At 41.3% G+C, this 101,152-nt stretch overlaps 1 protein-coding gene across 1 annotated transcript; it reads left to right on the top strand.

The window, feature by feature from the left end:
* Positions 1 to 1,706: 1,706 nt before the first annotated feature.
* Positions 1,707 to 98,833, top strand: EPG5 (ectopic P-granules 5 autophagy tethering factor). Its single transcript, XM_033087157.1, has 44 exons — positions 1,707 to 1,850; positions 12,937 to 13,881; positions 15,133 to 15,376; positions 16,262 to 16,398; positions 17,273 to 17,380; positions 18,240 to 18,313; positions 20,409 to 20,514; positions 23,373 to 23,487; positions 23,913 to 24,063; positions 27,471 to 27,626; positions 30,699 to 30,856; positions 32,038 to 32,192; positions 33,852 to 33,992; positions 37,793 to 37,957; positions 40,067 to 40,186; positions 40,829 to 41,088; positions 44,842 to 44,982; positions 48,408 to 48,552; positions 48,782 to 48,979; positions 49,419 to 49,529; positions 51,016 to 51,138; positions 52,036 to 52,202; positions 53,038 to 53,259; positions 55,075 to 55,198; positions 59,298 to 59,442; positions 63,213 to 63,384; positions 64,512 to 64,674; positions 68,977 to 69,119; positions 70,357 to 70,513; positions 72,881 to 73,075; positions 74,124 to 74,337; positions 76,279 to 76,427; positions 76,926 to 77,127; positions 77,778 to 77,850; positions 79,239 to 79,342; positions 82,438 to 82,613; positions 84,810 to 84,995; positions 85,491 to 85,700; positions 86,394 to 86,538; positions 90,740 to 90,982; positions 92,102 to 92,318; positions 92,793 to 93,008; positions 94,636 to 94,750; positions 98,094 to 98,833. Exons 1-44 carry the CDS (start codon positions 1,788 to 1,790, stop codon positions 98,274 to 98,276), a joined length of 7,737 nt encoding a protein of 2,578 aa, XP_032943048.1. The 5' UTR covers positions 1,707 to 1,787; the 3' UTR covers positions 98,277 to 98,833.
* Positions 98,834 to 101,152: the final 2,319 nt, after the last annotated feature.

Here is a 101,152-nt window from a genome sequence, read left to right as displayed (position 1 = left end):
CTATTTTACTAAGGTCTAACAAATTCAGTTTATAAAGTATGCCTCCTTTTCCTTATAGACTGTGATATATTTATTGCAATTTATCTATGCACTGTGTCTGCTTCCCAACTAAGCTGTAAAGCACGGGAGGAGAAGGTAGGGCCAGTTCTGTTTTGTAAGCAGTGACTAGCACTTAAAAAACTTTGAAGGCCAAAGGGATTTAAATTGGTAGAGGTCAGAGAGTTTTCCAGACCAGAGGAAATACTAGCAAAATACATGAAACTATTTTATATGTTTAATGAGCTCTTCTTCACCAAGACACTATGCAGGCTGCATCTCTGAAGTCCTTTTCATTTCTCATGGCACATTCCTCGATTTTTCATTCCAGGGTTTGCTACCAGAGGATGCATAATCTATTTTTTTCCTTCCATATACTCCATCAATATCTCACCCCATCATCAGACAAAACAACTCACATTCATTCATTCGATTCATCAACTATTTATTGAGCATCTACTATGTGTTGGCCAGTGTCCTAGAGGCCCTTGGGATGCCTTAAGGAACAAAACAAAGATCCTTGCCCTTGAGGATTTTATATTCTAACCAGATGGACAGACACAAATACAAAAACAAATCAGTACAGGCTGGCTCGGTGGCTCAGGCGGTTAGAACTCCATGCTCCTAACTCTGAAGGCTGCTGGTGCGATTCCCACATGGGCCAGTGGGCTCTCAACCACAAGGTTGCTGGTTCAATTCCTCGAGTCCCGGAGGAGATGGTGGGCTGCACCCCCTGCAACTAGCAATGGCAACAGGACCTGGAGCTGAGCTGCGCCCTCCACAACTAAGACTGAAAGGACAACAACTTGACTTGGAAAAAAGTTCTGGAAGTACACACTGTTCCCCAATAAAGTCCTGTTCCCCTTCCCCAATAAAATCTTTTAAAAAAACAAAAAACAAATCAGTACTATTTTAAGAGGAACTAAGGGCTCTGGAAGAAATTGTAGAGCTGAGGAAGGGAAATGATGCCAACTTTTTCACATCTGGAATTTTTCAATGAAGGTGTGTAAAATCTATACTAAGAGTATTTTCTATGGATTTTGTCTTACTGCTTTTTCCCTCTCTCTTCTTTGGGGCAGATGTCTCTTTCCTGCCTAGAAATTTGAACAGTAATGACAATACCTACCACTTACTGACATGCCTGCGGCTACCAGGCACCTTTCACGATTAGCCTATTTAATCTTCCATTACACCCGAAAAGGCAAGCATCATTATTCCTCTTTACAGAAAAGGAAACTGAAGTGTCATCTCGATGAACATCAAGGTTCTTTCCTTGAGCGCAGAGAATTAGGCTAACTGGATCTGGTTATCTAAAAGTTAAAACAAGACTGCGTGACAAACACCTCTCCTCGGACTCCTTTAAGCCAACGTGGGTGACAGCGCACCCGGGGTCCAAACTGCATGCGGCTCAGCAGATCCGGGGAGACTGACGCGACCTGTCAGCCGGGAGTACCGCTGCCCCGGCGCTTACAGCCCGGTGGACTTGGCATCCCGGGCGGAGCCGGGGGTGCCCAGCGCGCCGGGGCCAGGGGGCGGGGCCTGAACGGAAGGGGCGGGGCCACCACCTTCCAGTGAAAAGGCCTCCCCGAGTGGTTTGTCCTACGCTGCAGCCCGTAGAGGCTCCCAGCTGCCGCCTCTTCTCCGGGAGTGGTAGAGGTTCGGTCATGTGACAGTCCGGAGGGAGGAACTGGACAGGTGGGGAGCGCAAGGTTTTGACAAAAACAGACGGCGACGGTGACGCCGTAGGGTCTATGGCTGAGGCGGTGAGACCCGCTCGCCGGGCCAAGGCCAAGGCCAGCCGGACTAAAAGCAAGGTGAGGATACCGCCCCCCTCCGACACCCTTCTCCCCGAGACCCTGGAGGGTGCGCTCTGTCTCCCCTTTCCTCTCTTGGGCCTCTGCAGCCAACTCTGCCCGTCCCCCGAGCCCTCCGCGTCCTCTGTCCTTACCCCCCCATACTTGTTCCCACCACCCGTAGACTCCAGCCCTCTTCTCTATTTCTCCTCCACATCCCCCAGACTTTGTCAGGATCCCTTGTTTTTCTTGTTCCATCTTTGACCTCGCTGGGCTCTTCCCTCTTGACTTGCCTCATCTGGGTCTGGATTCCTGCCGTGAAGCAACTTTTCCCAGCCTCATCTTTGACTCTGTCTCTTTCCCCCTTTATAATCTGGGAACATTTTCGTGCATAAAGAGGGAAGGAACCTCTCCTTCACGCGGAGAATGTATCCTTTGGCAGAGCTTTATGGATAGCGACAGGCAAAAAGTAGACTGTAGGTGATGTATCTCTTCGCTTTTAAAATTCAAGGCTATAGTGGTGGTGGCTATTTATTTCTTATTCTGGTGGTTCAACATGAGGGCAGGAATGTCCAGAAGTTAAACCGGGGCGACTCACAATAGGGACAGACTTGAATTTTCTGGGTTTCCTGGATTAGACTGACATGTGATGTTGGTGTGTTTTTAGGTGGATTTTTGTTTTTTAGGTGCAGTCTGTGTTTCCATTTTGTATATTTTCTGAAATGACATTTATTTTACGGTGAGCAGATTAAATGCTACCCTTGGATGTCTGGACCTAGATAATTTTGGCTTACCTGAAACTGAATTTACATTAAGGAAATTGTGAGGATGGCATTAAAAGTACAGGAAATTTCCATTCCTACAAGTGGATAATGTTCCAGAGCAGGTGTAACTTAAAAATGACACCCAAATCTGATTTTCTCATGGGAACAAGTCTTTAAAGGGGACCAGTGTTCAAAGGTAGTATATTTATAAGCTGTAAATGACTTAGGTGAATCCTTTTCATTATGATGCCTTTTACAAAAGCTCTAATGGAGTTTTGTGCATCTGTGTCTTTGAGGTGTTACTCTGTGGGGAGAAAGTCCTTTTGCTACCTAATTTCAGAAACATTTTTAAGAGAAATACTTTTGCATTGTTTTGGCCTGGTAAAGAACTATCAAGACAGAGAAGGAAGAAAAAAGCCACTGGTCAGCCATGCCTAAGGCCCCTGAACCTGGAATTCAGTAATGCCCAACATGTAAGCCTCAGTCTGTAGAAAGCAGAATCTTAATTCTTAATCTCGAGTTTTTTCCAAATGCATGATGAAACTAAAGCCTAGATACGTTAAATGATTAGCCTAAAGTCATGCAGTTAGTGAGAGAACTCAAGTTAAAGCCCCAAATTTGAATTCTCAGTTTAGTTGCTTAATAATTGTTTCATATATATGTATCTATCTATAGATAGAATGTTATAAATACTTAAAATCAAGAGGATTCTCAGTCAAGTTATTTTGTTTAGAACAGAATTTCTAAAAGTTAAAACCTTAAACTTTGGAATCATCATGAAAAGCCAATTGCTCGTTTTATTGACACATTTCAGGCAACCTTCCTACATAAGCCTACGTTCATTTATTTTGTAGCTATTAAAATTTACGAAGAGACCTTTATTTTAGAAGTCTTTGGTCAAACCAGAAATCCTTAACATACACTTTTTCTCACCCTCCAAATCTAATCAGCCACTAACTCCTGCCAATTATATTTCCTAAATATTCTCTTGATTATTTCTCTCCATCCTAACTACCCATTTCTCTCCTTCCTAACTACCCCCACCATCCTTCAAGGAAGATTTCTTGCTAAATTGGTCTCTCCAATCTTTATCGTTGTTGCTGCCCATTCGATAAACTTAAATCTGAATTGATAGTTTGAAAAACAAAAAACTTACTGCTCTCCTTAAAACCTTACAAACCTTTGGCCAGAGGCTACAGTCTATAAAGTCAGTAGCATGGACTCAGGGTCCTCAGCGATCTGGCTTCTTTCTCCTCAACCTCAGGTCAACCCCTATCCCCCGCCCCCCACCAGTCAGTGGCACTCTGCACCTCTGCGTCACTCATCTCACCTGGAGTTACTTTGTCAGCTTCTCTCTTCTCCCTTAAACTGAACTCAGTGGAGGAACCTGTCTTGTTTCCAGTACTTTTCACAGTCCTTGGAGGCACTTGATAGTAATTGTTGAACGAAGGAGTAAAGATCAGTATTGAAGAATATTTCCAGGCTTTGTCCCTCAGAAGAATTTACTCTGGTAAATTTCCTCTGAGTCGTATGAGAAAACAAATGGGAGAAGTCCACAATACCTGCAAGGTCCTCGTACTTTTCAACTTAGAACGTTCATTCTTTTAGAGTAGATAAATTCATTTCTTAGTGCTGGCTATGGTTTGGCATTGATTGCAAAGCCCAACATTAATGAAACCTTTATCATCTGTGGTATAATTTGGCAACTATTTACAAAGCCACAAAGTAGTTCCAAGGCTCAGTTCAGGAAGTGAGTAGTGTCACATGCAGTGGCCTGTGGATGGTTTGAGCGGCCTGTGGATTTTACCCAGAAGCTGACCTACATTCTTCAGTGTTAATCATCTGGTGGATGACCTTACATTGTTAGGTTGTGGTTGTCACCTGACACCTGAGAGGTAATCCTAATAACAGGTTCATTTGTTTAATATCCTCTTTTGTTAAAATAGTTCCCAACTCAGAGGATCCTGACTTTATTGATCTTGGTAGATTATGGGTTAAGAACAGTCGATTTTCAGATTGGACTTACTCTGTCGAAGGTGTGTTTTATAGTCATGAAAAGTATTTTTATGGTTAATATTAAATTCTGCAGGCCAGCAACTCAATAGGGAGAGCATGTGGTAATTGCTAAAGGTAGACTGAGATATGGCCCAGAAAGCTGATAACAGAAGGATCCTTAAATCCCCATCCCCGGCTGCTCCGTTGCCTAGGTGATTTCTACCTCTTAGTCCCTCCCTACCCTGAGTGGCTATAGGAGTGAAATTGGGGGATGTGTATATTATTACTTAGCTCCTTTTGTGCCTCCTAAGATGCATTCATTTTTGACGAAACACTCCTTGATCACCTACTATGTCCCAGAAACTGTTTTAGGCACTTGGGAAATAGCAGAGGAATAAACAAAGAACCTGTCCTTCATGGAGCTTGCATTCTAGAGGGAGAAGACAAAAAACCAAAAAAACCCATACACATAAATATATCATGTTAGAAGATGGTAAGTGCTATGGAAAAAAGAAAACAGGGGAAGGAGTGGGGAGTACAGGTGAGATAATTAGGATGGTTGCAATTTTAAATAGGTGGTCCAGGTAGTCAGGGAAGGTGCCATTTATGTAAAAACACGAAAGATGTTGGACCTGTGGATATCGGGGAGACGTGTTCCAGGCTGAGGGAACACCTGGGGCAAATTCCTAAGGCAGTGGCATGCCCGTCCTAGGAACTGCTAGGAGGCAGGGTGGTTAGGGTGGAGCGAGGCAGGGGAGTGGTTGGGATAAAGTCAGGGAACACTGGCCCAGGTCAGTGGCCTTGTGGGGACCATTGTAAGGACTTTTACTCTGAGTGAAATGTGGAATCAACTCAGAGTTTTGAGCAGAAGAGTGATGTGACCTGAGTTATGCTTTAAAGCATCGCTGTGTGAGCTTTGCTGAGAATAGACTAAAGGGGCAAGAGTAGAAGCAGAGAGACCATCTAGGAGACTATTGCAGTGATCCAGGCAAGAGGTGATGGCAGTGTCGATGTAAGAAATGTCCAGACCTGTCGAGAATTTTTATAGGAGTTTACTTGAGCCAAACTGATGACATGCTCCGGAGAATAACAGTGTTGCAGCTTCTTTTATGCATTTGAATTTAAGTAGGGGATGGTAAGGAAGAGGACACGCACAGAGGGTGGTTAGGGATTATTTCAAAGGTGTGGTAATCTACATGCACTGGAACAGTGGACAGGGCTGGTTTAAGGCAAAGGGAAACCTTTCATTAAAAAGTTACACGCCTGGGGCATGACCGCCCACCTTAATCTGCCCAGTTAGGAAGTTAGCGATCAGACCATTCTTTGAGATTACTTTCCTTAGAACCCCCACGACCCTCTTTTTTTGGTCCACAGTGGCTTGGACCAGAGTTGTAGGAGCAAAGGTGGTAAGAAGTGTTAGAAGTCTGGGGAGTAAGGCAGAACCAGGAATTGCTGATGATTTGGATGTGGGCTGTGAGAGAAAACGGTCCAGGTGACTCTGAGGTAGAGAAACTGGGAGGTGGGACAGGCTTTGGGGGGCAGTTTCAGTTTTGGATACGCTAATTTTGAAAAAAATGTCTTAGATATTTAAGGGGAGCCGACTTTGCCACCCCAAAACATGCCTCTTTGAGATACTGATTATTTTTAGTTTTACGGTTAATTTTAAGAAACAGCAGGCTTGGGAGAAGCTCTGAAAACAAAGTAGAAGTTACCCTTTGTAGAAGGACATTTCTATTTGTAAGGGGCATCCACTTTGTAAGGGTGTTTCTCTCCCTGTACCTGGAAGAGGAGGATGTCTACATTTCTAGAAACCATTAATTAAAATAATCCCATGAAAGTATTCTACGGAACGTGTAAAACGACCTTCATCATTCATGAAGAAGCAGCTCACCATTATTTTTAAGTAAGGAAAAGAGTTGTAATTTTTTCACAATACAGTTTCAAGAGAAAGAACTGTGAGTGATGAATGGAAAGTTCCCATTTGTTTTCCAGAACTTAAAAAAAAAAAAATTCTTGTTTTTTTTCTGATTACAAAAGTGCTTGTTCCTTTAAAAAAGTCAGTCTGTATTGAGCGTATACACGCACAGAAATGTACAACCCAGAAATGAAATCCTCTGAACTCCGTCTTCTGGAGCTGTTGGTAGCAGTTTGTTGTGTATGCTTCAGGTTTTTTCCCCACGCACGTCCCAACACCTCAGGGTGTATTTACTGTAATGAATAGTTCAGTATGTTTTTCTATGTGTATTAACTCTTATTTCTATATAATTACTTTGTTATTTTTTTCTCCGATGGAATTATTTTAGAATTGGTTCTCTACCTGTTTGTAAGTTATGTGGGGATAAAAAATAGACATACACATTCTTCTTAATTTCTTGGCCATTTTTAGTTGTAAAAAGCATGTCTTTTGCCTAAAATAGTTTGTAAGTACTAATTTTTGCATGGGACTTGATATGCATGGAGTTCTGTTTCAATTTTATTTTGTGATCTGTAATGATTATTATGTATACAATATGTTCTATATCTTTATCTCTAACTCAAGTAGGTAAAGTAATTGGAAGCTGGCTTTTTTATTTTTAAATGCGATTTTGTATTTTAAGAATAGATTTAGATTTTGGCATAAAAGTTTAGTTTCCTCTGAATTCATTGGATATTCCTTCTGGTTTCTGAGAGGCATATACAAAGAAACTTCTAAATGTGCTGGAGCATATGGTAAGTATAAATATTTCTTGGATAATTCAATGATTTCTTTATTTTAGGATTCCAGTACCTAGGACAAACCTCAGCATGCAGTTGGTACTCAATTCTTGGTCATCACTATTGTCTCAAGAAGTACTTATTGAACACAGTGCCAGAAATCAGAGGCAGATTAGATCCAAATAGGGCCTCAAGATGCGGTCTATTTAGGGGGGACAGAACATAAAGATAAATAGCCATACGTGGTAGCATGTGACCAAAGCCGGATGACAAGTCCTTATTGCTGGAGTTTAGAGTAAAGCATATGCGAAAGAGTTGGTGTGGTGGTTGAAGATTTTGTCTTGGGGCTGGGTCATAACTGAGTTAACAAAGGCACAGAATGCCAGAGTTGAGAGTCAGGCTTTCATTAAGTGGAGAACCGAGACTGCTGAGACTGTTTTTATGGTGTTCAGAGCAGTCTTTTAGGGCGACCAATCTTATAATGAACGGGATGAACTGGTGGTGGGGCAGAGGCTGGAGGCTTGGAAACATTCAGGATCTGCTCCCCTATTCTGTGCTTTGGAAAAGTGAAGTGAGCCATTGGGAGGTCCCCACTCCTCGTGAGACCATGACCTTGCTGAAGTCACATAAAACCCCCTTTCCCTCCTTACAGGAATCCCAGAAGTCCAGAAGTCCTGTCCCTATCTAGGGATCTGTGAGTGGGCAGGATGAGGCCTTTGTCACCTGCTCAAACAGTTGTCCAGCTCCCCTCCCTCTGGCTTTCCCTGATCTGGCTAGTCCATTCTAGGAATCAGACCACCAGCTTCTCGTTCCTTTCCCCCCCGCCTTCTTCCCTGGGGCAACTACAGCTTAATTCCTCTCCCTAACTTCCCTAACTTCCCTAACTGCACTGGTAGAGAGTTTTCTTTGGTTCTACTTTTGAAACCAGGGGAAAGCATGGAGTACTTTCCCCAGGGGAAATAAAAGCCCAGAGGCTTACATATTCTTCCCTGGTGGGGCTGGAAGGTTTAAAAAATTCTTTAAGTGATTAACCACATTATCTTGCTATTATGGTTATTACTATTCCTAGGAAGGTAGACGTGCTGGAAGTGAGTCTGCAAGGTTGGGAGTAACAGCTGGAGACTTTATTTTGTTTAGCAGAGGTGGGAGAATTTGAAATTGCAAGGACAATCCTGCAGTGGGGGGAGAGGAAGTGGTGAGGTGTGGTAGGAGTGGGTGAGATGGGACAGAGAGTTTAAAAACTGCCTGAGGGACGGGCTAGAGAGGAAGCAGGGAGTGGCAGGGAGTGGCCCGTGGCGTGGAGGAGATGTGGTTGTTTGCTGTGCCCTTGATCATGTGGCCCATCACATGCCTGTTTCCAGCTGTCTTCTAGTGAGAATTGAGCGCCCCCAGGGGTCTCTTAGAGTTTCAGAAAAGGGAACTAAAAATTTTCTCCTATTCCACATTCTAGTCTCTATCTACTTCCTTATCGTTCTTTATTTCTCAGCTCACCAAATTTTTTAAATCTCTCATTTTTGTTTTTAACAGCTTTATTGAGATATAATCCACACACTATTACTATTCGTCTATTTAAAGGGTATAATTCAGTGTTTTTTAGTATTGATCAAGCTGTTTTCCGAAGTGGCTGCATCATGTTACATTTCCAGGAGCAGTGTATGAGGGTTCTAATTTCTCTACATCCTTGCCACCACTTCTCTAATGGCTAATAATGTTGAGCATCTTGTTATGTGTCATTTTTACCCCCTTCTTCCACCTTCCCCCACCCCACTCCGGTTCAAGCCGTTGTTTCTCAGTCTAGTTGTGTAGGACACAGCTCCTTGGCCCATGTTGGTATTATGTGCCTTGCGCTCCACCTGACTGAGGCAGTTGGTCGCTGCTCGTCGGTCAGCAGCTCAGCCGGCTGCCGGCAGCTCATGCTGGCTGCTCATGGTAGCCCATGTCGACCTCCGGCTGCTCACGGCGGCCCAGCTCCCGGGAGAGCCGTTGTTCGCGATCTTAGCTGTAGAGGGCACAGCTCACTGGCCCATGTGGGAATCGAACCTGCAACCTTGGTGTTAGGAGTACAGCATTCCAACCACCTGAGCCACCAGTATATCTTCTTTGAGAAATGTCTATTCAGTTCCTTTGCCTGTTTTTAGGTTGACTTATTTATCTCTATTATTGAGTTAGAAGAGTTCTGTTAAAAAACAAAGCTTAACTCAGTAAATTTGAAGATCTACTAGGCTTTATTAAGCAATTCATGAATCGAGCAGCATTTCATCTAGCAACTAGAAGGGTCTTCTGACCCTTCCATTGTACAAAATGGAAAGTTTTATAGGCAGATACAGGGTGGGACTATGAAATTAAGTGTGGATTATTTCAGGCAAGAACACCTTCCCTTAGGGGAAGGCTGGGGTCTTATCAGGCAGATTATCTCACTATTGTTGAGGAAATTCCAGACAGATTGGTTTAAAATTCTCCCGGGAGAGCCTGAAACTGCAACTAGATTAGTTAGGAAGTCTTGGTTATAAAGTTTATTTTATCTATCTGTCTATATATTTGTCACTTGTGCTTTTTGTGCTTTTTGTATCGTGTCTTAGGAAGGCTTTGCCTAACCCAAGATCATGAAGACTGTTGACTGAACAATAACACTGACTAGGTAGTCCATCACCAAAAGGATTTATTTGGGAAAAGGAAAAAGTACTGCAGCAGCATGAGAATGTGCAGACTTGACAAGCCAGTACACATTTTGACCACATGCCAAGATTGGTGATATATGTATAGGCAGGGAGACAGGAAATTAGAACCATAGTTTTTGTTTTTTAATTTATAGATATATATATAAATTTTTATTGGGGAATATTGGGAAACAGTGTGTTTTTCCAGGACCCATCAGCTCCAAGTCAAGTTGTTTTCAATGTAGTTGTGGAGTGTGCAGCTGACTGGCCCATGTGGGGATAGAACCAGCAACCTTGGTGTTGTGAGCTTTGTGCTCTAACCAACTGAGCCAACTGGCTGCATAGAGTTTTATAAAAAGTTAGGACCATAGAGCTCAAAGATCCCAGCTCCGCCCACAGACCTCCCAGCTTGATCAGTTTCCTTAAAGTCCCAGTTCATCTTTATCAAGACTTCTTTGTTTTAAGAGTTTTAACATTTTATCTATTACATTAGATGTATGATCTTTCTTAAATTCATTTTTGTACATGACATCAAATAGAGGTTCATTCTTTGGATATCCAGTTGTTCACCATTTTTTGAAGACCATTCTTTCTCTGAATTATCTTGGCACTCTTGTTAAAAATCAGTTCACCTTAAAAAGAACGGTTTATTTCTGGATTCTCAAATCTGTTCCATTGATACTAGAACCATACTGTGTTCATTACTGCTAGTAATACTGTTGTAGTACTGTTGTAGTACTAAAAAGTACTAAAAAAGTAGTACTGTTGTAAGTTTTGAAATTGAATTTGAAACTGAGTTCTCCAACTTTGTTCTTCTTTTTCAAGATTATTTTGTCTATTCTGGGTCCTTGTGTTTTTGTTATCAACACACCAATTTCTGCAAAAAAGTCAGCTAGGATTTTGAAAAGAATTGTGTTGAATTTGTAGATCAATGTAAGGAGTATTGCCATCCTAACAATATTGTGATCCGATCCATGAACATGGTATGTCTTTCCATTTATTAAGTCTTTAATTTCTTTTAGTAATTTTTTGTAATTTTCAGAGTTACAAGTTTTATACTTCTTTTGTTAAATTTATCCCTAAATATTCATATTTTTATTTTTGTGCTATTATAAATGAAATTGTTTTCTTAATTTCATTTTCTTATTTTTCAACTCACTAAAATTTGACCTCAGCCCTGACCAATATACCAGCATTTCTCTCACTGTGGTAACCATTGGCCTTTCAGAATTTCCTCTTTCTGACCTTCCAATCTGAGAAACCTATTTATTATAGCAAGTGTGCTAAACATCATTGTAGTGTAATTGGACCTACTTTTTCATTTTCTTGTAAACACTCATATAATGCTTTTCTGTTATTCATGATTTTAGGCAGTTTGAGAAACTGGTTTGTATGAATTATGTGGCTAATCTCTGAATTTGACATCCACAGGTCACAGTGTGGATTAAAGTAATTTTGGAGGGGCACATTGCCTTTTGAATCACTACCACTTGCAAATGTTTGGTAACCATGTTCATTACCAACAAGCTGACCACAGAGTCCGTTTCAAAATCATTAATCTTTTCTTCCTAATATTAGGTACATATAAATGCCCTACCTTTTTGACTATTTGTCAACTCTTTTTTTTTCCCCTGAATATTTGCTGGCAGCATCATCCAAAATCACTAATAACATGTGTAACTGTTATGTTTGCTTTCCTTAAAATTTCATAGTGAAAAGGAAGTATTTGAGTGATTTCAGCCATTTTCTTAGTTTTTTTGAATGTAACAATTGTAAGTAATTTTTCTTTGATTTTTTCTTTTTTATTCATCTTATTTTCCTATGTATCTAGTTTGTGTTAATACCTGATATATATATATATATATATGTATATATATATGTACATATGTACAACATATGTACATATATATTTTTTAAACCATTATTTTATTTTATTTTTTAATAGTTAACTTTTTTTTGTCTTTGTTTTTTTGGACATAAATTTGTACTCCTTAGTCTTTTTTTTCATGACCACAACACTTAAGTTATTGTAGATTGTCTCTTAATTTGGGCTTTGTCCTTGTGTTTTCTCATGATTAGATTGAGGTTATACATTATTGCAAAGAATACTGAAGAGGTAATAGGCCTTCTCAGAATGTCATATGGGGATGTATTACTGGTGATAGTAACCTTTGTCACTTGGCTAAGTAAGGTATTGTGTGCCAGGATTTCCCACTGAAACTTACCCTTTGTAATTATTGAATATTTAGAAGATATTTAGAGATATTTAGAAGATACTAAGGCAAATATTTAGAATATTTAGAGACTATGCAATATCCTGTTTTTGCTTAAATTTACATTTACTCTTGAGCATCGATCAGTAGATCTTGCATGTGGCAGTTATTACTATGGTGTTCTACTGGTGGTTTTTCTGTTTTCCTCATTCTGTCTACATTTATTAATTGGAATTCCTCTGAAGGAAGAGTTGCCACTTCTCACCCATTTTAAAAATTCATTTATTTGTTCATTTGTTGATTTAGTTATTTATGTCAGTATGGGCTTGTGGGTATTTATTTTATGCTGTGGATTATAATGTGGTACTACCATATAGTTATTTATTTTATTGCTCAAGTTCTTTTTCTGCCTAAGTTTTGAAGTGAATTTGTTTATCAAGATAATGAAGACAAACCTATTGAAGTTTAAGACACTTGGAGACTTCTTTTGCACTTAACCTCTAGCAGAATGGAGAATGACGTAATTAAGACTTGTCTTTTCCATTCTTGAATCATAATTTGCTGCTTATTATGATGTCTTTCTCTGTTGGGATTAGACTAGTGAATCTCCAAATTCAACATTCTTAAAATTGAATAATACGAAATATGAGAAGTTATTTATGAAGCGAATATAGATTCCCTTTGTTAAATGAGAAAAGTTAGATTTTTATATACAATTTTAAAATTCCTCATTGAATTTTGGTTATTGCTGTAAGTTATTTCACAGTATAAATCTTGTTTTTAGGAAAAGAAGAAATATGAAAATCTTCAGAGCGAAGAGTCTGATGAAGTCTCCCTTCCAAAAACCTCCAGAGAGCTGGAAATCCCTACTCCAGCTTGTGAATTCAGAGGAGACCGTCTGCAGGTGTTAACTGATTCCCAGCTCCAGAATGATGCCAGTGGACAAAACGAGAGTGAAATGTTTGATGTATCACTCACCTCCCTAACTATAAATAATGAAGGGTCCCTGACCTGTGACACAGAGACCCTAAAGGAAGGGGAGGAGGTCAGAGCCAGTGTTGGGGGCGATGCAGTCAAGCTGAAGTTTGACCCTGGAGACAATGTTGGAACCAAAGCAGAAACCCCCAAGAACTTGACAGAAGTGGAGGAAAGTAAATTGGTACAATGCGGACCTTCTGGAAACACACTGCAATCTAGTTTTTCTTATACTCAGCAGGAAGTGGAAAACTTACAGGTCAGAGAAGCTCAGCATAGCAAAGAAGACAAACAAGCCTTGGGTCTGTCTTCAGAGGTGCTACAAAATGTTGGCTTGCAGAGTTCTTGTGAGGCCACGGACATTTTTCAGCCACCTAAAGTGAAAAAACTGTATCCCCCATTGCCAGCGGAAATTGCTGGAGAAGTGCCAGCTTTGGTGGCAGTGAAACCCTTGCTGCGTAATGAGCGACTCTACCCGGAGCTCCCATCTCAGCCGGAGCTGGTACCATTTACTAAAGAACAGCTCAAGATCTTTGAGCCTGGTTCATGGCTGGAAAATGTCGAGTCATACTTAGAGGAATTTGACAGCCTGGCTCATCAGGACAGGCATGAATTCTATGAGTTGCTTTTGAACTACTCACGGTGTAGGAAGCAGCTGCTTCTGGCTGAAGCTGAGCTTCTTGCTCTGACGTCTGATTGCCAAAATGCTAACAGTCGACTGTGGCACTTTAAGGAGGAACAGTTGTCTGTACAGGTATTTTGACTACTGTTCTGTAAAGCTCCCAGGAGCCTGGGGAGCTGCTGTTCCCGTGATGCCCTCCAAGTCTGGGGTCTGCTCCTTATACCCACTCGGACCCTGTCTTAGCTCAGAGTAGTGCAGTGTAAGAATCAAAATCCGGTGCCTGCAGGGGCCACGCAGGTAACTGGAGAAGTGACGCAGGCCGACAGGGACGGTGGTCCCTGGGGAAGCTCATGCCTGGTCCAGTGGGGGCCACTGCTCTTGAGTCCTAGCTGATTATTGTTGTGAGGTTGTGTTGGTCCAGCATTGCCACATCTCAGGAGTTTCCAAGAGAAGCTAGAAATCTGGGTTTTCATGTGCAGGATCTTGAGCTATAAATGCTGGCAACTAATTCCACACATACACACAGCAGAGGCCAAGAAGTCATGTCTTCAGGTCAGATTCAGCCCGTGGACCTTTCTGTTTGTGACCTTGGGCATAATGGCAGGAACATCCAATGGGTAGAGAGTGTCAAGGAGAGGATGATCCATGGAGCAAGGTCAAGGGGAGATGAGGAAACAGGGAAGGCAATTAGGTGTGACGTCGTGGAGACCTCGGTGACCATCAGGAAAGCCATTTCATAGTGGCCTGGGCGGGATGGCAGGGAAGAGAAGGTCACCCTCGGCAACCTTGGTATTGAAGGAAAGCTGGAAAAGGTAGCAGGAAGAAATACGTGATTTTCCCCAGCTCTAATCCTCTTTTCACTGGGAGACGTGTATTTCCCTTTGTAGATAGAAAGGAGTCTGTGGAGAGGGAAACATTCGGAGATAACTGAAAAAGAGAGGCTAGAATCGAGAACACACCTGGCAGTGTTAGTATTGGAAGGGGGGTTCTTTCTTTTGAGCAGAATCACAGAATGATGAGGGTAGGTACAGAGATATTTTGAGGTCCCTTCAAGTTGAGGGGATATCACATTGATGTTTGTCAAGTAGAAGGTAAGATCATCCATCATGAGTCTTAGGGTCAAGCTCTATTATTTTCTTGTACCTTTCCCCACCTACTTCTTAGAGTGTTTCTTCTCTGAACTTGTAATGCATTGGTGATTGGCAGTATACTCCTTGGTACCTGATTATATATTTGCTTTATTGTTCTCTATGTGGTACTATTGTCCCCTCACCGTGATTTATATAAGCGTTTGCAGATGGTACAGAAGCTGGTGTGTCATATACCTGCTGCCGGATCATTTCAAATGCAAAGAGTAACTGGTTTCATATTTTCCACTGCTAGGGTATCTGTGCAGATCAAGTGAAAGTTTCAGGCTATCATCGCTACCAAAGAGTAGAGATGAGTGAAAATGTGCTGGGGGAGCTAAAGAAGCTGTTTGATGCCAAATCTGAGCACCTCCACCAAACGCTGGCTCTGCACTCTTACACTTCTGTGCTCTCAAGGTTGCAAGTGGAGTCTTACATCTATGCATTGCTCAATAGTTCGCCTGTTCTGAGATCTTTAGCGATTCAACAGCAAGGCCAAGGTGCGTAAGTAATGAAAGCCTCACTCTTTCTTGTAGCCTGAAACGCAAAAAGAATTGAGGGGTACCATCTAGTTGAATTGATTGTACACTGCCTGGTACTACAAGGTACCACGTGTGCTGGCTGTTGTACCTTATCCCCCTAGTATAGGATTGAGACCTGCCTTAACAACCTTTCTAGAGGTTTCTACTGCCAGATCTGCATTCCCCATGGCTGTCATTCTCTGCTTCTCTAGGAAGCCAAAAAAGCTCGCTCTTCGTCATTAATGTCCCTTACTGTCCTAAGTTATGTGCTTGTTACGAAGTCGAGTCCGGACGGTTTTTGATTGTAGAACTGATCATCAGAAAAGTTTTTCATCCTCTGTCTCTTGTACTTTATTTTTACTTGTCCAGTTAGGCTGTTTTTATTGTACTTAATTTTCACCAGAGGATCTATCATGTTCTGAATTTTTCATTTTATTTTGGGTTCTAAGAAGGTAAGGCTTACTGTATTATGTGTAAAATATGCTATTATAATTGAATCAAGTAATTTTTATTTCTGGGAGAGAGACTAGGGTTGTTTAAAGTAAAAATATCCTTCCCCCGCCCCCCACTGTTTTCATAACTCATCAAAGAGCTGGGGCTGGGCCAGAGATCTGCTGATTTTTAAATAAAAAATCTGATGAAGTTAATTTTCCCTTGCTTGGAAATACTTCATAAAGTTAAATTACTCTTTTGGTTTACATATCTAGTAGAAATTCAAATAATTTGATGCAACTTTTCTCCTTGGGTTTTTATCTAAAGTAAATATTTTGAAGTTTTTTTTTAAAGTGAAGATAATGAATATTCCCTCCCCACCCCCAAGCACCATTTATGTGGGATTCATTTAACTCTCTCTTTAATTTACAGCTTCTAAACAGGCAGAAAGCATTCCCTCTGATCTGTGTCAGCTAAAGGAGTGCATCAGTGTCTTGTTCCTGTTCACCAGGAGAGTTAATGAAGATACCCAGTTCCAGGACGATATTCTTCTCTGGCTGCAGAAATTGGTAAGGGAACAGAAATAGACATGACAGGCTTTCTTTTATTTCCCTGGTAACTTAAGTATTCTTCTTCTTGTTTTCTTCAACAGTTTCATTTAATGAGTTAGTGACATTGTCTTGGATCATGACATGGAAATAAATTACATTTACCCAGTGCATTATTAAGCACAAAGGACTTTTCCCTCTGATAAACTTTATGTTGAATGATCTCTGGCTTCAACATAGGAGGAAATGGAAATGTGGCAAGCATGCTAAATTTAAGACTAAATGCATATTCAGAATATAGGTATCTGATCTCAAATTTTCCCACATCATTTCTTTTTGTCATCTTAGGTTTAATGTTGCACTTAGTCATACTTAAAAAAGTTTTTTTATACTTAAAAAAGTTTTTTTAAGGCGAAAAAGAAAGATATCAGAAAAGTAGGAAAGAGATATGTTACAGGGATGGATTATTTGTTGGTTATGTTTCTCAGTGCGGCTGTCTTGTACGCCTTTTTTTAGATTCATACTAGAGGTCTTAAATATGAGGTGACATTCTAAGCATACTTATTTGGATTTGAGAAACAATTGCGAACTGAGAATAGATTACTTGAATTCTGTCTTACTCACGTACGGCCAGGAATGTTAGCAATTTGTAGTTTGCCAGATGTGAAAACTGGGTGTGCAGAGAAACTACTGAAGATATCTGTTATCATATTACTCATAGATTCATAGACCTCTGTGTACGTCTGTGGTAGAAACTCAAGTCAGTAGTATGTTTTATGTTTGGTTACTCTTTTGAAAGATCACATGTATTTAAACATTGGATAAGTGATTTCACTAAACCTCTAGATACATTCTTCTTTTTAAATAGTGAAATTGTATGTCCTTTGTTTTTCAGGTGTCAGTGTTACAAAGAGTTGGCTGTCCTGGAGATCACTTCTTCCTTCTAAACCATATTCTTCGATGCCCAGCTGGTGTTAGTAAATGGGCTGTTCCTTTCATCCAGGTATGATGAATAGCCTTCAGGTTTTGAGGGATAGATGAGTGGGAGATTTTGTTGAACAGTTTTCTTGAAGAAATTGCTTTGAAAAAAAAAGGCTACTTAAAAATATTGATATTTAAAATAAGACTCTTAAAAATATATCCAGTATGTATTTGTAGGAGTTTTTATGCTGAAACTTCGTGGGCTACCCATAATTGTTGAAATTAACATAGAATTGCAAAAGTTCAGTTGTATCTGGCTTGGTAGGTTCAGTGGTATTTAATTCTGTAAAATTGTTGTGTGGGAAGGCTCGCAGGACTTTTTTCTGTAATACCCAATACAACTTCTTTAAATTAATCCGCCTCACGCCACAGTTGGTACAGGTAAAATAGAAACAACCAGCACCTTAATGTTCTTTAATTCAGCAGAAATTCAGGTCTGTGTGATCAACTCTCACATAATCAATTGAGGTGTTGGTTATATAGTTTATAGATTCTGCTGTCTGCTGCTTGCCTCGGGTTGTTTTGTCATTCATTGCAACCACTCAGATGGGGAGAACCCAACTGTAGGCCAAGTCCAACTTCGCCACGTTACCTTTTTTCTTTTTTTTTTTTTTTTTACTATTTTTGGACTAAAATAGTGCTATTGCCCCATGTCTCATATTATTACAGGTAGTTGATGTAAACTGCTCAGCTACCTCTGCCCTTGAGTGCAGCTGAATCAGTGCTGCCAGGTAACCCAGGAGCTGTGTTCTCTTGTGGATTAGCTGCTGTTCCATCTTTGTTTTCGTAATAGCTCCCTTTGTCAGAATGCTGGTGAACTGAGATTATGGATACTGGGTTGTTGGTTTTCTACAGTATGCATTTTCCTTTTCTGATTTCAGATCAAAGTGTTGAATAACCCATCAGGGGTCTTTCATTTTATGCAGTCTCTTGCCCTGCTAATGTCACCTGTCAAGTAAGTGTGGAAGAGCTTTTTGAAGTAGAAATTGAAATGCTTCTCTCTATGGAACGATTATTGGTTTCCTAAGTTCCCCAGATCCAAAGTACTGCTAAGGGAAGTGTGAGCATTCCAGAACATTGCAGATTTTCTTTGGGTTTCATATCCTTTGTCTCAAAGTGACCCTATTAACTTCTTATGTATTAACCTTTTTGGGTCCCACTTTTAGTGGTTTTGCCTCTCGTGTCACATATGTCATTGTGAAAGGTGCTGTGGGGAGACAAAAAAAAAAAAATTACCTGTTCCTGAGTTCCTGAGAAGAACAGATTTAGTGGCATATGGAAAAACAAAACAAAAAGCCACTGAGATTTAAATGCTAAATTGTGAAACTACCGTGTTTCCCTGAAAATGAGACCTTGCCGGACCATCAGCTCTAATGTGTCTTTTGGAGCAAAAATTAATATAGGACCTGGTCTTATATTATGTTAGATAAGACCCGGTCTTATATTAAAGTAAAATAGGACCGGGTCTTACGTTAATTTTTGCTCCAAAAGATGCATTAGAGCTGATGGCCTGGCTAGGTCTTATTTTCGGGGAAACACGGTATGATGGATGCAGTGAGGAGAATAAAGAAAGTAGAGGGGAGTAGTCAGAGAGGTTTCCAAGTAGAAGGATGGAACAGATTGCAATAGGAAGGCGTAGAGGTACCGTAGGTGGGGAGAACAGTGAGCAGTGGCCCAAAGTATTGGTAAGGACCGCTGTCCAGGGGACAGGTAGGCGGTCAGCTTGGCTGGAGTGAAGGGTGTGTGGGAGATGGTAGTAAAGGTGAATAGTGGAGTTGGGTTATAGAAGGCCTTGACATTAAGACACAGGGATCTAGATTTTATATGCTGTGGCTTTTGAGCAACTGAGGGTTTTTGAACAAGGTTAAAAGTTGTTTTTAAGGAACTTTAGGCTTAACTGAGGCACAATGTGTGCTTCTGCTTAATTACAATTATAGACATCTGGCTCTCCTGACTCTGGAACCCAACCCATCATCAGGAGGGCACATCCTTAACAGGGAGAGGAGGCAGAGTCTCTGTCTGGGTGACCTGAACAGTTACCACCACTGGCTTTCAGTCCCAGGAAGCCTGTCTGCCTCCACGCCGAGTTGGGGTCATGGTAATGAGAAAGACAAAGAGGGAACCCTAAAGGTCATCTTCCTAGGAAAGGATTAAGCAGTTGACTAAATAAAGCAAATGTGGGAAAGGAGTGGTTCGGACATAACTTTATAGACTTCTGAGTCCGAGTAACCCAGAAGGTATTGGCAGCCCTAGGAGACAGAAAAGACAGAAGGGAGCTGTTTTGTAAGGAGGAAAATTTGCAGTCATCGAGGCATACAGTTGGACACATTTAGAGCTTAAGAATTGGAGCTCCTTCAGTTGAAAGGCAACACGAGAGCTGCAGAGCTGGAAGTCCTGGAGGAAAGTTCCTGGTTAAAGGAAGGAGTTGATGAATTTTCAGGGTCAGACTAAAGAGGAAGGAACAGAGGACTGAGAACTGAGTTGTGATCTAAGAGAAGAAGCTTCTCGTTACACCTACTCATCAGGTTCAGGCAACTTTTTGTGAAAGACTGGCTGGCAGGAATTCCCGATTCCTCTCTCTCACTGCCTGGATGCAGAGTAGATACGATATGACTTAAAATTTTTTTTTTTTTTGCGTTCATATGTACTGTTTTGCTCTAAACAAGCTTCTGTATTACCTGCGGACTATCCTTTTTTATGCAGTAAAGCACCTCCCTGGCAACATTCTGTAATCCTGGTTAGAGTTAACGTACTGCAGCAGTTCATAAGTACTGAGGTCCCACTGAGGTCCCACCGCAGGAGCGGTGCTAGCGTCACTACTTTTCTGCAATTACTCACCATTACTAATTCAGAATGGTCGTGGTCTCTGTACTAAAATTAGTGACATTTTGGTCTCCTTGAGTTTTAGTCAGTTCTTATTTCTTGTTTGCTAATTTAAACCGTTTGAAGATTGGGTCAATGTCTGACTCTTCAGGGTGAGTAGATGATCCAGAACGCACGTGTGTGGACTTTCTGTGTTTGTGATTGGAGTGATTTCGCTTGTCCTTTAGAAATCGAGCAGAGTTCCTGTGCCACATGAAGCCCAGTGAATGGAAGCCATCCTCCCCGGGGCCTGCGTCTGGGTCGTGGACACTAGTTGATGAGGGAGGAGAAGAGGTAACTCGTCATGCCTGTATTATTTTGATTAATCATTTTTGAGCTCTTTTTATTATGTGCCAAGTATTGTTCCAAGCACTTTCCACATATCATCTCATTTAATTCTCTCAACAATCCCATGAGGCAATGGGATACTGTTGTGATCCCATTTTACAGATGAGGAAGCTGAGGTATAGGGGTGAAGGAATTTGTTCCAAATCACATAGTCATTAAATGGTGGAGACTCTAGAACCTGTGCTCTAAGCCGTGTGCTGTGCTTTCACCCTTTTCTAGAATATCTCCCTGTTGAGGTAGAAGAATTTGGAACCTGGAAATATTTACATATTATGTAAACTTTAAATTAGGATTGTGTTTTATGTCATCATAATTTTCTGGGCTTGAGATTTTACCTACAGATTACCTGAGTCTGTATAATAAAGAGCTGGAGCTTACCAAGGTTCTGCCTTAACTCTTACAAACTTATCCAGATCTTCTCATTTGAAAGGTTGAACATGGTTCTCCGTTTTTAGTGAGAATTTAATGATCAAAATCCAATTTCTCAAGATAACATCCGTCCTTTGAACTGTGCCCATGTTAGTGTATTTGTAAGGAATTTTCCCTTCAGCTAGTTATCGGCCCTCATGCTTTTATGGTCCAAATCCTCATTTGATGTGCTTGTCCAGCATGGCCAGGGGCTGGATTTACTCAAACTTCTCTTTAAAAGAAATTGAAAGTCTGCAGAAAGGGTGGAAAGATAGCCACGGCAGCTGTGGTGGTCACATCTGTGTAATTACCCAAGTGCTCATGAGGACTGGGGAACGCCTTCACGATCATTTCCCTCTTCCTGGGGCTTCTAGGAGGTGGTGACATGTGGTCCACGATGTGGCCGTGCGGACAGCTTGCTTAGATTCTGAGCAGCCATCCTGAAGAGAGCTTCTTGGGAGCTGGTGGAAATCTGTCTTTTAAAGATTATGGTGGAGCAGGTGGTTGTTGTTGTTTTTTTTAAATTCTAAGCAGAGAGAGAGAGTCTTTTTTTCTAGCAGGCTTCCTGCATTTAATCCCGGAGACAGATAATGATGAAGGACCTGCAGTGGTGTCCGGCTTCTCGTTAGGACTCACTGAATGTTGAGTGAACTCAGGAACTTGGGGAGTAGATGAGAATATCAGGAGTGCTGTTAACCCAGAAAAGGCTATGGGGAGGAAGGTACTCTGGGTTACCCACATCAGTGGTTTCTTGACACTAGCTGTCTATTAGAACCACCCTTGGCCACTTAAAATCCTAGCCCACACCCACACCCAGACATCCAAGTGTGTAAAACCTGCCTGGTGATTGTAATGTGCAGTCAGATTTCAGAACTACTGCTCTACGAGTTTCTGAGGTTCTTGTTTGTTAGCCATTTAGGACACATAAGAGGGTAAAATGAATGACTTAGGAAATTATGAATGAATTATTTTAGTCCCTTGTTGAAATTGAGGTGATAGATTCTTCAGGATCTCTGGATCTTTTTACTGCATTTTCTTTTTTTTTTTTTTTTTTCATTCAACAAATATTTATTGAGCTCCTGCTATGTGCCAAGGATGTTCTAGGGAATGGGGATTCACCAGTGAACAACCACGTCCTGAGTCTTCTGGAGCCTCCTAACGATAGGAGCAGTGGCAACGATGGCGGTGATGCTGAGGGTGGCAATTAAGAAGCGTTGAGAATTCACTGTGTGCCAGGCTATGTTCAAAGCCCTTCTCACACACACGCACACACACACGCACACACACACGCACACGCACACACTCCTTACATCCTCGCAACAGCCCTACACGGTATTTCCCTCTCTATAAGCTATAAGATACGGAATCTGAGGCACAGAGACGTTCCCTTGTGTGGGAGACAGACGTTAACAAAGGAACAAGTAAGCGAGCGTCTCCAGGGTTCCACTGTCCAATACGGGAGCCACTCGCTCCCTGTGGCTACTTAAATTAAAATGAAATAAAATTAAAATTTCAATTCCTCGGTCACACGCATTTCAAGAACTGAACCGTCACACGTGGCCAGCAGCTAGCATTTTGGACACAGAGCATTTCTGTCATTTCAGAGCTTTTTTTGGGCAGTGCTGGTCCAGAGTGTCGTGGTTAATAATGGAAACTCCGGGGTTTGAAACTCCTGACACTCACCTGGGAGACCTCGGTCTTAACCCTCTGAGTATCAGGGTATTGATCTATACAATTTCATTAGTAATAATGACTGTATTTTCTTTTGAGTGTAGGATACCTTAGGCTATCACATCACCTTGTTTTTTGAGGAGACTTTAGTGCTCTGTAGCAAACAAAACCCCCCGAAGGTCCCCCTGTCTAATCCCCGTGTATGACGACTGTTGTTTTTATTCTGCTTTTAACAGCACTGATTGGTGACAGAACTTCAGTCATCCGAAGCAAGTGCTAGTTGCTTCTTGATAAATCTGTTGAGTTCAGCAGTAGACCTGGGTTTTAGAGCCAGAGACTTGTAGCTAAAATCACTTGGACTCTAGTAATGGTGCTTTCACTGATGTTGTCAAAGCATTGAGCTTTATCGTAAGATCCCCACTCTAGAGGAATTTTTTAAAACATCTTTGGGATGGACATTTAGTAAGACCGGTTTTAGCCATTGAAGAATGGACATGACCTAGATACACATAAAATTGTAATCGCAGTTTCAGGGGATTTGCAGCCCATTTCTGGAACTGATATTATAAATCTCTGTCCTGGATCTTAAATGTTCAAGTCCTGGAAGACTCATGAGAATACCACATATGTATGATTGAGACCTGTGATAATTTGGCTCCTGTAACTCTAGTCCAAAGTGTGATCTCATCAAATCAGCTGACGTGCTTTTGCATCTTTCTCTTTAGGATGAAGACCCTGAGACCAGTTGGATTCTCCTTAATGAAGATGACTTGGTTATCCTTTTATCACAGTTCCCATTTCATGAACTCTTTCAACATCTTCTTGGGTTTAAGGCAAAAGGTAGGCTTAATATCTTTTGTCATATGTAAAACGTGTTAGTGGCAAGCTCAAACAGGAACTCAGCATCAAGTCTTACACCTTGTGTGGGCTCCTGGTTCAGGTTCCCCTTTGCCCGGCCATACCCTCCAGAGCTAACTGCATCACACTTTGATGAGGCTTCCTTCCTTTCTCTTGTGCTTGTCATTTCCTACTTAGTGCTTCGGTGCAAAAAGGGTGACTAGCTAGCACGTGGCCCAGCTTGAATGAACTTTTAATTTTGTACTTTGTCTCAGGTTTCCCAATTCACATTGACATAGGAGCCAGAGGGGATTGTTAATTCTTCTCCATCTTGGCTTTGTTTCCTCATTGAGGGATCTCTACTGTATCCTTTGTTATTTTTCCTTAGTAATTATAATTTTTTCCTTTTCTCTGATTTTAACTTCCAGGTGATTATTTACCTGAAACAACAAGACCTCAAGAGATGATGAAAATTTTTGCCTTTGCTAACTCATTAGTGGAACTTCTGGCTGTGGGGTTAGAAACCTTTAATAGAGCACGCTATAGGCAGTTTGTGAAGCGAATTGGTTATATGATCAGGTAATACTGCTGTTGGTGCGTCGTTTCTATTTGCTTTCACCCTGGTCAGACACAGATGCTACATAATTGGGAGGATGGGCATTGAGGGGTATACTTCCGGTCTTATTTATCATAAAACTAAGAATTTTTTTTTCATCAGTTACCTGATGGGAATTCTGTAAATGCTTCCAGTCAGAATATTTAATTATCTCAAATTTAACTGCTAGATAATTGGTCCTGGAATCAAGATCCTCAGAGCAGCTGCTAGGTTGAACTTAGCCAGACAAACTGAACTTGGTCAAGGAAAATGCAGGCTCTCTCCACTTCCTTCCCTCTCTCTTTTCTTCTACCTCCTAGCTTGTTCCTGGGGATTGTCACTTAGCTATGGGAAATCAGCAATAGCTATTTTGTGTCATTGTTTCCCTGTTTTTTTCTCTCATTCTTTTTCCAGTTTCTGTTAGATGCCTTTTAAAGAAAGTTGCAAAGATTTCATCAATGACTACTGTCTTGAAATTGGGAAAGCATTGTCATTTATTTGAGTGAAAAATGGGTTTATGCTTTTATTATTAAATATAAATTTTGAGACTGCTTTTCGTTGAATTAATTTTATATCCTCTTTGCTGCATCAAGTTTTTTTTTTTTAATATTTTGCTAGGTTATTCTCTACAGCATATAAATACATTATTATTTCTTCCAATCTCTCTTTCCTCCAAAAAAATATAAAAGTTCTCCCCATTTTTGTTTCTAAAACAAAATTGATTTTAATTAATTTATTTTAGATTTGTATCCATCAGCTTTACAAAGCCAGGTAAATGATTATAGTATGCCCTGAAAGGCTGGGGGTCACTTTCAAGGTCTAGAGAAGGCCTTCAGTAGAGTGTAATGGAAATGAGATGGAGGGTTGGTGACTTGGAGAGTAATTTTTTAAGAGCTAAAAGCCTATCTATTTATTATCAGAAGTCCCGATGTTCATTTTCTGATTCTGCTTGGTAAGTAAGGTAAAATCGATCCTTGGGCTGACATGCATGGTGTTTGTGTGTATTTAGAGCTTATATGTGCCAGGACTATGCCTTCTCATTTTATTCTTACAATAACTGTAGGAAAGACATTGTTATTATTGTTTTAAGATCAATGTTCACTCTTTACCTTGTTATTTCTATGTAAATATTTGCAGCTAATTATTGTGGTATATTATGATTATTCTTTCTTTGTTTTCCACCTGCTTACTTTTCTTTATCACAGATTCTTCTCATAGCTTCCAGTTGTAGGACAGTTTTCCACAAGGTCCCTCTCCTCAGGTCAGCTGTTGCTTCCAGTGTTTTCCCTCCATTCTCGCTAGAACTCTCCACAATCAGGCTCTTCCCCCAACATTACCCAAACATCTCTGAAGAATGAAGGTTACTAATGAACTTTGTGCTGCTAATCCCTTGGCCAATTCTAAGTCTGCATCCTGTTTTGGGTTTCTCACATAGTTCACACAGCAGCCTTTCTCGTAATTGATTACTTTCTCCTTAAAACATTTTCTTTGCTTGGTTTCCAGGATACCACAGTCTCCTGGTTTCTCCTCCATTTGACTGGTGGTTCATTTTCTGCTTCCTTGGTCATTTCATGCTCACCTCCCAAACTTCTTAATGTTAGAAGGCTTCAGGGCTCAGTCCCTGGATCTCCTCTCTTTATCCAAAATTGCTTCTTGGGATGTCATCTATTCTCATGTCTTTAAATATCATATAAGCACTGTTTCAATTCTCAGATTTATATTTCCAGCCCATACCTGTCTCATAAGCTTGTATATCTAGCTGCCAACTTAGCACCTCCACTTGGATGACTCACAAACATCGAAATTTAATATTCCCAAAGCGAACTCACTCTTTTCACCTCCCAACCTGCTCCTTCCACAGTCTTCCCAATTTCACTAAGTGGCAACTTTTATTCTTCTGGTTGCTCAGTCCAAAACATCTGCTGTCATCCCTGACTTTTCTTTTTTACACCCCACATCCCATCTAATAGCTAATTCTATCATCTCTCTACCTTCTTTTTTTTTTTTTAATATTTAATTGGGGAAGGGGAACAGGACTTTATTGGGGAACAGTGTGTATTTCCAGGAGTTTATTGGGAAACAGTGTGTTTTTCCCAGGACCTCATCAGCTCCAAGTCGTTGTCCTTCAGTCTAGTTGTAGAGGGTGCAGGTCAGCTCCAAGTCCAGTAGCCGTTGTTCAGTCTTAGTTGCAGGGGGCACAGCCTACCATCCCTTGCAGGAGTCGAACAGACAACCTAGTGGTTGAGAACACGCACTCCAACCGAGCCATCCAGCCGCCCCGGAGCTTAGTGGCAGCTTGTTGTCTACATTCTAGTTGCAGGGGGCGCAGCTTTCTGGCCCATATGGGAATCGAACTGGCAGCCCCGTTGCCCAGATCTCATGCTCTAACCAACTGAGCCACCGCCCACCTCTCTTTACCTTCAAAATACATTTTTTATCAAAACTCAGCTACTACCAATCTGAAGATGTATGTTATGTGCCACTAAGAAAGAAAAAATGCTGCCAAATTACAGCATGCCATCAGTTTTAACATCCATTCCAGTTGCAGAGATTAAAGTGTGAAAGATGTGTGTCCTTTTGAATCAGTGAAACATGGTGTTTCCAAAACCCAGCTTCTCACCACCTTCACCGCGACCACCCTAGTTCGTTCTCAGTTATTTTTCTCTGAGTATCACAGTAGCCTCCTTATTTATCTTGCTGCTTTTGCCCTTGTTTGCCCTTCACTCCTCTCCCAGCTTATTCTCACAACAGCCAGTGTTCCCTGTGAATGGTGAGTCAGCTCATGTCACTCCGCCCCCAGTCGCATGCAGAGTAAAGGCGAGAGTCCATTAGTGGCCTCCAGGGCCCATAAATGGTCTGGTTTCCTGGTGCTTTTGTCATTTTCTCTCCAGCCAGGCTCCGTCTCACGCATTTGGCTTCAGCACACGAGCTGCCTTGCTGCTTTTCCAACATGCCGAACAAACCTTGGAACTTTCACACTGGTGTTTCTTCGCCCAGGATGAGCTTCACTTAGATACCCCTGTGACTTCTTCCCGTCTTTACGCACATGTACCTCTTCAGGGAGGACTTTCCCTGCTCCCAACCAATCCCCCTCCAGAAAAACATTATTCCCCTCTCCTACTTACTTTTCTCAATGTCACATATAGCCACATGACAGAGTATATATTGTACTTTATTTTCTTTGTTGTCTGTTTGCCCTCCACTAAATGTAAGTAAGCTCCATGTGAGTAGGTAGGGTTTCCTCCGCTCCAGTGAGTTTCCTTCAGAACCTAGAAGATAGTAGATGTTCAATAAATATGTGTTGAATAAATTCGTGCTTCAAATACAATACAGAGCTGCCGATACTGAGCTCGTTAATGAAGAGTGCTGTGTTGTGTTTCCTCATGCTCAGGATGACCCTTGGTTATGTGAGTGACCACTGGGCACAGTATGTGAGCCACAACCGAGGCTTGGGCTTGGCCCTGGAGCCCTATTCCGTGGAGAAACTACAGGTTGAGTTTGATGAACTGTTTTTGAGAGCTGTCCTACATGTGCTGAAAGCCAAAAGGTAAGAGGTATGATGATAATTGTTGAGAAATGACTCTGGCTAGTGAGAAAGATTGACGTGAAAGTATTGACTGAAGAAGAGCTCTTGTAGTAATGTCTTCGTGTATTTCATCTATTCCTTATCTTTGGCGAATTCATGGGCTTTTAGTTTCCTTATCTGTAGTATTGACTGAAATGATTCTTTCAGGTTTCTTTTAATCTTTAAACAACTGGATTCTGATATCTCAGTTTTGTCGCCCCTGAACTCTTGGGGGTAGCCTTGAGCAGGGGATGAATTCTGTTTCATACCCATGTCTGGTGCCTGCAGTGAGGCACAATGGGTGCTCAGTGCACGGTACAAATGATTTGCTGACTTGATTGTTCAAGTTGTGCTACTGCGAGGGTTTTCAGGTCCAGGACGGTCATGGGTCTTGGTCCCCCGTCTTGGCTGTGCAAATGCTGTATTCTGATCATGCGTTTTGCTGCTTCCTACGCCTAGGTTACATCTGCGGCAGAGGCGGGCCCAGCAGCGCACCCTGCACTCCGAGCTTCTGTCCAAGTGTCGGAGCGGGTTCTGCCGTAGCATGTGCCCTCTGCTGGGAGATGAGGGCCCCCCTCCTACCCAGCTCAGCTCCACTCATGAACTGACAGCTGTCCCTCACCTTTCCCTTCTGAGCTTTCTGTACGCCTTTGCCTCTTAGCCTTAGCCCCTTATCGATTGTATGTCGTGCAGTGGCTTTGAGTCTTGATGTGCCATGTACTGTTACCTTGGGCAAGTCACCTAATATTTGTGCCCCCACTTTCTTCATTTATAAAGTGGAAATGATGAGCGTGATACTAGCTATTCATCAACCTCTGAATGTGTTACAAGGATCAAATGTGGTAATATGTGGAAATACGTTTTAAACCACAAAGGACTTTTCACATGTAAATGGTGATTCTTTTGTGGTTTCAGACAGAACAGAATAACTGCTTCCTTAGTGAGCAATGAGGATTCCTTGACTAAGTCTTACACTTTTAAGTACTCCAAAGGCATGGAGCTAAGATAAACAGAACTTGGGCTTAGGAATTTATCTTTAGATTACATTTGTCACACATTCTATACTGTCCATAAATTTGGAAGTCTTATGAGGTGCACTAAACCCTGTTCAGGATCCTGCGCGGGGGTCAGTGCAGGAGCACTTGCCCACTGAAGCTGGCCTGCTCCTGGGGAAGAGTCTTCCAGCTCCGATCTCCTGTCACTGGTTTTTGTGCTTTTTAGCTGAGGCAAAGCTCTCACCTTGATTACTTACTAGCTTTTGTATTCTGAGCTGTGAACCATCCTGTAACATTATATTTGTAATTAACAAAGACAATAACTTTTAAACTTTAAAATATTGAGAACTATTGTTCTTGAATATAATTTATTTTAGGAAATTTATTTTAGGGAAGAAATTATATGAGAAGTTAATGTATTTCAGGCCATGAAATTTAACTTTATTTGGCACTCCAATAGAAATTTCTGACAGTAACTATCCCCCCAACCTAAAAGAAGACAAACCAAAGCCAAATGACAGATAGCAGCAACCTAAGCCAGACTTACTGCGTGTCTGCCATATAGGGAAGTTCGTAGCCTGACATACGCACTTGCTTGCGACATTACTTTTAAGACCTCTACAATTTTCCCTGATTGTTTTGGGATCCGTTATACAAGAGTGTCAGGCCCTATGTGAGATGTTACAATAATTATTTATTAAGATAGAAGCCTGGCTCACCTAAACTTAGAGAAATTTCTTCAACTTTTGCTTAGGAGTTTAGCTGGTGGTTCGGACCATAAGTGGCCTGATGGCTCATTGACATGTGTTAGGCAAGCACTACTTCTTTGTCTTTTTCTGTTAATAAGCTTTATTTATTTTTAATTGGCCTGTTTGTAGTTTTGCCTGAAATATAGCAACAATTTTTGCATGCCTCCCTGTTTTATTTAGGTTTTTTGGAGATAAAATTCACATAGCATAAAAATTTAACCCACATTTGAGTGTTGACTGTTTTCGAAATACTGGTTTAGGTACCGGATAATTAATATATGGGGCTCTGGGTTACATACTGCTCTTACAAAGGTGAACAGAACCTGGTTTCTGCTCTCAAATTGTTGTGGTTAGCATGTATACATAAATCACAGTACCCTGAGGTGCTTCTCACTGTGTGGTTTGAGGACCACTTGAGCCTGAGTTGCCTGGGGTGACTGTAAAAAGTGCACATCCTTGGGCCCCAGCTGTGACCCACAAAACCAGGATCTTGGTAGGCAGGCTTTCAGAGTGTAGGAACCTGCATTTCCTACGAAGTCTGTGGGTGATTTTTCTGCGGCCTATTGCTGTGTGAGAACCACTGGTACAGGGAATGATAATGCCCAAGTCGGACGTGGATGGGATTCTATAATAGTGCTGAGGAGGAAGTCAGAGGAGGGCTTCACAAATGGAGTGACGGGGCTTGGAGGTTGGCGGTTCTGTCCAGGCTTGTCCAGGAGTGGCCTCGTTCTGAATGCACAGAGAGCTCTGGTTGGACACACGGGTCTGAGCTAGATTGTGGAGGCCTTTGAACGCAGGGCCGAGGAGCTTGAACTGCACTTGGTGATGACTGAGGAGTCCCTGCAGGGCGTACAAGTCCCCTCCCACCTACTACGTGTGCACCTGTATGCGGGCGCAGGCCCTTATATCCACAGCCGTGCAGCCTCTCTGTCACCCACGTCTTAAAAGGCTCTTTGGTTCAAAACCCAGCTCTGCCTCTTATTACCACCCTCTCTGTGCCTTAACCTCATGTATGAACTGGGGATAATACCGATAATAGTACTTGCCTTGGTTTTCGTGAGGATGGGATGAGATGCTATAGCATGACGTGGTGATTAGAACAGTGCCCGGCACAGGCCCAGGGCTTTATGCGCATTCCTGTTGTCGTTATCCATCCTCAAGGTGTTTATGCCTGAAGCATGTTAGAAAAATTGCTGTAGTGGGATTTAAGAATTTTTTTTCTTTCCTGTTAGAGCTGAAGTTTTGTCTGCTTTCTTAATGTGGTGAAATTGACGGACATAAAATGATTCCTGCTTTTTTAAATCACGCAGACTTGGCATTTGGCTGTTTATGTCGGAAATGCCCTTCGGGACGCTGTCGGTCCAGATGCTCTGGAAGCTCTTCTACCTCATGCACCAGGTAGAGAGCGGGGATCTGGGGAAGCTCTGCACTGCCCTCCAGCCCGCTGAGTGCAAGAAGCATCTTCAAGGTACAGCCGTGCCGAACCAGGCAGCGTCCGTCTTTGCTTACCTGCGTGTCTCTTGTCTTCATTGTTTTCTTCTCTTTACTTTTAGAAGGACTAAGAGAGGATGTTTTTACTCTGGGTACTCATGGGGTCATTTTGAAATTCAATAAAACGGATTTGTGGTTTTTGACTATTAGAATGATAATTCCAATTTTCGTTATCCTTTGGATAGTCATTCCTATTATAAACGCAGTCTGGGGATGGGAAATGAAAGTTGGCTTGGTCAGTGCCCCATGGAGTTATTCTGACAATACAGGAAATTTCCTTCACTGTCTTTGATTTCTCAAGTTCGTACACACAGGAAAAGAATTGTTGGCTTGTTGCCTTCTTGCTGTGAAAAGTTCCATCAGAAAATATATTTTCTAAACACTTTTTTTTTTTTTTTCCTCCCTCCATACAACTTGCCTTTGCAGTATTTAGTTTTCTGGCACGTGTTGCAAAGCTGTTTGTCAGTACTGTCCCCTAGTAACAAAATGTCATATGGTATCCTCTGAGAAACTGGCAAAACATATATACTTTGTGTCCCGTTCATCAGTATTTCATTCATGGTTATAATTAATTTTTTGCCCTAAATTTTATAATCAAATCTCTCTTGTTCGGAATGCCGTGTTTGTGCTGATAGTTTGCCAGTCTTACCGGTTTTCGTCAGTAGGTTGTCACTCATGTGCCTGACAATTACCCAGTAGCTTCAAGTGCGCCTTGGAAGATGTCTCCCTAGTGACAGAAGTAGTGCTTTGCAGTTGACAAAGCACTTCACCAATGACATGTCATTTAATCTGAAATATCCTTTTGAGATAGATGAGGAAACTGAGGCTTGGAGATGTTAAATGTCGCCTCTGAGGCTACATTATATTTAGAGCTGGAGTTTTATCTGGCCCAGCTTTCTTCCTGATGCTTGTAGAAATCCAATCTGGAACACAGAAAGAGCCTTTTTTTTCCTTTTTTCTTTTAGCAGGAAAGAAGTTAAAGTTTAATAATGCGTATCTCCTGCATACACGGGAAAGACCCAGGAACACTGTGTAACTCCAGAAAGAGCTTTTGTATCTTTCAATATTTCTAAATGTCTTTTAATTTTATATCTTCTTTTTCTCTGGAAGAGTAAAGTGCTATATATTTATTCTTTCCCCATTTTAATTTTCTTACAGATCCAGAACATTTTGTGAACTTTGCGAAGTGCCTTTCTTCCATGAATAGCTCGGAAGAGATTTGCCTTCTGACGACATTTGCTCAGATGGCTCAGGCCAGAAGAACCGATGTGGATGAAGCCTTCGTAAAAATTATTGTTCTGGAGATATACGAGGTTAGAACATGCAGTTTCGGAAGTCAGCTGAAAACCATTTCCTTTTGGATTGTCCACCTATCCATTCTTCGGGGACTGCTTTTTTTAAAAAACGTGACTCCACGCATGGGAGGAGAGAGAGAGTGAAAGGGACATGATTTTGCTATAAGGAGTATTGAAAATACGAATCGTACCCATTCAATTTCCCCCTCCTATCTCTTCACATTTGATAGTGAGTTTTGGTAAGAAATAGACAGTCTGGCACAGCCTGGCACTCAGTTTTTATACTGTCTGTTCTTGTCTCCGCCTTCCCCCTCCGACCCTGCCAGTCACGTGAAATGTTTAAATGAAATGATGGAAAGAATACTGAATCTAGAGTTAGAAGGCCTGGGTTTGTTTTAAATCTGCTATTAATCGCCCATCTCACATCAGAAGAGATGCCTTAGCACTCTGGGCTTCAGTTTCCTCATCTCTGAAATGACAGGCTGGGATGAGATCCTTTTCCGCTGAGCTGTCCCTTAGCAGTGGAGGAGAGTACATTTTGGACCCGTGGGTATGTAGGGACATAACCCAAAATGGTTGCCAAAATATTCATTGGAGTTTTGTGTATATTACAAAAAAGAACAAACCAATTTTCAATTTAGGCTGTCATTTATCTATTTATCTTCATAAAAAATATTTGCTCCAAAATAGTTAAGTAAACTCAGGTAAAATTATGTTTGAAGAAGATTCTCAGAGCTTATCATCCTCCACCCAGTACTCCAGTTTAAGAACGACAGAACTGGATGAGTTCTTTTCCAGGATCAAATACTCTATGAAGCTGTTCTGATACTTCTACTTTGTAACCATGCATGAGGTTAAAGCCTGGATGGATCTGGAATTTCAGACCGTCTTCATGGTGTGAAAAAATTGAGGGGGAAAGAAGGTATATTTTCACATACATAAAATTGCATTTCTTTTTCAATGGATCTTGGCATTCTCCGGATCCATTGCTAAAGTAATATTTATGCTCTTGAATAATGTTTCAAGTATTCTGACCAGTATTTATAGTAAAAATTACATTCTATGTTACCTTCTGATACTGTGTGTGTACATGTGTAAGCACATGCGTGAATTGAAGCAATACTTAATCTTACAGGATGCACTCACATTTTTCTATTCTATTTTACTTTACTGTTATTTTATTAAAAAATGCTGGGCATTGGCATCAGTGGATTGTAGCCTGTAGCTTGGAAGACATTGTTCAAGAGGAGTTGGTAAACGCTGATATTTTAGACGCTCTTGTAGTTGGGGATCTTATTTTGTAGGAAGAAACAGGTATTTCCATGAAATGCATTCTGATTCTCATCATTTTAGTGATTTTCTCAAATTAGGAAAGTTTTGACACAGAAGGGATTATTTTATCGCTACCTTGGGATGTACTTTCCGAATCCAGCACTTGAAGTCATTGTTACACAGTAGTTGCCTTTCCCTTCGATTCCCTCTCCTCCCACCTTCCAGCCTCAGGGTAGACACTTTGTTCTCTGAAGTTCTGACATCTTTCTGAACCCGGTGTGAACTGAGACTCAATGTGAGATGCTTTTTGCTTTACATGAAAATGTCCTAAATAAATTATGGAAATGAATTTTGACTGGTAATTGGTATTAAAAGTACTCTCTCGCCACTCCCTCCCACTTTTAGGTATCTTATGTCACCCTGTCCACCAGAGAGACTTTTTCAAAGGTTGGTCGAGAGCTCTTAGGGGCCATCACTGCTGTTCACCCTGAGATAATTTCTATCCTTTTGGATAGAGTTCAAGACACCATTGACCAGGTTGGAATGGTAAGAGCACTGATTTTGTTTATTTGTTTGTTTGTTTTGCCTTTTTTTCCATTTGAATCCCGGAGAAATGGAGCAATAGGAAAAAAGCAAGGATGTTGGGAGTGAGTGAGTCATCGGCACAACAGGATGAAGAGAACATTTATCGTGTCCCAGGCTCTTTGCCATTCACTATGCCTACTTGGGATTAGCTGGTGCTTATAAAAAGCTGTGATTGCTTTTCTTTAATCTCCTCCAAGTGACCTTTCTGCCTCCTCCAATAACAGGTTTCTCCTTTAAATAATTCACTATAAAGCCTACCGTTTATTAACCGTTTTTATTTCATAATTTTGTTTGGCTTTCATAATTCTTATATTTTATACTTGGAAGAAACAACGTTGATTAAGAAACAAGGCACTTTTAAATCAGTCAAAAGCAAAATTAAAAGTAGTAATTTAAGTTGAGCAAGACGGATATAGATTACTTCTGTCATTTGTCACTCATTTTTGTAATCTTTATGTAGTTTTTAGTAATAGCTTTATTGAGATATAATTCATATATCATACAATTATCTATTTAGAGTGTACAAGTCAGTGATTTTTAGTACATTCACAGATATGTACAACCATCACCATCATCAATTTTAGAACATTTTTATCATCTCAGAAAGAAACCACATACCCGTTAGTCATCACACTCTGTCCTACCCTCCTAGTTAGCCCTAAGCAACTGCTAATCTACTTTCTGTCTTTATAGATTTGACTATTCTGCACATTTCATGTAAATGGAAGCATGCGATATGTGGTCCTTTGTGACTGGCTTCTTTCATTAGCATGTTTTTCAGGTTCATCCATATTGTATATAGCATGTGCTTCATTCTTTTTTATGACCAAATAGTATCCCATTGTTTGGGTGTACCATGTGAAAAAAAACATACATTTAATGAAGATTTTCCTCATCATATGTAATAAGGCTGTAATGTGTGAGTTTTTCTAATGGCAGATAGTCATGTGTCGTAACTTTAAGAGGAATGTTTAAAGTGATAGTATTTTTCTGTGGCTCTGTATTTACAAAGGGCCCTTGCATCTTATAGTCACTTGGAAAAACTACAGGGTACTTTTTTTTTTATATTCTGTTTTGTTGAGAGTTCTTATTAGGATTCTTTTTCCAAGTGTTAGACCTTTAATTTCTTTTTGTTGTCTTATTGCATTGACTGTGTTCTTTATTACAATATTGAATTGATGTAGTGAGCGTGGACATCCTTGCCTTGTTCCCTATCATAGTGGAAAAGGTTTGAAAGTTTGCCATTAAGTATAATGTTAGCTATAGGTTTTTCATTGATGCTCTATATATTAGGCTGAAAAAGTTTCCTTTTCCAGTTTGCTGAGCTTTTTCATGAACGGGTGTTCAGTTGCTTTTCCTGCATTCGGTTGAAATGATCTTATGATTTGTATCCTTTTTTGTTGTGGTAAATTGTTGTGGTCAAATGTTGAACCATCATTATTTCCTGTAATAAAGACCATGTAATCATGGTGTATAGTTTTTTTTTTTTTTATGTATTGCTAGATTCAGTGTGATAATAATGTTTGTTGAGGATTTTTACATATACATATTCATGAGGGATATTAATCTATACTTTTATTTTCTTGTGTCTTTGTTTTTGTTGATTTTAAGGTTATATTTACTATATAACGTGAGTTAGGAAATATTCTCCTATTTTTTATGAGTTTTTGTATGATTGTTATGCATTTTTCCTTTAATGTTTTATAGAGTTTACCAGTGAAATCATCTAGGTCTAGAGTTTTCTTTGTGGACAGTCTTGAAATTTTTAAACAGAAAACTGTTCAGATTTTTATTTTTCCTGAGTCAGTTTTGGTAATTTATATCTTTAAAGGAATTTTTTTTTTTTTTTTTTTAAAGATTTTATTGCGGAAGGGGAACAGTGTGTACTTGCAGGCCTTTTTTTCCAAGTCAGGTTGTTGTCCTTTCAATAGTTGTGGAGGGTGCCGTTCAACTTCAAGTTGTCATTTCAGTCTTAGTTGTGCAGGGCACAGCTCAGCTCCAGGTCCAGTTGCCATTTCTAGTTGCAGGGGGCGCAGCCCACCATCCCTTGTGGGAGTCGAACCGGCAACCTTGTGGTTGAGAGGACGCGCTCCAACCAACTGAGCCATCCGGGAGCTCAGCGGCAGCTCAGCTCAAGGTGCCATGTTCAATCTTAGTTGCAGGGGGCTGAGCCCACCATCCTTGCGGGACTCGAGGAATTGAACTGGCAACCTTGTGGTTGAGAGCCCACTGGCCCATGTGGGAATCGAACTGGCAGCCTTCGGAGTTAGGAGCATGGAGCTCTAATCGCCTGAGCCACCGGGCCGGCCCAAAGGAATTTTTGTTTTTTCATTTCATCTAACTAGTTGAATTTATTGGCACAGAGTTATGGGTAATATTCCCTTGTTAGCCTTTTAATGTACATGGGGTCTTTCCTGATAGCCTCCTTTCATTCTTGGTGGGCAGATACATGCTATACCATTATTTTATGTAGCTGGGATAGGTACTTTTCTCTCCAGATCTCGTTACTCTACTCATTGATTTAGTACCATCATTTTGCTCTTTCTGTCAGATACCAGATAAAGTAGGATTTTTTTATTTAAAAATAACTATTTTACTATTTTATTCAGAATATTCAAGACTTTTATTAATAAATCTTTATGAAAACTAAATATACATACAAATATACACACACAAAGAAAAGGAAAGATCTCTTTAAAATTCATTCTTTCTACTGTTCTTTCAAATTTTGTTTTGTGTCCCATGTAGGAACCTGAAAAATGCTGGTATGTATGTTCTAGACCTGTGTTGTCCGATACATGTGACTGTAGAGCCCCTGAAATGTAGTGAGCCCAAATTGAGAATCATTATAAATATAAAATACTCACTGGGTTTTGAAGACTTAGTGTGAACAAAAAATGTAACATACCAGTAATTTTTGTAATGGTTACATGTTGAAATAATATTTTGGACATATTGAATTAAAATATATTATTAAATTAATTTTACTTGTTTCTTTTGACTTTTAAAATATGTGACTATTACAAAAATTAAAATTACTTTTGTGACTTGCATTGTATTTCCATTCCATAGCACTTTTCTAGAGATTATAAATGAATAGCTCTTCTGATCAGTCTCCCTCAAAGCAAACTGTATTAAGTGAAACTAGATTTATCTTAATTTGCATACATGGATATGTTATTTAAAAAGTGGCTATAGAATTCTTGTAAACAGGATTTTAAATTTATTATAGAATCTCTCATATAGATAGAAAAGTAGAGAAGTATGGTGAATTGCTGTGTATCTGACATCCAGTTTCAACAATTACCAGCTCATGGTAGATCTTGTTTCATTTTGATCTCCATTCACTCCTTGCTCCTCCTCCCTAGAGTGTTTTGAAGTTGATAGAAATATCTTTTTAAATAACATAGAAGAAATAATTATTTAAAGTGCTCTTTTTGTAAAATGAATTACCTACCCCTGATTTGTCATGACTTTAAATTTGGATCTTAGTATGGTGGTTTTCCTAAACAGAAGTGTACCAATGTACATATTGAAAAAAGATTGACCTTTATAAAGTATTGCAAAATGTGCTTTTGGTGTTATCATTAGTTTCGGTATTCATTTGATTTGATTGTCCATTTCATTTGTCTAAAAATCAAACAAAACTCCACTTTTTTTGGAGAAAAAGTTTTGCAAGCAGTTTAATAATGCAGTATTGTAGTAATATAGGGTTGTCCCGAAGTTTTGATTTTAATTATTATCATTTCCTTTTTAATAAGGTCTCTTTATACTTGTTTAAAGAATTGCCTTTGTATCTTTGGCGACCTTCTGCCTCTGAGATAGCTGTGATTCGGGATTGGCTGTTGAATTATAACCTGACAATGGTGAAGAACAAATTGGCCTGTGTTATTCTAGAAGGACTGAATTGGGGATTTGGTGAACAGGTATGTGTTAAAACCATTCCCTAGAGACTGGTGGTTCTACATCCATCAGTTTCAAAGAAACGTTTTTTCAAAACATCAACATTTCTGAGTATCATTTGCAAAGTCTGCAAATTTTTTTAGCTGTGTCAGAGTTTAGGATCTTCTCTTTAATTCTGTTTTGCAGAGTGAGCGTCTTCTAAATGAAAATAAGTTATTCCACACTCAGAGTTCTTCACTTTTTCTTTACAGATGATTTCTTTATAGATCTGTTGCTTTATCTCTGGCTCTTTACTGCAGTTCCTCTTAATTGCCTCTCCTTCTTCTGGTCCTTCTTCTCCTGGGTTTTGTCTTGCATGCCATTGCCAGATTTGTCTCCTGAAGCACTGTGCATTGGTTAAGAGCCTGAGCTCTGAGCCAGCCTGCCTGGGTTCGGATCCCAGCTCTGTCACCTGCTGGCTGTGTGACTCTGAGCAAGCGTCCTGAACTCTCTGGGCCTCAGTTGCTCATCTGTAAGCATCAGTATTAATGAGCTGGCTTCAAAGGGTTGTTGTGAGGATTCAACAAGTTAAGATACATGTGAAGTTTTTGGCACACGTGAAGTACTCATTGGTGATAGTTTCATTAATAGTTTATTATTATTAAGGGCTTGCTACCTGTCATGTCTCTAAAGATGTCAGGTCAAGTGATTTTGACTGTTAAACCATTCCTGACTCTTTACCCTAGGCTTTAGTTGGCTCCTTGATCAAAATATTTAAAGATTTTAAAGGGAAAATGAGAGAGAACTCAGTCCTCTCCAACTGTGTGCCAGCTTTTGTTCTGAGCAAGTCATTGAGGCCAGGCAGCCATCGTGTGTGGTTTGCATGGCCATGACCCCTGTACAGAGGAGGAAACTGAAGCCAGGGAGCTTTTCCCCCAGGGTGTCCCTGACCATGTGGGACTTCTCTCTCTCACATGCTGGTGGGTGAGGCTGCAGGGGCTTTTCTCCACCTTCACAGTCTCTGCTTGTGAACAGAACCCCAGGTGCCTCTCTCCCAGAGAGCTGCATGAAGACTCCGCTGTGAGAGTCTCCTTGCTCCTTTGTTAGAGTTAGAAAAGTCAACTTCTATGAGAGGGATAAGGAATGCACTTCTTCAGAGGAAGACCGAGTAGGAAATTTGATGGAACTTCAGGTTCCTGAAGGAATATTTTTACCTGTGTTGTTGAGTATTTTTTTATATTTTCAATGATGGTAGAACAAGAAAAGGGACTATAGACTTAAATATTAAGTACCTTCCTGTTTTATAATAATCAAACATCTTCCTCTTTTGTGGCAGTGTCCTTAAACTTACAACCCAAAGTCTAGAGTGGGGAAGGAGGTTACCTTCAAGGATACATTTTATGGCTTGGGTCTGGGATGACTCAGGTCCATACCTATCTAGGTGTAGTGAAGTGGTTCTTTAAGATATCAAATTTTTTTCTTTTCTTTTTTTAAAGATTTTATTGGGGAAGGGGAACAGGACTTTATTGGGGAACAGTATGTACTTTCAGGCCTTTTTTTCCAAGTCAAGTTGTGGTCCTTTCAATCTTAGTTGTGGAGGGTGCCGTTCCGCTTCAAGTTGTTGGCCTTTCAGTCTTAGTTGTGGAGGGCGCAGCTCAGTTCCAGGTGCAGTTGCCGTTGCTAGTTGCAGGGGGCGCAGCCCACCATCCCTTGTGGGAGTCGAGGAATCGAACTGGCAACCTTGTGGTTGAGAGCCTGCGCTCCAACCAACTGAGCCATCCGGGAGCTCAGCGGCAGCTCAGCTCAAGGTGCCGTGTTCAATCTTAGTTGCAGGGGGGTGGAGCCTACTATATCCCTTGTGGGACTCGAGGAGTTGAACTGGCAACCTTGTGGTTGAGAGTCCACTGGCCCATGTGGGAATCGAACCGGCAGCCTTCGGAGTTAGGAGCATGGAGCTCCAACTGCCTGAGCCACCAGGCCGGCCAGTTTTTTTCCTTATTGTCATTTTAAAACTTCATTGTTAGGGGATGTGATTTTTAGAAAATTTAGCTTCTGTATCCAAGATCCCTTTTTTACTATTCTGCCTAGTCTTTTGGTTCAGATATACATATATCTCAAGATGCCATCTTTGTGGTTATTTTTCTCTTTAATAGGATACCCTTCATCTGGATCAAGCAGTCCATGCTGAAGTGGCTTTAATGATTCTCGAAGCATACCAGAAATACCTTTCACAGAAGCCATATGCTGGGCTTCTTTCTGAAAGTATGAAGCAGGTATTTCCTTCTTTTACATATTGAGGACGTATGTCTTTATTATGAATGGCTTGGGTGGATAAAGTTACAGTGTGTACCCTCAGGTTTCCTAATAACATTTCTAGGAATTTAATATATTGAAATTCAGTTCTATGGTTGGATAAAGATTTTTCTTTAAGAAGTAGTTTACATGTGACCATTTTAATATTGTGGAATTAGAGTTGAGCCACAGTGGTGTGCTGGAGCTGGCTTATACTGGCCCAGGAAGATGTCAGAAACTTTGCAGGCCGGGTTGTTAACCTGTTAGTAGGTTGAAATTGACCATGGTGAGAGTTTTTTGCACCACCAAAATTGGCAAACATTATAAATGAGCTCCCTGCACTCCAGCCAGTTATTAAATTTCTTTACCAGCACACCATTGTTGTGTAGCAACTTTTATATTATGACTCTTTTGGTTGAGTTGACTCAGCTTGACTAGCAAGTAAGCAGAAGTAGTCACTGTGAGGAATGACTTTTTAATTTAGTGTCACAAACACCCAATGCCACTGAGTAACATGTTCTCACTTTCGAGGGCATCATTGATCACAAAAAAAGATGGACGGGTGAGCCTGCTGACTTAATGTGTACGTGACTAATGTGGTTTAAAATAAATAATCGTTTTAGGTTTCATATTTGGCCAGTATTGTTCGATACGGAGAGACACCTGAGACCTCATTTAACCAGTGGGCCTGGAACTTGATCTTGAGGTTGAAACTGCACAGAAACGACTACGGAATGCAGCAGAATCGCCCAACTGTCTCCTTCTCCAGCACTGTGCCTGACATGACAGAGTCACCCACGTTTCATCCTCTCCTGAAGGCTGTTAAGGCAGGCATGCCCATTGGCTGTTACCTGGCCTTAGCTATGACGGCCCTGGGCCACAGGTACATTGTTGGAGCCGAACCTCTAGGGTCGCTGAATCCTGTAGTCAGTGGTTGTAGAATCTCATCTGTCACATGCCAAGGTCTGAGGCCTCCATCGAACCTGGCTAGGGGGAATCAGGGCCAAATCATAAGCCTGATGAATAGCTGATCAAGGGGAAATGCTGCCCAAACTCATATAAGACAGATTTGTACCAGAAGAATCACTGTTACATAAGGAGGAGAGTTATACGTGTCACCCAGAGTGGGATGTTTATGTCAGCGGTAGGTATGCTTTCTTCCTCAGATTAATGATCAATGTAAGTGGTCACATGTACTGAATTTTAAAATGATGGCAGCCTGACTCCAATTCCTCAGCTGAAGGACAATCTGCCCAGGGGAATGAAATGCCTGATGAGACCACGTGCCTCTCTGGCATGAGCCCATAGCTGCCTGTGTTTCTTCCACTGGAGTATTTATCACACTGTATTGGAGTTGTCTGTAGGGATCTTCTCTGAGGTTACGACCCAGAACTGTGTTTGTGTTACCACTTTAGCCTTAGACGTGAAGACTGTATCTGGTGCAGTAAGTAATGGAAGGAAGGAAGGAATTCTTAGGTGGTTAAAAGTCTTTTTCCTTAAGATTGTCTTCCTCTGATATACTATTTTTTTCTAGCCTATCCATTTTTTTTTTTTTATAAAAACCTCTTTGACCTATGCTTTCTGATTCTTGTGTTTTAGACCCACTCTACCACCTTTTCAGCATCCTGATTTCAGTATCTTGTTCTACATTAAGTATCTTTTCAGTGGGATGCCAGTTATCCTACCAGCTGTTGGTGTTCAGCTTTGTGCTACCAAGTAGGAGAGACGTGGAGGTGTTAGGTAGTTGCCTTCAGGTTGTTGAAAGCTCAGTGGAGATGGTAGACATAAAATAATTGGCAGTACCAAAGATCCACTCAAGGGCTGGTTGATGTGTACAGAGTAGTGGCTCTCAACCCTGCTGCTGTTTAAGTCACTTTTGGAGTGATTCTAAAAAATACCAGTTCAGGGAAGAGGTAATTGCTCTAATCCTGATCTCATTGGCCTGGGGCGAGTTCTCCAGGTGATCTAAGGTACAGCCTAGACTGAGAACCCCTCAGTATGAGCAGGAAGAATTTAAAGGACGGAGCGTCATTAGAGCGGGGTACCTCCATGGAGGAGCTAAGCTTTGCAGAGGAGTGTTAGAGAAGGCGTCCTAGGCTCAGGTGCAGAGTGGTGGCACTCACTTCTCCAGGTGATCAGTGCCCAGTGTTGGAGAGTCGGCCCAAGGGCCACCCCCCCCCGCGCGCCCCCGTAGTGTGTGTGTATTCTGAGCAGCACCCTCACTGTACTGTGGTGTCAGTTTGTCTGCCCCCTCTCCTTGTGGACTGCGTGCTCCTTCCAGGTAGGGGCACTGTCTCATTTATTTTTGTGTTGCCCTAACTTGTGCTTAGTAGGTATTTGACTGAAAGTGTGGGAAGGAGCACCAGGTGTCTGAGGGGGTAGGAGGAGAGGCGGAAGAAACAATCCCGTGATTCATGTTGGTGAATGGAGGTAATCAGCCAGGTCAGTAGGGCCAAGTTATGGGCACATTTGAAGGCCAAGAGAAAGGCTAGGGTTGATCTACTAGGAAGAGGAGAGATGTTATATAGGCCTTTCGGAAGGCACTCTACCTTTCTCCAGTACTTCTAGTGTCATTCACTGTTTCCTGTGTCGCAGGTCCCTCATCTCTAAGATGGAAACAATAATAGTATTGGCCTTTGGAAGCTCTAGGAGTTATAATACATAAACATGCTTAGAACAGTGTCTGTGGATTCTTTGAATGTAGTGCTCTGAACTTGTTTCATGATTTCTCTAATTTCTTGTATCCGTTTTGAGCCTGCAGCTCTATTCACTGACATGCTCCAGGTCCTCTCTAAAGATAAATACTTCTTTAGCACTAATTACTGTATCCTGAATGGGAGCGAGGGTGAGGAGAAAGGTTTCTCTTCAGGGCTGAACTCGAGAGTAAAAACTCCACTATGATCATCTGGGATACATATATATATATATATATATACTAGAACTGGCTTAAGGCAATTTTATGAATGCTCTTCAGGTTTGGGATAGAGTATGCAGTAACATAAGGTGTACATGAATATAACATCACAGATAATTCAGAGGACAGTAGTCAAAAAAATTACTCAGAATCTTTCCACCCTAATACAACATTTTTTTTTTTTTTGGTTATTTTTGTGTAATTTTTCCTTTGATCTTTTTTAAAGTTATATGTATAATTTTATATATCCTTTGCTTTTCACTTTTTTTCCTCCTTCTTCCACATTTCCCTCACAAACACAGACACACACACACACACACACACACACACACACACACTCCAGTTAAAGCCATTGTTTCTCAGTCTAGTTGTGTAGGACAGCTCCCTGGCCCATGCTGGTATTATGAGCCTTGCGTTCCTCCCAGCTGAGGCAGTCGGTCACCGGTTGTCGGTCAGGTCGGCTGCTCACAGCAGCTCATGGCAGCTCTCGCCGGTTGCTGGCCGCTCATGCTGGCTGCCAGCCACACACACTGGCCACCAGACGCTCATGGCAGCACACAGCAGCCCGCGGCAGCTCATGGCAACCTCCGGTTGCTCACAGCAGCCCAGCTCCAGGGAGAGCTGTTGTTCACAATTTTAGTTGTAGAGGGCGCAGCTCACTGGCCCATGTGGGAATCAAACCGGCGACCTTGGCGTTAGGAGGATAGCTCGCCAACCACCTGAGCTACTGGACCAGCCGTTTTTCACTTTTAATATTGTAAACATTTCCCTCATGTCATAATCTTTGCACTGTTACTTTTATTTTTTGAAATGATTTTTTTCCCCCTGGAATTACAGCAATATCACTAAAGTATAGAATTTGGAAAATGGAGAAAAAGCCACTCGCTAATACCTCTGCAACACAGTGAGCATTTTGGTGTGACATCATCCCTGTGTATTTTCCACCCACCATATAAGTCTTCTTTACTACTAGTTGTAGTCAGAAGTATAAAATTTTGTTTTTTTCCCCCAGTATTATTATAGCAGAAGTATTTTCCCATGTTGCCCTTGGCCATCATATGCATTATTTTAAAACCATGTAATAATATTCTCATTGAATGGATTTTCTCAAAATTTATGTAAGTCATTTCTGTCTCAGAGTTTGCAATTAATTATAAATAATTTCCAAAAAGTGTATGTTTACATATTTTTTTTCTGTAATGGAGAGTATTTCCTGAGGATAGATTCTCTGGAGTAAAAAAAATAAGTAAATGTTTATGCCACATTGGTTTCAGAAGACTTTTTGCCAATTTGTACTGTCAGATTGAGCTCCCTTTTGGATCTTCTCTTTGCTGTAATACCTTGTGGGACTAGCAGACAGTGAGAACCCTTCGACTCTTAGAAGAAGCACCATTAGAGGAACAAAATGAGGTGGTGGCAAGCGCTCTGGACTAGAATTTTGCAAACTGGGTTCTCATTTGGACTCCACACTAGGAAATTATATGAATTTGGGCATGATACTTCACCTTTATCATCTGTAAAATGAAAATAATGATGAACTGTTAAGTTCCTTTGTACTTCCAGAGTTGTGATCTAATGTTTCTGCATGAAGGTTGGGTATGCAAAAATGTTTTGGAGACCTAAGATAATCCTGGTAGCATGTAGGCTCACAGCTCATTGGAAGAACATCATTTTATGAACTGGCTCAGTTGTATGCTGACTGCCTTTTTCTTTTTTCCATAGCATTGAGAAGTTCTGTGCAGAAGGCATCCCACTGTTGGGAATTCTGGTCCAGTCGAGGCATTTGAGAACAGTGGTCCATGTCCTGGATAAGATTCTGCCTTTGTTCTACCCTTGCCAGTATTACCTTCTGAAGAACGAGCAGTAAGTAGAGAACAGCTCAGTGAGCACACGTGACCACGTCTTCTGGTTTCTCAAGGAAAATAGGGAATGATATTTCGGTAGTATATTTTTTATGAGGCAGAAAATTTCCTGCCCAGTTTAGAATGCAGGTGGAGGAAAATGATTCTAGTAATGATTTCTAGTTTTATTATTATGAAGATATTTCTCTTCCTCTTAAATTTAATTTTGGATTGCTTACAGCTCATTAGTATTTGAAAGAGCATTTGTTTCCGTGAAACTTGGAGAATAGTGCTTCTGACATCGAGCAGCAAATGATTTTGCCATGACTGTTAATGGCCTGCAGTATGCAGATCTGCAAATATCACACACAGATAAGATACATAGAAAGGTGTTCATCACATGAGACATTTTTCATCTTGGGAGAATAAGACTTTTGAAGTAATTACAAAATAATGAGGCAAAACATCGGCCACGCTATGCTATGGTATATAGATTGCACTTGCATTAATTATGTGGTAAAAGTATATGGAATTTATGATAAAAGAAATAGCTGCTTGGGGAGGAAGAGAATTAAGGATGATGGAGTATTAATCAAGGTGCTTAAATTGCACATGATGAAAACCTAGTGCATACTCGTTTCACCACGGGGAATATATTGGCTCCTGTGATTGGGGAAAAAAAGGCTCAAGATATCGTCAGGTCAGTCTAAAGCGGTGGTTCTCCACCAGGGGTGATTTTGACTGTCAGGAATATTTGGTGATGTCTGGAGATGATTTTGGTTGTCACGCCCTGGCAGGGTGAGAGGAAGGTGTTGGTTTAGGGGCTGGGGTTGGAGGAGGTTGCTGCTGACATCTAGTGCGCAGAAGTCAGGGATAGTGGTGAACATCCTACAGTGCACAGGGGAGCCCCCACAGTAAAGAATTAGCCAGGCCAAAGTGTCAGTATTGCCAAAGTTGACAGACCCTGGGTTAGTACTTCTCTTTCTCTCTGGTTATGCTCCCTCCAAGATCCCTTGGCCCTGTCTCTTTTTCAGGCTTTCCTGCAGGTGTACTTTTTCGAGGGAAACACAAGTCCTGGCTATCGAGAGAACTAGGCATCATCCTAGTTTCCCATGGGAAAGGCAAATGTTTTTCTTCATCATTGTTCCTTATAATGATTCCCGATTGGACTGACTTAGTCATCTGCTCTCCCTGAGCCTATGACTGTGTCCTCTGGGAATGTCCAGCCCTGAGAGGAGGGTGTATGAGGGTTCTGTATTGAGAGCCCTTCCTTCCCAGAACTCTGTGGTGTGGAGGAAGGACAGTTCCCTTCCTGAGAGGATGTACAGTTAGCAGAAGGTAGAGACAGGATGCTCCGCGGACAGAAGCAACAGACGGGCCAAGAACATGCCTTTATGGGACAGGTGGGTTTCTAATTGAGCTTTGAGGTGCATGTAGGCCGTGGGCCAGTGGAGAGGACAGGGCAAAGCAGGCTTTTCCAGTATCGGTAGGGAGTTGAGAGGAGGTGTCCAGGCTGGGGAAGAGCATAGTGAGGGCCTCGAGGTGAGAGGAGAACTACCTGTGCGGGGAGCAGGGAGGAGAGCGTCTGGCTGGGGCCTCGCCAGGAGTGATGAGGCGAGGTGAGCCCGACGTGGAGGGGCCCTGTGGTGGGGGCAGGCAGTGCGTTCAAGGGCACGAGGGGACATGACAGTTTTCCCAGTGTGTGTCACGTCAAGGAGTGTCTCTCCAGCTTGCCTGGTGATGAGAATCACCCGGGAGAGCTTATTACCTGTTTCCCCGAAAATAAGACCTAGCCGGACCATCAGTTCTAATGCGTCTTTTGGAGCAAAAACTAATATAAGACCCGGTCTTATTTTACTATAAGACTGGGTAATAATATATAATATAATATAACATAACCTAATACCAGCTCTTATGTAATATAAGACCGGGTCTTATATTAGTTTTTGCTACAAAAGACACATTAGACCTGATGGTCCGGCTCGGGCTTATTTTCGGGGAAACAGTAAATATGGCCTCCCAGGCTCTTCACTGGGCGAGTCTACTTAGTAGGAATGGGATCGAGCCTAGTGCCCCCTGTATTTTTTTTAAACCAGCACTCTGGGCAGCAGGCAAGTCTGGGAACACTTGTGTTTTGGTTAGCACATGGTTTTCAGGTAGGAGTTTACGTCCCCACTCCATCACTCTACTCATGTGTGGACACAAATGAATTCCTTAACTCTGCAGAACCTCCATTTCTTCATTTGTGTAATGGGATAATCTCATCTCCCATGCTGGATGTGAGGATTAAGTAATACACAGTACTGTGCCTGGCACAATTTTAATAAATTCTCTTTAGATTTTCATGACTTTTAAAAGATATTTTAAAATTAGATTGAATTGTCTATATTTTGTTCCTCTAATTACTAGATTTTGAGTAATGATGAGTCTTTCTAGGCGCTGTTTCACATCTTCCCCTCTGTACCTCCCCACCTCCCTCTAACGCCTGCACCAGCTCTGTCCTCTGAACTCTTACAGCACTTTATTGGTACCTTTTCTGTCATCTTTTCCTTTATATTAGCATAGGGTTTGGCCTGTAGTGTTTCTCCTGGGAAGTGGGAAGCGCCTTCAATCACCAGTAACCACCGCTTATTGATTCCCATTGTGTGCTGCCACCGTCTGTACAGTGGTGAGCAAAGCAGGCCTGGCGGGCGTCGCCCTCAGACACCTAAGAAGTGATCACGTCCTCAGGAGGCAGTTACCAGTGTGAGGGACCATGAAGGAAAGCAGTGGGGTGCTGTGAGAGAGGTTAATGGGTTAGATGTATTTTAGGTGGCGGGAGGGGGTCAGGAAGTGTTCTCCGAGGAAGAGACACTGTAGAAGACATCCGAGGGATGAGTAGGAGTGTGCCAGGTTAGGTGTGGGGGAGTGTTTCAGGCAGGAAACCCACAGACGCAAGGCCCTGAGACAGGAGGGAGCCCGGTGTGCCCAGGGAACTGATGGCACGGCCATGACTTCATTTTGTGATGTCCCCCTTGGTGCCTTATATGCCACCTTGTGAAGTTGGCACCCAGGAAAAGATTGCAGAATATTTTATAAACATCTCTGCTTTTGTATGCATAAGTCGGGAGTGTAGAGGGGATGTCGGGACCCTTTGGGGGACAGCCTTTTCTCTGATGTCAGGACAGCTTTTTCTCCAGTGCTCTTTAACTTTCATGTGTCTGTGTGCCTTGGGTCTGTTCACTGTACTTCCCCAGGTAGACAGAATTCCTCAGAACCCACATGAAATTGGAAAACTTCTTTCTCCTGAAATTCCTGAAGATTTACCCGAATCCCTAAATAAAACAGAGCTTTGGTCTAAAAATGGGACCACTTTAAAGTTTTCTGTTTTCTCCTAAGTAATTAGCCGATGGAAATTCTGTTGGCTTTGATTAGAAGATAAAGTGTGTCATCCTGTGTGCTTGGCAGGTTTTTGTCCTACCTCCTCCTGTTCCTGCACTTGGACAGTGGCGTCCCTCAGGGTGTCACGCAGCAGGTCACCCACAAGGTGGCACAGCACCTGACTGGAGCCAGCCATGGGGACAACGTGAAGCTTCTCAACAGCATGATCCAGGTCAGGGCCCTCATAAGCCCCTAAATACACTCTCGCCCACCTTTCCATTCAAACACCCCTAGTGCCAACACATTAGTGTGTGGGTCATTTCAGAGTGCCTGGCACCGTGCGTTTGGCTAAGAAAATCCCCAGATTTATCTTTTGTCGTGCGGGAGGTATAATTTTGTTAGTGTTTTCAAAATGGGAGGCTGTTGTTACCTTTCCCCTCACCGGAGCCCTTTCTCCACAGGCCCACGTGTCTGTAAGCATGCAGCCCAATGAAGTGGGCCCCGTTGCCGTACTGGAGTTCTGGGTTCAGGCTCTAATAAGCCAGCATCTCTGGTACCGAGAAGAGCCCATCCTCTTCCTCATGGATCACTTGTGTAAGACAGCTTTTCAACTGATGCAGGAAGACTGTGTGCAGAAATTGCTCTACCAGCAACATAAGGTAAGCCTGTTAGAGAAGTTATCTTGTAGTCAGTGGCTAGATAGTAGCCTTCTAAAAAGTTCCCCCAAAAGCACAGTTCTCAGTACTTCTCTGTGTTCACCGAGTATACTTTAAAAAAAAACACCAAACAAAACACTATGCCTTAACGGTGTCTTATTTTATTTCAGTAACCATAGTCTGCTAGTGCAGATCCCCATAAAGCCAGAGGAGATGATACCGCCCCCCCACATACACACCCACCCAGGAGGAGCTGTTCATTACATTTTGCTGTAATACACTGCCGGGGAATGTCACTGCTGGTGGACTAATTATTGAAATCATTGTCTTAACCAGAATCTTTTAGTGTGTAGTAAGATAATTGCTGATATTCTTGAAAAGGTCATTGATAAGCTTTTTTTAAAGCCTGCTCTCTCCGCTCCACACCCTCTCCCCGGTGTAGAACGCTTTGGGTTACCACTGTGACCGGAGTCTGCTCTCTTCCTTGGTGAGTTGGATCGTGGCAGGCAACATCACTCCTTCCTTCGTGGAGGGCTCAGCCACTTCCACTCAGGTAGGAAACCCTCTCAGGACCCTTTGTTACCTGCGTGAACTTGGATATTTCTGTCACCCTTTCTAGTACATTATTAATGGCCTAAAACAACTAGCATTTGTGTAGCACTCACTACGGAGCAGAGTGCTGTTTCATTTCACCCTCACAGCAGCCCTCTGCTGCGGTTGCGCTGTTGCGATTCCTGTTTCACGGAGAGGCTAACTGAGGTTTACTGGAGTGAGTGGCTGGCTCAGGGTCAGACAGCTCGTGGTCAGACCCAGGCTGTCGGACGGCACGGCCTGCCCAGCCCCATGGCAGAGTGGTTAGGAAGGGGACGCTGAAGCCAGAGTCCACTCAGTTCTGCCATTTGTTGGCGCTGTGCCTTGGGCAGCTTGCTTACCAATCGGTCCTCAGTTTCCTCTTCTGTCAGAGGGAATAACAATGGCACCGCTACATATAAAGCATCAGGACAGCGCTTAGCACAGAATCGGGGCTCCCTAGGCTGTTATTGTTTCCATCCTGATCATCAGCAGCGTTATTTTCATCACTGTTTCCACCTCTCAGACTTGGTGTTGAATTACGTCCCTGTTTCATCACTTAAACTAATAGAAGCATCCTCCAAACTTGTGTCACGGTCTTACCTCCTGCCTTTACCTCTTGTGATCCAGCTGAAGCCAACTCCTTGCTGTCACGACACACATCTTTGTGTTTGCCTAGCTGATTCTCCTACCAGTCATGCCTTCACCTCCAGTTTCTATGTGGAGCCTTCTCGGATACACCTGCCTTCTCTGGTCCTGCCCTCCGTCCTCTGGCTTCCCATAGCACTTTACCCCTGATTCAGTAGTCACCACTTCTAACTCCACATTTTGGTTACTTATGTACAGAGGCTGCAAAAATAAGTATACACATTTTAAGAAAGGAAAACTGTATTAAAATTGTAATACTCAATATATACTGATGACAAAAGATGAATATAAGTCACGTTTGACTTCTGCAGTTACAAGAGGTGCTCAAAGTGATTACTATCAGCATCCAGACACTTCTGATTACGGCCAACTACTACTTGAGCAATGTTGACCAAAGTGTCCACTTGTATACATGTTTTTTGGCACCCCCCCCCCCCCCCCCCCCCCCCGCGCCGTGTTAGTCTTGTCTCTTCTAATAGATGGAAAACTTCTTAAGGGCACAGGTCGTGTCTGGCCCTCGTTTCTGACCCTCATGCATGCAGAAACTACCCACTAAATATTGTTGCATGAACAAGCATCCTCTTTTACTAAAGTAGCCTTTCCAAAGGAATTTAACATTTTTCAGTGATCTATTTATCTTAATTTATAACTGTGATAAGAATATAGACAGGTAAGAAAACTATGTGTTAATTTTAGAAACTGTAAATATTTGTTGACTGAGAGCTGTGATAGGAGAGATGTTAGTTTGTGGAATATCAGGATGTATTTTGTCTGTGTGAGCAAACGCTCACTCCCCTCACCTTTACTTGGTGTCCTTTTAGGTCTGGTTTGCATGGACAGTCCTGAACATGGAATCTATCTTTGAAGAAGACTCTCAGCTCCGAAGAGTTATTGAAGGGGAATTGGTTATAAACTCTGCTTTCACCCCTGACCAAGCTCTGAAGGTGCAAATAGCAGTTCTGCATTTGAGTGGGAGAAAGTGGTTTATGCTTTGATGCTGAAAGGTTCACCTGTAGCTTTTGAGCTCCTGTGTTTTCTTTTGTTGTGAATGTTTGGAAAGCACAGTAACAAAACCAACGATGAAAATAGTGTCATTGAAGTGTATGCTCCCTTCCCAAGGTTCATTTAACACCTCATCACTGAAGGCTGTGTTCATTGCATGCTGTTGTTTTAAAGCAATTTCCGGTGTGTCCCACGTGCATCAGAACCCCCTGGAGAGCTGCTTAAAAATCAGGTTCTTGGACCCTGACTTCTGAGATTCTGAGTTTCTTCTGAGTGTGGAGTGGCACCAGGAATTTGTTTTTAAAAACTCCCTAACTGATCCTTAGGCTCAGTCAAGTGTGAGAAAGACTGGAATAATAAGGCTTTAGAATTAAAGAGCTTCTCTTTTAGTACCCCATAGTATAGGCTTTGCTTTGGGTTTCAGAGCCTGTCAAGGGATTTATAATTCTTAAAATTCCTTTTAAAATCTAAAATTTTCAAAAGAGTGATAAAATTTGACAGTAATCTGCTTTTGACTTTCATATCATTCTACTTTCTTGCATTGTAGTGTTTTACACACAAAGGCATGGAAATGAGATTAGACTAGGTGACACTTAAGGTCCATTCCAATTCTGGGGTCTGTGAAATGTTTTGACAGAAGCAAAGCTACCCCATATGTCTTGTTGCCAAGGAGGTTCAAGTGTTAGCTAGTGGGTTGAAGAAGTAAGTTTTACTGGACTTTTTTTCTTATTGAATTGAAAAACGCTCGGCATTTCATTTGGATCGTTTAGAAAGAGCAAACTGTTTGCAACTGTGTTCCTTTCCTGGTTGCTCAGAGCCCCCCCCCCCCCCTTTTGTAGAAAGCCCAGGCCCAGCTGAAGCTCCCCGTCGTCCCGTCTCTCCAGAGGCTGCTGATTTATCGTTGGGCCCACCAGGCTCTCGTCACGCCTTCTGATCACCCGCTTCTGCCGCTCATTTGGCAGAAGTTCTTCCTCCTGTATCTTCATCGGCCTGGACCGCAATATGGGTATGGTACCCAGTGTCGTAAGTTTCTGAATCCTCTCCCGCCTTCTCACTGCTCTGCTGCTCCATGTTTTCGCACTGTGGTGGGTGTCAGAATCCTTCTCTAGCTAGGAGTTTCCCTCCCTCCTTGTTTCACGTTTCTTAGACTAGAGCTCTTTTGAGTTCAGGGTATCTTGTGGCGATTCTCTGTTTTACCATTCACTATATGCAGCATCGTGAACAGAACACCCTGGAACCCAGCAAGGCTTAGCAGAGAGCCTCTGCAGATGCAAAGGGAGAGAAACTGCCCCAGACAGGCTGTTTGTGTGACCATCACGGGGCTCGTTCGAGGGGACTTGTGATGGATGGAGCAGGAGCGGGCAAAGGCCATGCTGTGTCTGGCAGCCCTTGGGCTGTGCCAGGTGGCGTCCAACATTTTCCTTGGGTCTGAAGGGCCTCTGGCCAGCTGGAACTGTCCATTGTTACTGACTATTGAGCTCTAGCTCCAGCTCAATTCCTAGCTCACCCTCACTCCCTGAAACATAGATGTCAATTTGTTAATTCTTTGTCACTTCTGTTTTCTACCAGATGCAAGTTGTTCAAGAGCAGAGACTCTATTCTGTACCTCTAAATGGTGATAATATCTTGAATTTTCATAGCATTCCGTTTTTTTAAAAACGACTTTCATGTATGCCATCTTGTTGGAGCCTCATGGTAACCACTGAGACAGAAATAATATGAATTCATTTCATGGGGTATATGTACAACTACAGTAAAGTGACTTCATTGCGGTTTTGTGTCAAATATAGGAAGACTGTCTTGTGTTGATCTTCTTGTTATCTGTGCTTGTATTTTTTAAGGTTACCTATAGATGGTTGTATTGGAAGAAGGTTTTTCCATAGCCCTGCTCATATCCATTTGTTGAAAGAAATGAAGAGACGCCTGACTGAGGTGGCTGACTTCCATCATGCTGCCAGCAAGGCCCTCCGTGTGCCAGCAGAGGGCAGCGAAGGGCTGCCAGTGAGCCCGGCTGGCACCACTGGTTACCTGACTTCTCCAGAGCTGCATGCGGAGCTTGTGAGGTGACACGTGGTTGTTTATTCATTTACATTGTTGTTTGCAGCACAGGTACTGTGCTGGAGCAGTTATTTGTGTTATAAACTGCTTAACTGTTATGTTTTTTTGTTAGATTGAGTATGGCAGTAGTTTTGACTATAGGTTTACATCTTGTAACGTTTCTCTTTTATGTTCCTCGTGAGAAATGAATCAGCAATATGGATATACCTCTGTTGAGTACCTGGAGTCTGAGTGAAAGATTTTAAACCAGAGGGCTGATGTCCTCTTTCATGTAAAAACAGAAACAAACGCAAACAATTGGTTAGAGCATGTAAACAACGAGTAAAGCCTTGTAGGATAGTTCTCTACAAGAAACAAATGACCAAGGCAGGGTTCTTAAAGTGGGGTTCATAGAGCCTGTAGGGGATTCTAGGATCCACCTGGGTTAGGGTAGGATCTAGGAGTCTCGCAAAACTGCTTCTAAAATCAGGCACAATACTGGGGTCCCCAAAAGATTGAGAACTCTAAAGTAAGTTTGGGTCCTTTTCACACTAGTCCTTCAACTTTGATTTATAAGCTTGCTATAAACCAGATATTAGCCTTATAAATAAGACTTAATAAAACTGGCTCTTCATAATTAGCCCTGAATGCAAAATGTCTTGGTGAGGACACCCAGTGTTTTGAGCCTGCACTGAGGCTTTGGGCCTGACCTCCAAGCCCTTAGGTTCTGTCTCAGCCTCCAGCATGATTTTTCCCCTTGTCTTGCTTGCTTGAAGGAAAACTTATTTTTAACCAGGCTTAACTAGGGGGAAGGCTTTGTCTTTGAACCTTTAGCTCAGCCAAGAAAATCTTTGCTGTTCCCTTCTGCCTCTCTTAAATCCCCCTCCCTCTGGGTGTGTTAGTAAAGTGGCCACCTAATTGAATCAGAAGCTCGAAGAGAGATCCATTACAGCCTCTTCCCTTTAAGAGCCACAGAACCCTCTCCCTGTCTCTCTTCTGCACCAACTACCCCGGAGGTGAAGGAGGTAATTTTCCACTTGATTGAGCAAAGCCAAGTCATGCCACCTCCACCCAAGTCATTTGTGTGGCTGTAGCCTACTCCAGCACCTGGTGCTGCAAACAGCTGCTTAAAATAAAAGTGATCTTGGCCAAATGGACTGTGTTTCTTGTAAAAACAAAACAAAATAAGAACAAAGGAAACATAAAAACTTTTTAAGTTTTTACTGGAAAATTGAGGTTTTTTTTTTTTTTTTTTTTTAAACCTGGTTTGGTTCTGTTCCTTCTTAATGAAAATAGGGTGCCCACATTCGTGACCCTTTGAGGGAGGAGATCGTCATTGAGCCTAAAGCTGGCAGGTTCTTCGAGGGCATAAGTTGAAAATGACTTTTAGTGTTTTCTCTGAAAGATATAAAATATGTTTATTTGAATGTTATTTAAACTTTTCAAAGCACTGAGGCTCACTGTGACTGGATTGCTCAGGAATGAATAGCTCCAAATTCATTCCCTGGGTCTGTGTTAAAATCACCTTCTTCAGTTTTTTTGTTGTTTTTTTTCCTGTTTATTGTACTTAAGCCTGCTTTAATAGTAAGTTCTCAGAGCCCTTTTTTTCACACCTTTTGTTTTAGCAATCATTGCATCATTGTTTAATTACTTGTGACCTGTCTTTCTCCCCTGCTGGCCCATGAGCTTCTCCGGAGGGTGGTGGTAGTTGGAAACTATTTCTGTATTATGTGCTTTCTTTACTTTCATGTAGTGGTGCCAGTGTTCCTAGAGATTAAGAAACTTCAGTTGCCTGCACATCTTTTTATATTTTATACAATTCTGTTTTTTTTTTCTTTTAGGCTCTTCAATGTATATATATTATGGCTAGAAGATGAGACTTTTCAAAAAGGAGATACCTATATCCCTTCTCTACCAAAGCATTATGACATTCACAGACTAGCCAAAGTGATGCAGAATCAGCAGGTGAAACTATGGCAATGTCTCTTTTAGTGTATCTGACTGTAATTTGAATTGGTCACTTTCATAATCTAATGGTAAAACCCCTTGTCAGTATGGAAATGGGCTCCCTTGAATGGTCATTGTTTCTGGATTTTGTCAATATATAAGTGATTAAACAGAGATATTCCCTTTTGAATCTCCAGTCCCACTATGGTTTCACCTGAAGGCTTGGAACTCAGCTCTAAGGCTTTGTACAACCTCGTAAACATAACCTTTCTCAGACTTTTTGTACTGTTTCTTATTTTAAATTGTTAGAAACTGAACACTTCTAAGTAGTCATCTCTACTCCCATAAAAAGTACGGTGTAAGAATTTATTAGCATCCCTACGTTCTACAGGAAGTTAATTGCCTGAAGTAGATAAGAAGCTCACCTTTGTTTGGCTTTGGAGATGACCTACGAAACTGTGATGTCGATCTCACAGTTTTGGTTACTCTTCTGGAGATCCTCAATTCTAATCTTCACACAGTTTAAGCTGGCAACCAGAGATGTCTGTAGTCTGATTTTAGGCCAGAACTTCCAAGTTTTCTGTAAGCCTGTGTGCGCGCACGCGTCTGCATCTCTCTCCTATTCCAATTCCATTTTTCTAGGGGCTGAACTCTACTGGGCATTGACCCCAACATGGGTAGGATTCAGGAACCTCTAACACTTGAGAGTTTAATTTTGATCTTTTTTTTTTTTTAAAGAGGGTACAGCTCAAAGTGGCCCATGCGGGGCATCAAACCGGCCACCTTGGTGTTAGTAGCAATGCGCTCTAACCAACTGAGTAAACCGGACACCCAATTTGGACCTTTAAACCTACCTGTTTCCACATTAGATTAGTATATCATCCCCAATAGGTATCTTTGATTTTCTTCTATTTTTTTTTTTTTAAAGATTTTATTGGGGAAGGGTAACAGGACTTTATTGGGGAACAGTGTGTACTTCCAGGACTTTTTTCCAAGTCAAGTTGTTGTCCTTTCAATCTTCGTTGTGGAGGGTGCTGTTCAGCTTCAAGTTGTTGTCCTTTCAGTCTTAGTTGTGGAGGGCGCAGCTCAGCTACAGGTCCAGTTGCCGTTGTTAGTTGCAGGGGGCAGAGTCCACCATTCCTTGCGGGACTCAAGGAGTTGAACCGGCAACCTGTGGTTGAGAGCCCACTGGCCCGTGTGGGAATCAAATCTGCAGCCTTCGGAGTTAGGAGCACGAAGCTCCAACTGTCTGAGCCACCGGGCCGGCCTGATTTTCTTCTATTTTCTTCCTGTCTTTCCTTTCTCTGTTCTTTCTTTCGTTTTCTTCCTTCCATGAGTATTTATTAAATGCCTTTAAGGTGACAGGTATTGTATGCCAAAGATACAAAAAGAAGCCTGACAAGGCCTCTGTCTTCAAGAAGCTTACTCTCAAATAGGGGCACTAAACAATGATGAATCTGGTGATAGACTGTGAGCTTAGAATGCACAGGGTGCTGTGGGAATGTAGAGGAACAACCCTTGATGCACACTGGGTCTGGAGTGGCAACCTTTGAGCTAAGCCCTGAAGGACAAAGGGGTGGGCGTTAGTCAGGTTGAAAGGAAAGGCGTGGTGATGGAGAGTAGCAGAGAGGATGTTACCAGCAGGAAGACCAGCGTGTACAAAGACATGGCAGGTGAGAGGGGATGGCATGTTCAGAAAGGTGCAAGTGGGGACATAGCTGCCGAAGAGGGCCAATGAAACCAGAGAGGGGACCAAGGGTCAGATCGCTAAGGGCCATATATACCTTTCTGAAACATTTGGATTTTGTTCTGAAGTCTTTGGAGAGCTGTTGAAATAGCAGGTGTGGTTAAATAAATGGATGAATTAAAAATATATTGAGGAAGAATCAAGATCAATAGGATTTTTAGATATGCAGTAGGATTAATACAGTAGGAGGACTGATTAGATACACAGGACTCCCAAATTTCCAGCTTGGGCAGCTAGAGATGCTGTTTACAAAAATAGGAAATACTGGAAGAGGAAGTGCCAAGGGGCTTCAAAGAGAACCCTCTGTCAAAGAGTTGGTGGGGAGGGATGTACAGGTCTAGAATGCAGGAATGAGGCAGTGTAGGAAATGGGGGTTTGGGTAACAGAATATTTAGATTACGAAGGTGCAAACCTGAGGAATGACAACATTCAAGGTATACAGAAATAGGTTGAGTGTGTAGGGACAGAGAAATAAGAAAAATAAAGAAGTGATCATGGTGTCCTGAGATCCTTTGACTGCTGTTCCATTCTTATCTCTGCTTTATGCTTCACACACCAAGGCCTTATCCAAGGTTTTTCATGGAGTAGGTACTTTTTTGAATTTTTTAAAAAATTAATCATAGCTCTTTCTTGGTTCTTTGCTATTTATCTTGGCTACCCAGCATCTACAGAATTAATTGCTTTTTCTTTTAAGTCTTTGCTTGCCATTTGATTTTATAGCTCCTATTTTAGATCTGTAATTCAGTCTCAGAGTTGTCCTTTTTAGGTTTCTGAGACATTTCTACTTACCCATCGTTAATCTCAGTATTCTTCTCTAATTGTTAGCCTCTGTCAACACACATAGGAGGGTCTGGTATAGCATCTTGAACAGTTTGGGGCATCTGGGATTCAGGATTGTGATCAGGATGAATTTGGAGTTCCTCCTGAGTCTGGAATGGCTTTATGCCATGGTTAGTTTAGAAATAATGATTTAGGACTTCATGGCAGTGTACTAATTGATTTTTAGATTTAGAAGAATTTTTTAGCACACTTAAAATCAGAAAAAATGGAAAACCATGGTCTACATTGGATCATCTATTACTGTTTGAAGTAATTTGTATTGTTCATTGATGGTTAACATTTTTTTTTTAGACATTTATCATTTATATCCCTGACACAGTGATAACCCCCCTCCCCCATCTACTACCCCTCTGACATCGCACACAGCCATTACATTTCTACTGTCTCTATTCCTAATGCTGTACTCCACTTCTTGTAAATATAAATATATAAAATTATAGTTGACATTCATTATTGTTTAGTTTCAGCTGCTGGTGTACAGTGCAGACTTTTTTTTTCATTAAAGTCAGTCCACCATTCTAATATGTAATGATCACCAAAGTGAAATACATAGTCAGAATATGCAGGAGAGCTCACTGGAGTGTTGGAAGAGAATACTAGAAGTTCTGTTTTTCTCACTTTATTTACTTATTTCACCTTGTACCATGAAAAATTCAATCATATAGAAAATAGAATAATATAATGGACATGCTGTTCTCGCCCTCCCCCCATATACCATGTGTCTAGTTTTATGTATAGTCAATCCACACCTTCCACCACTTTATCTTAGAGCTAATCCTAGAGAGCATTTGATATATAATGATTTTAAAAGATGATAATTAAAAAAATAACATAATCCAGCAGCATTTACATCTGAAAAACATGAACAATAGTTTCTTAATATCCAATAGCTATTCAGTATTCAAATTTCCAATTGTCTTATAAATGTCATAAAAGTTTTGTTTTTACTTATTTATAATTTGAGTCAGGATCCACATTTTGTGATTGGTTGATAGCTCTTATAAATCTATTTAATCTATAGGTCTTCCCCTTATCCTTTTTTCCCTTGCAGTTTATTTTTTGAAGAATCTAGTAGTTTGTTCGTAGTTTCCCCACAGTCTTGATTTTGCTGACTGTCTTTGTGGCGTAGTTTAATATGTTTTTCTGTGCCCTGTGTTTTCTTTAAATTGTTTTTGGGACCTAAGGCTTGATGTAATTGAGATTCAATTATTCATTACATTTATTTTTTTATCTCTTTAAAATTTCTGTTACTTGCCTGTCTTACAAATTTTTTAGCTTAGTAGTAAGTGTATATAATTTATAAATATACATTTAGTGGGGCTGTTAAAATTATTTTTTCTGATCATGGCACATATGAGACTTGGGCTAAGACAGAGTATCCATTTTGAATGTGATTCATTCTAATGCTGGAGAACTTGAAGTGGACTACCTCATGTTGAAACTTACTCCTTCACTTTATAGTTAAATATATAGTTTTATATGCAAATATATGATTCATCTCTGAAAGTTAATCCTGTGGTTCTATTGTAGGATCTGTGGATGGAGTATTTGAACATGGAGCGCATACATTACGAGTTTCAGGAATCCATTCGTCTGTGGCTGCAGGCCAAGCTTGAGTCCCATTCCACACCTTGCAGTTTGTCGGTGCAGCTGGACTTTACTGATCCTTTGTTGGGTGAGTCACATGAACATCGGCCCCTTTGAATGAATGAATGAATGAATGAATCAGAGCCTTTGAGGGTGAAGGTGTGCACAGTGTATTCCTTCAGTGAGAAGTGCTTTTTTAGGAGTTCATCAGTTAACTTATCTGCCACTTAGGGTTAGGCTAGGTTATGAGTGAGAGAAAAACTCCATGGTAGTAATGGTTTAAATAAAATATTTCTATTTTGTCATATAAAAGCAGTCTGAAGGCAGGCATTTCATAGCAGTAGCTACATGACCTGAAAGCCTTCAAGGACCCCTGATCCTGTCTTGCTGCCCCACTGTTCTCACTCGTGACATTCACTTATGGCCCAAGGTGGCTGCTTAAGCTTACGTTGTCATATTCACATTTCACTCAGCAGGAAGGGGAACCCCCCTCTCCTGGACTCTTTGAAGAAGCTACTCATACACTTTCCAGTTACATCTCATTTGCCCAAACTGAGACAGATGGTTCTACCTTGCTGAAAAGGAGACTAGAAAGTGACTGATTATGTTTGTGGTTCATGTTCTCTGTGCTGCTTTAAAAAGACATTTCAGTTAACTTACAATGTGTAAAGTGCAACTTTAATTATTTTGGATTTGCAGTTTTAAAATTCAGAAGTCTTTTTCTTTTATAAACTCTTTTCCCCTGTATCTGGAACTCTTACTATACAAATGGATCATATTCCCAATGTTTCTAAGTTGGTTGTTTCTCACAGGGCATTTTTCTAGAGAAACAATTTTATAAATTATCAGTTAGTTTTCTGTGCCAGGCCACAAAAACTTGTTTAACCTAGAAAGGTGGTGACATATTTTACAACAAAAAATAACAGAAAACAATATTTGGGGTCACTTACTAGTTTAAATTACTAAATATATTTTTAAAATGTAGGACACATAATAAAATTGTAAATATAATCATTGAACATGTAATACTATGTAGAGTAATAGAACACAGAAGTGATTCAGAGAAAGGCAAGTGTCATGTGGGAGAACCTGCTCGCTGCGCCATTTGTTGTGCAGGGCAGCCTGTGGGGCCTCTAGTCCCGCTCCCCACATAAGAATGCAGGATATGGCTAGGCCAAAAAGGAACACCCACGGAGCCATAGATAGGGGAGTCATACCACCATAGTGTCACTGGTGGCACTATAGTCTCACTGGAGGCTGGAGTCACACGACCTGCAACCTGCTGTCCGCTTCTCTGCCTGCCAACCAACCGAGTCACTGACTTGACTCTCGACTCTCCAGCGTAGCCGCGGCAGTTATATCAATAGCCAATGGCTAACTGGTTACAGCTGACGGTCAGTTAGCCACAGCCAACGGCCATCTACTACCCGAGCCAGCACCCTTCCACGTGAGGCCGAGAGCCTGGAAACTGCTCTCTGGGGCTCTGTCCCACAGCAAGAATACCTTCTTGTTCCAGCTCTGCCACTAACCAACTAGTTCGCTGTGCAATCTGAGAAAAATAGGAACCTCTCGGCTTTAATTCACTCGTCTGTGAAATGAAGGTGCTGGATAGTCTCACCCAAGGCTTTTTTCCCTCCAACACCTTTCTCCTTGCTTTTTCCTTTGAAATAATAATAGTTTTTTCCCCCACCAATTATAGAAGTTATATATGCTCATTGAAAAAATTTAAACAATATAGAAAGGTGTATAGGGGAAGATATAAAAGTTGTCCTCAACCCAACCATATTGATTCTCATTTTCTGTTCCTGAAAGCTTTTTAAATGAGAAGAAGAAATATGTTTATAGATCTTGAAGCTGTTGAACGCGTCTCTGTTCATGTCTTCCCATCTGTAGTGCTTTCTCATTGCCTCAGCACTGCCCCAAAAGGCTGATTGTTTTCTCTGGAGTTAGGCTGGTAATTTATTAAGCCCTTAGTTGGGTCCAGGCCCTGTCCCAATACTTGCCGTGCATTAACTCTGTCCTCCCGACAACTGTAGGAGGCTTATCCCCATTGAGCAGGTAAAGAACCTGAGTTGTAAGGTGGTGGGGTAACTTGCCCAAGTCACAAAGCTGGTATGTGGCAGAGCCACCTGGCTCTGGGGACCCTGCTCTTCATCACTTACTATTTTATCTCGTTTCTGGTGATCAGTACAGGTTTCCATTCTAAATAAAATTAAAACCTAGATTTTTAAATAACAAGTTTCAGGTTTTTCTCAGAAGATAGCAGGTTAGACGATGATTACATCAAACTTGTGATTGTAGGAAAAATTTTAGCAGTACTTCACAGGTCATTGTGACACCACCTTCTTTTTCCTGAATTAAATTTGTTTTGTTGGCTTCGTAATTTTTGTCACTTGTGCTCCAGAGTAGTGATTACAGTTAAATATGCTCTGAATTTTTATTTTGTATTTAAAATATTATCTATGGTTTTTCTTTCAAGATAAGTGTTACTGAATTTGAAAAAGAGCCTCCAGTTTTCCTTCAGAGTCAGGGCCTAAAATGTTGCTTGAAAGAAAGCTGGACATCATCGGGAGTCTTATCCAGTGATGAATGCCTGCCTAACTTTGTTACATTCTGTGCAAAGAGTGGTAGTTCTAGTGGAAAAACCCCAGCATAACGGATGGTCCTGTACTTGACCTGTTTTGAATGTTAAATTCCATTTGTTTGAGGTGCAAACAATACAAGTCTCCATTTGCCAAGTCAAGTCATGGCTATGAAATCTTCTTTACTTTTTCTTAACAAGAATAGAAAATTAAGTGCCACACCTGGAATGAATTGGGAAATTCATGGTAGTCCCTTAAGTATTTGTTGACTTGACTTATTGACTTGAAATTCCCTTGACCTCTCTTGTGCCCAGTTATCTTTTTGTTGAAAAGAATCAGGTGTGTGGCAGCTTTTCTCATGTTCTTCAGCCCCTGCCTGCCTTGGTATGTGTATAGTGCAGTAAAGAGAGAGGAAGATGGGCGTTTAACGGAAGTAGGTATTCAGTTCTGTACTAGGTGTAGAAATGTAAACATTTAACTTGGATTGACCAATATGAGACCAAATGCAATCTAGTGCAAAGGTGGATGGTAAAGATTTACCTTAATTTTTCTTATATGCCTCCTGATTTCTTAGTTGGACTCCATAAATCATTTATTGAGTGAATGAATAAGTAAATGAAAGAAGGAATGATTATGTGACTACATAAACATAAGTTCCATAGGAGTTTGTGCCCATGTCTTTATTCATTTTAACTCTACTACTCTCAGCCCTCCTGTTTAAACCTTGGCCTAATTTAGAATTTTTCACTCATCTGTGTTCTATGCTGCTCATTCCTCTTTCTCCTGTTCCTGTGAAGTTTATCTGAGTGACTGCATTAGACTTAACTGGGCTTTCTGCCCCATTCCCCCAATCCGTTGTCTGGTGATAGCTGCCACCTTTCTCAAGCTAGCTTAGAGCTGGTCACTAGATCCCCTTTGTACTAGTATAAGTCCAAACACCTTCATACATCACGCCAGGCTAGCTAGGGTAATAATTTAAGATCTTTAAATAGAATTCCTATCCTCGAAAAGTCTTAATGACAGTTAATCATACTACATGTTCCTGATTTCCCAGCTCCTGGTAGGATATTATTAGGCCTGTAGGTGCTCCTTCAAAACTTACAAGCCATAAAAGATACTAATTTTATTTATTTAGGCCTCTGGTGGTTTAAGTAACTATTCTGTAGATCTCCAACATTCTTTATGAAAGTAACAGGCCAGGGCGTTGCACCCACTTTAGTACGTTACTACGTAATAGTAGCCATTACTTAGTAAATATGACTTTATTTTCTTTCAGCCAAAGAGAGGGTTTTAAGTAACTTGCGGAAGCACGAGGCTCCCCAGCCTCCCCTGGTCCTGCACCCAGTGAAGCCTCCTGTGCCAGTTATTTCCCCTGCCGTGCTCCTGAGTCAGAAGGGCACCACCCAGCTGGTGCGCACAGACCTGCATCTGTTGCAACAGCAGGCCAGGTAAGGCCATGAGACCTTCGGGATCGTGCTTCCATGCTTGATGCCTTGACAGCCGAGGTGATTGAGTACCTGAGAGAGGGCTTCCTCATCTTTCTCACCAGGAGGGTGATTTGATGAGACTGGCCCAGACGGTTATTTTCATTTACCAAGTTGTAACAAGTCTTTTAATTTCACATTGGAATTATATATGATGCTTCCATGGACTACAAATTTTGCATGTTTCCTATGGTGGCATTTCTGAGCATCAGCAGTGCCTGCTAACTGTTTATTATGCTTCTCCTGAGAAGACCCTCTAATAATGGAAAGTCAGTGTTTAAAGGGTATGAAATGAGGTTTATATCCTTTTGTCACTGCTTTGTTTTCTAACTCTTCATATTCTTTTAAAAATTGGCACAGGCACTTGATCCAAGTGCAAGAAAGTCATTTAGTGTTCTGAGTTCACAAGAGATACAGAATGATCAACTGTGGAAATGTTTAACGGTTTGATTCTAGCTTGCCATCTTGTGAGAATGAACGTGTGTGGAGAAAGTCTGTTTTATAAAGTAAAAGAAGAATCTCTTACTGGCCTTTATTCCCTTGGCTGTTTTCAGTCCAGGCGTTTATTGTGTGTGTGTTGTGTGTGCACACAACGCATACACATACACATGTTCACCTGCACGTCAACAAAATAATAACTACAATTAGAACAGTATCGAGACCCATGTAAACAATTAGCTTTCTCTATTTTTGACAATTCAGTTGGAGTTACTAATACCTAAGAAATCAATGGCACTTACAATAAGGCACCCCTTCAGGTAGTTAAATTAGGATGAAATTCTCATTTGTTCTTGTATATTCAAGTATCCATTTAAAAACCATTGTTGGTATCACATAGATTCTAAATGGAGCTTTATTTCTGGCTAAAAAGTTGTCCCACTTTTCCTTCCTTCCTTAACTTTCTGGTTAGCCTAGCTGCCAGGGAGAGGATTTGGGTAAGTCTTGGCACACACACCTTTGGTCTTGGTACTACTGTGAATACTTGTGTCTCACTGTGCTCTAATGCAGGCAGGGGGGTAGTTGGGTGCCTTTATCACTTATCGCGAAACCTTTCCTAAGACATTCTTTTACCTCCTGATGATATTTTTCAGAACTGCTGCTCTTCGGGAATCTCAACAGGTTGCCCTGGATGGTGAGCTGTTGGATACAATGCCCAAACAGTATGTTAACCGAGTAGAACAGACCACACTGCATCTGGAGTGCAGAGGCAGTAGTGGTAAGAAGTGCCAAGGAGCGGCAGTTGTAACAGTTCAGGTAAGAATGTTTACATTTCCTCATCATTCCGAGAATTTTAACTGAGTCCCTAGTAATTGGCATGTCATCGAGAAAGACTGACAGAGCATATAGCAGATGATCCATGTCCCGAAGCATTTAATAGGTTTTTTAGGGGATGAAGACACACACTAGTCACATATTTCCATAAGCGCTGACGAGTCCTATAAAACAGAGATTTTAAAAAATTCAGAATCACTGAGAAGATTTTTAGGGAGAGGGCCTTAACCTGATCGATCTTTAAAAGATTTTGATACTGATAGTTTTGATTCAGTTAGAAGGAATGTGAGAATGGCGTGATCAGGACTTCTTCTAGGGGTCGTGGCTGGATCAGTCTGTTTCAAGTTGTTTTTGGAAGTGATGGTGGGAATCCACACTGGAAGGTTGGCTGTCACGTGGAACGGCCGATCACTTGGGAGCTCTGGCTGGGGGCCGCGGACAGTGGGGAGCCCCTGAAGACAAACGACCTGTGGAAAGCAGATCAGTTGAGTGGAGCAACAGGCAAAAGGAGGGACGTGCAACAATCTTAGTGAAAATTCAGCTGCCTCTAGCGTCACTTTCTTGAGTTCGAAAGATAGAGTTAAGTTGGATCTGTGACTTCATAAGGACTTCAGAATGGAAGTTCAGCCTTAGGCAGCACGTCGTAGCACTTCCTTTATGCCGGGCACTTGTCTGAACACTTTGCAGAACTCATTTTATTCTTACCATAACCCGATAAGGTTTTTGTTACCTGCCTTTTCCAGGTGAAGCAATAGAGGCATAGAGAGGTTAAGATACACACCCAGGGCGACGCAGCCAGTGAGTGGCAAAACCAGGAAGGCCTAGGCAGTCTGGCGACAGAGCACATGCCCCTTAATCACGGCACCTCACTCCTTCTGCACGTGAATTCAGGATTCCCTGAGCCCGGAAAGAAACCCTTAGAGACGGGCGCTACGTGCTGCCTGACTACATTTGCACAAAAGTAGCTCCTCTTTTTTGTTAGCTTTGAGAAATTGGGAAAAATTTATTTTACTGACTCTTGGTTGTCTTTCAAACATTTCTCTTCATTTTGTGCTAACCCACACTTTAACAGTTCTAATATATTCTCCATCAATCTCCTTAGGACACTGTTTTCTCTAAAATGTCTTCTCAAAAATAACTTTTATATTTGTATTTTTCATTACCTTTAAAATTTATTTTGATAAAATAACACTTGTATGCATCTAAAGTTAGGAAATTTGATCTGGAATGTGATCAGTGATTAGAGAATTCATGGAATTTTTAAAATCAACTTCATGGGAAATGATTTTATATTTTAAATATAAATTTTAAAATTAAAGTACACAAATGTGTTGTAATATGATTTTAATGGCTTATTTACGAAGATTTCAAATTATATCATGGAAATATTTTATTGTTTACTAGAATTTTTCTGGGAGGGAAAGCCCTGGAAATTTCCAACCATCTGCAAGTGTTTGAACTATGTATAGATTGTTTGGGGTGTACAAAAGCCAAATATATTTTATGAGAATTGAGACGTGCTTCTTCTGTGGTTGCCTCTCCTAGTAGAAGCCTTTATTAATTCCGTGATATTCCCTGAGGAAATGGGGTGATTTATAATAGGGTTCCTTGTGTTGTATTTCGGTATTGTGGGGCATGTTTGCTGGACCCAGAATTGATTTATTGTCATGTGAAAAATGTGTTCATTCCTAGAAATGAAAGATGGAAAAGACCCACTGAGGGCCTCCCATTATTGTAAAAACTTGCTGAGGGACCTGCTGTGTCCAACTTTTACATCTTTGTCCACTTGCAGTGACTCAAGTGGAGGGGCTTCCACCAAGCTGCTTTGTTCTATTGTCCACAACTTCTTGTGATTATGCTCTGAGTTATTCAATCTCTCCCACCCCCGTCCTAGTAAGATAAGAAAACTTTGAACACTGGTGGGAAAAATGAACAAAAATAAGTAGATTAGGAAATAATGAGAATTTGAGGATGTTTTTGGTGAACGTCCAAACTTTCCTACACTAGTTGGTTTTCTTTTATTCTTCAGCATTTAGTAGTTTCTACAACATGGGGTGGCAGTTTTAAGGTTCAAGTTACAAGGTGGTTTTGATCTCCTCTCTCCATTTCCCAGTCAAGTGAACCTTGTTCTTTCTCTCTTCTCTGTCTTTGCACTTCCCTTCATTCTCACAGTCTTCCCTCCTCCTCTCAGATTCTTTCTTTGACTCTCTCTTTGGGTGTTTCTATCCAGGACGGCCAAGGGCTGTGACCCTCAAAGACCCAGTCTAGTTGTAGTTGGTGACATATGGGCAAAAAAACTGACTGCACATGCTCCTAATTACATTTTAGGCTCTTAAACATTGGTCTGTTATTTGGAAGATTTGAAATTTAATATTTGTATTGATTCAGTATGTGGTTTAATGGAAGTAATTTTTTATCTTTCATTTCTCCACGAGTAAAAATTAAACAATTATTAACATATATTCTTGGCTAGTCACTTTCATGGCTTTTGATTCATATGAACAGCTTATTTTTTTGTTTAAAAATTTTTTTTTTTTTTTTATTGGGGAATATTGGGGAACAGTGTGCTTCTCCAGGACCCCACCAGCTCCAAGTCATCATCCTTCAATCTAGTTGCGGAGCGCGCAGCTCAGCTCCAAGTCCAGTAGCCATTTTCAATCTAGTTGCAGGGGCGCAGCCCACCATCCCGTGCGGGAATTGAACCGGCAACCTTGTTGTTGAGAGCTTGTGCTCTAACCAACTAAGCCATCTGGCTGCCCCCTATTTTTTTCTTTAAAACAAGAAGCTTTGTAAAGATTTTTTAAAGGAACAACCGTATTTCCTTTTATAGAAGAAAGTTATCATCATGATCATAAAAAGTAGGTGCTCAGTGTCTGTCAGAGCCGTGCTGCGCTAGGGTGCTGTGTAGAGCAAAACAAATAGGACTGTTGCCCTTCAGGAGCTTTTGATTTGGAATTTATGATGATAACTTTGACAGGGACCTAAGCACCTTGGTTAAATAAGTTTGTGAATTAAATGTTTACATTATTTACAAAGAAAGGATTCTGTAATCATTGCAGTGGTGGCTGAAGACTGGGTTTAGTTTAGGCAGGTGCATACAAAGGAAAACGTACGTCCTGCTGCCCACCCATGTGATGTGGAAAACCATCTAAGGAGACGGTAGGATTTCAAACTCCTGCCCTGTAAATGTGCTGGTCTATTTAGCATTCTCTGCCATGCCTGCAAGGTACGTGTAAGTTCACTAGTCTGCTTGAAAGGCCTGTCCAAGACTGGACCCCCTGCTCTCCTCTCTGGTTGCGCTCCGCTCTTCAGCCCCGACTCCCCCACCCCCCATCAGCTTGGCCAGGCTCCTTGTCTCTGTCCCTCTATCTTCCTGTCCCTACACCTACCACATTGGTCCTGTCTTTGTGTTGCAGTCTGAGCCTAGGATATTTTCTGCATCCTTCCACATCCAAAAAAGGACATTAAATATACACAAACAAAGCAGCTATATAGGTCATTTGACATCAATTAATTAGAGAAAGGAATGTTAACAACCCCCTCAAGTAGAAAAGACATAAAGTGTAGTCTTTTAAATTGAAATAAATTTAGAGTTTTTTTTTTTTTTTTGAAAAACTCAATAAATTCTCCTTATTTTTCACATCTTTACTGAGAACCAATAAAAATTTTGTCAAAGACCAGCTTTCAGGAACCACTGAATTGATCAATGGCTCTTTCCCAGGCATGCAATTGATTGCGCAATTCCCATATTTTATTTTATTTTGTTGTTTGCTTTATATGCCTTTTTTTCCTTTCAAAGTGGCAAATGTTTTATTAATAGCATCTGCGTCCTCATTATTTTAATGCTGGGCATCCATGAGATGTGCAGCCTGAGTGTTTCGAGTTGAATGAATCACACGTGTTGTGGGTTGGGAGGACGGGGTTTTAAGGCTCTGGGGAGGGGTGATCAACAGAGGAGGGGCTTGACATGCTATAGGAAAGGCCTGTGGGAAGACCTTGAGGATTGGGGCGTTGAAATGTAAGTGACATACAGAACAGCCTTCGAAAGTCTGAACCAAGAATACACGACTTCAAGTTTGATTCTTTATGAAATACCTGAGATTCTTGAATAGTTTTTTGATGATTTTTCCCCATCCCTGGCAGCTTCAATTGAGAGTTTTGAGTTATAATATTAATTGTAAGAATAGTCTGTTTATCATATGCCCACTGTATATGTAATAAAATATCTGCTTTAGAAGCATGTAGGGACAAAAAACATCTGTTGACCACTTTCATTTTTGTTAGTTTGAAGGTATGCATAAGAATGAAGCAGTAAGCCAACAGCTTCATGCTTTGGGAAAAGAAGTGAAGCAGTTGCAAGCAGAAGCTGCTAAACCACCACCACTTAATATTGTGGAAGCTGCTGTACATGCAGAAAATTTGATTACGTAAGTTTTGAAGGGCATTATACTTGAAAATACTCTTGTTATTATCGATAGTAATCATACATGCTACCACACCCTCCAGATACCCACTAATTAAGTTAGCACAGGAATCGGCACACTGGCCATTGGGGGGTGCACGTCTGCCCTGTCACCCATTTTTATAAGTAAAGTTTTATCGGAACACAGCTGTGCCCATTTATTAATGTCTATGACTTTTATGTTGCAATGGCAGAACTGAGTAGTTGTAACAATTTATGGCCCATAAAGCATAAAATATTGATTATCTGACTCTATAGAATAAGTTTGCACATCCCTGAATTACGAGATAATACAGTACATTGAAATTCAGTCGTGGAGAGATTTGGTGCTTAAGTTTTATATCAAAATCACGTTTACCTAGGAAGTCATCATTGTCAACTCAGATTACTGGCAAAGTTTGCAGTGGACTCGCTCAGGGGCATTAGGGCTCTCAGGTGTCGTTGCCGACTTGCGTTTGGCCATTGTGATTTTCTTTTGGAGCTCTTGGCTTACTCGCACCATCCTCTTTCTTCGCAAAGCCAACAGAACATGACTTGGGAGAGGGGAGGTGCCTGTGCCTTTTACTTTAAGATGACTCCACATTCTAGTAACAGCAGCTAATCCCCCAGTGGATTGGGGTGGTGGTGTGGAGGGGGCACTGAGTCCTTCTGTGAGTTGGAAGGGGGGGGCTGGGAAGGAGGAGGAGAAGAGGTGAACAAGGGGTTGACGTTTCTTTTACTAGTAAAGGAACTCAAAAAAGTGTGAGCATTAGAATAATTCCTTTATTCTAGGATCTTATTCTATACAGAAATCTTTATCCTCAACTTAAGTCTCCGTTTTGGATTTTAAAATTTAGGGAAATCAGGATGCTTGTTTTTAAAAAGATGTATTTTATAAGGAATACATGAAGTTAAATAATAAATTATGAATTACATATGAAATGTGAAAAATTCTAATAAGGGTGAGAATGTTACTTAGCCCTTATAAGACAGCTGATTTTCTTTTTTTCCCCCAGGAGGGAATAAAATCATTTTTATGTATTGAAAATAAGGTGTTGGGTCAAGTTGGAAGATACCCCATGAAATATTTCTAACGTGACATTTGTATGGGGCACTGAAGACTCTAAAGAATATTGCCTGAGAAATGTAGAGTATCAAAGAAACACTCGTGGGTCTGGATTCTCATACGTAAACCAATAGTCTTCACCCGCATTTTCCCGCAGGGCCTTAGTGAATGCCTACAAGTTGCAGCCCACGCCTGGGGTTCAGAAGGTTGGCATTAGCCTCTTCTTTACTGTTGTGGATTACGTCAGCGACGAGACCCAGCGTCATCCTCCCACAAGGCAGTTCTTTACTTCATGCATTGAGATTTTGGGACAGGTAAGGTTATTTAATCTGTGCTGGTTGCCATTTTCCGATATAGAGTGCCGACAGTGTCCTCATTAGATATAGTCGGGGTTGACTTCAGACTTATATTGTAGGTTCAGAGTCTTACCTAAGTCAGAAGCCCCTATGAATTACTGGCTTCTGAAGATGCGATTAGCATTGTTGGCATAGGATTTTGCTTCTCCTAGAAGCGATAATAAATTACTCATGTTTGAAAGCCTCTGGGGAGACATCAGATTCTATCATATTCTGTTGGTAGTATTAGCAACACCATCATTGAAGCACTTTATCGCTTATAAAATGCTTTCCAATTCATTATTTCATCCTCATGGCAACTCTGTGATTGATATCATTCTCATCTTAAAGATGAGAAAACTGAGCTCTCAAAGTTTAAGTGACTTGCCTAAAGGATTGCAGCTGTTGAGTGCTGGAGCTGAGACTGGGTCCCGGGTCTTGCTGACTCAGTGTTCAGCGCTCGCTCCACCTCCCGCTGCTACCTCCCAGTTGCCATTCTCGGTAACTTTATTTGACTCATTGTTAAAATAAATATAGATATTTAACAAGAGCAAGGGCAGTGTATCCATGCAGGTTGGGAAAGGAAAGCCACTTGTTGGTAAATATGTAAACCCAAATTAACCGTGTCCTGTCACCCAAATTCAATTGATTGAGTACTTATTTATTGGATGTTTATAAGGAGGTGATGCAGAGCAGATATTAAAATATATTTTTTAAAATAGTTTTTTCTGATTATAAAATTGATGTGTACTTATAAGCGATGCGGACAGTACAGAAAGTATAAAGAAACATTTCTTAGAATCCTAACTACCTGGAGTTACTGGTTACGCAGCTAGCATTTCATTATGGTTTGTCTCATGCATGGAAGTGTATTAATGTATGCGTGTATATGTGAAATTGATGTATCATCTCTACATACAGATAACTAGATAGATATAGATACACACTCAAAAACAGGGATATGTTATTTTGTAACCTGACTTTTTCATTCAAACACATATTTTAGACATTATTTCGTGTTAATAAATACAGACCTGTATCATGGTATTTCATACGTAGTGTTCAGTGGTACAGATACATTGTAATGCCCTCTGAATGGGTATTTAGGTGTTTGTTTGTTTTGCTACAGTAAGCCAGAGCTAAATAATCTTACACAGCTTTGTGAACTTGTTAGACTCTTTTTTTTCCTAAGATAATTTCTTAGAAGTATGATTGCAATGTCAAAGGGACTAGCAGTTGATGTATATTGTCACATGGCCCTCCTGGGAAGTTTGTACCTATTTATACTGTCATCGCAGGGTTTGAGTTTATTATTTTCCATATCGTAACCTACAGTACGAATGATCATTCTTTTTAAGTCTTGCTAATCTAACAGGGGAAGTGGTACTTTATTATTATTTTAAGTTGTATTTCTTTTAGTATTTCTTAAGTTGAATGACTTTTCACATGTTTTGGCCATTTATGTATTTGTGAGTGTGTGATTTGCTGGTTATTGTCCTTTTATATTTTCTGTTGGAGAGTTTCTTGTTTTTTTTTTGATTGTTTTGAAAGAGCTCCTCAGACTATTAACCTGGTATCTGGAATGTGTAACAATTTTTCTACTTGTCATTTTTCTTTAATTTTATGATGCTTTTTGCCTTATAGAAGTTAAAATTTTTATCAATTTAAATCTGTCAGTCTTGTCCTTTATTATTTCTGCCTGTGGTCAAGTTTATCAAAGCCTTCCTGACCCTAAGATTTTAAAAAAATATTCACTTATATTCTAGTACTTTTAAACATTAGAACCAAGTTAAAACAAATTTGAAGTTTTCCTGACTATATATTGGTTAAATTTAGCTTTCAAAATGTATCAAAAGCACATTTCAATAAAATCTGTAACCTAGAAGTTTTGTTTTCTTGACAGAATGCAGAATCACTTAGAGTACTTAATAATTATGGTAGGTACATTGCAAATTTCTGGATTCAAATTACCCCAATATTTTAATCTTTTAAAAGTTTTGTAGTATAGTTGAGAATTTTCTACATATGGGCTGTCCAAATTAAATTAATGGATTATCCATAATTTTTTTTTGAGAATTTTTATAAGTTTATTTGAGCCCAACTGATGACATATGCTGGGGAGCAAGATCTCAAATGCTCCCCGGATTATCCATAATTTTTAATATCACCTACAATGGAAATAATAGGTTTATCTATGTTGATTTTAGATTTCTTGTGATTGTTTCGTGTCTTCATTTAGAAAAAATTCTATTTCCTTCATATTACTACCCCTTAAAACGTAGTTGCTTAAGTAAAGGTTGGGGAATGGAAAAATTTGGTGACATTTTCCCCTTTTATTCTTTCAAGGTGTTCATCAGTGGCACTAAATCAGAATGCAGAAAGGTACTTGAGACCATTCTGAAGAATAGAAGGCTCTGCTCTCTTTTGTCTCCTTTCTTCACTCCCAATGCTGCACCCGCAGAGTTCATACAGCTCTATGAAAAAGTGGTAAAGCTTCTAAGTGAGGACAACAGTGACATAATTTTCATGCTGCTGACCAAGGTGAGATATGACCCAGTCCTGATGTTACCATTGAAATGCAGAAACGCTGGCTGTCGCCCACGCCATAGAAATGAAAGGCTCTCTGGGGTTCTGTTTCCAGGCAGACTGCAGACTCATAGGCCCCTTGCACATTTTTCATGATCTTTCAGCAGCCTGATCCCACAGCTTCCTCTTGTGGGTGTGTCGATTGTATTATGAGGGACAGTCTTATTCCACTATAACAAGGACCTAGCTCCCGAACGCTCTTTAAAGACTAAGTACAGTTCTGAAATATTCATAATAGTAATTTAGTACATCCTTCTTTTGAATTTATCCTGAATTTATGCCGAACTTGTGTTTGATAAATGAGATATAATATGTCCAAGTCTCTCATATTTGGAAAAAGCCAGATCTAAGCAAATTGCCTTTGTCCTCATTCCAAGTAGAATGTTAACTCAGACCAAGGCAGTGAATTTACTTAGCCAGTTGAGAATTTTGGAGCTGTAGCTCTTTCGCCTTCAATTGTATTTCTCTGACATCTATGAGTCATAAAACCTGGTAATTTTTTAGGGCCTAGAGACTGATCTCAGCCTGTAATGAGGGAGAACGTGTCTTATAGGGGTTCTGGAAAGTGTTATCATCCCCCTGAATTTTTATTCACTGAGGTGACTGATGCAGACTCAGAAACGTGGCCGTTAGATGGAGACAGTTTTGTGAAGTGCCAGCTTGTGTATGGCATTGTGACCAGTGAAAGAGAACTGCAACGTTCTGAGCCTTGTCTTTTAGGGAAAACTTACCAACAAGATTTTTAAATTGCGAAAAAGCGTACAGAGCTTAGAAAACTTTGCTGTCTGAGAGTGAAGAAGTGATGGAGACATAATGGCACCCATCAATTACTGAGCTGCCCAGATTCTTTTAGGTACTTGTTTACAAACTGTAATTTAAATCTTTATGAAAATTTAAAGGCTAGGTAATCTCTGACTTTTAAACTAAATTTGCACAGACTTTGCTCTCCTTCAGTTAATTTTCTAGTGTCAATAAAACTGCTTCTCGTTTCTTTTCTTTTTAGTTCGATCTTAAGCAATGGTTAAATGCCACTAAGCCTCCTCTGTCTGATCGCACCAGACTCCTGGAGTCCATTCATTTGGCACTTACTGCCTGGGGCCTTGAGCCAGATGAAGATATTTTGATGCCGTTTAATCTTTTCTGTAAGCACTGGACTTACCTTCTTCTCTACCAGTTCCCTGACCAGTACAGTGACATCCTCAGGCTGCTGATGCAAAGTGAGTGTCTTTTCATTGTGACTGATTAGATCGCAGTGAATTTTCATATCACACGTACCATTCTACAGATATCATCCAAACATGTAAAAATAATACAAGCGTGCCGGAGTTTAGAGTGACTGATTTTCACCTGAAGTATTCCATGAACAGTCCCCCAAAGGTTGCTACCTGGAAAAATGGTAATTTATTGTCCTAAATGTTAGAACGGGCACTCGTGTTGGAGGCCACAGGTGTGCGCCCATCTCTTTTGCTTGACTTAGCAGCTGTCTTGAATGGGGTGGGATGGAAGTGAGCCTGCTTCCTCTGTCACTACAGATTTAGTAAGAGAAATAAGTTGCTTTTTCTATGCGTCATTCCAAATAGAGGGTACATTTTGTTCTATTTTCCCCCTAATTTTTTTGACTGTATTTATATTTGCCAAGGGAAAGAGCAGCATTACAATATTTTTCACATTCCCACCGTTTCTGTTCCCCTCCTGTAATTTTCCATTGGAGTGTGGAGATCAGAGGAGAAATAAAGGATGTAGGCTTTCTTATTTTTGGAATTTCACTAGGCAGGGATTTTATCGAAACTTGAAAAATGAAATCGAATTTACTTTTTCATGAAAACTTTATACTGTTTATAGATGTAATGGAAAACTAAATTTTGCTTTATGCCAAATCTTTGTGTTATTTAGTAGAAATTGTTTAATGCTTAAGTTAATGATCTTATGTATTGGACCAGTTTAAGAATACTTGTACGGAAATGGATGGTCTCATTTTCAAAGCACCTCAACCTTTCACTGTTTCCTGCAGAGGGATATTGCAGGATAGGTGGAGAACAGTGATAGGGAAATGTATTTGTATAATTTTTGATGCACATTTGCATAGCTGATTTTTGTCCTAAATTTTCAAAATATGATCAAGTATATGTTGTGTTTTTCCCCCTGAAATCTTTTAAAGAAATTATAAACTGTTTGTGTAGGCAACCATTGACTTGCACGGAGCAGGAAATTTATACTTCTCAGGAGAAGTAATTCAGTTAAAGGCATAATAATAACAGTCCCACCTCTGTCAGATTCCACGGCCTCCAGCCTTCTGGTTTCGTGCCCCTCCCTGGCCACCATGTTGGTGTTCCCAGGGGTCCATCCCTTGTTCCTCTGCTCTCTCCATTCGCCCTGGGTGAGCCTGTCGTTTGCCCTGTCTTCACTGCCATCTTCTAAGTGGGCACGTCTCCCACACCTGTAGCTTGATCCCAGACCTCTGCCCTGATACCAGACCACAGTAGCAGTTGGACACCGGCCCTCCCCTGTCCCCTGAGCATCTCATACTCAGTAGGGTGCAGCTGACCTCGTCATCCTTCCCCTCAGACCTGCTCCTGTGAGCCTGTGTTACCCTGTTTGATCCTTAGGCCACCTCTGGGTGGAAAGGACCTGAGAGAGATTATTCCTGTCCTCTGGGATGTGAGGTTTGTAAGGAGCAGAGTGCTGGCTGGCTGGTAGTCTCTAGTTTTGCACGCTGTGTCTGTGTTGCTTTAGCCCACTGTAGGAATGGAGTTTCAGGGTAAGTGTAAAACTCCTTGTGAAGAGACCTACATGCTGTCACTGCGTCTGCACCCAGTCTCCCTTGTCCTGTCACCATTATTTCTCTCACGTCATCCAGCCAGGAAAATGGCTCCTTACTGTTCATTCCCCAGTAAAGGTCTGATAGGTGGGGTTTCTCTCCCAGATTCCAGCTCACATGGCTCCAGCTGTGTCCACTCCAAGCAAAGCAGGGTTAACAGGAACAAGGAAAGTCAGGCGTTTGGGTAGATAGTTCTTTTAATGAGTTCTCTTTACTTTGATATTAAATTTACTTATTTAATATTCATTCCTTTGTAAAATACATATGTTCTTTGATTCAAGTTAAAATTTTTAGTTTGTAAGAGATGCTGACTTTCTGTCCTATGTCCCTGCCCTGTAAGGCTCTGCTGAGCAGCTGCTGAGCCCTGAGTGTTGGAAAGCCACGCTGAGAGCCCTGGGCTGCTGTGCCCCAAACTGCCAGCAGGGGGCACCTTCTGCCGAGAGCTCGGCGCTTCAAAGCTCCCCGGATGTTCTCTTGTCAGACAAGCAGGTGTGTAGCTTTTGGTGTCTGACGTTTTTGTCTCTGCATTTCTTTTCCATTTCCTTTGCTATTTAAACAATTGGAACACACTTAAACTTTATATCTAAAAAGCTGCTTTTTTGTGCATTATCTTTAAGAGCCCTGTGTTTGTTTTTGTCAGTCACTTGTCTCCTACTCCCCCTTTGTCTGGATTGCCTTTCCCTCACACCTCAGTCTGATTCTTGCTCATCTCTTCAAGAGCAGCCTGGGCCTACGCCTTCCACACCTTACCTCACCTGCTCCTTAACCTTGTCCCACTGGCCCTTTGGTTAGGGTTCAGTGTGGGTCCATGTGAACATTTATTTGAAAGAGTGGTTCCTCTGCTTTAGAACTAAGTCTGTTGGTTTACTTTTCACGTGCTGTACATCTTTGCAACTCTTGCAGAGTCAAAGCCTTCCCTCACAGTGTATGAACACTGCTGAAAGGAGACTTTCAGTAAACATTTTCTAACCCGTCATTCTCTTCTAGGTAATGGAGACTATACAGTGGCTCTCAAACTTTTTTTATAAGCTTCGGTTATCCACGTTGGACTTTAAAAGTTTTGGTTTATTCTCAAAATGGAGTCCTTACATGGATGGTATGAAGACACTCTTGGGCTATCTTGTGAAAAGGATGCTTGACTCAGAAATGGCGTGCTTGGCCCAAGACCCATCTGCCAACAGCAAAACAGGTAATACGCCTTTAGGGCCACACGGAGCCCTTCCCTCAGAAGTGACTTGAATACACACATTAAGAGATTTAGATCTTTGCGATAAAACGATATATCTGAGTGTCAAGCAGAGGAAATGGAAAATATATAGCATAGGTGTGAACCCATACATGTGTTCATTTAGACAATAGATGCTTGCTTCAGCTTGTCTCTGCCTCTCCTTTGTAGGGTGGAGTACAGAGATAGGTTTCAATCTCCACTTCTTTCGTCCTATTACTTACCTTGCTAAGAAAAGTGTCCTGATTATTTAAGCGTTTATCTTTAAAAAAATGTACATTATAAAATTATCTATGATATTTTGTAATAAAATTTTTCAATTCAAGACATTCCATTGTGGCAAATGAAAACAAACATACTTACATTATACTTTTTTATTTTATTTTTTAATTCCTTCGGGTCTGGCTTCTAATCTGCCATCTTGGACCTTCTCTTTCTCTCTCTCTCTCTCTCTCTCTCTCTCTCTCTCTCTCTCTCTCTCTAAATAAATGTTTTTATATCAACATAGTTTATGGGTATATAGACAATTAGTGGATTTTCTAATATAATGTTATCAGTGGTATTGACAAAGAGTACACTTGTTTCTCATCTCTAAAAATTTTGCTTTCTTTTAGTGCTGAGATCGCTACATTCAGTCATTATCCAGCTCTTTAAGCCATGGATCCTGGTTTTAGAAGACAATGAAAGGTAAATCACTTTTCAGATATTCAAATTCCTTTGAAAGTTATAGACTTAAAATTCTGATGGTGTTTTGGTACAAGTGATACATTCGCAGGTTTAATTTTTTTAAGTGTAAGGCCATATTTAAATTTAGAAAATACTCCTTTACGGAAAGTAACTGAAGACAGTGTCTGTTTGTGGAATTGTTAGTCTGGCTGATCAGAGCTATTATTTTGATATTAATTTTAAAACAAAACTGGACACTCGTTTCCAGTTTTCTACAATAAGGAAGTTGAATGAGTTTTGGTACTTAAGTTCAGAAAAATGGATGCCACTCTCCTTAATTAGGTTTGAATAATAAGACACTAAAAATATGAGACTAACTTGATCTTATCGAGTATCTCACTTACTGTTTGGAGTTAAGTTGGCTTCCATATTAGTGGTGGGAATTACCCTTTTAACATGGACTCTGCAATTAAATGAAAGCATTATTTCAGGAGCATTTAGGACAGAGGTGGGGCTGTCCCAATGACTCCTTATGAGTCTTGTTGTCCCCAAAAGCATATAAATAAAAGCCAGGTGAACTTAATGACAATAGTGCTAGACATCACTGTATTTAAGGTGTTTTCACTCCTAGGACTTTTAACTCCCTTGTCAGGACTCTTTGTGTTAACCCATGCTGCTTCAGGAGCTTCTTGAGGAAAATAGAAAAGGTTCTGGATCTTTGCTTTTGCTAGAGGGCTATTCTTAAACAATCTGCAAGCTTCAGGATTTTGTAGTGACTATTTGACTGCTGACCATAAAGCAGTCTGCCTTTTGATTTCTGGGAAGAATTAATGGAGTTTATTTTGATATTGAACTTTATGGACCAGATTCAGGAACTAAAATTTTCATATAAAGAGTTTATTCTTTGGTTATTTCCTGTCCATTCATTTTTGGGCATCTTTTGGTTACAAGAAATTTTCTTTCTTCCTTCCCTCCCCTCCCTCTCCCACTTCCCCTCTCCTTTCCCTTCCTCCTCCCCTTTCACCTACCCCTCTCCCTCCTTCCCTGCCCTTATTACTATTGAAGCTACCTGATGGTATATTTCTCAGGCATTTGGAATATAACCAAGATGCACAAGGGGTGGGTTCAAGGGTATAAATTGGATGTGAAAAGATGTTAATTTGATAGTTTAGGTAGCACACTTCTGAAACTTACTCGTGTTGGAATAAAGGTTAGGAAGGAAAGTAAAGGAAACTATATGGTTGATATTGCAAGCTACAATTCACCTCCAGGAATTTACAGTGGTCTGAATATGTGTGTGGGCTGCATAACGCAGTTTGCTATGACTCTGGCCAGCCCTAGACTCTGGGACCTGGAGTCATTGAATCATGGTACTTTCACTGCTGAGCGCATGTTTCCTGTATTTCAAGCAGCCAACGACATTACCCCTGGCTGGAGAGCGATACGGTGGTGGCCTCGAGCACGGTGCAGCTGTTCACTGACTGCATCGCCTCCCTGCACGAGGGCTTTAAAGGTAGGAAGCCGTCACGTCACGTCTCCGGTTGGTTCTCACATTTTCCCCAAGTCATTCAGTTACTCTTTCGCCTCTGCTTTCCCACTTTATTTAATTTTATTTTCGTTGGTAGGCAGTCATCTTTGACCAAAGAAAAACCACTCATGCAATTATTTAGTGTAAAGTTTGTCACTTCTTATTTGTGAGGTAGTTTGGAGTTTCATCCGTTATGGAAAATATGCAGCCTTTCTCTTTCAGATATTGTCTGTCCCCCAAGTGGAACCTCATTCTGTCTTCTATGACTCTGACTTCTTTTTCATGTTTTCTATCTTTTTGTGCTTCCTTTTGGGTCAATTATTGAGGTCTCTTTTCCAGTTTACTCAGTCTCTCTAGATATAGCTATGTCTAATCTACTTTAAAAAATATCCACTGAATTTCCCATTTTAATTTCTGGAAGTTATTTTTGTTTTAAAATCTACCTTGATCCTTTTCGATAGCATCTTACTTCTTCCTCTTGTTTAAATTCCAGTTTTTATTTCTTTAAAATATTTGAACACACTTACTTTCTTTTATGATCTATATGCAATAATTCCATTATCTGAAGTTTCCGTTGGGGAGTGGCTTATGCTGCTGATAGATAGATATTCCTTTGGACTCTTATTCTTAGAAGCTTGTTTCCTGTGTACTTTGTAGTTTTGTAGTCTGAGCCCATATTTAGAGAGACATTACCTAGAGAAATTCTGTAAAGATTAGGATGAGGGTGTGTATCTCCAGAGAAAATCTGCATTTGCTGCCAGTTGGCACCACATAATTTCTTGGCTTGGGGTTTCTCACACCACACACTTACATATGAAATCAAAGTCCAAGCTCAGCTTGCAGGCAGCCTCAGTTATCACAGTAAACTTTCTCCCCTCCCCAACTCCGAGTCCAGGTGAAGTTTCCTTTTCCCCACTAATCTGCCCTTTCAGAGAGAGTGTGGCCCTTAGAGGTTCTTGCTTTCCGTCTCCATGTGCCGTTCAGTAAGAGGGAGATGAGCAGCAGTCGGCAAGGAACGTCTTCAGAGCCCCGCACAGGTGTGATACCTGTGAAAGGAGAGTGGGAAGGAAGAGCCTCAGCCTGTGGTCCAGTTGTGAGAAAGTAACGGCCAGCCCAGCAGGGGGTTCCAGTGCAGATTCCTCACTGAGGGGCATCGCGTTGGGCAGAAGTGTCCCGGGCTGTGTGCACTTGTTGGCCGAGGGCTGCCTGGGACAGTGTGTGGCCTTGGCTCAGGCACTGCAGGGGCCCCTGCAGATGCTGCAGCTGGATCAGCAAGTTCCGCTGAAAGGGAGACCTGAGTGAGCACCTCCATAGCTGCCACGTGCTTGTGTGGGGCTTAGTCATAGACGTAACAGTACATCGTCCGGTATTTTTGTGTGTGTGCATGTATACAGAGGATGCCAAAAAATGGACACACATTTTAAGAAAGGAAAACTTTCTTATATTAAATGTTCTATGTTAAAATTGTAATACTAAATATATACCGATAACAAAAGATGAATACAAGTCATGTTTGACTTCTGCAATTACAAGAGGTGCTCTCAGTGGTTACCGTCAGCGTCCAGACATTTCTGATGACGGTGAACTACTGCTTGAGCATAGATAACATCTCTTACAATGTATATACACTTTTTTGACACTCCTGATATATATGTATATACACATATACATATATATATGTATGTACGTCTTTAGTTTTTTTAGAGCAATTTTAGACAGAATTGAGCAGAACGCACAGAGTTCATATACCCTCTGCCTTCCCCCCATGCACAACCTCCCCCACGCCCACCTCCCCACCAGTGGTACACTTGTTACAGTCGATAAACCTACTGATACATTATCAGTGCCTTATTCTCAGTATCTGTTTCATACATATTGGTTCAATGAGTAACAGATGAAATCCTAATAATACTCTCTCTTTTTTTTAGAAGGCAGATTCTTCTAGCTGCTTTTTACCATCCAAAATATATTTATTGGTGAGAAAAATATTGGAGTATCAAATTATAGTCACAAAGGCTATCTATTTAATTTCATAGAATAAGGGGCAAGCCCTCTCACAGGCTCTTGCCTGCGTATATAAAATAAGAAGGTGGCTTAGGAACTGGAGGGTATAATATCAGAGAGAGGAAGCAAGAATTATGCAAAACAAGATGAAGAAGTATAAAATTGTAGCCTTTTAGTGAGAACATTGATCCAACTTTCCTTTTGTTGGTGGAAAAAATGAGGACTTGAAAGGCAAAATGAATTTATGTGAGGTCACAGAATTTGTTTGTGTCTGGGCTGGGACTGGAAGCTCACTCTTGTTCTAAGGGATTACCTCCTGGACATCGTCTACACATCCTCATCAAAACAAAAGTATCATTTATCCATATTTAAACAAATGCTACCCTTCAGCCTGCTCTTAAAAGGTTGTTAAAAGCATGTGTTACTGTTTCATGCTATAGGATAAAGTAAGTGCTGGCCATCGAGGACACAGGAACGTTAGAAATGATAAACTGACTGGTACGTGTGTTGGTGCTCATTGGTAATTTTGGAAAAGTGAATGTTGAGAAACACCGTCAGGCTTCTGTTGCCGTGTGTGGTGCTCTCTTCTTTGACTGTGCTCCATTCCTTTGCTTAGAACCGGAAAGGCTGAACTCATATGTCTTGGACCAAACCCCTTATATTGCCATTAGCTCCTGAGGCAATAAAGCGGTTGATTATTGTGAGGATAATGCCGACTGATCGAGGTTGCAGACTAAAGGGATGCCTAAAATTGGTCGAGGTTGTGGAAGTGTGTGTGAGTTAAAAAGCCAAATATTTAGAAGTCTTGAAGAAAAGCTGATTACCCCTGCTATGTCCCACACACCAGCTGTTCATTCTAGTTACCCCAGTGAGAAAAGTGCCATTTTTTATTACTAATCTGCCATCATCAGCCCCTCCCGCTCCTGGCATGTGAAAAGCTTTAAAATTGTATACTAATTATTGAGAACCTTAGGTTTTAGACTTTCAGTTCAAATTGGTGTTTTGTGTTAGTTATTATTATTATTGTTAAAGAGAACCCACAAGGTCTTGAGCTGTATTCTCTTTTTCAATTTTAGATAAGCTGTTGCCAGGTGATGAAGGAGCCCTTCGGTTACAGCTGCTGTATTACTGTGAAGCATGTACCGCGCCCAAAATGCCCGAGTTCATCCTGTACGCTTTCCATAGTGCCTACCGGAAACTCCCGTGGGGGGACCTGCATCCCGACCAGACGCTCATGGAGGCCTTCTTCAAAGTAAGCCGTCCACTCTCCTCAGCCTGGCGAGATTTGGCTTCTGGGCAGCAACCTGTGCTCCCTTCACTGGCGGTTTTAGGCACAGTTGCTGTGTGTGGACTGTGCCCACACTCTGTGTTGCCCACGTGGTATTTGTGTAAAGCAGCATCCTGTGGAAATCATTTCATGGTGTTGGTAGGTGAGTGGAAAACATTGACCGTAGTTAAAACCCAGAGAAAGACTTTGTCTCTAATATGGCGGCCGTTCCCTAGACTTGAGTAACACTGTCCTGTGAGGACATGGTTTAATGACTTTGTTATGCTCTTCTCGGTGTTTCTGTGTCTGCATGTTTTTCTTGGATAGTATCATTAGAACTACTTCTCGTTGAATGTTCTGTTAAAGCAAAACGTAAATTGATGCTCAGGCCGTTAGTTTCTTTAAGCCGTTGTGCAAGGGAGTCATAAGATTGTAGGAGACACAAGTGCGTGTAACATTCTGATGCATCATAGTCGTGTAAAGACCTGAGACGGCTTGGGAAGTGCCACTAAGTGTGTAAAGAGTCTTTGTAGTAGAAGCAACTGTTGCAAAAAAATCAGGCAATAGTGTCACATACCAGTCAGGCATTTTTGTTGTTCTTACTAAGTTTCTATTTAAAAAAAACAAACACCCCTATATAATCTTAGCTTTATATGATTGTTTCAGTTTATTTGTTCATGGTTATCAGTTCTTTTGTGTTTCCTCTTAACGTCACATTTATTATTGAGGCACCTTAAGTGCTTTAATTACTATAGACGCACAATTATTTATGACAAGTAGTAAAAGGTACTGTAGATTTTTGGTGCTTTAAATGGAGACTCCACCCAGGGCTGCCCTTGTCAGCCATTCCTCTGGAGCTCTAAGGAAAGCTGAGGACAGTTGTCTTGGCGAAATCCAAGGTTAAGCGTGATTTTGTCACGAGGTTTGGTCCAGGAGACAGGCACTCAGTAGATATTCATCACTAGTATGAATATGGAAGGGAATGTTTGTTTGAAGAGCTCTAAGACAGCATTTAAGGAAGAGAGCAGCCTCCCTGATATGACAGACTAACTAGTGCAGTGTCTCTAAAGGGATGCTGTAGACTGTGTTTCTAGGACTTTTAGTCTCATGATAGACGACCCTGAGCTGCCCAGGAGCTGGAACCTGTAGTCCTGTGTGTCTTATTGGCATACTAAGGTGTGTCTTTTGAGGGTGTTGAGGGTGAGCATAGAGAACAGGTGATAAAGGATGATTAAGAATCGTTTTCTAAAAGGAAAATGAATAAGTAGTTAGCATGGTATAACGATGGGAGGACACGAATCACCAAATTCCACTGAGTGTGATGTTGTCAATGGAGTAGAGCTTTGTAACCTTCATTTTGAAAGGAAAACTTTATAGCTAGCCATGTTTTCTTTTAAACAGACTTGAAATAAGCTTATAAAAGGTAACTTTGACGTTGATCTTACACTTTATAATACATATGCCACACCCACAATCCCTAATGATTTAAAATAGGATTTAGTTAAATATTATGTAGTTATCAGAAATTACAAAGGCTACTGATACGGAGATATTTTTTATAACATAACATTACCCTAGGAAGGCAGTGTAAAAGTATATATACTAATAGAGTGGGTCTCAAAGTGTGATTCCAGGGCCAGCAGCATCCTTACCACCTGGGGACTTGTTAGAAATGCACATTTCTGCACCCACTCTAGATGCAGGAATTGAAAAATTCTAGGGGCGATGCCCCACAATCTGTGTTTTAGCAAGTCTTCCAGATGGTTCTGATACACGCTCAGCTTTGGGAACTACTGACTAGTCGATCTCCGCCTTTGTCCTGTCCCAGCACATCTCAGGACTGTGATACACATCCTTCAGCAGCAGTGACTAACTGTGGCTGGGATTTACCACCCTCTTTGGAGCCAGGGAAGCTCATTTCTCTCCTGCTAAAAATTAGTGGAATAAGCAGTGAACTCCAAACAAGCTGAAAAATGTACACGTGCACTGAGCATGGAAGGAAAGATACTATACATGTTAAGTCGAAACCTCTGGGGGCTAGGATTATGGATGATTCTTTTATAATCTGGGGGAAAAAGTGGATTTTTAAAAATGTGATTTCGTAAACATGGATTTATATACGTTTTCAAGATACATAGACAGCTTAGAGCAAAACGCTGGCTTTAACTTGTTTCCTTATAGGTGGAACGAGGAAGCCCCAAGAGCTGCTTCTTATTTTTGGGGTCTGTCCTCTGTGAGGTCAATTGGGTCAGTGTCCTGTCCGATGCCTGGAGTCCCCGTCCCCTCCCAGAGACCAGGAGCATGATTGTCTGCCTCCTTTTCATGATGGTTTTATTGGCAAAGGAAGACCAACTGGTAGACCAAACAGTAAGTGTGGAGAGCCTGCGATAAAACTTGGCAAGGCTTCCCTGGAGCCTCACTTTTCATTAAGTTGTCATTTGTTAGTTGTCTCTCTAACGTCTCGGTGAGTGGGACTATCTGCTTGGCATGTGGGGTGTGTCTTTTTAACTAGATGCCTGATTTTCCTGGGTAGGTCATAATTGAATTGTAGATTATGAAGGGAACCACACTGAGTCAGAATATAAAAATCAGTTTTATTTTACATCTCATGAATTGCTAGTTGTAACGCCAGATCAGAGAGTTCCTTTGAAAATTGGGTTCTGAATACTTACAAATTTTAATGTGTTTTTGCCAAGACTTTGCTTATTACTTTCACGGGTACTCCTAACTTGAGTAGATATATTTGTTTGACATCTTAACTATTCTATGCTTATCACAGGTCACTTTGTAGATGAATTAGAGACACATATTTCTGGAAAAATGGGAGATTTGGAACTAAAGGAACATGTGTTTTGTTTTTAGGATTCACCTCTACTTAGTCTCCTTGGACAGACAAGCTCACTTTCATGGCATCTTGTGGATATCGTGTCATATCAGAGTGTGCTGAGTTATTTCAGCAGCCATTATCAGCCATCCATCCTCCTGGCAAAGGAATCTTCTGCTGAATTAATCGTGAAGCTCCTAAAAGTGACTGCAGGCCTTTCCGTTCCTACGGACAGCCAGAAGCATCTTGTAAGTTGAGTGAGTGCTTTAGAAGGCAGAGTTCTTCAGGACTGGTAATGGCATAAGTGCCACTGAGAAAGTGGGAGCATGTCTATCACGTGTACTCATATTTTGGCCTCTATGATCTTTTAGTTTTATTTATCTCTGGTAAGCCTTTATTTACTAGCAGTGTCACATGCTAACAGGAGGCCAAAAGGATTATGAGCCATCAGTGGGCTGTTTGGTTTAGTGATCTGAATGCCATTCCCACCAGAATGGCAGGGAAGTTAGGAGCATGAATAAAATAAGTTTGAGGTCTGAAAAACTCAGGTCCCCAACTCACTGCCATTCTGACCCTGGTTTTCTGATCTGAGTTGAAACTATACCTTGCCTCAAAGTGGTGTTGTGAGGATTAAAGTAGATAATGAACATAAAAGTTTTTGGAAATGTTCTTGGCAAGTAATTAGTGTGTGGTTAATGTTGTTATTAATGTGGTAAAAAAGGAAGTGTGTTCTACTGGAATTTCAGGGAACATAGGTTCTAGTCTAAGTGTTACCGCAGATCCGCAGATCCCTAGAGACAGGCCCTTCAATACTCCTTCGTGTGGCTTCCTGCTCTGTCCTCTCCACTCCCCACCGAAGCAGTCAGTGCCGTGCTCCTAGGGAATACTCGGTTAACACTGCTTGCATGGATTGGTTTGAATGATCCTTTTTTTATTGTCAGGATGCAGTTCCAAAATGCCGAGCCTTCATTCATCAGATGGTTCAATTCCTCAGCTCCCTGGAACAAAATGGAAAAATCACCTTAGCAGTCCTGGAACAGGAAATGTCTAAGCTTTTAGATGACATCATCGTCTTTAACCCACATGGTAAGTGACCACTGGGGGGTCACGTATTTATTCAGTAAATGAACTTCTGCTGTGTGTAAGACATGGTCGTGACACCGGGAAGATGGTTGTGACACAGTCAGTCATTCCTGTTTCCAGAGAAGCAGTGGTCAGAGAGATGACTGGACCCTACGGACGCTGTGTCATCTCAGCACTGGGGGGGACATGAGCGTTAAGAACCTGAGGAGGGGTTGATGCTGTCAGATGCTGGTGTGAGGTTAACTGGATTGAGGGCTAAGTTAGACGACTGATAACCCCACAGGATGGCATCCTCAGTGGAAGGAAGAGCCACAAGTAAACCTGCCTCTCAGGGAGGAAAGCAAAGACAATTTTCTGTTTGACCTTGCTGTTGGATCAGAAGTCTGTGTGGTGGGGACAAAGACACCTCTTTGGAAAATTAGTAAGTACAAGCTGGTCCTCATGTGGGTTTGCAGTAAGAACTCATACTACCTAGATTGCCCCCCAAATCCCTCAACCTGAGAAATTAAAGTAGTTCTGCGTTGGCAGTGCCGCCAGGTGTCCGGCAGAAAGCAGCCACAGGTCCTTTTTGGAGAAACCCATCTTCAACTCAGTCCTCAGAGTTCCAAGGAATCTTAACTCACAATTAGAAAAAAGAAGAAAAAAGTCATAAAACATACTAGGAAATAAGGCACCACGAGTGAGTCAGCAAAGAACAACAGTCAACGGAGTCAGACATATAAAGACTTTAGATATTGGCGTAATTAACATAGTAAACAAAAAAATATTTTAATACACAGTAGTACCTCGGTTTTCGAATGTCTCCGTTGACGAACACTTTGGTTTACGAACACCATAAACTCAGAAGTAAATGCTTCGGTTTTCGAACATGCCTCAGAAGTGGAACATGTCACGTGGCTTCCACTGAGCGCAAGATCCTGAGGCCTAGCTGTCGGCTGTTTTCAAACATTTCAGAACTCGGTGTTCTGGAGCAGATTACGTTCGAAAACTGAGGTACCACTGTATTTGATGATATAAGAGAGGTTTGAGAAATATCTTTAAGGAATAAGGGATTGTAGAAATAAGCAGCTGTGAGAGATAATCAGATATGAAATGAAAAATAGAAAATTTCTGTAAAATATAAAAATTTTAATAAAAATTTAATGGAAAAGTTTAACAGCAGATTCAACCTATCTGAAGAGAAAACTTGTAAACTGGAAAATAAATCTGAAGGAAATACCCAGAATGTGAAACAGACAGAGGAAAAATATAAAAGAGAATTTAAGGGGCCTAGAGGATAGACTGAGAAGATTTAATACACAGCTAATCATCTCATCAGAATTCCAGAAGGAGAGGAGATCCAGATTTAGGGAGAGGCAGTAACTGAAGAGACAGCAAGGACGAGAACTTTCTAGCGCTGATGAAGACAACAATCCTTAGATTCAGTAAACCCAGGAAATCCGAAGCAGGATAAATAGAAAGAAACGCACACTGTACACACATAGTGAGACTACGGAAGTACTGGGGACAAAGAAACAACTTCTGGATCCAGGTAGGAGAGACAGGTTATTTACAGAGGAACAACATATATGCTGACAGCCTATTTCTCAGTAACAACACAACGCTATGAGGAAATGACTGATAACCCAGAATGGTAAACGAAAAACCATCTTCCAAGGAAGAGGATGAAGTAAAGATTTTCATTGAAACAGAGGGTGTTCGTCTCAGTAGACACATCACTGGAGGAAATACTAAAGCATGTTCTTCAGGTAGAAGTAGAGTGATCCCAAGTATAAAGCTTGAATTGCAAGAAAAAATAATAAGCAGAGAAGGTGGAAAAGTGTAAGCAAAAAATGTCCATATAAAACTACAATAATCATACATTTAGGGGTTTAAAAAGCAAAACTAAAATTAAATTATATGAGCGCAGTATGTATGTTAGGAAAGAGGTTGAGTTAAAAACATTCTAAGGTTTTAGTATTGTTTGAGAGGGTCAAGAAATAGATTAAATTTACACCTTGATAAAATGTGAATGTTAAAAAAATTCTAAGAAATTCACCAAAAGAATAGAAATAAGATATATAATTTCTCAGGTAGTAGAGGCAGATAAAAAGGAATGGCTAAAATTTGTTTAATCCAAAGATGGCAAGAAAAGTGTGGAGAAGGTGAGAAACCAACCGAAATATGATGGTAAAATTCAAATATATCAGTAACTGTAAATGGACCTATGTTCAGGTTAAAAGATAGAGATTGCCCTACTGGATTAATAAACATCATCATCCTTCTTTAAGTTGTTTGTGAGAAGTGCATCTAAAACATGGTTGTAGAAAGCTTTCATAAGGCAACCACATCAGGCAAATATTAAAATAGAAAGCTGGCATAGCTGTACTAATATTAGTCCTATCTAGGATTTTAAGGCAGAAAGCATTACAGAGCCAAATGATCTCTAGTGTGTTTTCCTTCCCTGAAGTTGCATGACAAAAATAAATAAGAAATAAGACACATTAGTAAAGATAAAAGAGAGTCATTGGAAATTGATAAAAGGTTCAGTTCCCCAGGCGGATATAATAATTCTCAGTTTATTTGTACCTAATAGCACAGGAGCAAATGCATAAAGAACTAGGAAGAGAAATGTCAAATTCCCTCACAGTGAGAGACTTTGACACACGTGTCACAGTAATTGGTAGATCGAGTAGACAGAAAATCAGTACGCCCGGAGGAGGTCTGAACAGCACAGCTGGATGTAATGGGCACGTGGAGAATGACGTACCCTGTTTCATGTAGACATTGTAAGTACACAATGAGATAATGGACCTAAGATGTAGCACCAACTTGGCAAGTCACAATACTCAGTGAATGTTAAAAATAAAAAAAGGAAAAAAATTACAGGCAATACTGGAGAAATGTAGAGTTGATCATGTGATTGGGCCATGAAGGTTAAGTAACAGCTGACCAGGCAAAGGAGAGACGGGTGTTCTAGAAAGGTCTTAATCAGAAGAATGATGGGATCAGATCTGATTTTTTAAGAAACATTTGTTGGCTGTGTTGTGATTAATAGGAAGGGGAGAAGCTGAAATCTGTTAGGAGGCTTTTGTAGACATTTTTTGTTCCTATGAGTCACAATTAAAAGGAATATTAAAATTTAAATTACTATTCAGCTGAAATTCGGAGATAAGCCTTTGAAGTCCTTGCTTGATAATAAATAGGTCTTATAATGACATTGAGTTAGGGTTGATTTAATGCCGTACAAGTGGGTGAATTGGTCTCGTGGGTGTGATGAGTAATAAGACCTCCCTACCTGCATTGACAAATACTGAATCCTTGGTGTGACAAAGCCACACACTATTCCATTAAAAAAAAAAGCACCCAACTCGGAGAGCTAGAAATAGTTGGGAAAAATTATATTAAGTTTGTGCAAAAGTAATTGTGGTTTAAAAGGTTAAAAATAATTACAAGAACCGCAATTACTTTTGCATCAACCTAATACCTGTTGAATAGCTTCTCCACACACTCTCAATGAAACGGATTTTCTGTTTTTGAATGTAAAAGAATCTACCTTAGTAACAACTCATTTGCACTTCTCCTGTAAAATGAATTGGCTTTTTTTCTTGTGTTGTATCCTCTTTTCACATCTTAATGTTTTGGAAAGACCCATTTATATTACTTGTGTGTCTGTTTTTCTTATTTAAAAAAAAATAAAAGCTGCTCTTAGGAGCCTTTATAAAGGTTTTTCCTCCTCCTTTTTATATTTCATTTTAAGCAACAACTGTTCAGTGTAAATCCCTCTAGAATTGGCAGCTTTGGCAGTGGTGGGGTGGAGGTACTGTGTCTAATTAGTTTACGAAATGACCGCTGAGATCTGTGTATTTGGTTTTCCAGATGAGCAAAGGTTGGGCAATAACGAATAGTTAAGCATGTTCTGATACGTAAGTCATTCTTTCATGCCAGCTTATCTGCCTGTTTATTAAAGCATTGCTCGGCCACCCTGCTGTGACCAGGGATCTTGTAGTCGTTTCTACTTTGCTCTTACAAAGTACTGAGGTGCCACATCCTGTCCTGAAAAGCTGCGTACCATCCAGAGTCTTCCTTCCGGTCCCTTGAGATCAGGCACAGAATTGTAAAATGGGCCCGAGAGCAGCTAGGACTAAAGGCCTATTGTTCCCGTGATCCCCTGCCTATCGCCTTCCGGCACCCCATCACGCGTGTGTGTCTGTGTCCCCTGCAGACATGGACAGCCAGACCCGCCACATGGCCCTCAGCAGCCTCTTTATGGAAGTCCTAATGATGATGAACAACGCGACTGTGCCGACGGCAGAGTTCCTCCGGGGCAGCATCCGGGCTTGGGTCGAGCAGAAAGTGCAGGGGCTGGCGGTGCTGCCGCTCCTCACGGCCGCCTGCCAGAGCCTGGCTTCCGTCCGCCACATGGCGGAGGCCACGGAAGCCTGCATCACGGCCTACTTCAAAGAAGGTAAGGGGACGGTCAGCTCATGCGCTCTAGATGCTGTTGTTTCAAGAACGTAGCCTGTCATTTTCATAAGGGTCTGTCGTTAGCATGAGAGCCTGTGACCCGTGTCTGTCGGTACAATCACAGTTCAAGGCAGGGAGCGTCTCGTTCACTGGACACTGGTTTTGGAGTATAGACCAACCCTTTTACGATGGCAAATCGTGTCATAGTTCCTAAAATAAAGGCTGTAAGCCAGAGTCTATAGAATAATGACCCACCGTATTCATTTTCTGTTTTTTTGTCACTTGTTCAATTGAGTTTTCAGAGTTTTTTTATTGCTTCTTGTCACATCTTTTAAACTATTACGAGGAGGTCAAGCTCCCTCACCAACACCCCCCCACACACACACCGCATCACCCTGACCTTCCTTATTCTCTATCTCTGAACTCTCACATTCTGGAAACAACCTGGCTTGTCAAGAAGAGCTGCTCAGAAGACACTTCTCCACCGTGACATACAGACACACGTCATAGCGCACACAGCAGGAGAGGAGAAGGGGCTGAGCAAGAACGCCGGGAAGCGCCGGGGTTCTGCCCTTTCTTGACAATCCATGAATCCATATGGGACGTGCTGTGCACGGCACCATGTCACTCCACCCTCATTCCCCCGAGGAAGTGAGAACCACTGGGATCTGCTCTAAATGTGTTTGTAATGTTATTAAAATCAACATCGTGTTGTTCAGTTTGTGAAGTCGATAGAGTAATAATAATGTCTCTTGGAAAAGCACCAAGTGTTCACAACATACTTATAAATGGCATTAAAGTTAAAACTTTTAGATGACTGGCACAGGGAGTGTCTACATGTGATTTCATGATCACAATATAATGACAAAGGTGAGTGACAAAACTGCAGCACTCAGTCCTCATTTCTTAACCGTCTACGTGGCTAGCCAGGGCACAGGCATTTAGCCTGAGGGCTTTCCAGTCTAAGCTGCGAGGCACATTTCACTTCTGGGGCGTCTGGGGCCAACTGGGCAATGTTTCCTTGACAGGCAGCGTAAAGTGAAGAGATTCATTAGACCAGTTAAATCATTCGAACCTGGCTTTTACTTTGCTGTCTTCTTTCGGTGTTGTTTTTCCTTAGGTTCCCTCAATCAGAATTTAGGATGGGGCCCCATCCTCGTGTCCCTTCAAGTCCCTGAGCTCACCATAGAAGAATTTCTGCAGGAGTGCCTGTCCCTTGGCAGTTACTTGACTCTTTATGTCTACTTGCTGCAGTGTTTAAACAGCGAACAGACGCTAAGGAACGAAATGAAAGTTCTGCTCCTCTTAAGCAAGTGGCTGGAACAGGTGTACCCAAGGTGTGTTGGCCCCCTGGCTGCCGTGTCAGACGCACTGGGTTTGGAAAGAGTGGAATGTAGGACTGAAGTCAGTGTTCACTGAGGTACACAGAACCGAGGGACCCAGAGGAACAAACAAGGCTGTGAGGTGCAAGACACTTGTTTTAGAAAGATTTTGACTAGCATGGGCTAATTTTCTGAGCAGGTTTTTTATTTCCTAAAACAGGCATTTTGAAGCACCTTATCAGTTCAGTAGCCGTAACAATATTTACAGGGCTGTTAAGAGGACTAAGTGAAAGAACAGGAAGCTACGTGACACACAGTGTCTGGCATGTAATACGAGTTCAATAAATTGTTACCTGTTAGCTTAAGCTTTTAAAGCACTAAATGCCCCTTGTATTTAAAATTCAAATGTGGACTTTCAGTTAAATGGGAATAGAAAAAACCCCACTTCTAATTTTGTTTTCCTCCTGGGCCTCCCCCCCGTCCCCCCAGGTCTGTGCAAGAAGAGGCAAAGCTGTTTTTGTGGTGGCACCAAGTCCTGCAGCTGTCCCTGATTCAGACGGAGCAGAATGACTCGGTCTTGACAGAATCTGTCATTCGAATTCTGCTCATGCTTCAGAGCAGGCAGAGCCTGCTGGCCGAGGAGCGGCTCAGCTCCGGGATTCTGGGGGCGATTGGGTTTGGCCGGAAATCACCCCTGTCTAACAGGTAAGGAAGCACCTGCCATCACTCTTCTAAATGGGCCTCAGTGTCTGCACCTACCTAGGTATTGTGATACTTCAGTAGGTTTTTGACGTGGGCTAGGTTTCCCCCAAAGATTAAGGGGGAAAAAAAAACACAGAGACTGATCACTTCTTTATATTTTAAAAAACATGTTTATTTTTTCTCATTTTGAAACAACTTTGTCTTTGTGTTCAAAGAACGTGTTTTGAGTAGTATCTCTTGTTGTATTTTGACTTTGTACCCTGGCCACACTGCTGATTTCTTTTTGTCCTGGAGGCAGTGGTGGTGTGCAGGGTGAGGCCGAAATACCCCAGTCAGCTGCCCTTGCTGCCTGCGCTCTATCAGGCTGTCAGGTGTCAGGGAGGACTCAGTCTCCTAGAACCGTGAAGTCAAGATGAGTTAAAGTGAATTGGTAAGAAGGATAAGCAATGAGAAACAAGTCTAGATTTTTGTTGCTAGAAAGTCCAAGGCATGAAAGAATTTGCCATCTGCTTCCCATTTTACCTCGTAATATTTATCTGCATCCTGGTTTTCGTTTAAAGCCCTTACCAGTGTTGAAAAGAGTTTTCATACCATTCTGATGGAATCATCCTTGTGGAATAGCCCATCCTGTTGTTGCAACTTTGGGAGCCACCTCGTTCTGACCAGTTCACATCATGTTTGTTTGCTTATGGTCGAATTTATCAGGACTGTGCGATTCTGATTCACATAAATTGGGGTAAAATACACGTAACATAAAATGTATCATGGTAACCATTTTAAGACATACAATTCAGCGGCATTTAGCACATTCGCAGTATTGTTGCAACCATCACTACTATCTAGTTCCAGAACATTTTCATCACCGCAAAAAGAAACCCCATATTAAGCAGTCACTCCCCAGCCTCCTCCCCCCCAGGTCTTTGGAAACCACTAATTGACTTTCTGACTGTGTGTATCCTCTTCTGGATGTTTCATATAAATGGAATCATATAATATGTGGCCTCTGTGTATCTGACTTCTCTCCCATAGCATAAACTTTCAAGGCTCATCCATAGTTTAGCATGTATCAGTACTTCATTCCTTTTTATGACTGAATGCTAGTCCATTGTGTGGACATACCATATTTGGTTTATCTGCTCATCAGTTGATAGGTATTTGGGTGTTTTTATCTATCTTTTGGCTATCGTGAATAGTACTGCTATGAAATTCATTTATATGAAGTTCTTATCAGAACACCTGTATTGAGTGCTCTTGTGTATTTATCCAGGAGTGGGACTGCAGGGTCGTATCGTTGCTCTGTTTAACTTACTGAGGACCTGCCGACCGTTTTCACAGCGCCTGCACCGTTTTTAACATTCGCACCACCAATGTCCGCGAGTTCCAGTTATTCTACATCTTTGCCAACACTTTCATTCATGAGTCTGAATGATGCTCGCATTGTTTGGGCATTAATAATGGAAGGGAAAATTGAGGCTCCTATTTCGTGCTATTTAAGGTTTTCCCGAAGAGGCTGAAAACAATAGGTCTGGGAATGTGTTAGTCTTTTCTTACAGAAAATATGGTAGTTACTTTAAAATGCGTACTTTAATAGTCATTTCCTTCTTCTGACCTCCCCCTAACACCTCCCAAGGTTCCGAGTGATTGCCCGAAGCATGGCTGCCTTCCTTTCAGTTCAGGTTCCGGCCGAGGACCAGATCCATTTGAAGCCTGGCTCTGAGTTATATCTCACCCCCAAAGCTCAGCAGGTCAGTACAAACAGCTTTACAATGAAGGGGTTGCAGGTTTCCACCAGGCCCTCCCTGGGCGGTGGGGAGGTGGCGGCTGGTCTACACACGATGACACGATGATCTGCGGGAGCATAGCTTGTCCTTTAGTGTGTCACTACCTGGAAAATGGGTGCCGCCTGTGCCTGCCTCAGATTTTAAACCATGTCGTGTAAAAGTACTTACCTAGAGCATTATTACTGCCATTGTAGAAGTGAGGCCATAGGCAAGCCAGTCTGGGATCGAATTTGGTTCTGCTGAATGTGACTACGCGCTGACATGCCACATGCTGGGAGCTGGGGACTGGTACAGATGATGAGGCCACAGTTGCGAATGATGGTGGTTAGCTCAGTTTTAATTAGGAACCAAGGAAATGGTTCTTGTGAGTCTGGAGGTTGACTACTGTTAGCTGATGTTGGAATAACCTAACGTGAACAAAATGGTAGTTGTGAGAAATTACAGTGTGTTCTATAAAGGCAGAAGTCCACATTCTTCCATTCCTGTAACTGTTTTCACCTGTAAACAGTCTGCCCAGATACAAAGGTGTACCAAGTATAAAATGAGAGCTGGTGTTCTTGAGTGCTTACTACGTGCCCAGGCACTGTTCCAAATTTTAACTCACTTGGTGCTGATGAGTTAAAGTTTTAACTCATTTAATCCTCATAACAAAGGAACTTTTATTATCCTGGTTTTATGGATGAGGAAATGGAGACACAAAGATTTGTCCCAAATTAAACAGCTAATAAGTGCTGGGGCTGGAATCCAGGATTCACTTGGCCAGTCTGGCTCCGGGCTTCACGCTCTTGCCACTCTATAGTGCTCTCTGTAAATGGTAAACGCTTAGGTCCCTTAGCTCTTCTTTCACTGCAGCTTTATTTTTTTTTTTCTTTTTCCTAATTAATTTATTTCATAAATACTTTTCTCTTGCTTATTAAAGGCAAGACACTGTGTTAGGATGTGGTACAGGTATAATGAATACGCATTTGGCCCAAAAATCCAAATGCCCAAGGGATATAAATTGGTACACATTTGAGCTCAAATTCATCATCATGGGGAGGTATTTCCACAAATGTGAAATGTTATTTTAAATATAATTTAAAATAATTAAAACTTTGGTGGAAATATTTAAATTTTTATCAGTGTAGTGAAAGACTATAATTTTTCATACATTCTAATTTTTTTTTTTTTTTTTTTCACTGCAGCTTTATAATGTCTCAGCCAGCCACCTACAGGGTGATAGCTTGGTTATTAAGGTCAAAGGTCAAGCAGTATAGGTTTTGCACTCCAAATTCACTCTTTTGCAAATCAAATTCAACTTTTTGCAAATCAAGTTCATCCTTTTGCACATCAAATCTTTCCACAAAAATGTTTTCTTAATCTTCATAATAAAAATAAATCCAATATTAAGTTATTGTTAAAATGAAACATTTCATTGCATCTAATTAATAATAAACATAAAATACTTATTTAACGTCAGAAATACTTATTTACTTATAGCTTCATTTATAATAGTTCTCCTGTCACTGCTCATGGTAATTTCATATACATACATATTCATAAAATATGACAATCTGTAGGAGTAATAGTTGCAACAGAATGATTAATAACGTCTACTAAATGTTCACAGTTTGACGGATCTGCCAAAATGTTTCTTGCACAGAATTTAATTTTTGAAAAAACTTTTTCAATGGAGTTCATCTTTGGAGAGTTTGGTGGTAGAAATAATAAAGTATGTCTTGTCTAACCAACAAGATCACGTACTTCCTGGGTTTTTGTGGAGGCTTACATTGTCCAAAACAAGCCACACTTCCTCCAGATTGTCTTCATCCAATTTCTGCAATAATCTCTGAAGAAATTCGCAAAAAATATTTGAAATAACCGTAGAATGTGCAGTTACTTCATGCCACACCATTCCCTGAATGTTTATTGCTGCAATTAGAGACACATTTCGTCCTCTAACCGTTGGCATGTTCACACAAGCTGATGTATTAACTTTCAATCGCGCCTTCATTTTATGTGTATATATAGATATATATACATCCTGTTTCTCTGAAAATAAGACGTAGCCGGACAATCAGCTCTAATGCGTCTTTTGGAGCAAAAATTAATATAAGACCCGGTCTACGTATATATAAGACCGGGTCTTACAGTAAAATAAGATCGGGTTTTATATTTTTGCTCCAAAAGACGCATTAGAGCTGATTGTCCGGCTGCGTCTTGTATTCGGGGACACACGGCACGCGCGTGCACACACACACACACACACACTATGGTTAATGGGAGCGCTTGTCCCCCTCGATTCCTGTTCTTAGATTGAACTCTGTTCACACAGCAGTTAGCCTCGTACCAAAATCCCTTTACTTGTTTAAACATTTTCAACCCTAAGACTTCTGTCTTCAACTCCCTGGTAATTTATTTTTAAGCTGCCAGTTCACCGTCTTCAAAAAAATCTTCTCCCTGCTAGTTCACGGAGCCAAGCAAATTCCATCTTGTAATCTATATTGTGTAGTTCAGTGGTCACAATAAATGACAGGGGCAGGACTGGGGTACTTCACAGCTCACATTCAGAATTCTGGGGGTAGGTAGACTTGCATAGTTGGAAAATAAAACTCCCCACCTCCAAGAACCATTGTTCCGATTTTTTGATTTGATTTCTCATGACACTCTTTTCTCTTTTCTTCCCCCACTCTGAATTATGGAATTAAAAGTGTTTTGTTTATTCTTGAAGAGAGGCATGGGAATATCATTGTCATTTCTGTTGGGCAGAAGCTGCAGGAGCTTGATCTCTACTTTATGATTGTTGGCTGCTAGAACGACCTTATTGCTTGCCCTCAGCAGCGCTTAGCCACTGGTTTCTTTTGAATTTCATTCAGTCAGACAGTTTAATATGACGTTATCATGTAATCTAAGAACAAACCCAACAGTAAACCAAACAGGCCTCACAGGCAGCTGGTGCCTGTGGTTTCCGGTTCGGGCTCCAGGAAGAGAGGCAGCAGATGCTCCACTGTGGGCCCTGGGGACAGGAGGACAGGACAGTCAGGCCAGCCTGGCCACAGCAGTGGCCGTCTGTGGGGAAGGGCTGGGAAGTAGCCCAGGCCAGGAAGAGGGAAGGCTGGGTGGAGAAGGTGGCGAAAGCCCCACATGCATGGGTTGCTGGCCTCCTGCTTGTGGTTAATCAGTGCCTGCCTTTGAGACTTCTCATTCCAGTTCTGTTGGCTTCCCCTGGGGATCGCGCTTGTACCAGATGATAAAAGTCACTGTGCTACACCTGCTGGAATCAGTCCATGCGGCTAGGTGGTTAACCCTTTCCTTCCATGTCTTTTAGGCTCTGAATGCGCTTGAATCCTTGACGTCAAGTAAGCAGTATGTTGAATACCAGGATCAGATATCACAAGCTATGCAGTTTATAAACCTTCCTGGCCATTGTCTCCAAGATGGGAAGAGCTTCCTGGCCCTTCTTGTTAACCGTCTCTATCCAGAAGTGCATTATTTGGACAACATACGATAGTAACACCGAGCCTCTTGAAAAACCCGTTGCTATTTATGTTTACATTTAACTTTGCTGTTGCACAGGTAACTGCTCAGTTTCACTGCGGAGCTCAGTTTGGCCAATGAGGTAGTTGACTGAGACGCAAGCCAGAGACACTAGATAATTCTGTTGGGCATGTGCACATGTGTGTGTGTGTGTGTGTGTGTGTGTGTGTGTGTGTGTTTTCTTAGCTCTTAAAACTTTCTGGGGATTTTTCAGTTTTTCTGTCCCTCCAACAAGAGAAACTTAAAAAGTTCCACTTGGGGACGAGCTGTTCACAGTTGCTGAATATTCCAGTCATTTCACAAGACCCCAGGATGGGGTTCTTTGTACGTCTCCGCTTCTGTCTTCTGTGTTATTTCAATGTCAAGACTCCTGTTCCCTATCTAACTCCTTTTGGAATCATGCAGAACCCTTACTTTTGAACCCCATTTACTTTGAAAGATCAAAGTAAAACGAGCTTTGAAAATTTCTGCATTTTTCAAATGTGGAAAAACATCAGCTTACAAGTATTGTGTTGTTTCTCTCAGGAGAGAGGTAAGAATGCTGAATTTAAGGGAGTCATTGTCTAAAACGTGACCACTTGATCCGGGTTACAGAGGACAGCAGAGATGGTGACAAATCCATTTCCATCCTCATGGGTAAGAAGCCATCAGTCTGAGTTGGGGGAGGGCACGCTGACAGTCTAGGAGGAGCATACTGTGCAGATGTGTTTCGTTGGTCCACATGGGTGGAGAGTGTGAACAGGGCTTGCTCTCGCTGGTGCAGTATAGACATACATTCCCTTTCGTCCTGTCCCAGCCCGTTCCCTCATTCATATCACTTACTTGGCCCCTGTAGACATCTAAGTTTGCAACTCTTGATAGATACCAGTTATCTAACTGAAGGCCCTGCTGGAGAGATAGAGAGAGGGAAGGAGAGGGAGAGGGAGAGAACGAAAGAACTTGGTTCTCTGTTTCTTGTTTGTTTCTTCACTCCATTTTCAAACTCAGATGAAGCTAGCAAACCTGCTGAAACACTGGTCCGTGGAAACTAGGTCAGGTCAGGAGACTTCACTGAAGTTTGGCTTTTTTTCAATAGCCATGTGCCTTCTGTTAACAGTTCGTTCGTTACCAAAGCCTGTCTGTAACATTGCCTTATTCTATTGCCATCTTCTTGCTTTTGTCACTTCCTCCAGGAATTAGCAAGTTGACTTTTGTCATCATACTCATAATTCTGTTGGCTTAAACTTGATTTTGTTTGTCCAGCTTGCGTAATGAGTCTTTTGTTTATGGGTTATCTATAGCCCAAGGGTATTTACCTAAAAATGTCTGGACAGGCACTGAGAATTTTTAGCAGGGGTGGGGATGCAGGTTAAGGGAATGGCAGTCACTTTTCAGACATCCTTTGGATGCTTCCCTGGACATTTGGAAGTGTGTAGGAGCTGTTCTTAATTTTGAACTTCTTAGTTGGACAGAACAAGTCTGCCTCACAGACATGGTCTGATAAAGATCATCCTTGTTCAGCCTCCAAGTTCTGTGGGCCACACTGCCCGTCTCATCTCAGACAGGCACATTTCAAAGCTGGCCTTGTTTTTGCTTCTCTCCATTTTCAAAATCACTCATCTTCCCCGTGCTGTGTATAAGAAAATTCTAGAAGCTGTGGACAGTTTAAAGGCTGATTTGCTAGCAAAGATTTTATGACAGGAAATATTTTGTGTGCTGTTCTCTTTGAAGAGGATGTAATTATTGATATCCTAGAATGTGAAATTTTTGAGTGACAGTATGTACATTTTAAAGGAAATTATGATTAATCTGTTAATTTTTGAAGGTTTATAATATTTATAATGTATTTGGTCTGTAAAAAAAATGATAAATAAAATCAATCTTCGGTTATAGCTGGTGAGAACCAATTTTTAGGGGTGTCACACTATCGTGTAAGGTTTTTCAGTTGTTAAAATTGACGCAGATTTTTATGCCGGATGTCATCTACATTATTTGATTGTGTATCTTGATTATCAGAGATGGTTGGTCATCGCGCTTCCTCTTTAGGTCCTTCATGCTTAACAACAGAAGGTTTACTCACTGCATAGGTTCCTCTGAGAGGCTCTGGGCTAAGATAGTGCTTTAAAGACACAGTTCAGAAGGTGGCAATGCTGCTGTAGCCTCCTGGGAATGAAGAGACCAGTGTGACCGTTGGCTTTCAGGAATGCCGAGCCTTTGCTGACAAAAGTCGTCGGCCTCCGGAGAGCACAGGGCCACAGGTGCTGCATAGACGCGGGGATCCAGCAAGACCAAGGCCACCTCTGCTGAGCAGTGTTGAAGGTGAACTAGTGCAGACTTTCCCCACGCGTGGCCAGCAGTGGCATCCGCTGCAAACAGGCCTGTCTGGCATCTTCCTGGTCTCCATGAGAAGCACCTCTTGTGCTTCTCCACTCGTCCCTCCCCACTCTGCGCACACAGGACTGTCACAGAGGCACACTTGATCTCTCCGCGCATCCATCTCCCGGCTTCACCACCTACCTCTAACAAGTGGACGCAGCGGAAAGCTGGGAGGTACAGACGCTGAGGGAGGGGGGAGAAGGAGGGCCTGCGGATGGGTCTGCTCAGCCTGACAGGGAAGCCAGGACCCAGCCGTACATGTTCCCGAAGCTTCTGGGCGTGCAGTGGACCTTCGCCCCCAGGCACGAGTCATTTCAGTTTGGTGATCAGTTTGTTGGTCCAGTCATGTCTGCCTCCTTGGGTTTGTGCCTGGCTCGCAGTTCTCTGAGGCGAGAGAAGCCCAGTCCGGAAAGTGAAACCCCCCAGAACAGCTCCCCTCACTTTAACCAAGTGCAACCCCGTTCCCTCCAGTTGGTCACCAAAATCATTGTGTCC

This window comes from Rhinolophus ferrumequinum, chromosome 19, assembly GCF_004115265.2.
Source record: "Rhinolophus ferrumequinum isolate MPI-CBG mRhiFer1 chromosome 19, mRhiFer1_v1.p, whole genome shotgun sequence".
In the NCBI taxonomy this organism is placed as follows: Eukaryota; Metazoa; Chordata; class Mammalia; order Chiroptera; family Rhinolophidae; genus Rhinolophus; species Rhinolophus ferrumequinum.
Note: the sequence above shows the minus strand (reverse complement) of the source record. Positions and strands in the feature narration are given on the sequence as shown.

Coding starts and splice junctions, on each gene's coding strand:
- EPG5 (XM_033087157.1), top strand. CDS start 1,788: ATGGCTGAGGCGGTGAGACCCGCTCGCCGGGCCAAGGCCAAGGCCAGC. Junction 48,980..49,418: donor TGCTCTACCAGCAACATAAG/GTAAGCCTGTTA, acceptor TCCCCGGTGTAG/AACGCTTTGGGTTACCACTG. Junction 76,428..76,925: donor TTCTCTTGTCAGACAAGCAG/GTGTGTAGCTTT, acceptor ATTCTCTTCTAG/GTAATGGAGACTATACAGTG.